General features: G+C 39.9%; 1 protein-coding gene across 1 annotated transcript; it reads right to left on the reverse strand.

Moving 5' to 3' along the window:
* Positions 1-38,962: 38,962 nt before the first annotated feature.
* AHCTF1 (AT-hook containing transcription factor 1) lies at positions 38,963-111,088 on the reverse strand (the record flags this gene model as incomplete). Its single annotated transcript, XM_080699515.1, has 33 exons — positions 110,959-111,088; positions 107,499-107,752; positions 101,876-102,056; positions 99,100-99,307; positions 96,975-97,091; positions 94,895-94,979; positions 92,771-92,921; positions 90,074-90,206; positions 89,806-89,987; positions 89,361-89,422; positions 87,618-87,746; positions 81,670-81,760; positions 80,078-80,167; positions 77,842-77,982; positions 76,072-76,176; positions 75,113-75,206; positions 73,691-73,814; positions 73,475-73,531; positions 72,075-72,221; positions 71,194-71,381; positions 66,906-67,050; positions 66,698-66,829; positions 65,907-66,057; positions 65,151-65,301; positions 64,841-64,948; positions 61,485-61,662; positions 57,889-58,089; positions 56,609-57,023; positions 50,607-50,812; positions 47,315-49,109; positions 43,533-43,669; positions 41,772-41,854; positions 38,963-39,152 (listed from the first exon to the last, which is right to left on the reverse strand). Exons 1-33 carry the CDS (start codon positions 111,077-111,079, stop codon positions 38,963-38,965), a joined length of 6,552 nt encoding a protein of 2,183 aa, XP_080555641.1. The 5' UTR covers positions 111,080-111,088.
* Positions 111,089-144,179: the final 33,091 nt, after the last annotated feature.

Below are 144,179 nucleotides of genomic sequence, written 5' to 3' on the forward strand. Positions count from 1 at the left end.
TGCAGAGGTGTTTAAAATGACCTTCCTTTCTACGTTCTTAGCCACACCAGAAAATTCAGCTCCTCTGATAACAAAAATTTTTTTTTTCTTTTGCTGGTTGCACTAAAGTTATTACTCAAAGATATTTTTATCTCAATTAGTCTTAGCTAAAATGGTTACTTCAAAAAATTTGTCCAATTAGACTCCTGTGAGAGGTGTTTAAATAAAGTTATTTTCTTTGAAAAAAATCAATGTTTTAAAACACTAGGGATGCTTTTTATGATGTCGTGAATTTCTGTGGTAATTTACAACAGTTTTTAAGGTGTGTGGTCAAATAAAATATACAGTGTTTTTAATATTGCTCCTTTTGCAAAATTAAGGTTTTAAGGTGCTATTGATATTTATCTAATGTCTTAATTTTCCATGTAATCTATAGTTCAATTGAGTTTAAAAAATGCTAAATGCAATGCTTTAAGATGCTCTTAACTTCATGAGGTTTAAAATAACACTTAAGTCTTTTAAATGATTTTTTTAATTGCTGGTATGTGAACAACATTAAATGGTATGCTCCTTTTTGGGTTTGTTGATAGATAACAACAAAAGGATAGACATAGAAAGTCTATAGATGTATTTCTTTATATGTTGGTAAATACAGGGAAAGGAGGTTTTGTGAGACTAAGAAAGCATATTGTGAGGTTTGTCCTAAGGTTGTCCGTAAGGGAAACAAAGGACCAGATAAAAGGTTAGAGGGTTAAAGCAAGATATAAAGCATGGATGGAATTTGTTTGGTTGTAAATTTTATCCCAAGATTGTCCCAAATGGGAAAAGTAAGAAACAGGATGAAACAAGAAGGTTAAAGCACGTTGCAAAAGGTGTGTGATAAGTTGCAAAACAGTATTTGTGACATATTTGCATATGTGATGAAGATAGATTATTAAAAAAGGAGTAAGTTTCTTTTTTTTTTTTATTTGTTTTTTTTTTTAATTTTATTTTATTAGTGCACTGTATTCATACATCATAGTGGGATACAAACTTTGGTAGACATACGTGCACACATCGCCCAGTCAGCCCCCACCCGATCCCCACCCCATTCCCTCCCCATCCCTCCTTCCCATGCTTGGCTTAGTGGTTGACATCTAGTATTATAGCAATTTATCAAAAATTAAAAATGATAATCTCACATAACAGTTTCATTTGTCTGATGCCAAGCTTTTGATGATTTAAAGATAACATTTCAATATTTCTTTTTGCTTTCTTTCTTACCAGATCATATTTTTTTCTGTTTTTTTTGTTGAAACTATCATATATTTATATATTTATTTTTCAGAAAAAAATCTATCCTAATATGGAATATGAATTCTAGATACCCAAAACGATCTTGAAAAAGAACAAAGCTAGCAGATATATATTTTCTGATTTCAAACCATATAAAGCTACAATAATTGAAACAGTGTAGTACTGTTCTAAAGGCAGATATATAAACCATTGGAGTTAAATACAAGCCTAGAGCTAAATTCTTCCCTATATTGTCAAGTTATTTTTGACAAGGTTTCCACGAACATTTGGTGGTAGAAATAATAATATTTTAACTAAATATTGTTGAAACATAATAATTACATGGAAAAGAATAAAATTGGACCCTTACCTAATCCCACATACAAGTATTAACTCAAAATAGATAAAAGACCTAAATATAAATCTTAAGACTATAAACTTTTAGAAGAAAATCTGGGTCATAAAACCTCACAACATTGAAATTGGCAGTGATTTCTTGGATATGATTTCAATGGCACAGGCAACAGAAGAATATACAAACTCCCTAGAAAATAAAAAAAAAATATTGTATATCCAAAGACAATGTAAACAGAGTTAAAAGTTACTAATAGAATTGGATAAAATATTTCCAAATGCTATATCTGAAGGTATATTAATATCCCAACTAGAAATCCTAAAAATTAATAACAATAAAGGCAAACAATACAATTTAGAGATAGGTAAAAGACTAACATAAATAATGAATCTCCACAGATAACCAATCTTAGTTGTCTGTTGGATGGAAACTCTTGTTTCTCTGGTTCTGGTGAGTGTTACCTATTTCTTCTTTGTAGTTAATCTCTTTGAGTATTTTCTCTAGTGCTGGTTTTGAAGACATAAATTCCTTCAGTTTCTGTTTGTCATGGAAGCTTCTTATTTCTCCATCTAATTTGATAGAAAGTTTTGCTGGATAGGAAATTTTGGGCTGGAAGTTGTTTTCTTTCAGAGTTTGGAATATGTTACTCCAAGCCCTTCTGGCTCTCATGACTTGGTTTGGGAAGTCTGGAGTGATTCTAATTGGTTTGCCTCTGAATGTCACTTGGCCCTTTGTTTTTGTTGCCTTTAAGATTCTCTGCTTGGCTTCCACATTGGTCATTTTGACAATTATGTGGCGTGGGGATCCTCTTCTCCGATCCTGTCTAAAGGGAGTTCTATAAGTTTCCTGGACCTGTGCATCAACCTCTTGCTCTACGTTTGGAAAATTTTCTGCTATTACTTCCTTGAAGAGATTGTTGATCCCTTTGGTTTCACTTTCTTTTCCCTCCTCTATTCCAATTATTCTTAGGTTAGCTCTCTTAAGATGGGCCCATATTTCTTCAATGTCAGATTCCTGCTGTCGGATATTTTTTTCTAGATTAGAAACTATGCGTTCATTTTTGGATTGCTCATCTTCTAAGAGCGAGATTCTGTTCTCCATGTGGTCTAATCGGTTGTTTGTGCTTTGAATTGAGGCCTTTACTTCATTAATTGCATCCTTTATCTCTTTTTGGCTCTCTCTGAGTTCTTTTCGAAGCACCTCTATTATTTCTACAGTTATTTTCCTGATTTGATCTTCTAGAAATCTCTGATTTTCTGTTTTATCAGGTTCTGATGTTGTGGGGTTGTGGGCGGCATTCATTGCTCCAGTATTATTCCTCTTTCCCATGATTTCGGATGTTTGTGCCTTCTCTGGGTTCTTCCCTTGGGTCACTATGACTTCACTTAAGGTGTTCTGGATCTCGAGTCAGTAGTATCTCAGACCCCACTACTCCTTTACTGGGTTTTATCACAGAGTCTCTGACCCAGGGAGTCAATAGAGGCTGCTTTAAACTATGGGGGGTGCCAGGTTGCACGTTCTCCTATGGTGTGGTATCTCTGCCACCACCACTCCCTCACTGGGTACAGTGAATACCTCAGTGAGGTACAGTACTGGGATTTCTCCTCTGTGGCCCACAATTTGACTCACTGTTCTTGAGTACGCAGATGTAGCTGTGCTGGATTCAGCGAATTCACTGCTGCTGCCGCCGCCGGTGGCAATATGGCGCCGCGGCTACGCCCTCGGCCATGAGGCTGGTGTATTTTTTCTTCTCTGGTTTTGATTTCCACTCTGAATCCCTGCAGCGTGTGCTGCTCAGCCACTGGGAGCTTTAAATCCTCTCTGCGCCGAAAGATCCCGCTTGGCTGTTCCTCAGCGGCTCACCTCTGCTTGCTGTAGGCGTCCGATGAGTTCGCCGCTGCCGCCGGCAGTATGGCGCTGCTGCCGCGTCCTCGGGCGCGTGTGTCTCCTCTGTGGCCCTGAGCTCTGTTCTCAGTCCGCTTTCTCTCTGGAGCCTGGTGGATTTTTTGTTTTTCTGGTGATGGTGTTTTCTGGCTATGAAAGGCGCTGGTTTTGTGGTAATGGAAATTGGTTGTTAGCAGGGCTCTTAAGCCCCGCTTTTCTCGGTCGCCATCTTCCCGGAAGTCCAAAAAAAGGAGTAAGTTTCTAATAAGCCTACCACTTGTGTATTCCCAAAGAGGACATTGGGGAAAAAGAATTCTTTAAAACTGGCTTCAAGGTTATTTATCAGAGAGCAGTTATGGAAATCAATTCGCTTTTTTTTCCTTGTCATGTTGCTTTGTGGCCCTGTCTGCTAACTATTTTGTGAGTGTTATCTCCTACATCAGATGATGTTACAGACAGAACCTGACAGACATCTATCAAAGCCCTTTGGACTGCCGTAGAAACATACTCACCCATCTGACTCCCTCACCACCCACCTGCATGCCTGTACCCTAAAGCCGGGCCCCCAACTTCGTCCCTGTTCAGCTCGAAGAAGTTTATGACTGAGTCAGCATCCTTATTCCTTTGCTAAGGGGTACAGATATGTAATAAAAATAAGGAAAATTTAATAAAAATTGGGCTCATGATTGTTAGCAAGAATTATAAAAATCAAAATGTATTTTCTGTGTTTACCTTTGTCCTGATAGGTGTCGGGAAGTGAATAAAGAGAGGTAAAATGCACCAGTATTAGAAAGAGACATCAAAATGTATTAATGTGGCAGTATTGAAAATGTAGTCAGAGCCTAGGTGCTGTGGATACCAATACAAATAACACAGGGTACATGCCCACTTTGGAATTTGGAACATGTACTGTCCACATGTGTCCTTAAAGAGTTTTGGGTCATTTTTTATCTGTCTGCTAAAAATTGTTTATGAAAATTTCAAGATACAGAGATATATAGTCCTACAAGGTATAAAGGCTTTGAATTAAAATTCCTTTGTATAATTGGTAATTAATATTGGATTAATACAGCTTGCTTTTTATAACAATTTATATGATAATTTTTCTAAGTACAGGTGTTTGTGTTTTAACACTTGGTGTTAACTAAACTAAGGGTCAGCTTTGACTAACCAAGGTCAATGTTTAAAACCATATTAAGATTTTAAAAATCAAAAGTTAAAGGTTAAAGATATATAAGTTTTATATTTGTATGTAAACTAACCAATAAGATTTTTGTCTCTTGATTCGAGATTTAGCCTTAAGACCTGGGTTAAAAATCTGTTTATCCTGATTAAGTAAATGTTTTATTATTGATAGTAACATATTTATTTTCATTGTTAATGATGTTCTCTAAAATTATAAAATTGTTAATGTTATCTAAAAGATGGAACTATATGATTTTTGTCAATACTGTTGGTTCACATAGACTTATAGTTACCAGTGTAGTCCAGTATAAAATTAGGTCAATGGACTACTAGAGTGAGGCCAGTGTAAATTTAAAATCTGGCTATTATATTTGATCTAACAAAAATGAGATGCATATCCTACTGTGTCTCTGGGATGAAGGCTCCCATTAATCAGCTTTTAAGTTTGACCTTTGGAGTGTCTCAACAACAGAAATAGGGTAAACAAAGTTAAGCATCAGAATGGACAGATGCAGACACAGAGACAAGCCCATTTAACAGCCCTGCATTGGGTAATAAGTCTTTGCCCCCTCAGAGATACCAAAGGCTTCTTATACAGAGAGAGAAGGAGCTAAAGGCCTTATACCTGCCAGCATGGCAAAGGAGCCTGGGTGTCGTGTCGAAGACTGGCCAAAGAGTCTGTCGGCACCTGGGGGAAAAAGCATGTTGTCCTCACTTCTGAAGGGAAGTTAGGTCGGCTGTGCTCTCAAAGGCTGAAAACTAAGGATGCCCAAGGCTCGGCAAGGCCCCACTGATCAGCCCTCTGACCAGCTGGAGGAAGTCTGGGTAGTTCTTGAGGTGACAGGCAAAATATTGAATTTCTTTAGATACAGTGCTTAGTCCTCTGCTTGCTCTGTCTCTCTTAGAGTTTTATTTAGTAGAAACTTTTTTTTTGTATCTGAGGTTGACAACACTCCAAGGCCAAAAAAATTTATGATATCTTAAGCTTATAAGATAATTTAGCCTAGATTTATATGCTAGCTGGTCTGATCCTGCTGATTTGCCTCTAACCCTAATATGAAATGAGTGACCAAGAAAAACAGCCTCATGAGTAAAGAAACTCAGTAATCAGGTTATGTTATTCAATGTTGTTCAAAACATTGCTATTCTAGCCAGTTCTGATTGAAATGTGAGCATCTAGAAAACTAACTCTTTGGGGTACAGGCTACTGTAAAACTTAGATTGGTGATGTTACAGCATATTGTTTGAACCCTTAAGATACAGAGCCTGACTGAGAAATGCCAGCCTTGTGCCCAGGTCCTTACAGGCTCTCCAAACGGTCAAAGAGCAAACCCACTACCTGGTGTGAGGCAGATCAACCCAACACCCCAGTTGCACAGCCACGTGACCTGGTCTGAGTAGCACCCTGGCTGCAGTGAAGGTAAAAGAAAAACGCCACTGGATTCATCTCTCGAGTCAAGCAATAACTGGAGCAGATAACGAGGACATTTGAACCATAGACAGAACTGTTGATGGGATTGGACTTTGAAAGCACTTTTCCCACGTGCGAGAAGCACAGACCAAAGGAGTGGAACTTAGACGACATCTTACCAGCTCATTGATGCTGCACCTCATTAAGAAGTCCTGTGATGGCAACAATGACTGCTTATCTACACCTTCTCATACTAGGAAAAATGCTGTTTTTATGCTAACCATTCTGGGGTATTTCAGAAATCTATGGCAAGATTTAGAAAGCGGCTAGAAGATAGACAGTGGGAACGAGACCTGCAAAAAGGATGGTTTAAAGGATGGTTCAATAAGGTCTCCTTGAATGATTACATTAGTATCTGCTCTTATGGGACCACTTTTATTATTACTGCTTTTGCTTACCATAGGACTTTGTATAATAAATAGATTAATTGCCTTTGTTAAGGAACGAGTTAATGCCGTTCAGATTTTAATGTTATACCAACAGTACCAAAAAGTTAAGCCTGAAGACCTTAAATATATAGAATCAAAAACTTAGTTCTATGATTAGAACTATTTCCTAAAAGGAGTGGGGAATGAAAGGCTCCATTTTAAAAGAAAAATTATAAGCCCCTAGCAGCCAGTTAATAGTCAAAACAGCCAGCTAATAGTTAAAAAGACAAGTATATTTTACTGAAGCTTGCAGCTTAAGAAATATAGGCTTAAAATGAAAAATATGCAATAAGCCCACCCTGTTCCAGGAACATACCTAGCATCTTATCTATACTGACTGGGTCAGCGTGCCCTGTGCTGGGAACCTGCTAACTACATCTGGTATCTTATCTAACACTTGACTACAGAATGTACTTTTCAAATGATTCTGTAATTTTCTGTAAATGCATGTAATCGGGCCCAAACCCCCCCTAACTAGTGGTCTTTTCCCTATAAATACCCTCAATTTCAGTTGCTTGGGGCCGAACTCCTATACGAGTCGGCCCCAGTGCACTGGCTCCTTAATAAATCTTTACCTTTTGCTCATTGCATCAAGGACGTAGTCTCTCGTGGTACTTGAACTCGCGTATCCCAAGGCTTGATTGAGGGTCTCCCCTCTGCGAGGGTCTTACAGCAGAATGCTTCTGGGAAATTGGAGCCATAAATTTGAACAGACTATGACAGAACCTCGAGCGTTCATTGTCGCGATCAAATCTACCCGCGTGAAGATTGCCTCAGTACAACAATGGATGGACCTGATACAGGGGACAGTAGGCTTCTTAAGAGATTAGGGTGGCATGGCATTCTGGGCATTTTTTGCTGGTGGTAGTATGCTGTGTCCTGGTTGGAAATATCAGGCGTATTCGACAACAAACTGTGCAACAACAGCACATGCTGGTGCAAGCTCTGGCTGCCCTTGAAGCTGGCTCATCTCCTCACGTATGGCTCAATATGCTGGATCGGTAGTCAAAGACGGGTACGATCGTCCCTGGGATCATATCAACCTAAGACAGGGGAGTAATCATGCTATTGCTTTCCCGATGATGGGTAAGAATGATCCTTGAGGTTCGACAACCTAAGACAAGCATGGTCCCGAGCCTTAATTTTAATAAAACAAAAAGGGGAAGATGTCAGGGGCCATTCAGCTATACCGGGATGGGGCGGTGGCTCAAGATGGCGCGTAGGCATGTTGCCAAGTCACGAGGCTCACGAGGCTGGCGGTGCCCTGAGCCTGCGCAGTGAGCCCTATCAGGCGCCCTATGGATGATCAGTGACGCAGCGCCTCGTGCCACCACCCCCCGCCTATGAGAGGGTTAGAAATGTGCATGCCCTAGCTGTGGGAAGCTTGGGGTTGGTGGAGTGATGAGGGAGGGGTTATGAGACTGATATATATTTGCCTGCTGTGCGCATTGAGGGGGAAGCAATGAAAGGGAAGCATTAAAGAGGAAGCATCATCAACAGACTCGGCGTTCGTGTGTTTCTTCCCTAGGCTCTGCTGGTCGGAGCCTTAGGGTCGCGACAGAGGGACTTTAAGCACTAGGTTTACAGTGTCAAAGAGGAGGCATGGCAGGACATAGTGGTATATGCCTGTAACCCCAGCACTTGGGAAGCTGAGGCAGGAGAATCACAAGTTTGAGACCAGCCTCAGCAATTTATAAAACCCTCAACAACTTAGGAAGACCCTGTTTCAAAATAATAGTAACTATTATTATAATAAAGAACCAGGACTGTAGCTTGAAGATAAATCGATCCTGGGATCAATCCCCAGTAAAAAGAAAGGAAAGGGGGAAAAAGGAAAGAAAAGAAAGCTGAGAGAAATTTGTAACAACCAAAGCCAAGTATAGACCAGCCACAGGCATTAATTCCAATTTAGTCCTGAGGGAATCTGCAGTGGTGGCCTGGAGTTGTGCCCAGAGGGGCTGCCCACTGTGTGGTGGGGGAGGGGCTGTCACTGCCAAAGGGCAAGTATCCAGGACAGGGTGGCTACTGTTAAGAGCTCTGAGCACAGGCTTTGGGCTTTTGAAACTGCTGTGTTGCTGCCAAACACCTTACCAAATGTACCACTATAGTTTTCTATTTTACCTTTATTATTTATTACATTTTATTTTATTTTATTTTATTTTACAGTACTAGGGATTGAACCCAAAGGTGTTTTTCCACTGAACTACATCCCCAGACCCTTTTTGTATTTTATTCTGAAGGGGGGTCTTGCTAAGTTGCCCAGGCTGACCTCCAACTTACAATCCTGTCCCAGCCTCATGAGTTGTTGGAAGTATAAACTTACACCACCACACTGACTAACTTTAAATAGTCAATGGGCATAAAATGATGTGTATCTTCTTACTGCCAAGGTGGAAGCTGACACCTTAAAGTAGGGGTTTGTTGTTTGTTGTTTGGGAGTTTTGTTTTTATACTAGGAATTGAACTCAGGGACGTTCCACCTCTGAGCTACACCCTCAGCCCTGTTTTATTTTTTATTTTGAAACAGGGTCTCACTAAGTTGCTGAGAGTCTCACTACATTGTTGTGTTTTAATTTTTTATTGGTGCATTTTATTCATGCATCTTAATGGAATGCAAAATGGTAGAGACATACATGCACACGTCACTCAATTAGCCCTTCCCCAGTTCCCACCCCATTCCCTCCCCCACCCTCCTTCTCATGTTTGGCTCAGTGATTGACATTGATATGTTTGTTAAAGTACATCATGTGCATTAGAGAATTTCCCTCTTCCCCCTCCTAACCCCTCAGGTCGCCTTATTTGCTCATCTATAGAATCTCCTTCCTCTAGAGTTCCTCCTATGACCCATTTTCTCCCTAGCTTCCACATATTAGGGAGAACATCCAATTTTTCACTTTTTGTGACTAATTTCACTCCAATTCCATCCATTTCCCTGTAAATGATGTAACTGTGGGGTTTTTTTTATGGCTGAGTAAAATTCCATTGTGTACATATCCCACAGTTTTGTAATCCATTCATCTTTTGATGGACATCTTGGCTGGTTCCATAGTTTGGCTATGGTGAATTGTGCAGCTATGAACATAGATACACATGCATTAGGTTGGTAGTTTGGTTTCCTTTCTTTTGGGTAGATACCCAGAAGTGGTATTGCTGGATCATATGGTAAGTTCGTTCCCATTCTTCTGAGGATCCTCCATACTGTTTTCCAAAGTGGTTGCACTAATTTGCAATCCCACCAACAATGTATTAGAGTTTCCATGTCTCCACATCCTTACTATGTTGTTGAGGCTGTCCTTGAACCTGCAATCCTCCTGTCTCAGCCTCCCAGGTGCTGGGATTCTAGGTGTGGGCCAACATGCCTGGCTAAAGCAGTAGTTCTTGATAAGTGTGTGTTGGAATTACCTTGGGCACTTGAAAAATGATTGACTGTACTCCCCCACCCAAGATTCTGAGTTAGCGGGTCTGGGTGGAGCCCAGGCACCTGGTGACTCCGACGCTCAGTAACCAGGACTGAGCACTGAGTCAAGAGAGATGGCGGCTGCTAGTACTTCCTAGGCTTCAGTCTCATTTAACTGCATGAAGCCATAAGAGTCAAATGGCTGCCTTCCAAACCTGGTAAAGACACTCGGGCATTCACAGTCCTGGCAGGAATGACCTCAGAATAAAAATGAAAAAGAAGAATGAGGCTAAAATGACTTTTATTTCTGGGTTTTTTTTTTTTTTTCAGTACTAGGGATTGAACCCATCTACCTCCAAGCTACACTCCCAGCCCTACATTTTTATCCTTTATTTTGGATTAGGGTCTCACTAAGTTGTGGAGGGCCTCAATAAGTAGCTGAAGCTGGCTGTGAACCTGTGATCCTCCTGTCTCAGCCTCCTAAGTACTGGGATTACAAGTGTGCACCACCACACCTGCCAGAGCCAGCCAGCCAAAGTACAGGTTCTGAAGAGAGGCGTGAGGATGAAGAATTTAACTCTAAGAATTTGATTCTCAGAATATTTAATTTATTCTAACGTGGCAGGGAGGCGCCAGTCTATCTATCTCTACTGGCCGACCCCTACTCCTGGGTCAATATCTCTACTGGTCGAGGACTACTCCTGGGTCAGTATTCTTTATTGCGCCAACGCTGGGTTTGTTTTTCCAGACGTATTTATACAGTTACAGGTCAATCAACATCCTCGTGCTACCACCACCAGAATTCAAGAAAAAACAATCCAAAGCACATACATTACAGATAGGTTAATCAGTACCCTCGTGCCATCACCATCTGATCTCCCAGACCTTTTACTTTGAACTTTCCATGACCCCAAACCTTGTTGACTCGATGAAGAACAGTCAGCTGAGTCACAAACATTAATTTAGGCAAAAGCCTCAATGGCTCCCCACACACACCCATCTTAAAATGGCCATTTTTAAAGGACAATGTCATTATTTTTTATGACTGCAAGGAGTCTACATTGATCTCAAAGTTTGTTTTTCTTTTTTGGCGGGGGGGCAGGGACTGAGAATTGAACTTAGGGGCATTTTTATCTCTGAGCTAAATCCCCAACCATTTTTTATTTTATTACTTTGAAACAAAACCTCACTAAGTTGCTCAGGCTCTTGCTAAATTGCTGAGGCTGGCCTCAAACCTGCAATCCTCCTGTCTCAGCCTTCCAAGTACTGTCATTACAGGTGTGCACCACCATGCCCAGCTCAAGTTGTTTGTTTTGTTTTTGTTTTGATTGAGCCAAAATATCCTGAACAAGTCCACAGAAAGCTTCTTCTCCTATACCTGCCCTTCATCTCCCTCCCAATTCTTTTTTTTTTTATTTCCCAGCACTGGGGATAGGACCTGGGGAGTGCTCTACTACTGCACTAGATCCCCTGCCCCTTTTTTTTATTTTGAGACAGGGTCTTACTACATTTCCCAGGCTTCAGTTGGACTTGTGATCATCCTGCCTCAGGCTCCTTGGTCTCTGGGATTGCAGGTGGAGACCACCATGCCCTGCCTCCCTTCCTGATTCTAACCGAGCTGTTTCTCTACCAGACCTAGCCAGCAGCAAGCCTGCACCTCCCTCCTCTCAGCCCAGGCCCCAGACAGCAGACAGCTCACACTCCCACTTCTCACTGCAGGTGGACTGAGAATTGCCTTCTGACTCAGTTTACCTGCTGGTCCAGAGTTTTCACATCCAAGAACAGCTTGTTGCTCTGTGCTCTGGACTCTCACACTCGTGTCCAAGTACTGACAACAGCTTTGTTCCGGGCCTTTTCAACCCTTTCATATGCAAAGATGAACACATTGTCAGGCCCACTTTAAAACTGGAGCTGCACCTCCACACCTGAGCAGCAGCAGGCCTGCTCAGATACCAAATTGGAAGCCTGTCATGGCCTGGTGGCCAGAGAGCTCACCACATTCTGCTCTATTAAGACCAAAAGTACTTGTAATCCCCGCGCTTGGGAGGCAGAGACAGGAGGATTGCAAAGATTCGAAGCCAGCCGCACACGCTGGCTTAGGAGACCATGTTTCCAAATAAAAATTAAAAAAAAAAAATAGGTCTGGGAGTGTAGCCCGGAGGTAGAAGGGCTTCCAGGAACCCCTGTACCACCAAAAATGACTTCAGCAACCTGCGTGGTTCCAAGACAGTCAGGAATCACCACAGGGACAAAGAACAGACGACTCCTGGGCCTTAGCTCGTTGCTAGCTAACTATGCAAAGCACGGTGAGTGCTTTTCCATGCTCTTGGCTTGGTAGCTAGTAAGGGTTCGTTTTGTACCTTTCCCTACCCTCACTTACCCACTCTCAAATAGTCTCATCAGCCTGAAAACCCAGGTATAAAGTCAGGCGTGATGGTTGCACACCTGTAATCTCAGTCCTTGGGAGGCTGAGACAGGAGGATCAAATGTTTATGTCCAGCCCACCACAACTTAGTGGGACCTTGTCTCAAAATAAAAAATAAAAAGTAAGGCTGGAGGTATGGCCCAAAGGTAGAATGCCCCTGGGTTCAATCTCCAGTACTGGGGGAAAAAAAGTCATAGAGCAATAAATGCTGGTGAGGATGTGGGGAAATAGGAACTCTTCTTCACCATCAGGGGGGTTGCAAATTAGTGCAGCTACTATAGAGTTCAATGTGGAGATTCCTCAAAAAGTAGAGATGGATTCACCATAAAATTCAGCTATATACTCCTGGGTATCTTTCCAAAGGGGCTAAAATCAGAATATTATAGTGACACATGCACATCTATATTTATAGCAGCACAATTCATGTAGCCAAACTATGGAAACAAACCAGGTGTCCATCAACAGATGAATGGATTATGAACTTATGGGAGATATACACAGTGGAATTCTACTCAGCAATAAAGCAGGGAAATGAATTGACCTGGAGAACAAGTGAGATTAGCCAGGGGTCACATATAAATTATCTCATTTAAACAAAAATCAAGATAGTTAGGCAAAACAAACCTGAAAATAAAAAGGTCAGTTTCTTTTGGTGGGAGTACCAACTGGGAGGGAGACTCTGGGGTTTTTGGTTTTTGTTTTCTGTTTTGCAGAACCCAGGGTCATTCTACCTCCGAGCTATGCCTCCAGCCCTATTTTTTGTTCTTTATTTCCAAACAGGGTCTCACTAAGTTACTGAGGGTCTCACTAAGTAGCTAAGGCTGGCCTTGAACCTGTAATCCTTCTGTATCAGCCTCCCAAGGACTGGGATTTCAAGCATGTGCCACCACGCCTAGCTCGGCTCTGGGATTTGACATGTGCTATATTGAAATCTGGGTCGCGGTGTCAACAAGCTTTCAACCACCCTGACAGAATCCCTGAGGGGAGCAAAGCAGGGCAGTGTCATTCCACGAGAGAGAAAGAGAGGGAGAGAGGGAGAGAGAGGGGGAGAGAGAGCAGAGTATCATTCACTGAGTTAAATAGCTAAGATCTGTGCATTTTATTGTACCTTAGACCTTAATAAGAAGGTTGGGGGCTTCCAGGAAGATGGCAACCGAGTAAAGCAGCGTTTACGAATCCCGCTACCAATCGATCTTTATTACTACAAAATTAGCGCTTTTCATAGCCAGAAAACACCACCAGCAGAGAAATAAAAACTACAAGTACAAGGGACAGAGAGAAGGAAGGTTAGAAGAACAGCCAGACGCCAGAGAGGAAACCAGCTTGCATTCCAGCGGTGGCAGAACCGCGCCGCTGGCACCATCTTCTCTCGCAGCGCCGGGCTCCAGAGAGGAGGGGGACTCAGAATGGAGCTCAGAACCAGAGAGGAGATACGCCAGCCTCATGGCCTGGACGCAGCAGCAGCAGCGCCATACTGCCGCTGGCAGCAGAGAATTTACTGGAAAGCTCCAGACCAGTGCACTAAACCAGCCACCAGGCTCCAGAGAGGAGGGGCAGACAGAGAGCTGAGGTGAGCAGCTGCGGAACAGCCGGGTGTAATTCAGCAGTTTTCTCCGTGCAGGGAGTGTCTAAAGCTCCCAGGGGCTGGGCTCAGCATGCCCTTCAGTGACTCAAAGTGGAGCTCAAAACCAGAAAAGAAATACGCCAGCCTCACGGCCTAGGGTGTAGCAGCGGCGCCATATTGCCTTCGGTGACAGCAACGAGTTCACCAAGTCCGTGTCAGCACACTCAACAACCGTTGACATTGGCTACAGTTTATTGCCATTTTGTGAAGCAGAGAAACAAAATTTTGGTGTTAATGGTTGCTGACTTCTGACCCCTGCTACTCCAACATCACCCAACCCTCACCACTCAAAAAAGTACTGTTTACGTTTTAACTCTTCTTAATCCATTCTACGAAGACTGGACTATACACAATACCCACAATCAATGGGAAGACAACAGAAGAACAGGCCTGAGAATGTTGAAAATATGAGAAGAGAACCAGGAATTGTGGAGAAATGACAGAAGTCACGAATACTCACCTACAAGAAATCCAAGAAGGGGAGTTCCGAATCTTGATTTACAATATGATGAAAGGATTTAAAACAAGTCTAGAGGAGATGAAAGATGAGCTGGAAACACTAAGAAAGAATTAGAAAGAGGTCTGGAATGAAATGAAAGAATCAATAAGTGAAATGAAGACAGCAATAGAAAGAAATTCTGGAAGATTAGATGAAATGGAAAACAGAATATCAATGTTAGAAGACAGTACATCCAAAACAGAAAACAGGGTCAGTGATATACAGAAATCTTAACAGCAACAAAACCTAAACATTCAGCAAATATGGGATAATATGAAACATCAACTTATGGATAATAGGCATTGAAAAAGGATAGAGGTACAGACCAAGGGCATCCGTAATCCCTTCAAAGAAATAATTTCAGAGAATTTTCCAAACATGGAAAGAGACTTGGATCTTCATGTCCAGGAGGCATACAGAACACCATTGAGACAGGACCAAAGAAGGACCTCCCCACGCCACATAATAGCCAAAATGACCAACATAGAAGCCAAGGAAGGAATCTTAAAAGTAGTGAGAACAAAAGGATGGGTGACATATAGAGGCAAAAAAAAAAAATCAATCATGAACTTTATATGAAGAAAGAAAAGACCCAGAATAGCAAAAGCAATTCTCAGCAATAAGAAACATGCAGGAGGCATCACAATCCCAGACTTCAAATTATACTATATAACAATAGTAGTAAAAACAGCATGGTACTGGCACAATAGCAGATATACTGACCAGTGGATTAGAATAGAAGATACAGAAACAAACCCACACATCTTTAGTCAATTAATCTTTGACAAAGGGGCCAAACTCATACGCTGGAGAAAAGACAGCCTTTTCAACAAGTGGTGCTGGGAGAACTGGCTAACCATTTGTAAAAAGATGAATCTAAACCCCTATATCTCACCATGCACAGGAATCAACTCAAGATAGATCAAAGACTTAGAAATTAGACCTGAGACTATGAAGTTAGTAGAGGAGAGCATAGGTTCAACACTACAACATATTGGCACAGGCAGTAACTTTCTCAACAAAACCTCCATAGCTCAGGAAATTAAAGCAAGAATAAACAAGTGGGATAACATCAAACTAAAAAGTTTCCTCTCATCAAAGGAAACCATCAGTAACCTAAAGAGGAAGCCTACAGAATGGGAAAAGATCTTTACCAGCCACCACTCTGATAGGGGGCTAATATCCAGAATATACAAAGAGCTCAAAAGACTCTTCACTAGCAAAACAAATAACCCAATCAAGAAATGGGCAAATGAACTGAATAGACACTTCACAAAAGAAGAGATACAAAGGGCCAATAGATACATGAAAAGATGTTCTACATCACTGGTCATCAGGGAGATGCAAATCAAAATTACACTGAGATTCCATCTAACCCGTCAGAGTGGCAAGCATAAAGAAATCAAATAACAACAAATGCTGGTGAGGATGTGGGGAAAGAGGAATTCTTTTACACTGTTGGTGGGAATGCAAACTAATTTAGCCACTATGGAGATCTGTGTGGAGATTCCTAAGAAAGGTGGTAATAGATCCACCATATGATCCAGCTATACCACTTCTGGGTATCTTTCCAAAGGGGATGAATTCAGAGAAATACAGCAACATATGCATACCTATGTTCATAGCAGCACAATTTATAATAGCCAAAATATGGAACCAACCCAGACCACCATCAACAGATGAATGGATTGCAAAACTGTGGGAAATATACACAATGGAATTCTATTCAGCCATAAAGAAGAACAAAATTATATCATTTGCAAGAAGATGGAAAGACCTGGAAAACATTGTGTTAAGTGAGATCAGCCAAGCACAGAGGGAGAAGGTACATATGTTTCCTCTAATATGCCCAAACTAGGAAACACAAAGGATACCAGTGGGACTCCAGATAATGGAGGGTAAATATCAGCAAAGTTTGAATGGAAAGATAGGAGAGGAGGAAGGCTGATCTTGATTAATGGGGGTCTACATCCGAATATGTGTAAAATTATGAATATGACATGGTTACCCTGGACAACCATTGGTGGGAGGGAGGAAGGGAAAATGGGGTTGGGGGGCAGAGGGCACCAAATATAGTTTAAATGTATACCATTTATGTTCAATAAAAAAATTTGTTTAAAAAAATAAAAATAAAAAAGACCAAAAAAAGAAAAAAAAGAAGATTGTGTTTTTTGTTTGTTTTGTTATTGGTGTGTGTGTGTGTGTGTGTGTGTGTGTGTGTGTGTGTGTGTGTTACTAGGAATAGAATTCAGAGGGATTCTACTTCTAAGATACGCTCTCAACCCTCTGTAGAGGTTAGGGTATAGCTCACTGGTACCACATGTTCACCTAGCTTGTGCCCTAAATTCCATCCCTAGCACAGAAAAACAATTCTGTAGATTCCAGACAACCTCATAATTGAACTAAGTAAGAAACAGGGAAACAGGCCAGGCATGATGGCACACGCCTGCAAGCCCAGTACTTGGGACAGTGAAACAGGAGGATCACAGATTCAAGGCCAGAGAAGCAACTTACAGAGACCCTGTTTCAAAATAAAAAATAAAATGGGCTGGGGGTGTAATTGGGAGGTAGAATTCCCCTGGCCTCCATCCCCAATGCCAAAAAGAAAAAAATGAAGAAGAGGGAAAAGGTGTATTCTACCTCTGAGCTATACCCCCAGCCCTAGTTTATTTTTTTTATTTTGAAACAGGGTCTCACTAAGGTACTGCACACTCACCTTCAACCTGCAGTGCTCCCATCTCAGCCTCCCAAGTACTAGGTTACAGGTGTCCACACACGCCGGGCTTGGCAACTATCTCTAGCTTCATCTCAGGAGGCCCTGCCTCTTCTCACAACCTGTGTATCTCACTCTAGCTACATAGAATATAAGATACTCCCTTGTGTGTGTGTGTGTGTGTGTGTGTGTGTGTGTGTGTGTGTGTGTGTTACTGAGGATAGCATCCAGGAGCATCATACCTCTGAGGTACATCCCCAGACCTATTTTATTTTTCTTTTGAAAAATGGTCTTATTAGATTGCTGAGAGTCTCACCACTTGCTGAGGCTGTCCTCGAATTTCCAATCCTCCTGTCTCAGCTTCCCAAGTGCTGGGATTACAAACGTACACCACCATGCCACGCCTGGCCAATACCATGCACTTTCATATATTAATGGACTTTTTTTTCTTTTTTTGGCGATGATTCTGGGAATGAAACCCAGAGCTTCATATGTACAAGGCAAACACTGCCACTGAGCTACACTCCCAGACCTATTAATGGATTTTAAGATATTGATCCAGCCGGGCATAGTGGCACATGCCTGTACTCCTAGTATTTGGGAGGCTGAGACAGGAGCATCACAGGTTCAAGGATAGCCTCAATAACTTAGTGAAATCCTATTTCAAAATAAAAATAAAGTAGGGATCAGGGTGTAGTGTAGCTCACTTCACAAGGCTGTCTCAAACTTAATCGTATACAGTGGCTCTAACTAAGGTCAGTTTGAACTTAATATTTGGCCCAATATCTTCATCCTTGGGAAGATATCTTTGCTGCCTGAGTCTCTCACAAGCCGTTCCCCATCAGTTTTAGTTATAATGTTTATACATAAAATTCCAATTATACATATTAATCCAAATAATCCTAAAATAACTTTTTTTTTTTTTAAGAAAGAAATGCAAGACATACTTCATGGGGATCTATGCTGTTGCATATCCCCTGATCGAGCTTTCTCAAGAGCTACATGAAATTGCTGTGGCAAGTTCCCACAGCCTAAAGTGCCCCTAATTTGTACTGATTGAAATCTAAAGTTTAGGGGCCAGAGGTGTCTCAGTGGCAGGTCATGCACTGAGCATGTGCGAGGCCCTGCACCAGTGCTTCCAGGAACTTCCATGCCATGTATGGCTTTCATTGCTCCACAACAACAGAACTGAGTAGTGTCAACAGAGGCAGCCAGAGACTCCAGACTCAGAGTCTGGAGTATTTACTCTCTAGCACTTTGCAGAGAAAGCACGCTGTCCCTGCCAGTGTGGTGCTGGCTGACACTAACAGCTCTGGGTGTGCGCGGAGCTGGCCTTCAAGCTGAACCTTGAAGTCCAGTGGCTTCTTTAGGAGCAGAGAGCAGAAGGGTATTGCAGGCAAAGGACAGGCAACTGGAAGAAGGGCGTGCTCTGCAGGAAGAGTTCTGTGAGGCTGGAGCAGGAATCCGGAGGGTGGGAGAGCCAGTGCTGGGCAAAGTGCTTAACTTGTTGAAGGAGACTGTGGTCCTCAAAGAACAAAACTCAGGGGCCAGATCAGGATACAGCAGGTCTGTTTATTCACTGGTGAGGTTCAGAGATCAAAGCTCTGGGTCTGAGCCCCCCAAGATTAAGGCAAATGGGGGGATATACCATTTCCAACTCAACTCTCAGGAGGAAGGAGTCAGTGGAAACGTGTTTTACCCAGGTACACAAAATACAGAAGTAGAATGTACAGTCGGCATATACATTCTTTCTTTTTTCCTGCTCTGGCAATTATGTACTTTATCTTGTAGTTACAGCTGCCTGGAAAGTCCCAGCTATGTCCACCTTGGAAGGAGAATGGGAAGGAGGTTTCATTCTTCTGCTTAGTCTCTAGGCTTCCAGCCAAGAATTGTCTTCAATGTACCAGTATTGGGGAGAGGTTTTAAATGTATTAATGTACCAGTATTGGGAAAGATTTCCAATTTTGAAAATATATCGTTTGTACTAAAGAGAGCCAGGACTGGCAGGAAGAAGGGACTTGTAATTTACATTTCTAAAGAGAAGGAAAGAAAGCGGGAGCCAGGGAAGAGGTCTCTTTACATTTCTAAGGAGAGACAGAGGTCCTAAGGGATGGGAGGAAATCGCAGATCCTGGAGAAGCAATTTAACACACCTTGGGGGTATAACAAAAGGTGTAGAGGTTTGTGTTTGGAGACAGGGCTGCCCCCACTTCTGGGGCAAATCCAGCTGGAGATAGCAGAAAACTGGGCTAGAGATAGGACAACATATCTACAGATCAAAGGACCTGCCGCAGACTTGGTCAGGATAAGAACAACCAGTATACTGGGGTTTTTGCTATATTCGTTCGAATTGCCCCCTTGTGCCACTCTTGGGCACAGGGCTGTAACTATCTCCTGTATTTCTATCTTTTTAATAAACTTCTTTAACAGTTCAGCAAGAGTTCAGGCTAATGTATATTTATACTTAGCTCAGAACAAGAACCTGCAGTTTCTCTGTTTTTCTGTTTGTGTGGTTGTGTTGGGGGAATTATTTCTCCCCTCACATACCGAACATATTTCACTGCAACATTCAAGGACACAGCTGGGCTCCTGCTTCTAACTGAAGGCCAGAAGCCAAAGGCCCGTAGTGTTTATCAAGCTGCGGAGAAAGAGCCCCTTGTGTTGTGTCAAAGGTCATATGCTGTCAAGGCTGAGCACGCCGCTTAGAGGTAGAACACATGCTTAGCTAGGTCTTGTCCTGAGCACCAAGGAGAAAAAAGAGGAAAAAGAAAAGAAAAAGAAAACAAATCTTTGTTACCTGCTCGTTGTAAATTTCTAGCATTGTAGTTCCAGCATTTGGGAGGTTGAGACAGGAGGATCCCAGCTCGTGGACAGCCTCATCTACTTAGGCCCTTTGCAACTCGGTGAGAACTTGTTTCAAAATAAAGAATAAAAAATAGGGCTGGGGGTGCAGCTCGGAGGCAGAATGCTGCTGGGTTCAATCCCCAGTACCACAAAATAAAGAAAGAAAGAAGAGCACAAGTGAATGGTCTCTTGAAACCATCATCTTTGGCCAACATAGATATACACACACATATACATATACAAACTATATATAATTTTAAAATATTATATATATATATATATATATATATATATATATATATATATATATATTGTGTGTGTGTGTGTGTGGTACTGGGAATTCTACATTCCAGCTATACTCTCAGCCCTATTTTTTATCTTTATGTTTGAAACAGGGTCTCACTGAGTTGCAGAGGGCCTCACTAAGTAGCTGGGGCTGCCCATGAACTTGCCACCTTCCCATCTCAGCCATGTGCTACCAAACCCAGCTCAAATGAAATGTTCCTTCCTCACAGTTCCAGAGGCCAGAAAGCCCAAGTTCCATCAGCCAACCTCTGGAGAGGACCTTCCTGTTGGGCCATGTCATAGTGGACAGTGAGAGAGGATGAGAAAAGAGAGGGAAGTGGGCCAAACTTACTCTCTTGTCAGGGGAACATGCCATTATTGAGAGTGGAGCCCTCAGGCCTAATAGCCTCTTCAAGAGCATACCTCTCAATATTGCTACATTGGGGATAAAGTTGCCAACAGGTAGACTTTGGAGGATTCATTCAAACCACCTCAGTTTTCCTTGTGGTTTCTTCCTTAGCCTATGGATTATTTAGAAGCCTGTCATTTTCCAAAAACTTGTGAATTTCCAAATATCTTTTTGGCTCTTTCTTGTTTAATTCCATTGTGGTTAGAGAATATATTTCACAGGATTTCAGTTATCTTATTTTTATAGAGATTACTTTTATTACATGGAATATGGTGTATCATGATGAAGGCCCCGTGTCTACTTAAAAAATATACAGGTGCACATCTATAATTTCAGCTTCTTGAGAGGCAGAGAGAGGAGATTCACAAGTTTGAGGCCAACCTGGGCAATATAGCCAGGTCATATCTCCAAATAAAAAATAAAAAGGACCGTAATGTAGCTACATGGTATAGTGCCCCTGAATTCAACCCAAGTAGCTCCTCCTTCAAGACACACAGTGTAGTGCTAAGCTGGGCACAGTGCGCACACCTGTAACCCTAGTACTTGGGAGGCTGAGATGTGAGGATCATAGGTTAGAGGCCAACCTAGGCAGTTTAGCAAGGCTCTCTGCGGCTTACTGGTCTCAGTAAGCTCTGTTTCAAAAGAAAAAAGGGCTATGGGCATAGGTCAGAATAAGACTGTCCCTGGGTTCAATTTCCCAGTGCTATAAAAGAAAACAAAAAAGGTATAGTGCTTGTGGTCAGCTGGGGTGGCAGGAGTGTTCTATAATTGTCAGATAGGTTGATATTGTTGTTCCAGTCTTCTGTAATATGACTGATTTGGTGAGGGAGGGGTACTAGAGATTGAACCCAGGGGCATTCCACCTCCAAGCTACACCCCCTGCCTGATTTTTTTTGTTTTGAAACAGGGTCTTTCTAGGTTACTGAGAGTCTTGCTCCATTACTAGGGCTCTCCTTGTTCCTGTGACCACCTGCCTGGTCCTTACTGGGACTACAGTTGTGGCCACCACAACCATCTTGGTTGTCTTCTTAAAGAGATGACTCAATATTATGAAATATTTCTTGTTCTGAAGTCTACTTTGTGTAATGTAGCTTCTCTAGTTTTATTTTCTGTATAAGTAGAATGGAAATATGTGTTTCTTTCTTTAAATTTAAACCTGGATATAGTTGGATCATGTTTTTTTCTTTCTGATCTGACAACACTTGCCTTTTACTTATTTATTTTATTTTTTGTAGTTAGTTAGTTATGGGACACTGGGGATGGAACCCAGGGCATTCTACCTCTGTGCTACACCCCCAGCCCTATTTTTTATTCTTTATTTTGAAACAGGGTCTCACTGAGTTGCAAAGGGCCTAAGTAGCTGAGGCTGTCCTCAAACCCGGATCCTCCTGCCTCAGCCTCCCAAATGACAGGACTACAAGCATGCACCATCACACCTGGCAACACTTGCCTGTTAATTGGTATGTTTGGGCTGTTTGTATTTAACATAATGATTAATATAATTGTTAAATCTACCATCTTGGTATTTATATTTTATGTACTTCCATCTTCTCTTTTCTCTCTCTTTTTTTCATCTTTCTGTCTTTCCTTCTTGCACTGGGGATCGAATCCAGGGGCCATCTACCTCCAATCTACACTCTTTTTTATTTTTTATTTTTAAACAGGATCTCACTAAGTTGCTGAAAGCAGTGCATGTTGCTGTGACTGGCCTCGAACCTGTGATCCTCTTGTCTCAGGCTTCAATAACTGGGACTACAAGCATGTGACAACATACCCAGCCCACCTTCTCTATTACCTTTTTCTGCCATGCTTTTGATTGAAAATGTTTTATAAGTTCATTTACCTATGGTTGAGTCATTGGTTAGTTTTACTTCAATTTTACAGGCAGCAGGTTTCAAAGCATATCCTGTGGTTCATGAAATTCTTACAGGGGGTGTTGGAAATTGAGATTTTATAACCATGTTAATATGTTTTTTTCACTCTCAATCTTTTTTCTTTTTTTTTTCTTTATGGTGTGTGTGTGTGTGTGTGTGTGTGTGTGTGTGTGTGTATGGTACTAGGGATGGAATCCAGGGGCATTTTACCTCCAAGGTACACCCCCAACCCTATTTTTTATTTTGAAACAGGGCCTAAGTAGCTGAGGCTGTCCAGGAACCGCAATCCTCCTGTCTCAGCCTCCCAAATGCTAGGATTACAAGTTTGCACCACCATGCCCAGCTCTCTCTCTCATTCTCTATGAGTGTAGGGTGAAGTGCACAAGGGAGCTTTCTAGAAGCCACATGATATGTGATATAAGAAATTACACGTAATCTTGAACCTGCGATTCAAGGATGGCAAATCCAGTTCTCTGTCATGGAACCAGATGTTAGAGATTTTAAAAATGATGAGCAATGCTGTTCTCTTCAGGATTGGCTTGGATTAAAAGTTATTTCACAAAAGTGTTATATTATTATGTTTATTTTATTTTATTTTTGTGGTGCTGGGGATTGAACCCAACCACTTACGAGCTATACCCCAGCCCTATTTGATTATTGCTATTTTTTATTTGAAAAAGAACCTCTCCAAGTTGCTGAGGCTGGATTGGAACCTGCAAACCTCCTGTCTCAGCCTCCTAGGTACTAGGATTGTAGGTGTGTGCCACCATGCCCAGCCAGTAATGGAATACTGATATGGGTTGTTTGTTTGCTTATTTGTTTGCTTTGTGGTACTAGGGATGGAACCCAGGGGTATTCTACCTCCAAGCCACACCCCCAAACCTTTTTTCTTAATTTTGAAACAGGGTCTCATCAAGTTGCTGAAAGTCTCCCTAAATTGCTGAGGATAGCCTGAAATCTATGATACTCCTGTCTCAGCCTCCCAAGTACTGAGGTAACAGGCGTGTGCCACCATGCCCCAGTTGATATGTTTTGTTCAATGAATGGGCATTTTAGAACTTCTAGTGTATTTAGTATCCTAGGGCCATTGTAATAAATTGCCACAACTGGACTGCTTAAAACAACAAAATGTATTCTCTCAAATTCTGGAAGCCAAAAGTTTAAAATCTAAATGTCAGGGGGCTTGGCTCCTTCTGGAGTTTCTTGGGGTAGTCTGGCCCATGCCTCTCTCGTGGGTTTTGGTGGTTTCTGGCAATCTTTGGCATTTCTGTGCTTAAAGCTGCATCACACCAGTCTCTGCCTGTCTTTGCTTAATGTGCTATGTGTTTCTGGGCCACTGCTGATCCTGTTAAGAACTCCAGGCATATTAGATAAGGGCCTGCTCCACTGCAGTATGTCTTCATATCAACTAATCATATCTGCAATTACCCCATTTCCCAATCAGGTCCCATTCTGAGGGCCTGAGAAGGACATGAAAGCCATTTTCTTTTTCTTTTTCTTTTTTTTTTTTTTTCCTTTGGTGGTACTGGGGATGGAACCCAGGGGCCTTCTACCTCCGGGCTACACTTTCAGACGCATTTTATATTTTATCTGGAAACAGCGTCTCACTAAGTTGCTGAGAGCCTCACTAAGTAGCTGAGGCTGGCTTTGAACTTGTGCAATCCTCCTTTCCTAGCCTCCCAAGTGCTGGGATTACAAGTATGCATGGTCACCATGCACTACTCATGAAAGCCATTTGACTACAATGTATTTCTTTAACTTAAGTTTCTGTAAATAAGTTAAGTTAAAGTTACTTAAGAAATTAGAAATTTAAGTTAAAGAAATACATTGTAGTCAGGTATGGTGGTCCACACCACCAGTACTTGGGAGGCAGAGACTGGAGGATCCCAGGTTTGTGACCTGCCTAAGCAATTAAGCAAGGCTTACAGCAACTTAGACTCTGTTCAAAAAAAAAAAAAAAAAGAAAAAGAAAAAAAGGCCAGGCATGGTGGTGCACGCTTGTAATCCCTCCGCTTGGGAGGCTGAGACAGGAGGATCGCACTGGTTCGAAGCCAGCCTCAGCTACTTAGTGAGGCTTTCAGCAACTTAGCGAGACCCTGTTTCCAAATAAAATATTTTTTAGAAAAGGTCTGGGAGTATAGCCTGGAGGTAGAAAGCCTCTGGGTTCCATCCCTCGTAGAATGGGAGTATAGCTCAGAAGTAGAGCATTGCTGGGTTCAATCCCTGGTACCACACACACACAAAAAAATCTATCCACAGATGATATATGACTTCACATATAGGGTAAGTATACTTTTTTCCTCTCTTTTATTTAGTGTTATTGTCATATCTTATTTCTATATATGTTATAAACCCCACAAGACATTTTTCATTTTTTGCTTTTACAGTCAGTTGTCTTTTTTTTTTTTTTTTGGTGGTTCTAGGGATTGAACCCAGAGGGATTCTACTTCTGAGCTACATTCCCAGCTCTGTTTTTTGTTATTTTGAAACAGGATCTCACTAAGTTGTGGAGAGCCTCACTAAGTAGCTGAAGCTGGCTGCGAACCCATGATCCTCCTTTCTCAGCCTCCCGAGTACTGACTGGGATTACAAGTGTGCACCACCAATGCCCAACTTGTCATTTGTCTTTTTTTTTTTCATATTTATTTTTAATTGGTGCACTGTATTCATACATCATAGTGGGATACATACTTTTGTAGACATACATGCACACATTGCCCAGTCAGCCCCCACCCGATCCCCACCCCGTTCTCTCCCTATCCCCCCCTCCTATGCTTGGCTTAGTAGTTGACATCTAGTATTATAGCAATTTATCCAAAATTAAAATTGATAATCTCACATAACAGTTTCATTTGTCTGATACCAAGCTTTTGATGACTTAAAGATAACATTTCAATATTTCTTTTTGCTTTCTTTCTTACCAGAGAATCTATTTTTTTTCTATTTTTTAGGTGAAACTATCATATATTTATATATTTATTTTTCAGAAAAAAAAATCTATCCTAATATGGAATATGGACTCTAGGTACCCACAACAATCTTGAAAAAGAACAAAGCTAGAAGATATATATTTTCTGATTTCAAACCATATAAAGCTACAATAATTGAAACAGTGTAGTACTATTCTAAAGGCAGATATATAAACCATTGGAGTTAAATAGAAGCCTAGACCTAAATTCTTCCCTATATTGTCAAGTTATTTTTGACAAGGTTTCCACGAACATTTGGTGGTAGAAATAATAATCTTTTAACTAAATATTGTTGAAAATTAATAATTACATGGAAAAGAATAAAATTGGACCCTTACCTAATCCCATATACAAATATTAACTCAAAATAGATAAAAGACCTAAATATAAATCTTAAGACTATAAACTTTTAGGAGAAAATCTGGGTCATAAAACCTCACAACATTGAAATTGGCAGTGATTTCTTGGTTATGATTTCAATGGCACAGGCAACAGAAGAGTATACAAACTCCCTAAAAAATAAAAAACATATTGTATATCCAAAGACAATGTAAACAGAGTTAACAGTTACTAATAGAATGGGATAAAATATTTCCAAATGCTATATCTGAAGGTATATTAATATTCCAACTAGAAATCCTAAAAATTAACAACAATAAAGGCAAACAATACCATTTAGAGATAGGTAACAGACTAACATTAATAATGAATCTCCACAGATAACCAATCTTAGTTGTCTGTTGGATGGAAAATCTTGTTTCTCTAGTTCTGATGTGTGTTACCTATTTCTTCTTTGTAGTTAATCTCTTTGAGTATTTTCTCTAGTGCTGGTTTTGAAGACATAAATTCCTTCAGTTTCTGTTTGTCATGGAAGCTTCTTATTTCTCCATCTAATTTGATAGAAAGTTTTGCTGGGTAGGAAATTTTTGGCTGGAAGTTGTTTTCTTTCATAGTTTGGAATATGTTACTCCAAGCCCTTCTGGCTCTCATAACTTGGTTTGGGAAGTCTGGAGTGATTCTAATTGGTTTGCCTCTGAATGTCACTTGGCCCTTTGCTTTTGTTGCCTTTAAGATTCTCTGCTTGGCTTCCACATTGGTCATTTTGACAATTATGTGGCATGGGGATCCTCTTCTCTGATCCTGTCTAAAGGGAGTTCTATAAGTTTCCTGGACCTGCATGTCGACCTCTTGCTCTATGTCTGGAAAATTTTCTGCTATTACTTCCTTGAAGAGATTGTTGATCCCTTTGGTTTCACTTTCTTTTCCCTCCTCTATTCCAATTATTCTTAGGTTAGCTCTCTTAAAATGGGCCCATATTTCTTCAATATCAGATTCCTGCTGTCGGATATTTTTTCCTAGATTAGAAACTATGCGTTCATTTTTGGAATGATCATCTTCTAAGAGCGAGATTCTGTTCTCCATGTGTTCTAATCGGTTGTTTGTGCTTTGAATTGAGGCCTTTACTTCATTAATTGCATCCTTTATCTCTTTTTGGCTCTCTCTGAGTTCTTTTCGAAGCACCTCTATTATTTCTACAGTTATTTTCCTGATTTGATCTTCTAGAAATCTCTGATTTTCTGTTTTATCGGGTTCTGATGTTGTGGGGTTGTGAGCATTCATTACTCCAATATTATTCCTCTTTCCCATGATTTCGGAAGTTTGTGCCTTCTCTGGGTTCTTCCCTTGGGTCACTATGACTTCACTTAAGGTGCTCTGGATCTCGAGTCAGTAGTATCTCAGACCCCACTACTCCTTAGTAAAGTAAGGAGTTGTATCACAGAGTCTCCGACCCAGAGAGTCGATAGAGGCTGCTTTAGACTGTGGGGGGTGCCAGGTTGCACGTTCTCCTATGGTGTGATACCTCTGCCACCGCCCCTCCCCCACCTGGTCAAGTCCCAGTGAGTACAGTACTGGGATTTCTCCTCTGTGGCCCGCAATTTGACTCACTGTTCTTGAGTACGCAGATGTAGCTGTAGTGAATTCTCTGCTGCTGCCGCCGGTGGCAATATGGCGCCGCTGCTACGCCCTCGGCTGTTGGGCTGGCGTTTTTTTTTTCTTGGTTTTGATTTCCACTCTGAATCCCTGCAGCGTGTGCTGAGCTCAGACACTGGGAGCTTTAGATGTCCTCTGCGCCGAGAAATCCCGCCTGGCTGTTCCGCAGCGGCTCCCCTTGGCTTGCTGTGGCCGTCCTGTGAATTCGCTGGTGCCTCCGGCAGTATGGCGCTGCTGCCGTGTCTGCCGCGTCCTCGGGCGTGAGGATCTCCTCTGTGGCTCTGTTCTCAGTCCGCTTTCTCTCTGGAGCCTGGTGATTTTTTTTGTTTCTCTGGTGATGTTGTTTTCTGGCTTTGAAAGGCGCTGATTTTGTGGTAATGGATATTTGTTGTTAGCGGGGCTCTTAAGCCCCGCTTTTCTTGGTCGCCATCTTCCCGGAAGTCTCTCAACTCGTCATTTGTCTTTTAAGCAAAACATATTTTGCTTTGGAAGTTAGTTGTCTTTTATTTTATTTATTTATTTATTTTATTTATTATTATTATTATTTTTTATTTGGTTGGTACTGGGGTTCCCGGAAGCCCTTTATCTCTGGGCTACACTCCCAGACCTATTTTTACATTTTTATTTGGAAACAGGATCTCCTAAGCCAGCGCGCGTGGCTGGCTTCGAACCTGCGCGATCCTCCTGTTTCTGCCTCCCAAGCACGGGGATTACAAGCATACGCCACCACGCCCGACGTTAGTTGTGTTTTAAATAAATTAAATATTAGAAAAGCTGGTCATGGTGGCGCACGCTTGTAATCCCCACCCTTGGGAGGTGAAGACAGGAGGATTGAACAGGTTCGAAGCCAGCCTCGGCTACTTAGTGAGACCCGGTTTCCAAATAAAATATAAAATAGGTCTGGGAGTATATCCTGGAGGCAGAAAAGCCCCTGGGTTCTACCCCTAGTACCAAAATAAATAAATAAATAAATAAATAAATAAATAAATAAATAAATATTAGAAAAATATGTTTGCCCGGGCTGGGGTCGTGTGGGGCACGCCAGACTCCCGGAAGAATTGGGGCCCGGGTCGCAAGGTCCTGGGCCCAGGGTCACACGGGGCACACCGGACCCCCAGAAGAACTGGGGCCCAGGCTGCAGTGCTACCAAGTGCCTGAGCCCAGAACCTCTTCAAACCACACATACTGTCTTCTCTTATTTAAAAAAATAAAAGAAAAAAAAAGGAAAAGAAAAAAGAAAAGAAAAATATATCGGAGAGGGGTCAAGAGGGCCGTGGCAGCTGCTAGGATACTGGAGATGCAGATACAACTTATCCAAATGAACTGGACTTTTGGGAAAATTCCCCGCGAAGGAGGACTTCTTCTCTACATTCTTAAGAATCATGGACATCACCTGTAAGGAGAGAGTTTAGCGGAGACCTAGGAGGAAGGTGGTGTTGGAAGTGGTCGCCGTGATGACGGTGGAGACTTGTATTTGGGTGAGGCAGAAATCTGATCCTACCAACCTTATCTTCTGGAGAAATTACCCGAAATGTTGAATGCTATCGTCATGCATGCTTAGGAACACTGAACAACATTCAGAGTGGAAAAAGAGCTTGGGAAAGATTTGAAATGGCGGAGGCAGTGGCAATGGCAGTGGCCAGTACTCAGGGGAGGCAGAGATCTGATCCATTACACCTGGAACTTTTGAAGAAATAACCCCAGAGGCCAAATGCTACCACCACGCACCCTCAGGAATGTGGGACAGTGAAGAGGGTGCTCGGATCGGAGCCTGCCAAGGGGTGAGGCCAGTGATGAGGACAGCAAAGCCGGGATTGGAGCCTTCTGTGAAGCAGGGCCAGTGCTGGGGCCTCTGAGGATGGGATTGGAGCCTGCCCAGGGGTTAGACTGGTGCCGGGGCTAGCGAGGCCTGGATCAGAGCCGGCTGTGAGGCAAGGCCAGTGCTGGGGCCCCTGAGGCCAGGATTGGAGCTTGCCGAGGGGTTAGGCCGGTGCCGAGGCCAGCGAAGCCGGGATCGGAGCCTGCTGTGAGGCAAGGCTACTACTGAGGCCTCCGAGGCCAGGATTGGAGCCTGGTGAGGGGTTAGGCCGGTGCCGGGGTCATCGAGGTCAGGATTGGAGCCTGCCATGAGGCAAGGCTACTACTAAGGCCTCCAAGGCTGGGATCAGAGCCTGTTGAGGGGTTAGACCAGTGCCGGGGCTAGCGAAGCCGGGATCAGAGTCTGCTGTGAGGCAAGGCCAGTGCTGGGGCCTCCAAGGCCAGGATCGGAGCCTACCGAGGGGTTAGGCCAGTGCCAGGGCCAGCAAGACCAGGATTGTCGCCTGCCGTGAGGCAAGGCCGCTACTGAGACCTCCAAGGCCGGGATCGGAGCCCGCTGAGGGGTAAGGCCGGTGCCGGGGCCAGCAAGGCTGGGATCGGAACCTGCTGTGAGGCAAGGCCGTTTCTGGGGCCTCCGAGGCCAGGATAGGAGCCTGCTGAGGGGTTAGGCCAGTGCAGCGGCCAGTGAGGCCGGAATCGGGCCTCCCATGAGGCAAGGCCAGTGCTGGAGCACCGTTTCGAAGCCAGCCACTCGCGCTGGCTTAGGAGACCCTGTTTCCAAATAAAAATGTAAAAATAGGTCTGGGAGTGTAGCCCGGAGGTAGAAGGGCTTCCAGGAACCCCAGTACCACACACACACAAAATTAAACTGGGGAAAAAAATTGAAAAAAATATATTTGTTGGGTATATAATTCTAGGTTAAGCCAGGTGTGACAAGAACATGCCTGTAATCCCTATACTTGGGAGGATGGCAGGTTTGAGGCCAGCCTGAGCAATCTACAAAGATCCTGTTTCAAAATAAAAACAATTTTTTTTAATAGGCTGGGGAATCCCAACTGCCAAAAAAAAAAAAAAATCTAGGTTGAGATTAAAGATTTCTCTCCATTTCTTTTGACTTGCATAGTTATATATCTGCTGGCATTATTTTAGTTACTCTTTATTTTGAAGATTTTATCTTTTCCACTGGATTAAAGCAATGTAATTAAAAAGTAGGACTTATGATTTTCCAGATGTTTTTCTGCTTAGAACTCATTAAGCTTTATGGATCAGTGATTTATAACTTCCATCAAATATGGAAAAAATTTAATCATTTATTCAAGTACTTTTTTGTCCCCCTTATTTCTTATGAGACTCCAGTTACTTGTGTGTTTGAGACAGTCCCCACAATTCCCTTAAACTGTTCACTTTCCCTCTTGTTCTTCTATTTCTCTTATCTGCCTTTTTTTTTCAAACCCTGGCCAAAACATCATATTCTTTAATAAACCATCCCCAAGATACCTCTGTCCAAATTAAAATAACCACCTTTCTATTGTACTCCATTATTCTTATCACAGATGTTATTATCCTGTACCATTTGAATCCATTTATTTGCCTTTCTAACTTTAAGACAGAACGTACACATAAATAATGCTCAATAAGCTGGGTGTGGTGGTGCACTCTTGTAATCCCAGTGCTTGAGAGGCTGAGACAGGAGGATTGCACAGGTTCATGGCCAGCCTCAGCTACTTAGTGAGACCCTGTTTCCAAAGTATAAAATAGGTCTGGGAGGATAGCCCGTAGGTAGAAAAGACTCTGGATTCCACCTTCAGTACCACAAAATAAATAAATAAATAAATACTATAAAATGCTCAATAAAACAAAATTCAAATGCTGAGTGCTTCTCAAGTTTTCCTTATTTTGCTTAGCTCAAGGAGGGGAAGTATAATTGGTTTGACTACCATTCCTTTTTTTATTTTTTATTGGTGCAATGTATTCATACATCATAATGGTATAAAGAAAATACTTTTGTAGACATACATGCACACATCGACCAGTTAATCCCTACCCGATCCCCACCCCGTTCCCTCCCCATCCCTCCTTCCCATGCTTGGCTTAGTGGTTGACATCTAGTTTTATAGCGATTTATCCAGTATTAATGATGATAATCTCACAAAACAGTTTCATTTGTCTGATACCAAGCTTTTGATGACTAAAAGATAACAGTTCAATATTTCTTTTTGCTTTCTTTCTTACCAGAGAATATTTTTTCTTTTCTTTTTTTTTTTTTTAGGTGAAGCTATCATACATTTATTTATTTTTCAGAAAAAAAATCTATCCTGATATGTATGGACTCTAGATACCCAAAACGATCTCAAAAAAGAACAAAGCTAGAAGATGTATATTTTGTGATTTCAAACCATATAAAGCTACAATAATTGAAACAGTGTAGTACTGTTCCAGAGGCAGATATATAAACCATTGGAGTTAAATAAAAGCCTAGAGATAAATTCTTCCATATATTGTCAAGTTATTTTTGACAAGGTTTCCACGAACATTTGGTGGAGGAAATACTAATCTTTTAACTAAATATTGTTGAAAAATAATAATTACATGAAAAAGAATAAAATTGGACCCTTACCTAACATATATACAAATATTAACTCAAAATAGATAAAAGACCTAAATATAAATCTTAAGACTATAAACTTTTAGGAGAAAATCTGGGTCATAAAACCTCACAACATTGAAATTGGCAGTGATTTCTTGGAAATGATTTCAATGGCACAGGCATCAAAAGGGTAAATAAACTCCCTAAAAAATAAAAAATTGTATATCCAAAGACAATGTAAACAGAGTTAAAAGTTACTGATAGAATGGGATAAAATATTTCCAAATGCTATATCTGAAGGTATATTAATATTCCAACTAGAAATCCTAAATATTAGCAACAATAAAAGCAAACAATACAATTTAGAGATAGGTAAAAGACTAACATAAATAATGAATCTCCACAGATAACCAATCTTAGTTGTCTGTTGGATGGAAAATCTTGTTTCTCTGGTTCCGATGTGTGTAACCTATTTCTTCTTTGTAGTTTATTAAACTGCTCATAGTGTAACAGTACAATAGGGAAAAATACCACCTGCCATTGAAATTGTTTTTTGTTTATTTTGTTTTGGGCACTGAGGTTGATCCCAGGGCCATTCTACCTTTGAGCTACATCCTTAGCCCTTTTTTTTTTTTTTTTTTTTTTTTTTTTTTTTTTTTTTTTACTTTGAAACAGAATCTCACAAAATTACTGAGGGTTGCCAGACATGTGGTACACTCTTGTAATCTAGCATTTGGGAGACAGGAGGATGGAGGTTTTGAGACAGCCTCAGTTTCTTAGTGAGGCCTTCTGCAACTTAGTGAGACCTTGTTTCAAAACAAAGTACAAAAAAAGTAGGACTGGGGGTAGAATGCCTCTGGGTTCCATCCTCAGTGCTGAAAAAATATATATATATATATACTGAGGGTCTCGCTAAATTTCTGAGGCTGGCTTCGAACTTGCAATCCCTTGTCTTAACCTCCTGAGTACTGAGACTACAGGCATGGATCACCACACCCAATTGAATTTGCTTTAAAGCAATTTACCTGGCCTGCAAATTTACTACTAGCATCAGCTGAAATAAGAATACCATCTTTATCCTTTTGAAATCCACTGTGAGACCCATATGCCAGATGAAAAGTGAACATCTTCACATGTTCTGGGTCTTAGGGTTTTTGTTTAGTGGTGGCTGCTCTGGAATGCATGCAAACCACTCACTTGCTACCAGAATTCCCTCTATATAGACAAATTACAAATTCAGAGTCAATTATAATTTTTCTTTGTTATCCAATATAAATTGTTTTGCAAATCTTTATATATACTGGTAGGAAACTAAGCCAGGAATTTACCATTCATTTAGGTTTTTTTTTCTTTTCTTTTCTGTAATTGTGTTATTCTTAGCACTGACAGCTACTGGGGATGAATCCTACTGTCTCATATTAGGGGTGGGGCAAAAGTTGCCCCAGAGTAAGGGATATTAGGGGGTGACCAGAGGCCACACATGAAATCCACTATTTACGATCCTTTGAGAACAAGACCATCACCCCAGTAGATATAGATGCTAAATAGATGTCAATATGGCAAGCCAGAATTCTTTGAGGGCCCTGGAAAGTTATTGATGGATATGGGGGTAAGACCACCAAAGCAGAAAAAGTATTGCAGATAGAAAGTGGGAGGCTACCCACTATACCATTTTGGTACTAACCTCCATGTTCCCCCAAAACATTTTAGGAATGTTTAGGAATATTCTATCAGGAAAGACACTACGTACCTCTCTTCTGGGGAAATTTTTACTCAAGAGTTCAAGTAGTAGAGGCAGGATTGAGGGGGGGCAGAAGCAAAATGGGGCCCTTGTTGACCTTCCTGCCCCTACTAGGGTAGTAAATACAAGACTGGGGAAAGCTGCCAGGTAGATATGGAGACTGGAGAAATAATGAACGAATTAGAGCAGGGTAGAACTTAATGATCTGCTCACAGTGCCTTCAACAGGCTTTGGGCCAGTGAAAAAGCTGAAGGCAACTTGGAGAATGACTGCCAGTTACAGGGAGTTTTGTTTGTTTGTTTAATTTAATTTTATCCAGGGAGTTAAATGAGGTCACACTTCCTATCCATGCTGTGGAGCCTGGTGCTGCTCAGGTACTGTAAAGTTGTATCTGCTGATTCTGCACATTCTTTCCCTGGACTTAGTCAATGCCTTTTCCAGCACCTTCTTACACTCTCACAGAGCCAGCTGGTCTTCACTTGGGAGGGAAGACAATGGACATTCCTCAGTCTACTATCTGTCCTGGCATGGTGGCTCAAGACATGTTCTGTTCTTATTCCCACTTGGCTTTGCTTAGTAAGATATTGATGATATGCTAATTGATGGGTACGACTCCATAGGGGACAGAGCAGAACACCTGCACTCATCTCTGCATGATGGATGGGCTGCAAACCCAATCAGGATCAGAGCCCCAGAACAGCTGAGACATCCCTGGATGTGGGAGATGAAGAGCAAACTTTCCAATGCCTCATGTTGTAAAGTGTACAGGCTTTTGTGGGACTACTGGGTGCCCTCATCTTGGATGATACCTACACCTACTATATTAAGGCAGCCACACAGACCAAGATGCTCCCCAGCAGAAAGCATTTGTGAAAGCAAAGGCATTTGGCAGCCCAGGCGCTGGCTCTGGTCCCCTTCTCCTAGGCCTGCTGTAGATGTCACCTGCACAGAAGATGGCATGAGCTGGACTCTGGCAAGAATGAGGGCAAAAGTCACTTCTACATTCAGGATCAGTTCTGGATGCTGAAACTGGATGCTCCTCTTTAGGACAGAAGTTTCTAGCAGCATACAAAGACCCATTACACATAGAGCCACTAAGCAAGACTTTACTGGTCAAAGTGTAAACTGGCTTACTCATAAAGGGGTGGGTGCATAACCTCTTCATCAGCCCCAATCTGCTATACTGCGGACCCTAAATAAGTAGCGTGTGTAATTACAACAAAGAATCCCCTACAACAGCTTGACTCCCAAGTAGAGGACAGCAACTGGGCTATTACTTCTGAAGCCATCTCCCCACCCAGGTGGCTGCCCAAATGCTGATGTCTGAATAGACATTCCTCCATGAGAGGTAAAACAAATGGGTATTAAGCACAAATAACATCATTGGTCATTAGGGAAATCAAAACCATGAGATACCAGTTCACATCAACTTAAATAAAATTCCTATAACCCCAGTACTTGAGAGGCTGTGACAAGGATCCCAGATTAGATGCCAGACTCAACAACTTAAGAGACCCAGTTTCAAAATTAGAGCCGAGGGTATAGCTTGGAGGTAAAACACCCCTGGGTTCAATCCCCAGTGTGTGTTTGTTGGGTTTGGGGGAGTGGGAGGAGTGTCAGTGGTACAAAGGTGGAGAAATTAGAAATCTCATATATTCTGGTGGGAATATAAAATACAGCTGCTCTGGAAAACCTGGCAGTTTCTCAACTAAACAGCAAACCAGATCACACACAAATTTTAAGCTTACATATATAACCAAGAGAAATGAACATACATTCACACAAAAACTTACACAGAAATATAACTAAGAGGATTATTTATAATAGCAAGATAGTGAAAACAACTCAAATGCCTATCAAGTAAAAAAAAAAAAATGGACATAATCAAAATCTGGTATATCTATTACCCAGCCATAAAGAATGACACATTGAACTGGCTGTAGTGGCAAATACCAATAATCTTACCCAGTCAGTACTTGGGAGGATGAGACAGGTGGATCACAGGTATGAGGCCAGCCTCAGCAACTCAGTGAGATACCCTGTAACCTGAGACCCTGTTTCAAAATAATAGTAATTAAAAAAGGCTGGGCGTTTAGCTTGGAGGTAAAATACCCCTGGGTCAATTCCCAGCACAAAAATATAAAACACCTTTAATCTGGTTGTGATGGCACATGATTGTATTCCTAGCTACTTGAAAAGCTGAGGTAGGAGAATCATTTGAGCTCAGAAGTTCAAGACCAGCCTGGGAACACATCAAGTTGCTGTATGAAAAAACAAAGGCAAGCCGGGTGTGGTGGCGCACGCTTGTAACCCCAGCATTTGGGAGACTGAGACAGGTCTGCGGTTCACGACAGCCTCAGCTACTTAGTGAGGTCTTCTACAACTTAGTGAGATCGTGTTTCAAAATAAAGAATAAAAAAATAGGTCTAGGGGTGTAGTTTAGAGGTAGAATGTTCCTAGGTTCCAACCATAGTACCTTAAGAAAAAAAGGGCTAGAGATGTAGCCTGGAGGTAAATTGCCCCTGCACCCAATCCCAAGTATCAAAAGAAAAACTGTGCAGCTGGTTATAGTAATAGTACTAGATGCCAGTGAAAAAAGACCCACAGAAAAATTGCCTTGCCGTTGGAAGAGTTAGGTTGGAAAATGATTTTATTTCCTTTCATTTTTGGTGGGTGGGCAAAACATCTAATTTACTAGTCATTACTACTTTGGCATATGTTGATCAGTTGCCTAAGAAACCATGCCACTTTATAAGCCTTTAAGCAGCTGTTAAAGTAACCTAGTTATTCACATAACTAAAATTATCTAATTCAGGCTTGCTGCTGAAATATTCCCACAACCACAGATAATAGAAAGGTACAGGACAGACTGATACCCATCAAAAATGTGCAAAGCTCTATTAGTGGGCAAGGAAAAAAAGGCATCAAGCTGTAATAGTGAGCAGGACCTCAGACCAGGTCCCCGTGATGTGGTATCTCACTTGGGGATACAGTTGTTGCCAAATAAACCTTTGCACTTCACTCTGTCTAGCAGTCCTGACAAAAATTTTATTTCCTTTGCAGTCCTCTCAAATGTAGTTCTCAATCTGGGAAGCCTTTGGGATCTATCCAGACAAAGTGAACTGATCTTTCTCTGTGTGTTATCTAACCTTAACACTAGGAGAGCAAGTACTAATACAAGATAAAATTATAGACTGTGCCGGGCATGGTGACGCATGCATGCTTGTAATCCCAGAATTTGGGAGACCAGAGGATTGTGGTTCACGAACAGCCTCAGCTACTTACTTAGGCCCTCCACAACTCAGTGAGACCCTGTTTCAAAATAAAGAATAAAAAAACTGGGCAGGGGGTGTAGTTTGGAGATGAAATGTCTCTGGGTTTCATCCCCAGACCCACAAAATATAAAATAAAATAAAATAAAATAAAATAAAAAATAGAGGCTGAGATAGGAGGATCGCGGTTTGTGGACAGCTTCAATTACTTAGTGAGACTCTCTGCAACTTAGCAAGACACTGTTTCAAAATAAAGAATAAAAAATAGGGCAGGGGTTGTAGCTTGGAGGTCAAATGCCCCTGGGTTCCATCCCCAGACCCACAAGAAAAATTAAAAAAAAAAAAAAAGAGTTCATTTAGAACTGGCAATTTGGATATTCTACTTTCAGAGTTGGAAAATGTAATTTATTAAAAACAGAAACACATGTCTACATTCACCAAATTGTATTTGTTGGAAATATTAACTTGACAGTATCTCTTTATTAATTTTTTATTGTGCTACTTGTGCCAAGGAATGAAACTGTTTACTAATTCATTTGATCTTAAAAATCAATTTAACAAACCTATTTAAGTTTAACATTCCATAAATGACAAGCAGCTTAAATACAAGTTTGACAACTATCATTAAAAAATTAATAAAACCAAAGCCAGTTACATTTCAACAAGGCAATGTAACATTCCCCACTGGCCTGCCTGACTGAAAGGCCACACTCATACCGTTTCTCTCACCCAGTCAACACTTGGTGTGGGCATTCTTATCATTTCTCATTATCCATACTGTTATTTGGTAGAAAAATAATGCAGAAAGCACACTGCTATGCCTCACACTAAAGCATGAAGAGCCTAGCTGACAAAGGCAGTTTGTAAATAATCAATTATTAGTGGTCCTTTCATGACACACTATCAATCACCTATTATAAATTATTTAAAAACATTTATCATTACTGAATTGCACACAATCATACTGCAGGGAATAGGGTGTTTTTGTTCAACACCTACTCACATGCTTTCCATTCTCAGTATCTGTGCCTGAGGCCCTATAATCATTTGCCAGTTTTAAACCTGAATATTAACAAATTTCTGTATTTCAGTAGGAAGCTCGTTCACAACAAGATTATTATAATATTGTCCAGATTTCTCTCCTTATCAGTATCAGGTACACACAAGGTGCACTTAATATCCATAAAACATTTATTTTCCTTCTCAAATCTTTTCAGGAGGTTGCTAATAAGCAGTGAACCGGTCAATCTAACCTGGATAACTGGTCTCTGAATTAAGAGACTTTTAGATAAAAAGCCTTTAAGTTTGCTGAGTAAGAAATGCCAATATCATAGTTAACCAAAGCATTACTAGGAAAATTACTCATTTGAGGTAGATTACAAAAAATTTGTTAAATTACAAAAAGGTAGCAAAATTACATGCCCATCATTCAATTTCAACATAGTAACAGGCAAAAAACAAACAACTAAAAATATACATGATTAAAAATCTTAATCACAGAATCAAAGTGCATAATTATAAAATAACAACTTTAAAAAATAATTCAATCATCCTAATTTTAAGATTGGTCTAATATTTTAACTGTAGCGAGAAAATGGAACCAATGGCAACATATAAAATCACTATTAAACAGAAATCCCTCTCAAAAATCTAAAAGACACAAGCTACTGTTAGGTATACATTTTATTTAACATTCCAATAATAAGCCATATTTACATATTATATAAATGTATGAAGTCTTAATATAAAATAGAAAAAACACTTGAACTAAAAGAATCACACTCCACATGGAGTTACTTTACATATTGAAGACATTCTGTATACAAAAATTTACAATAATTTATATAAATTACTTTCCTCCAAATTAGATGATTTTTAATAACCCACACAATTCTGATGGCTTTACAAATAGGTGTATATTAAAATCTCGGGGGAAATTACAGCATTTTCCTGCGCAGAACTTGCTTTGGAAAAGAAGACGGTTTCCTCCTGCCCCTCCCCAGACCCTTTCCTTTCACTTCGGTAGTTTTTCTTGGTTTGCCCTTAAGTTCATCAACTGGGCTTGCCAAAGGAGAAATAAGTTTAATTTCTACCGGAGGAGGTGACCAGGAACTCTCTTCTATGTTTCTGAAATAAATATAAAATCAAGTAAGAATAAACATATCAATTATAAATATAACTGGCTTCTCAGCCCTTTAGGGTAACTTTTGCCAAGTGCTTTCATTCTGTAAAAGGTAATGAATTTAATAAGAGAAGTAGTTTTAAAACTCTTGTAAACTAGGTGGGTATGGTGATGCACACCTATAATTCCAGCACATGGAAGAAAGGCTGAGACAGGAGGACTACACAGGTTCAAAGCCCGCCTAAGCAACTTAGCAAGACCTTGTTTAAAAAAAAAAAAAAAAAAAAATCCTGGAACAGTGGTGCATACTTGTAATCCCAGCATTTGGGAGGTTAAGACAGGAGGATCGTGGTTCGAGGACAGCCTCAGCTACGTAGTGAGGCCCTTTGCAACTCAGTGAGACCCTGTTTCAAAAAAAGAAAGAATAAGCCGGGCATGGTGGCGCACGCTTGTAATCCCCGCGCTTCAGAAGCTGAGGACAGGAGGATCGTGCAGGTTCGAAGCCAGCCTTAGCTGGCTTAAGAGACCCTGTTTCCAAATAAAAAATATACAATAGGTTTGGAAGTGTAGCCCAGAGATAGAAGGCCCCTGGGTTCCATCCCCAGTACTACCAACAAATAAATAATAAAAATAGGGCTGGAGGTATAGCTTGTAGGTAGAATGCCCTAGGTTCTATCCCCAGTACTGCAAGAAAAGAAAAGAAAAAAAAAAAAAAGAGGGGGAGGATAGCTCAGAGGCTTCAATACTCCTAGGTTCAATTCCCAGCATCATGCCTCCCCCTAAAGGAAATGAAATGAAAATTCACAAACATCAGCACCTAACAAATATTGGTAGTTGAAGTAGCACTCCAAATGTACACAAAGCTTACTTATTTATTTTTATACTTTGTGGTTCTGAAGATTATACCCAAGATCACTCTACCTCTGAGCTACACCCACAAACATATTATATTTTGAAATAGTCTCAGCTCAATTGCTAAGCCTGGTCTTGAACCTGTGATCTTCTTGTTTCATCATCCCTAGTACTGAGATTACAAATGTATGCCACCACGTTGGGTTTACAAAGCCAATTTATAAATAAACAACGTTATAGCAATTAACAAAATAATAAAAAATAAAATGAGCCAGGCATGGTGGTGCATGCTGTAATTCCAGTAGTTAGAACTGAGGCTGAGAGAGGAAGATTGCAGGTTCATAGCAAGTCTCAGGAATTTAGTGAGGCCCTGCTTCAAAAATAAATAATAAAAAATAGGACTGGGGGTGTAATTTGAAGGTAGAATGCCCTGGGTTCAATACCTAGTACCACAAAAAATTAGCAAATTGTGTGTGTGTGTGTGTGTGTGTGTGTGTGTGTGTGTGTAAAATAAATAAATAGGCTTTGTGTAAAAAGAAAAAGGCGAATTGATTTATATTTCTATTAAATTTAGCCATGGCTAAGCACGGCATGAACAAGGCATTGTAAAACAAGTTAAGTATATATGAAGTGGAATAATTTTCCCATGGATGCAATTTTATTACTACTAGTGAAATTATATGCCTTTAAAGTTTGCATTTTTTATAGTAGTCACACATCTTTACTAATGAAAAGTCCTCATCTCCCATTCACTACATTTGAAGAAAAAGAGAAAAAGAAAAGAAAAAGAAAAAGAAACACTGGGCTTTAAACAGCCTACCACCAATGCGTCTTCATTTTTTACTTTTTGGTGACACTAGAAATTGAACCCAGGCAAGTTCTACCTCTAAGCCACATCTCCAGACCTTTTTATTTTTGAAACAGGGACTTGCTAAGCTATCAAACACTGGCCTAGAATCTCTGAATTAAGGCATGCACCATTGCAAGCAGTCCCACCACCCTTCTTTAAAAAGCATGAATGAGCCGGGCGTGGTGGCATACGCTTGTAATCCCTGGGCTTGGGAGGCAGAGACAGGAGGATCGCGCAGGTTCGAAGCCAGCCACGCGTGCTGGCTTAGGAGACCCTGTTTCCAAATAAGAATATAAAATAGGTCTGGGAATGTAGCCCAGAGGTAGAAGGGCTTCCAGGAACCCCAGTACCACCAATAAATAAATAAATAAATAAATAAATAAATAAATAAATAAATAAATAAATAAATAAATAAATAAATAGCATGAATGGGCTTTCATGATCACTGTATGAAGAAATCCTCCTCCAGAGGCAAAATCTAACATTGTCCAAGAGTCAGTGATATATGTTCCCAAGAATTACCCTTTTGGGATGAGCTTAATTCCCCCACCTTTCTTTTTTCCCATTGCTGGAAATCAAACAGAGGCTTATGCATGCTAGGCAAGTGCTCTACTACAGAGCTATCTATTTTCGGTCCTAATCCCTCCACCCTTTTTTTTCTCCCAGGAGACTGAACTCAGAGGCATTCTACCTTTGAGCTATACCCCTAGCCCTATTTTTTATTCTTTATTTTGAAACAGGGTCTCGCTAAGTTGCAGATAGCCTAAGTAGAGCTGAGGCTAGCCACAAACCTGCAATCCTCCTATGTCAGTCTTCCAAATACAAGCGTGTGCCACCACAGTTGGCTTCTAATTTTCCTTTTTAAGTAAGATTCTTCTCAACTCTTATTTGGAGACACAAGTGGTTATAAAATAAAACTTACTTGTTTGCATGTTTTGGTTTTGTAGACCTGGTGCTTTTCGCTTTTTGCTCTCCAACAGTTTTTACTGATTTAGCATCGTGATCCTATGGGTTAAAAATTTTAAGAAATAAATCTTTAGTAATTAAACATTTGAAATCTAAATTAGCCTCAGTCACAAACCCAGGCTCTCTCCAATTCATAGGGATTAGGTCACCAGAGAACTATTTTTTCCCTACACAGAATTCATCTTTCATAGAAAAAACCTAAAATCCACACATGGCTATTTGCTAGTTCATGAATCTCCTGACCTACTCTACACTGCCATGCTTCTTTCTGAGTCTGTCCATGAATGCCTATCTCCTCTACCTTCTTGTCTACAAGGTATTTGGGTATAAATTATTTTTTATCATACAATGAAACAATTACTGTTTTTACCTAATGGTGATTTAATCAACTGTAAGCTGGATATTGAGGGGAGGGAGGAGTGGTACTGAGGATAAAATCCAGGGGGCATCCTACCTCTGAGCTATATCCCTAGCACTATTTATTATTATTATTATTATTATTATTATTATTATTATTATTATTATTATTATTATATTTTGGTGGTACTGGAGGTGGAACCCAGGGGCTTTCTACCTCTGGGCTATACTCCCAGACCTATTTTATATTTTATTTGGAAACAGGGTCTCACTGAGTTGCCGAAAGCCTCACTAAGTAGCTGAAGCTGGCTTCGAACTCATGCGATCCTCCTGTCTCAGCCTCCCAAGCGCTGGGATTACAAGCATGAGCCACCACGCCCAGCTTAGCACTATTTATTTTGAAACTGTGTCTCACTAAGTTGTAGAGGGCAGGCCTCACTAAATTGAGGCTGGCCAAAAACCTACAATCATCCTGTCTCAGTTTCTCAAGTACTGGGATTACAAGTGTGTGCCACCACAGCCAGCTGAGCTCGATTATTTATGTCTTAAGTATTTGCACAGTATTCAGATCTTGGCAAATAATTCAATAAATGCTTATAAATTAAAATTCATAAATATAAGGAAGTCACAATCCTTGAAGTTTTTTTTTTTTTTTTTTTTTTTAAGGTACTGGGGATAAAACCCAGGGACATTCTACTTCCAAACTACACCCCCAGCCCTATTTTTTATTCTTTATTTGGAAATAGGGTCTCACTGAGTTGGCAAAGGGCCAACTAAGAAGTAGCTAAGCCTGTCCTGGAACCTGGATCCTCTTGTCTCAGCCTCCCAAATGCTGGGATTACAAGTGTGTGCCACTACACCTGGCTCTTATAGAATTTTTATTGTAGAGTTATGTGCAACTCTAAAATAATCTCTTCTGGGATGCACTTTAAATGACAGAACAGGATATAAGAAGTACCTGCACACCCAGGTAATTCATTGGGGGACCCCTATTTCATTTTACTCTGGAATAGAGACTCACTAAACTGCTGAGGACCTCACTAAGACCTGAGACTGGTGGCAAACCTCCAATCCTCTCGCCTCAGCCTCCCAAGTACTGGGATTATAGGTATGCACCAACCTGCCCTGTTACATCCAGATAATTCTGACAGGCACTAACACCTATAGCTGCCGGTAAATAAGATATCATCAGCAACAAACCACAGATCTGACTTAGGTAGGGTCTTCAAGGATGCAGACAGGACAGCTTGGGGCTTTTCATAAAATTGGCTGTTAACTTTAAAGAACTTCATACAAGAAATGTTTATATTTAATAATAAATATATTTAAACAAGCATATATAAAATAATATATTTCTTACCATTTCATCTACAAGTCTGGACGTACTGGATGTGATTTTTCGCCTGGTTCTCAAAGCAGGAGGTGAGAAGACAAACTGAGAAGATAAATCTGAAACGAATTCTTTTAGCTGTGCAGCAGCAGCCTCTCTTTTTCCAGCTAAAACAAAATTGGGGGAAAAATCATCTATATGTATTAAAAAAAAAAAAAAAACTTGGAACAGAAGTACACAGTAAAAAGATGCAGATATCCCCAATCTTAGAAATACGGGTATTCTAACATAATTATCTCTATTAAGAAGGACATGACAAAAGAAAAAAACAGGACCATCTAGGTATATCAAGTGCCCAGGAACAGTTAATGCCTCAAAATGGAAAATGCCATAATAAAAAGGAACCAAAGGCTACAAAAATGGTTTAATACTAGTGTGTGTGTATGTCTGTGTATGCAGATGAGAGAGAAAGAGAGAGGAGAGACAGACACAGACAGACAACACAGGCAGGCACTAGGAATTGAATGCAGAGGCATTCTGCCTCTGAGCTATACCCCAGCCCTACTTTTAGTTTTGAAACAGGGTCTTGGTAAGTTGCTGAGGTTGTCTTCAAACCCAAGATCCTCCTGTCTCAGCCTCCCAAGTACTGGATTACAGACATGCACCACCTAATTGTTTAGTTTTAATTCTTTCTCCTTTTTTTGGTGGTACTGGGGTTCCTAGAAGCCCTTCTACCTCCGGGCTAAACTCAGCTCAGAGGTAGAACAGAATATGCCTACGACAGACTCGGGTGTATTACAGGCCCCTCTTAATTTTTACTGTCAAGTAATGCAAACTGAAGACCATCTCAAGCAATGTAAAACTTCACATTCTTTAGTTAGTAAAATAAAACTAAGTAAGATTCTAAGATATGTTTTTTTTTGGCTAGGTTTCAATTAGAAGATGACCTTCCAATCATAAATATTTCTATATGCAATCTGCACACATCCCATTGAAATATTTAAAATACAATTAAATCGTCACCAAAAATATAACAGTGTAGAAAGTATAATCTAGACAAAAAGAAAGAAAAATGGCTGTATCCTTGGTGGTAACTGCTTTGTAAAAATGTTGAGTATTCACAAGAATCTGCTATGGCCAAACTCATTTAAGGAAACAAGACTCAGCATAAATGATTTTCTGCCCTGCTAGCAAATGACAGAAATTAGAGATCCCTAATTATAAATTTCTTATCTCTAATCCCTTTATCTTACACTAGAAGATCTTTATTTTTAGTGCTAGAAAATCTGAAAGTAAGTCAAATACTCAACAGAAGGTTTAAGTAATCTGGGACACATTAGGGAGATGAAATGCTACATGTAAACTCACCAGCATGGAGGAGGAGGGGTACAAGAAACAAACAAACAACAACAAAAAAAAAACACTGCACAATGTATACTAAGGGTTTTAAAGATGATTATCTGAAAATGCTTATGCCATGAGCAGGGGGAAAGGGAAATACATTCATAACATAAACTACAGTTCGTTGTTTTTAAGCTATATGTATATATAACTGTAAGGGTATACAGTAATATATGAATAGCAGTTAGTGATTCTCTAGACGGCTCACTATACTTTCATTTTCTAATCTTCTATAATAGGCATATATTATTTCTATTAGCAGAAAAATCATAATTAGCAGTTATACAGATAACTATGTAAAGAGGACAAAGATCAGAATTAACTGGAATATATTTGAAATATCATCAAGAATTTTGAATGCACTTAATTTCTCCAAGTCCTGGGGAAAGTGTGAGTTTTTTGAGTAACATTCTTTTGCCATTTGCTGATGTAGACTTTTCATTTTATTTATTTACTCAGTTTTTATGTGTGCATGTGTGTGTTTGTGTGTGTGTGTATTTGTGTGGCACTGGAAAATGAACCCAGGAGCATTCTACCTCTGAGCTATATCCCTAGCCCAATTTTATTTATTTGAAAACAGGGTCTCACCAAGTTCCCAAAGGTGGTTTTGAACCTGCGTTCCTCCCGTCTTACCTCTCACATACTGAAATTACAAGTGTGCGCCACCATGCCCAGCTAATACTTTTCATTTAACCATTATTATATAGAGCAGTTTTAAAAAGTTAGCTAAAATCTCATTTTTTTTCATTCTCCTCAATACAAAGTATTAGTACAAAAACCATTTTTCTAACAGCTCTTGGCCTACCTCAATTCAAGAGGTTCACTAATGTCTTATATATTCATGTTGACAGGTTTTAAAAGCTTAAATAAACTTAATAATGCCATCTACTTGATGTAGACTCTCCTACTGCATTGCTGAAATTCAAATTTTAAACTATAACTTAAATAGACAACTATATTTTATTTACCCAAACATTATTATCACCTGTATATAAGCTACTCTAATGGCAACAAGCCAACTACACCAGTCTGAATCCTTTTCACTAACACCTTTCTAGACACGTGGGTGGTGCTGGGGATGGAACCCACGAGCATTCTACCTCCCATCAATACCCCAACCCTATCTTATTTTATTTAGAAATAGGGTCAGTTGGGCATGGTGGTACACTCTTGTAATCTCAGTACCTCGGAAGCTGAAACAAGATGATCACAGGTTCAAAGCTAGCCTTGGCAACTTAGTGAGATCTTGTTTCCAAATAAATAAAATCAGACTGAGGGTGTAGCTCAGAGGTAGAATGCTTCCAGGTACAACCCCCAGTAACAAACAAACAAAAAAAGAGGTAGGGAGAGAACAAGGTCTCACTAAGTTGCTGAGTCTGGCTTCAAGCCTGATTTAAGAGTAAGATACCACCCCTGTTGAGAAGGTTTAACTTATGCCAACCAAACCATTCATCTATTACCTCCTCAGTGACAAGGAAGGGTGGGCATGCAGACAGGTTACTTTATGGGAAATTTAATCAATTTATATATCCTATTCACTAAAAAGCTATTGATGACCAGACATGGTGATGCACTTGTAATCTCAGTATTTAGGAGGCTGACAAAGGTCTGAGACCAGCTTCAGCAATTCAGTGAGAACCTTGGCGACCTAGCAAGACCCCGTTTAAAAAAAAAAAGTGCTGGGAGTATAGCTTGTAGGGAGAATTCCTCTGAGTTCAATCCCTAGCATCAATAATAATAATAATGATGATGATGATGATGATGTAAAACTAAACCCAAATAATGGTTTCCTTCAAAACAATTTGGGGCCAGGTATGGTAGCCTCATGGTAATCCCAGATACTCAGGAGGCTAAGGGAGGAGGCTCATATGGCTCAAGACCAGGATGGCAACGTAGAGAGAAATCATGTTTGAAAACAGAGGATTGATTGGTAGTGTAACTCAGTGGTAGAATGCTTGCTTATTTTATATACAAGGCCACTTGGTTTAGTTTTTCTAAAAACTTAAAACAACAAAAAACAATATGAAGTAATGGATAGCTTTGGGGCATAAGCCAATAGTCATGACCCTTCTTAGATTAAAAACACTGATTCTTCTGGAGAAAAACCAAAATTAAGTCACTTATAATAACAGAATAAAAATATTCTAAAACCTATGTCAAGAGAATTATGAGATTTTAAAAGGTATATACTAGATGACACATAATTCTTAAATCTCAAAATAAACTTGGAAACACAAAATCTTTAAAAGACTAATTTTGAGAGAGCAGTTTCTGGAGGTGGGGGAGAGCCCCTGTGAGTATACACAATTTCTTTAGGACAATTAATGTTTTAAGTGAGATCAAATAGTGCTTTTTAAATAAATAAACTTTATTCTCAATATTCTGAATAAGATAAAAATGAGTAAAAGTACCTTTTTTCCCCCTTGAAACTGGTGAGGCAGAAGATAAAGAATTGTTTTTTGGCTCAGAAAGATCCTGCAACAGGATGGCCTTGCTCGATCTAGTCTTGGCGCTCCGGGGGGTTTTAGTAAAAGTGGAGGTGGCAAGCAATTTTTCTTCTTGGTCACTTGCTTCTCTGTGTGACATTTTACCTACGTGTTCTTCTGATTCTGAGCTTCCTTTGCGTTTCTGGCTTTGATTTTCAGTTTTCGTAGCTTTTTTCTTAGAGCTTGTCACCACTGCAAGTTCCTCATTTGGCACTAAAATAGATTTTTCTAAGGCGGGCCTCCCAACATCCATATTCTCATTTCTAGCTGGGGTATTCCTTGTAGATCGTCGGAGGCTGAGAACTTTTTGTTTCTTGGGACTTATCTCTTCCTTAACAGCCTCGGATGGAATGCTTTCCGATGGATTTATTTTCCTTGGTCTGCCACGTTTCCTAGGTGTGACAGGCACATCACTTTCTGCTTGTAGAGTCAATTGGGATGAATCAAGTTTAGACTCATCTTTCACATCTGAAGTATTAATTTCTTTCCCTTTGACCCTTCTACTATGCTTAATAGGTAACTGATGGTCACTGGATATCGTATTTTGTTTATATTCTTTATTTCCAGAGGCTTCTAAATTAGCATTTTTCAACTTTTTGATAGTCCTGCTAGGACTTGCCACTTTACTAACCTTTATATCATTAATCATTTCAGTACTTTCCTGATTTTCTACAGATGTTTTAAGTCTTTTAGGAGCCCTTTTTGTAACAGATAAAAGCTTAACTTCCTTTCTAAAAGAAGTTTCTTCAGTTGCTGGTTCCCACAGCTGTGATGATTGTAACCTTTTCAGTTCCCTCACTGGAGTAAACTTTAATTCTTGTGCCACAGAATCAACTCTTTCTAAGGTACCTTGACTAACTTTCTTTCTTCCTGTTCTAGTAATAACAGAATCTTGAGGTATTTCTTTGATATTAGAATGGGCACTTTCTGAAGTCTCAGAATTTTCTTTTGCTTTTCTAGTTTTCCTTATAGATGGTAGCCCCGGCGTCTTAGGGGTAGCAGCATCTGTGGACTCTTGTTGGGCAGATGTGATCGCCAAGTATTGGGCATGCTGCCTTCTTGTGCGTGTTCTGGAAGAAACCATGTCACCATCCTGGCTGATGTTTATAGTCTCTGTACTTGTTTCTTGAATAGTCTTAAATATAGGTTTGACTAACTTGGTGGAACGAGCTACCTTTTCGCTTACTAAAGGTATGTTTTCATGAATAGATTGTTCCATTGTATCTGAAGTAATTTCTTTACTTCTTGTGTCTTTAATAACATCTAATAAATTTTCTGCAATTGCTACTTTTATTGGTTCAGGCACATATGGTAAAGTTTCTATCTTTTGAGATTCTTGGTCATTAGTTATGAGAGATGAAAAATTTGCGTCATGTCCATGATTATCATGTTCTACACTGTATACAAGTTTTTCCTTGGTTGCTATATTAGCTGCTTTAGGTAACACATTAGATTCTGCAGAATCACCTGCCTCAAGTTCTCCTTCTTCACCTTCCAATATCAACGTAAAGTTGCTTTGAGCCACAAAAAGTTCGCCATCTACTTCAGCAATGTCACATTCAGCAGAGTCTTTATTATCAGGCAAATCACAAAACTGTTGCTCAATAGTATCAAAATTATATTGAAGTTTAAGAGTTCCTGAGGGATATAACTCATTAAATGAAAGATTCCTAGCCTCTTCTCCTGAATTTTCAACTTCAAGCTTTTCATGTCCAATCACCTAAAATGAATTAGAGACCAGTTTAAGACATTTTAACCAAAAGCAAAGGTTTTTAACGACCATCTCACTCCTGGTATGTGCATTTTTAAACATAAACTACATCTGATATAAGTCACATAAGGGTTTACTTTATAAAATAACCATTTAAGCAATAAGACCTGAATAAAAATTCAATCAAAATAACTAGATAGACTTTGAGATGACTGGAATTAAAGTAGTAAGTCCACATTTTGTAGCTAAAAAGACAATATTAACAAAACCCTCAAAATTATTATAACAGTTGTGAGAAAATAAAGGACTTATTCTATTTTCATCCAAGAAAAAAACTGGAGAAAAAGAAACATCCCCCAAATTGTACTTTAATGAAAATCCCCAAATTACCTAACTATCCACACTTTTCTAAACAGCACGATCCCCATAAGGTTGAAGAACAATTCACCTACATAAGCTCCCTTGGGCTAGACTCAATCCTCTTCCCTTTGCTGGGGTTGCATAAACCATGAAATTCCTAAGGCTTTCAAGTTCAGTACCTCTCCTGCAAGGGTTTGGTAGAAGAAGGAATGGTCCTTGCATTTTCCTTTTGGTAAGGGAAGGGGAGAAAAAGGAGGAGGTAGAAAGTAACAGAGAGATCTCCTGACCAAGAAGGTAGAACATTACCACCCACCTAAGACAATGACATTTTCCCATTCCCAAACACTCAGTGATTTGACAGATTGGAAATATCCTGTAAGTGAGGATTCCCATTTATACCAAGCCCACATTTTTATTGGCTTCCCAACTGAAGAAATAGGGATTCCAGCCACCTATTTCACTACTGTTTCATTACTTTAGCCATCTATTTCACTACTCTTCATGAGAGTACTTATTACAATAAATATGGATAATTTTAACTTTTTATGAATTAATGAATTTCCAAAATTACAGATTACTATAATTAGAAGAATTGGGTTTTCATGTTAATTTACCACAGAGAAATTACTTCTTGAAAACAAATTAATCAAATCTTAGAAAAACATGAGGACACATTAGGTTCTAAACAACCCCATTCTGGAGTATATACAGAAGATAAACAGCACAGGATAAACATTGTTCTCCCAAAATATGAATGGGAGAAAATCCTGTTTAGATGCATCTACTTATTTTCACACATATGTGCTTCACAGTATAAATGTTACACTTGTCTCTGGAATAGCCATTATATATTTTCTTATGGCTAAAAATCCACTTATTTGAAGCAGATAATAAGCAAAAGCTAAATCATTAAGTGGCTTCTTTAACAGTTTTTTGGTTTTCAAAAAACTATTCTGAAAGTTTTTAAAGGGTGTGTTCTTTTATATTCCACCAAATACTTATACTTATTCAATACAGATTTTTTTTTAGAGATTCTTACACAACAGTCAAATGTATGAATACATAAGCTTTGAGCTATCATATCTTGAAACCTAAAGAAACCAAAACTGAAAGACTGATAAAGAAATAAAAACTTAATTTTTTTACATGAATTTCTTGAGTATCAGGAGGACTGTCAGAAACTGGAGGCATTTCTTCTGGTTGGTCGACACTTCCTTTTAGTATAGCAACTTCTATTTCATGGTCTTCTTTTAAATTCAGTGTTATTTCCTGGTCAGGCCTATGTTCAGAGATAATAGGACTTTCTGAGGTAAGCCCTGAGCTTCCACTATCACCAAGGACATTGGCCACTGCTGGGGGGAAAAAATTAATCTTTTAAATTTTAAACTGAAAAACATGACCTAGACACATTAAGAAAGCAAACAGAAAGAAAAAAGCTACACTGCACTTGAGTTTATTCTAATAAATTGTCATACTTATAATATCTTTAAGGGAGGAAACCTGTGAGAATCTACATATTAACCCACTTTTTTCTAGTATACTACTCATTCAACTGAAACAATATATATATGCTTTCCACGAAGATAAAACAAAGAAGATAAATTCTACATTTTAAAATGGTAATGGTTTTCTTCAATTGGAATGAAACTGCTACCATTTCTATGAACTAAAATTTAATATGATGAAAATTGCTTTGAGGCAGCTCAAGTGTTCTGTATTAATTCGAAAAGTACATTCATCATGTGACTTCTAGATAACTAGCTGTTCTTGTTGCAACCATCACATAATTACACGAGATATGCAATCTGGGCTCTAATTTAGCTATAAAATGAGATGCATATTTTTCTTTAGGCAGAAAACATCCTAAATAGGTAAAAATGCACTCTATCACTTTAACAAATTTGAAGAGGACTGTATAAAAAATTTCTTTCACTAGCTAGAATCATACATCATACTTGGGTTTAACTTTTATAAATGGCTCAAAACACAAAATACCCAAGGGGATAAAAATCCTTTAAGAGCTGGGCACGGTGCACACACTTGTAATCCAAGTACTTGGGAGGCTGAGACAGGAGCATCGCAGGGTCTCACTAATTTGCTGAGGCTGAGATTCTCCTGTCTCGGCCTTCCATATCCTGAGATTACAGAAATACACCAACACGTCTGGTTAACCTATATTACATTTTAACCCAGGAACAAAACCAGGTCTGTTCAAACTTGCTCTGGGCCCTATTTATAATGTGACAAGTTAAAAGGCAAAATAGTTAAGGATGTGGGCTCTGGATTCAGGTAAATACTGTATCACAGCACAATGTGGTAAGGATTAAATGAGTTAATACATTTGGAAAGCTTCTAGGAGTAGATAGATATTCCAGATACTGGATTTCCCTAAACCCAACCATGAGCCCTTTGAGGAAAACATCTTCCTCATCTACATATAGACAAAGTCTGAGAATATCCCCCAGGGTGAATGTGTTGAAATTAAATAAATAAATTTATTTATTCATTTCTGTAAGGACTAGTAATTTACTTTGCTCTTCTTTCATGTTTAGAAATAATTACTCCCACAAAAATATTCTTCTAAGAACTCTACTATGAGACCACAAAATGCCTTAAAAGCAACCAACCCACTGTTTTGATAGATGGTTATTTCCTTAGAATGCTTTTATTCCCAGCAAGCTGACCAGAAAGAGATTAAGAAAATTTGGACTAAGATTTTTTTTTTGTTCTAAGAATAGAAAAAATTTTCCCAAAACACTAAAACAAAATAATACTAAGGTCAAAATAATACATACATTTATTGTCAACTCTAATTGTAGAGGTACAGGTTTCAAGAGCTACTAATCCTTCATCCAAAATGGGTTCCCGGGACTTTGGGGTGAGGATTTTCCTTTAGAAACAGAAATGTAAACTTTAGTGTATATCAATATACCATCTGTTCTAACCTGCTTTATCCCTAATGCTTCTCTCCTTGATGGAAATCAAAAGTTAAAAGAAAGTACCACTCATATTATGGATATATTCTATATACACAGAAGAATCTGATTCAAGATTTTAATGCTAATTGGAGAGAGTGTGATAAATGACTCAATGGGAGAGCAATGAAACCAATGTTAATACACATGATAAAAATAAGTTACACAAAATACTAATAGAGATCCTTTTCCATTTTACACTGGCCCTTCCCTAAAACTTAAAGCATGCTGATTTAAAAAAAAAAAATCAGCATGCTGATTTACACTATTTATTTATTCATTTATTTATTTATTTATTTATTTATGGTGGTAGTGGGGTTCCTGAAAACCCTTTTACTTCCAGGTTACACTCCCAGACCTATTTTTTTATACTTTTTTATTTGGAAACAGGGTTTCCTAAGCCAGCGTGGCAGGCTGGCTTCGAACCTGCTTGATCCTCCTGTCTCCGCCTCCCAAGCACGGGAATTACAAGCGTGCGGCACCACACCCAGCTGATTTACACTATTTATAAAAAATGGTATAAAGAAAATTCAAGAGAAAGAATTGTAAATATATATACATAGGTGTAAATATAAGACTTATCTCAACCACAATGTTTACAGTAAGGATAACTGAAAACCAACAATAAAGTTCCACAAAATATCAAATTAAGTTTTTATTTGAAAAGTAACTTCTTTGCCAATATGAATAATTAGATTCTCACTGAAACCAGTTTCTTACACAAATGGTTTGTTTTGCAATTACCCATCAAATCCCTATAATAACATTCATTTTCATTAAAATTAAGTAAACATTAAAGTAAACAATGTAATCTGGATAATCCTTCAAGAATGGTTTCTCCTACTAAGGATTGGCAAAGATTCCAGTTGTGGAGCTAGACTGCTGTTTCCAGAAGTGAAGTATTTGATGTATGAAGTGACTATCATGAGCCTGAATTTTGTGTGTGGTTTGGGAAATCACTCAATATTTAAAACAATGCTATTTATTACACGTGCTGACACGAGATCTGTGTCTAGAAACAGCTTTTATCAGAAGATGAATCAATTACTTCAGTCTGATCTGTATTCTAATGCAAGCTACAGTATATGCAGTTTAGAGCATAAATTGTTTGGGAACCAGCACCAATCTGCTAGAATGTATTTTGAACAGCAAGCACTGTCCTGCATTTTTAGTAGTATGCCTCTTCTGGGACAAACTGTCAATGAAAGTATTTAAGAGAACAATAATTAACTACAAAAAAGAAAAACTATTGAGTTTTATAACAAACAAATGATAGAGAACAAAACTTTCTCTACATTATCACCCCTATGCTCCCTCTGGTCATACAGGAATCCTGTGCCTGATTATCCTGAAATTAGAAATTATTAAAAAGAGGAAAGGATGGGAAGAAAATGCTAGATAGAAAACTTTCAGTTTTCTTCAACAAAAATCGTGTAGGTTCAAAGCAAGCCTCGCTGGCTTAAGAGACCCCATTTCCAAATAAAAAAATATAAAATAGGTCTAGGAGTATAGGCTGGAGGTTTTTCCTCCAGGAACCCCAGTATCACCAAAACAACAACAACAAAAAAAAGAATCAAAGAATATTAAACATATTCTGCCTCAATTCATCATGTTCATATATTCATATATTGCAGGAACACCTACTAGAAGATTTCACTGTAAATCCTGAAAACACAATTATATAACTGAACTTCCTAGAAAAAAGATATTATCAAATTTGAGATGTCAAGATCTATATGTGTTCTAATATGCACAGAATGTTTTACTATGGGTTTAGAATCTCGTTAAACTTCTCTAGAAAAAGTGCAAATATTATCTTCATCAGCTTACCCTTCATGGATTGATGGCACATAACAGGAAACTTCCACTCCTTGAACAGGGCTTATGTGATTTAATTCTGAAAGTGCCTCCTCTACAACTTTTAAAGTACCTACAAATCATAAAGATTAAGAATATTATTTATGCTAACCATTTAAATTTTAATATATTTCTAGGCCTGACTTTTTTGTTCTTTTACACTGATTTCCTTGTTATCAGGTAGCCAGAAGTTCCTTTCTCTCTGAGCCTGACTCAAAAGCTCCCATTAAGCTGACTTTTCACTTTTGCATAACGAGTACTATTTATACTAAGTGTTGTACATCTATTAAGCCACTTAATCCTAACCACCCAAAGAAAAAGATGAAAAAAACTGAAACATAAGTATGTTATGTTGTTCATCCCAGATCAGAATGCCTACCCACGTAAGTAGCTAGGCTGGGATTCAAATTCAGCTGATTTCATTTTAATAAACATCCTGCTACTTAATCCCTCCCCCCACAAAAAAATCCATAAAAAACATTTCTACTTTAGACTGTCTAATACTGTAGGAATAATCCATGTAGATATTGCTAAGGAACAACATTCTTTTTATTTTTTGGTTATACTTTGAATTGAGGCCAGGGGCATGCTCTACCACCAAGCTACAATCCTAGCTTTTATTTTATTTTCAAGACAGGGTATCACTAGATTGTTGGCCTTAAATATCTGATACTTCTACCTCAACCTCGTGAGTAGCTGGGGTTACAGCTATGCTCCACTATGCCTGGCTGCTGCTATGAACATTCTTATCTAATGGTGTAGCTAAAACAGTATATATATACTTTTTTTTTTTTTTTTGATGAGCAGAGTCCTAAAGTTCTTAGATCAATTAATAATGCTTATATTTACTAAGAAAAGATGTCACCATCCAAACTTCTTTGGATCTTAAGAAACTTTAGGTTGGCCTAGGCAGAAAATAATTTCTCCAAATAATCTATACACAACAGAGATTTAAGTACTGTGTTTCACAGATTTAATGTTACCTTTAAATAAACCCATTCAAACTGTGTATCAAACAAGAAATATATAAATAAACCTAGTTTTCTGATCCATCAATTCTAAGCTCAGTCTTCCTTCCTGGTGTTAATCTGGCTTTTCAAAGGCCTACAAGAGTAGAACTAAGCTACATAAGTGCTTGTGGATACAGTCCTTTAGACTCTACATGACGTGGGCATATATCACCTCTATTTGCTTGCTTGCTTGCTTGCTTGCTTGCTTGCTTGCTTGCTTGATTTATTTATTTATGCAGGTCTGGAGATGGAAGCCAGGGGCATTCGACCTCCAAGCTACACCCCCTGTCCTATTTTTTATTCTTTATTTTGGAACAGGGTCTCAATGAGTTGCAGAGGGCCTCACTAAGTAGCTGAGGCTGTCCACGAACTGCGATCCTCCGGTCTCAGCCTCCCGAATGCTGGGATTACAAGTGTGCGCCACCATGCCCGGCTTACCTCTACTCAGTTTAATAATCAATACCTAGCATGCACACACAGAAGATCATCACTGGATCAGACACTAGTGCCTCAGAAATTACTTTTCACATATTTATGACTACTAAAACAATAAAATGGTAGCTTTTGGACATTTATTTTGACTGCCCACTGATTATTTTGGAAGTAGAGATGAAGAATAGAATGAAATTCCTGATTTCTGGACAGAATTCTAGTAAAGTAAGACAAATTAAAAATTACAGAAACAATCTAGTCTGTAATGTTAGTATTATTTTATCTAAAGTTCTTGGAAGGCCTTCTAAGTCAGACTACAAAACCTTATATTTCAATCCTTAAACATTATTGTTCTTTTCCAAAATTTATGACGAATTTTTTCCTAAAGTAGCACATGTAAGTTCTCCCTTCAAATTTCTTATCTTATAAAGCAACGTAAGCCATGCTCATAAGATCTGTCTACTTTTCTAGGACCTAGTCACTATGAACATGCAATAATTATTTAACCATGATCCTTTTTTTTTTTGAAATTGTGGGAAATTCTATTATAAGTTTTATTAAGAGATATTAGCCGGGCATGGTGGCGCACACCTGTAATCCCAGCATTTGGGAGGCTGAGACAGGAGGATGGTGGTTTACGGCCAGTCTCAGCTACCTGGTGAGGCCTCTGCAAATCAGTGAGACCCTGTTTCAAAATAAAGAATAAAAAACAGGGTTGGGGATTGTAGCTTGGAGGTAGAATGACCCTGCGTCGCTCTATCCCCAGTACAGAAAGAAAGAAAGAAAGAAAGACAGACAGACAGACAGACAGAAAGAAAGAAAGAACGAACGAACAGTATCAGTGGCAATGAGTATGTGGAAAAAGAGTTCTTACCCATTTGTTTCCCCTCGTCTGAAGGAGTTACTTCTGACTGTAACACACCTTTATCACCATCCTTCTCTGTTTGTTCAGTTAAATTGGTAATTAGTTCAGCAGAAGAACCTGCTGGCTTGGAGGACATGAAAGCAGTATCTTCAAAGTCTTCTGGCAGCGGTGCATCCAGGTACTCTAAAGTAGTCTGATCTGATCTGGTTGAAACACTGCTTTCTTTGCTCACATCCAATTTCTCCAAACTTTGAGAGGGTGTACCCTGTGACCTTTCATCCATTTCTGCATGGTCCTTTTCAGAGCTATTCAGCGGGAAAGATGTGGTTTCACCTTTGCTCTTCAGCCATTCAGATTCTGCTGCAACGTCACATTTATGGAATGGTGTGGTAACAAATGCTTTTGTGTTATTATTATCTGCAGCCTGTTAAATAAGATCATTCAAAGAAAATCCATAAATATCAATCTAGTCCTAAACTATCTACTGCAATCATACTGACCCTTTCCATGTTATTTCTCCCAACTGTCCATTGTTAAAATTCACTAGTTCCAAATCCATTCTCTTCAGGTAAATAATTAAAAGCCAATGGCTGTTAATATGCTTTGTTCATCGGTAATAGATCAGTAATTTCAGAAAACTAAAACAATCGAGGCAGATGAAAAATAATAACCGAATGTGTTCCTACTTAACCTATAGTTGCTCTCTTAAGACACACCCAACCAAATAGAAAAACAAACTTAAGGAAAGTAATACAGTGTAAGATAAAAGGCAAACAAACAAAAAAAACCCCATGGACTAATAATAAGATTTGGATTCTAGACCATTTTTGCCACCAAGTATCTCATTGGCTACATAGTTAACCCTACTTGGTGCTTCCCGCTCCTATATTCTATACCTGTAAAAAATACTGGATTGAGCTTACTAAGCAATGCCCTAAAGTTTCTTTCTGTACTGTTTAATAACTCAGAACTATCTACAAGATTCTCTAAAAAATCTATAGCAGTATTATTTAAATTGATTTATCTAGAAGCTGAGCAAGGTGGTACGTGCTTGTAATCCCAATACATGGCAGACTGAGACAGGAGAATTACAGGTTTGAGGCCAGCCTCAGCAACTTAGAGAAACCCTGTTTCACAAAAATAAAAAAAGGTCTAAGGGTGTAGGCTGGAAGTAGAATGCCTCTGGGTTCAATGAACAGTACCAAAAAAACAGAACAAAACAAAACTTTACTTGTAGAAGCTAATATATTCTTTACTAAGTCTTCTTTTCCTATTATAATCAAACTTACTCCAGCAGTCCATTTTGTATTCATGCCTTCTTCCATGAATGAAATTTTAGTTTCTTTAAGACGTAAAGGTGGAGTGAGGGACCTCCCAGGTGATACAGAAGGAGATGCTAAAGGTGTTGTTCGAAGACCAGACCTTAGGATGGATTGAGGAGTAAACTCAGCAAATCCAGAAGTAACTGACATAGCCAAAGTTTTAGCTTTCTGTGACAGAGAAAAAGTAGAATTCAATCAGTATTTGTAAAGGACATTTAGATATGAACAGACCCAAATCATTTGATTTACAACAATGGTTATATTCTGAGATAAAGAATTTTATTTCAGAATGGATGGAAGAAAGTAAACACTACCAGGGCTTTCTATATATAAGGCTATAAAACAATTTTATATCCATCATCTTTTTTTTTTTGGTGGTACTGGGGGTGGAACCCAGGGGCTTTCTACCGCCAGGCTATACTCCCAGACCTATTTTATATTTTATTTGGAAATAGGGTCTCACTAAGTAGCTGAGGCTGGCTTCGAACCTGTATGATCCTCCTGTCAGCCTCCCAAGAGTGGGGATTACAATATGTGCCACCATGCCCGGCTATCCATCATCTTTTTAAACGCTCTGGTCAAGCCAGGAGTGGTGGCACATACTTGTAATCCCAGTACATGAGAGGCTGAGACAGGAAGATAAAGGTTCGAGGTCAGCCTCAGTTACTTAGTGAGGCCCTGTACAACTTAGTAAGACTCTGTTTAAAAAAAAAAAAAAAATAGGGCTAGGGGTGTAGCCCAGAGGTAGAATGCCCCATCCCCCAGTACTTCAAAAAGGAAAAAAAGGAAAAAAGGAAGGAAGGAAGGAAGGAAGGAAGGAAGGAAGGAAGGAAGGAAGGAAGAAAGAAAGAAAGAGAGAGAGAGAAAGAAAGCAGCAGCTCTGGTCATTTTCCAATTTAAATTCAACAAAAACCATACAAAGAAGGGCACTTTCATGCATGCCTGTACTTTCAGTATTTGGGAGGCTGAGACAGAAGGATTGCAGGTTCAAGGACAGCCTCTACAATTTAGCCAGATAATCAGCAATTAAGAGGACCCTGCATCAAAAATAAATCAAATAGGGCTAAGGATACAGCTTGGAGGTAAAATGTACTGGTTTCAATCCCTAGCAGCACTAAATAAATAAATTATAAATTCTCAGGTAAAATGTAAAATTGTGGGTAATGAACAAATCCTATGTTAATTATAGGAAGCTAATCTAAATTAAAAATTAGTATGACTCAGAAAAACTTCATCACAGCTGGGCATGGTGGCACATGCTTGTAATCCCAGCATTCGGGAGGCTGAGACCAGAGGATAGGGGTTCACAGGCAGCCTCAACTACTTAGTGAAGCCCTCCACAACTCAGTGAGACCCTGTTTCAAAATAAATAAAAAATAGGGCAAGGGGTGTAGCTCACAGGTCAAATGTCCCTGGGTTCCATCTCCAGACCGGCAAGAAAAAAAAAAAAAAAAAAAGAAAGAAAACTTCATCACAAGAATCCATTTATTAGTGCATTACTTACTAAAATGCTTTGAAGATTTAGAATTAACACAATTTAAAATTAGCACTTATAAAGTGGAAATAATTTTCATTTAACTTGTCCTAAAGACCTAAAGAGATAACTGAAGCCCAATTAGATTAATAAATCCTGTTAAACACATTATAAATATTAGGATTTTTGAGGGGCGCAGAGGATTCTATCTCTGAGCTTCAGGCTCAGTTTCATTTGGAAAGATTATCACTAACTTGCTGAATCTGGCTTCAAACTTATGATCCTCCTGTCTCAGCCTCCCAAGTACTGAGATTACAGGCATGTGCAACCATATCCCAGCAAGATTATTACTTTTTTCTCAAGAGATACAAAATTATTCCCTGAATTAATTTTATTTTGAACCCAGCTGTGAAGAACAAAATGTGATTTTTTTTTCAAATATACATATGAAAAAAGGTTTAAAATACTATACTGAATGTTAATTGTCAGGAACCTAAAAATCTTATCAAATTTATTTTAACAACTATTTTAGAAATAGCATTTAGGGGTCCTTTTTATTCAATGTAAAAAATAACAATTCTCAGGTTTCACTTTATAAATACTGGATCTCCCAAATAAAAACTCAGAAATAGCCAAAATACCAAAAATAAAAAGAAGCAGGCTTCTAGGATTTAATCCAGAATGTTGGACAAGTTAGAAGATAACATACGTAAAAATACTTTGAAAACAAAAAAGTAAACAGGGAAAGCTAAGTGTGGTGGCACACGCTTGTAATCCCAGTACTTGTGAGGAAGAGACAGGAGGATCACAGGTTCGTAGTCAACCTCAGCTACTTAGTGAGGCTCTCCACAATGTAGTGATGACTCTGTTTCAAAATAAAGAATAAAAAAATAGGGCTGGAGGTATAGCTCAGAGGTAGAATGCCCCTGGGTTCAATCCCCAGTACTGCCAAAAAAAAAGGTAAGGAGGACATGGTCACCCACGTGGGAGGCTGAGATAGGAGGATGAAAGATTTGTCACTAGTCTCAACAACTTAGCGAGACTCTGTTTAAAAAATTAAAAACAAGGCTCGAGAGTCTATAGAGTTCTCATAAATTCAATCCCCAGTAGAAAAATAAAAAATAGGGAGGGAGTAAGAGAGGGAGGGGCTAAAAGATCATTTTCATAAGTTTGGTTCTGTTTTTTTCATAGATAATAACACTCAGGGAGGGCGCAAAAAAGCCATTTAGAGTCAGATAAATTCATAGTAGGAAGTTTATGGTTTCATCAAAGGATTCAAAGTAAAAATGAATTAACCAAAAAACTAAAAAGTATTTGACATAAGGAAAATAGAAGACTTTAACATTAGCAATTAAGATTACATAAAAATTAAAACACTCAAAAACAAAGTTTTGCAATGAAAAAACTTTATGGGGTACTGGGTATTGAAGCCAAGTGCAATTATACCTCTGAATTGCACATTCATTCATTCATTTGCACTACCGGGGGATAGAACCCAAGGGCATTCTACCTTTTAGCTACACCCCCAGCACTATTTTTTATTCTTTATTTTGAAACAGAGTTGCAAAGGGCATCACTATGTAACTGAGGCTGTCTGCAAACCATGATCCCCCTGGTTCAGCCTCCCAAATGCAGGGATTACAAGCATGCGCCACCATGCCTAGCTGCACTTTTGGTTAGAAAGAGGGTCTCAATAAGTTGCTGAGGTCCTCACTAAGCTGCCGAGGATGGCTTCAATCTGTGATCCTCCTGTCTAAGCCTCCCAAATACTGAGATTACAGGCATGCACCACTATGCCTAGTGACAAAAGCCAATTCATAATGACCATTCAGAACCTTATATGTATTATACTCAAACCGATTTGATTAATGTTAAGCAGAAAAGGATAATTAACCCAGTTTAAGAAGATACAATAATAAAGCATGCATTTTGGGAAGATAACCATAAAAAAAATTAAAATGAAAATTTTAAAAATGCTTAAAGATGTTGACTAACCAGAGGTATCAGTTATAAACAGCATATTTTTTGTGCTACTTGAAAAACAGGAGCTTCTTAGCTTTACTATGAATGCTAAATGTGAAATACTAACCTTAACTACAAGAGGTGTTTCAAGTAAATGTAATTCCGAAGCCCTGGAGTTATTTGGATGTGAACTTAGTGGCAAAGAACTGGACAATAGGTACAAAGGAGATCTTGGGGAGCTCTGCAGAACATACCCCAAACTCTGAGAAGGCCTGGGAACTGGATGAACAACCAAATCCAGTAATCTGTAATCAAAATATACATACATATATATAAATATTACTAACTATTCACTGGCTTTACTAAAGAAATAATGTTCATCTCATTTTAATATTTAGATATGTATTTTTACTGATAAACACATAACCACATGTAAGCATATGTTCAAGTATATTAATGTAATCTAAACTATTAGTTAAGACAGAAATTTTTTACTTCAATAGCAAAGACGACTGAAAATCATAACAATTTAAAAACAAGGAATTCTAATTGTTCTCCCTCTCTCCCACCAATATTTACTGAGTCTTCACTATGAGCCATGCATTTATTTTGAAATAAAGATTAACTATTAATGACTGAAAATACTAAAGAAAATAGAACAAGCCACCCCTAGCAACCCATTTACTACAATTCATTTTCATATCTCCCTCCCTCCCTCCCTCTCTGTATTTTTTTTTTGGGGGTGGTACTGGGGTACCTGGAAGCCCTTCTACCTCCAGGCTACAATCCCAGACCTATTTTATACTTTGTTTTGGAAAGAGGGTCTCTTAAGCCAGCGTAGCTGGCTTCGAAGCTGCGCGATCCTCCTGTCTCTGCCTCCCAAGCGCAGGGATTACAAGTGTGTGCCACCATGCCTGGCTTCATCAATATTTTAAAACTGTTTTACCTACATGTGACATATTTTATACTAGTGGTTTACTTATTTATTTTTATGTGTATAGATCTGAATGCAATAAAGACTAGACAGATACCCCTCAAAAAAGTTAATTTTTAGCCAGGCATGTTGGCAGACAATTGTAATCTCAGTACTTGGGAAGCTGAGATAAGAGGTTCACAGGTTTGAGGTCAGCCTTAGCAACCTAAAATCCTATTTAAAAAAAAAAAATACAAAGGAGTGAAGTATAGATTGAAGATAGAATGTCCCTAAGGTTCAATTCCAGGTACCCCCCAAAAATAAAAATCTTAATTTTTTTAAATTAATGAGTTTAGTAGTATAATATAATTAATATTCTAGACTCAATATACATCAAATGATAAAAATCAATCTCTATTAAGCATACATAGTCAAAATAAGCTTAAAACTTAATTTATAAATAATTTAAAACTGAAAGTAAAATTTTCAGGTCACAATTTACAGTGTACAATTCGCACAGGTCACTATTTCCTAACAGTCTATTTTATGGTTGTATTGTCTAGTGATAGAAACAGCATCTTTTACTTCCTCCAAATGCCAGTCGCTCCATAAGAATAACCACAAAAGGAGCTGGGTGTGGCACCTGTATTCTCAGTACTTGGGAGGCTAAAAAAGGAGGATTGCAGGTTTGAGTAAAGCCACAGTAGGTAGTGAGACTCATACCAACCTAGAGATAGTCTGTTTCAAAATAAAAATTAAAAAATAAGGCTGGAGGTATAGCCTGGAGGTAGAATGACCCTGGGCTCAACCCCTAGTACCACACACACACACACACACACACCCAAAAAAAACCACAAAGGCACAGCAGGCTCTTTTGCCCAGTGGAGAAAAGCACCAGTTCTGTCCCTTCTCTTCATCCATCCTTTAGGTTCAGAAGAGATTGTCACTATTAGCATTGTAGATCAACAAAGTTCATAGTTGAATCTTTTCTACTTTTTGTTATTGAAGATTAAACCCTAGCTACAAAACCAGCCCTTTTCTTTTCGAAACAGAGTCTAAGTTGAAGCTGGTGTCAAATCTGCAATCCTCTGTCTCAGCCTCCCAAGTACTGGATCACAGGCATGCACCATCATGTCTAGCACATGGGTCTTTCCACTTGTTATTCTGAGCCACACCAAAACTATTAAATTGAGACATTTCTTTCAATCTTTTGTTTTCTACTCTGTTCCAATTTTTCTCAACCGAATTTGCATTTAAATCTATACTTCTCAATAGTTTGCTCATTTTTAACATAAAGATATCCCAATATCATGGTAAATGTTACATGCACTGTGTTAATATTTATATTTAAGTATCTACTTATGAATAATTTCTCCTCAAAAGCTGGTTTTGCCTGACAAATAACAATGATCCTATGATTTAAGATTAACATTTAAATTACACTTTAAATAAATAATGATTAAATCCAGAATGTTCTACCTATGAGCTACATTCCTATATCCATTTCACTTTTTTTTCCCTAGTACTGGGGATGGAAGCCAGGGGCATTCTACCTCCAAGCTATACCCTAGCCCTATTTTTTATTCTTTATTTTGAAACAGGGTCTCACTGAGTTGCAAAGAGCCTCACTAAGTACCTGAGGCTGTCTGCGAACCCTGATCCTCCTGTCTTAGCCTCCCAAATGCTGGGATTACAAGGATACACCACTAGGCCTGGATCTCCATTTCACTTTATATTTTGAAATGGTCTAAGTTACGGAGGGCCTCACTAAATTGTTGAGGTTTGCCTTGAACCTGCAATCTGGGCCACCACACTAGACTAAGAAAAAAATATTTTTGATTAACATATTTTCTAAAGAATTTGTTATATACTATACTTAGTCTCAGAATTTCCTTAACTCTTTAAACCATCATCCAAATAAAAAATGCATCTTATATTTGCACACATCAACAAAATTACAGAGAACAGCACATAACCCTTGCTAGAGCCCACTGCCACTATCTACCTACTTTATTTCTCCTAACCAGAACCAACAATATAGTTACTTACTACTCCAAAATGCAAACCAATATGAAAAATATAAAGAAATGGACTGATTTATATAGAAGATAAATATTCACATCTTCATCAGTTTTCTTCCATCTGCAGTAATATTGGTTGAAAAGTTTTCTTTTAGACCAGGGATGGTGGCACACACTTGTAGTCCTAGTACATGGGAGGCTGAGACAGGAGGATGACAGATTCAAGGACAGCCTCAGCAAGTAGTGAGACTCTCAACCTACTGAGACCATGTTTCCAAAAAAAATAAATAAATAAAATAAGGCTGGGGGTAACTCCAGGATAAAATGCCCCAGGTTCAATCCTGAGTGCCACACACACACAAAAAAAGTACAGGTTTCTCATGCCCAGCATGGTAGTAGTACATGCCTATGATCCCAGTACTCTGCCCCCTACCCTGCCTCCCAAAAAATACAAAATAAAAAATCTGTAAAAATTTTAAGAAAAGTAAAAGCTGCAGTTCTAATTACTACTAACGTGGTTACTTTAAAGATGATTTAAGGCACTCTTACCTAGAAATTTTCTGTGATGCTTGCGAAATGGGTGTTCCAACAAATGCCTCAGGCAGTTCTGGATGTGGGAAAGAATATACTATAGGAGATGCTTCCTCTATTTTAGGACTACAAAGAAAATAAAAATTTAACTTTTGATTATGTATCACAGATAGCATTTATAAAAATGCTTTAAGATGGGATTAAATAGAAGAGGAAAAGGCTCTCATTTTTTACTTTGTATAATTCTGCATTACCCAAAATAATAGTAAACATTTTATACTTTTAAGTCAAGCTTTTAAACTTAAAAATATAAGATAAAAAAACATACCTATTGTCAAGTGAGGCATTATTTTTGTGTTCATTGCTTGCCCACACTTCTCCAATTTTAGATAACACATTATTGATAAAAGTGGATCTTGACAACACTGTCCCTGTTACAGTTTTCTTTGGAAATGCTGATAACGGCTTGGGTCTAGAAACTGTAAAATGAAGAATGTAGGATTTAATTCCATGTCTAATTAATACAATTTAATAACATAATAAAATTGATTAGGCAACACAGAAAACAGAGCTGTGCAGAAATTTGTTTATTTTGTGGGACTAGGGGTTGAACCTAAGGGCACTCTACCTATGAGCTACACTCCCAGCCCTTTTTATTTTTATTTGGAAACAAGGTCTCACCAAGTTACCAAGGGCTGGATTCAAACCTGCAATCCCACTGTCTAAGCCTCCAAATTAGGATTAGAGGTATGCTCTATCCTGCCCAACTTATGCAGAAATATAACAATTTGGTATTTTAAGTTAATAGTAAAAATCATTTAACATGCTTTCTAAAGTTAGATAAGAATCTTCAACAGAAATAACCATTTCACTCTGTACTACAGTAGTAAATTGTAAAAACCCCCAAGAAAGGCCTACAATTCATGGGTTAGAGAATGACAAGCAACTAAAAAAGCATGGCTATGATAAATGTATATATTTATCAGCAAAGGTGACCTAAATTTAAGATAAGAATTTCAAAAAGTTGATTGTTCAATATCTTTTCTAGCCCAAGAGTATTTGACATTCTTCAATGCAATTTTACCTTTTCGAAAAACTGATGATGTTGACAGATGGTAAGGCTTAGCTCGCTCAGTGGCTAATTTTCGCTGGACTCTAGGAAGGATTTTCCCATACTGCTCTAATATAGAATTTCGAGCCACCGATCTTTCCCGCAAACGAGGATCACGATCATTCTATTAACATGTCGTAATTGGCAAAAATGCAATCTTTAGAATTATATATTTACAATTTAAAATAACATTAAAAAATCCATCCTAAATATTTCCAAACACATGACCTATTAATTGATACATCAATAAATTCCAAACCCTCAGGACCAAGATATACTCCTTCAGAACTAATAAAAACAATCGATATCATTTATTAAGCATCCACACGTCAGGTAACACGTTATTTCCACATATCTCTGTGCATCTTCGCAATAACCTCACAAAGAGACACTGTTTTACAGATGAGGAACCAAGGCTCAGAGTAAATACAAAACACAGAGCAAATTAATATTCAGTCTAACCCTTGAAGTCAATGCTCTTCAAAATATAAAATTACTGATATCCTTTAACTCTTCCTCTCATTTTCCCTGATTGAGGAGGTTAATCGTATGGGCAGACATGAGAACATAATTGGCATACTCATATAAAAGAATGAGATATGCCCAGTTTGCAGTGATGTTACAGAGATAAGAAAAGGATTCTCCAAGTTCAAAACAAAAAAAGCACAGTGGTCACTAAAAATTCCAAGTCTTTACATGAAAAGTAAATCCAAATTTTTAATTTTATTCTCTTGCCTCAAACAATAAAATAACTTTAATCATACCATAAGATTAATCTTCAGAGTCTGGTTCAACTTCAAGGCAGGGATATAATTGGCACGCTGCAAATGGTGAACTAAAAGGAATTCATGATTCTGAACACTGGCACTGGACTGCAAAAATGTCACCAAACATTCCTAGGAAGAACAAAACAGATTTGTAAACTTTCAATTCAGCTTGAATTGTGATAGGTTTGTACAGTTAAGTGATTACCTGCTCAGTGTCAGTAAATGGTAACTTCAGTAAATCCTCCATTAAGCCCATTTCCTGACAGACTTCATAGACATGCTTTAGTAATTCCTCTATATTCACTCGGTTAGAATGCTGTCGCAATAAACTCCAAGCCTCAATCATGCACCTAAAATCAATAAAGTTTAATTTTAGAAGTTACTTAAAAAGTTCAAAACTCATCTACCTATGGAATCTCAAAGATAATTTATACATCCAACTTATCCTAGTACTTGTGAGGCTTATGCAGCACAATTACAGGTCCAAGTCTAGCTACAACATAGGCAGATCTTGTTCCAAAAGAAAATAAATAAAATAGAGCTAGGGGTATAACTCAGAGGTAGAACAGCTCTGGGTTCAATAGCCAGTACCACATACATACAAAAGTGATTAAAATGTTAAAAAAAAAAAAATGAACAGAATTCAGTAGTGCATACCTCTAATTCCAATATTTGAGAGGCTGAAAAAAGAGGATCATAAATTCTTAAAATCAAGCCCAGCCTCCACGACTATGGGAGACCTTGTCTCAAATAGGGAGGGGAGGCTGGGAGTACAGCTCAGTGTTAAGAGTGGCCTAGATTCAATTCTTAATACCTAGCCAAGCATGGTGCCCCATGCTTGAAATTATACTACTTAGGAGGCTGAGGCAGGAGGATCACAGGTTTGAAGCCAGCCTCAGCAACCCAATGAGACCCAGTTTCCAAATAAAAATGAATAAATAAAATAGTCTGGGCATATAGCCTGGAGGTAGAGACCCCTGGGTACCATCCTACAATTACTATAAAATATAAAAAAATTAAAAAAATCCTAATACCACCAAAGAAACCGCCAAAATCAATCATGGGCTTGGGGTGTACCCCAGTGGCAGAGCACTGTGTAGCATGCACGAGAGCCATGATTCAATTCCTAGCACCTACTCCCCTCCCCAAAATGAAAAAAGGTGAAAATGTTCACTTATAGCAGAATAACAACATCTTCATTTAATGTTTAGATAAATATGACTCTTAATAATATAGCAAGATCCTGTTTCAAATTTATATATACATATGTAAATAAATATATATTTATGTAAGTAGATAGACAAGACAGGTAGGTAGGACTGGGGGTATTGTTGAGATAAAATGCCCCTGAGTTTTTTATTTGGGGGGGTGGTACTGGGGTTCCTGGAAGCCCTTCTACCTCTGGGCTATACTCCCAGACCTATTTTATATTTTTTATTTGGAAACAGGGTCTCCTAAGCCAGCACGTGTGGCTGGCTTCGAACCTGCACGACCCTCCTGTCTCCACCTCCCAAGTGCGGGGATTACAAGCATGCGCCACCATGTCTGGCAGATGCCCCTGAGTTTAATCCCCAGTGCCACAAAATATACTGGGGGGAATAAATCAGGAGTAAGAAAGTCTTGATACCTGTGGAACTTTATTTTGGAGGGGAGCTTGAAAACTTAATTATACTGATCTATTTCTCTATATGCTAGAAACATTTTCTTTTTATTCTTTATGGTACTGGGGGTGGAACCCAGGGGCTTTCTACCTCCAGGCTACACCCCCAGCCCTGTTTTATAATTTATTTGGAAACAGGGTCTCACTAAGTTGCTGAGAGCCTCACTAAGTAGCTAAGGCTGGCTTCGAACCTGTGCGATCCTCCTGTCTCAGCCTCCCAAGTGCTGGGATTATAAGTGTGCGCCACCAAGCCCAGCTATACTAGTATCTTTTCTAAACAACACAATAGCAAATTTCAAATGGATCCAGAATTTAAATGATAGGAGAGAATTTTTAATACTTTCAGTACAGTAAACTCCATTATAAGCAAAACACTATATAAAGGAAATCTCACAAGGTTAATTTCTGTAATTTTATAATAAATCAGTTACGAAAAATCCTAAGTGCAGAAAAAAAGCACAAAACAAATTGTTAGAAAATGATATTCTTATTGTAATGAGACTGAACATTAAGACATATTTATCTTATAAATATCTGAAAAAAATTAAAATAGAATAGCCCTCAGAGAGGGGTATTTGCACATATCCTTTCTCTACCTCTAGAACTTTATAATTTAGTACATGTGCAAAATGTGTGGTTGTTCACTATAGCATTATTTAGAATGGCAAATGATCGAAATAACCTACAAGTTCATTAAGGGAAACAAACAGTACATTCATACAATCAACAGCTACCTAACACTTAAAAACAAGGAAGTGAGCCCACATGGTGGTGCACAACTATTATCCCAGTACTTGGGAAGCTGAGACAGAAGTATTGCAGGTTTCCAGCCAATCTCAGCAAAATAGTGAGGCCCTCTGCAACTTAGTGAGACCCAGTTTCAAAATAAAATAATAAAACATGGCTGGGGATATAGCTCAAAGGTAGAATGCCCCTGAGTTCCATCTCTCTAGTACAACAAAAAAAATAAGCAAACAAGTAAGCTCAGCTGGGTATGATGGTACATACCTGTAATCAAAAGTACTTGGGAGGCTAAGACAGAAGGATCACAGAACCAAAGACAGCCTCAAAAACTTAGCAAGACCCTGTCTGTTTCCAAATAAAGAAAAAAAGAACCTGGGGTCTGTGGCTCAGAGGTAGAATGCCCCTGGATTCAATCCACAATACCAAAATAAATAAATTAAAAAGAAAAAAGGGAAGCTATATAGTTTAAGTGTATAGTGGTACATACTTGTAATCCCAGTATTGGGAAGCTGAGATATAAAGACTGCAGGTTCACAGCAATCCTCAGCAACTTAGTGAGACCCTATTTCAAAATAAAAGAATAAAATAGACTGGGGTGTAGCATGGAGGTAGAATGTCACTGGGTTCCATAAAATTACCACATATACACAAAAAAGAATAAAATAAAACAAATGTCAAACTAAATCAAATTTATAGCCAGGCATGGTGGTGTACACCTTTAATCCCAGTACTTAGGAGGCTGAGACAGGAGGATCACAGGTTTGAAGTCAGCCTCAGTAACTTAGTAAGACCTCCTTTCCAAATAAAAAAATAACCTAGAGGTAAAAGGTGCCTGGGTTCTACTCACAGGTACCACTAAAAAAAAAAAACATAAATTAATCTTTAAAAAGCATACCAACGCCAGGTGTGACAGCAAAGCCTATAATCTCAGTACTTGGGAAGCTGAGACAGGAGGATCAGTGAGATTCTCAACAACCTACCAAGACTGTTTCAAAATAAAAAACCAAGAGATGGAGTGTAGTTCAGAGATAGAATGCCCTTGTTCATCTTCACAGTACCCACATGGCATTTGTACCATGTTCATATGCTGGTTTAAAAGGAGTAGGGAGATGCACATTTAACATCTGTTAACATATGTCCAGAAGATCTCAGAAAGGATAAAAAAAGAAGGTAGTAACAATGACTATGTCCCAGGAGGAAACTTAGAAAGCTGGAAATTCACTGTGTCATCCTTTTATATTTCTGTTCAGGCTGGCACCAAACTTGAGGTCCTCTGGCTCTTGAGCAGGTAACATGAGGCGTTAGCTTGGCTTATAAACTGCTTTTGAGAGCCAGGCGTGGTGGCGCATCATTATAATCCCTGCACTTGGGAGGCTGAAATCCCTGCACTTGGGAGGCTGAGACAGGAGGATCACACAGGTTCAAAGCCAGCCTCAGCTACTTAGTGAGGCTCTCAGCAACTTAGTGAGACCCTGTTTCCAAATAAAGTATAAAATAGGTCTGGGAGTATAGCTCCCTGGGTTCCACCCCCAGTACCACCAAAAAAAAAAAAACAAAAAAACAAAAACTGCTTTTGATCATATTTAAGAAAGCAATACAAGCTAGGTTCAAATTCAAATCTATATGAGCCCAAAAAAAATATACATCTTTGCCCACAATTAGTGGGTGTTCAAATAACCTTAATTTTAAGGGTCTAGATTAATTTATAAACAATATATCATTAATGTAAGTTTTTTTTAAAAGTTAAAAAAAAACAGCAACTCATTTGTCTAGCACAAGGTGAGTCTAGGAGAGGGTTAGTATTCTCATGCTTACAGCAAAAACTTTTCAGTCATTGTATAACTATCATTATGTAATCACAGTATTTATAATATATATTATTGTACATCTCAGTTTGGTATCCCTTTTTAGCTCAAGGTACTCCTTTAAATAAAAGTTTGGTTTTCTAAACACTAAAAAATCAAGAGGCATAAGAATATTAGATGATGTAACAAAAAGTAAAATATTATGATTGCTACTATCTCTTGCATGGATTCCATTTTATTAACATATATGTTCAAGAGTTTATAGTTTCATAAGACATACTTACCTATTAAAAAGCAAAACAGTGAGGTGAAGGATAACATCACTAGCACTGGAAACTGTCGGCTTCATTGTTTGAATATATCTGAGTGCTTGTTTATATTCTCCCTGACTCATGAAGGCTTGAATAATCTTTGAATGTTGCCATGACAAAGGTTTTGCAGTAGCTGGGTGAAACAGAAGGCCTAAACCACTCTGCAATAATGAGAAATGAGCAAAATAAAAACATAATCCCTTGTATTTTGACCAAGTAGTTACTGCTTATCTCTAAAAAGATAAGCAATTAAAAAATCACAAAAATCAAGATAAATTCTATGTAAATATGAGCTTAAAGAAATACTTTAATCTATGGTATATTTTATTGTAAGAGTAAAAGCAGCTGAGGGTGATGGCCCATGCCTATAATCTGAGTATTTGGGAGGCTGAAACAACAGAATCACAGCTTCTAGGACAGCCTTAGCAAGTAGCAGACTCTCAGAAACCTAGGAAGATCCTGTTTCAAAAGTCCCATATCTTATTAAAAGCCCCGTATCTTCCAGGTTCATTATATAAAATCTTTCCACTAATTTCATATACTAAGACCCTGCCTTCTATGCTTCACTCAACACCCCAAATATATCTCTAACAAACACAGCATTTCAAATATTCATGATTGTTTATTCACTACACTCTTTAGAAAGTAAGTAATCCGAAGTCTGAACAGTTTTATCCTTGTATTCTTTCTACTGAAGGCAGTGCTTGCTTGGTGAAGGTACTAACTAAACTAAGTACTTAGGTTACAAATGGTAACAGACTGTATCATCTTTAATATCAAGTTTAATTTGATTATGCATGTTTTCTAAAATTCATTAACTTAGGAAAAGTTACATTCTAAGTGTACAGACTTACCTCATAGTCATTATGATCTATCAACCAAAATCCTTGAATAAGTTTAACCTGGCCCCAAGAAATGGCAAAGGCAGTTGGAAAAGATTCAATAGGAGTATCCGTTTTGTTTGGAAAGGAATACATAATATCAAGTAGCAAATAAATGGTCTTTACCAAAGAGCATTAAGGAAAATAAACCAAAAGAAAAACTCTTATGTATATATTTAAAGTACACTAACAGAATATAGACTTAAAAATTATTCCTTATTAATATTTTTGGACACATTAGAGATGAAACCCAGGGATTCACACATGAAAGCCATGTGTAAAGGGATACACCTAAGCCCTTTTTCACTGTTGAGACAAGGTCTTGCTAAGCTGCCAAAGCCAGCCTTAATGGGATCTGAAATGCTCTTATCTCAGCTTCCTGAGTACCTACTGAATTGGTTGGGAGAGTATTTTATTAAACTGAAGAGACAATCCTTTACCAAACTTCATATTCTTAGTATTTCATTACCACCACCACAAAGGAGATGGACTAAAGCATATTTTCTCCGTGGAGAAAATAATTTAAGAAAATAGTTTTCTTAGCAATGTGTGTGTATATGGGGGGAAGGGGTGTACTGGAGATGGAACCTTCAAGTATGCACTGGGAACTTTCTACCTCGAGGCTACACCCCCAAACCTATTTTACTTTTTATTTGGAAACAGGGTCTCACTAAGTTGCTGAGAGCCTAAGGATAAGCACTAAGGGACTCAGCCAGGCATGATGGCACAATCTGTATCTCAGAAACTGAAAGGCATGGACAAGATGGATTTTAGAATCAAAGACAGCTTGAACAAGTACTGTAACTCTTATCAACCTAGTGATACAGTGTTTCCAAATAAAAAATAGGGCTTGAGGTGTAGTTCAGAGGTAGAATGCCCCGGGGTTCAATCCCCAGTACTGCGTGCACACGCATACATGCGCACATGCACACAAACACACGAATGAAAGGGCTCACATAATGTCTAAGGCCATATTAAGCTAACTTATATTCATATTCAGCACCTTGGTCAACCCCATTGAGAATGTCTGCTTGCCAGTCCTGGGGGCTAAATCCAGGGCATTGTGCATGCTTGGAAAGTACTGTACCCAAGTTAAACTCCCACATTTAACCAGCATTAGAACAATTATTCTTGAGTGTCATAAGACACACTTGAGAATATGATAAAAGCCAAGGTTCACATCCCTACAAAACAAAGTAAGTCAAATCCTTTCATATAGTTTTAGGCTTATCATGGACCATCTGATTCAAAACAAAATATTCTGGATAAAAAAACCTCATTAAAAAAAACAACAACAACCAACATGAAATTGATATCAGATTACATATGTAAGATGACCACTACTCTAATATTTGATAAAACTTAAAGGATACAACAGAATGTTTGCTTGTTTCACTGATGTTGTCTAATAAGTATATGTCAAGTAGTGCCTACAACAGAAAGGGGTACAAAGTTTAGTACATTTTAGTCATTCATGCCTCTTGTTCTCCCTAGCCTATACCAGGTATAAAAAAATATAAGTAACTACATCTCCTCCTTTCCCAACTTTTATAGCCTGCTTAAGTGACAACATGTTAGTATAAACCTACATGTAGACTAGCAGGAGGATATTTTCCTGTGCCTCCTTCATCCCGTTTCCACAACTTCTCAACTTGATCTCCTAATTGAGAAACTAATCCATCAATCAGCAAGCAATCATGGCTCCACTTCGCTCTGCAAGATGAAAACATTTTATTTAATATTGTAAATGTTTTATATCAAAACAAGCCACAAACTTTCAAGAAGAGAGATGAGATCATTTAGCATCATGAGGATTACAGACACAAAAAAGTATTACTCAAGTAAAACCTTAAGTTGTCTCAAGATGAGCCACTAGCAGGGCAGTCAGACAAGGTCAAGTCCTAAGAAAGAATGCGGTTTAAACAGTCAATTGCCTGGGATTATTCTACTTTTCCCCATTGTGAGCAAATTACCATAAGAGTACAGCAGCCCAAAGTTCAAAGTCAAAGAGCAATACTTTCCCTTTCATCACTGGATGAATAAAGTTATTCCTTCATCCAAAAATTACTGAGCACCTAGAATACAGTAAGAAGATGTGGTTCCTATTTCCTCATCTAATACTAATAGCAACAGCAATTTCTACTTAATTATGAGTCAGGTACTAAACTAAGTATCCTGCATATATTAGTTTATATAACTTTCATGCAGACATTAGAATGTACATGATAAATAGCATCAAAAAGTGTAGGAAAGCTGGGTGTGGTGGCGCACAATTGTAATCTCAGCATTTGGGAGGCTCAGTTCGAGGACAGCCTCATCTACTTAGTAAGGCCCTTTGCAACTCAGTGAGACCTTATTTCAAAATAAAGAATAAAAAATAGGGCTGGGAGTATAGCTCGGAGGTAGAATGCCCCTAGGTTCCATCCCCAGTACCGCAAAAATAAAGGAAGTGTAGGAAATCTCCCTGTAATACTGGAATTACAGGCAAGCACCACCACACTCAGCTTTATTTTTTGATTAACAAAATATCTTAGTCAAACGCTTATAAAATCACCTCTAACAAATCACTCAGGGTAAACTGGTAGTTTTATTTAGGCAATAATGGTAGGTACCTGGGAGGTTGAGACTGGAGGATTGCAAGTTAATAGCCAGCCTCAGCTACTTAGTGAGGCCCTCTGCAACTTAGTGAAACCCTGTTTAAATATGAAGAATAAAAAATAGGGCTGGTGGTGTAGTTTGGAAGTAGAATGCCTCTAGGTTCAATTACCAGTACATTATTAAAAAAAAAAAAAAAAAAACAAAACCTTAAGGTATAACACTCAAGCTGACAACATAGCTATTACCATTAAGTCAAGGAAAAAAGTACAACTCAAAGAGTAACAGTAACAAATTCTGATACTTTACTGAAAAATCTACCTATTTAATCATTTTATAGCATGATGTATTATTTTGGAAAGGTCTAGCTTTTTAAAATTTCTAAAATGTGTTTTGAAGGTCGGAATGCACTATACCTTGATAAACGCTCACACTTCTTTCGTCGACTGGTGTAGTAGCTTTGAATTACAGGGTAGTTGTAGCATAACCTTGACAGCTGCACAGTATCATCTGGATTTTTTTTAAAGAGTTGGAAAAAAGCTAGTAATGTTTCCAAAATATCTCAATAATACTTAAGGTTAAACATACTGATATTTTATAAAACTGCTTAACCTGCTTGTTAAAGTAACGTAACCTGCTTGTTAAAGTAACGTAAAAATTCTACAGATCCTTTTATGTACAGATGTATAAGAAACAATCTCATGAAAGTAAGGATACTGACTGACTTAAAACCCTGCAAACTATTCTAAATAACTGTACTCCCTAGGTAAAACCAATAATTTGAAAGCAATCAATGTTCATTATTTCTTCAAATCAAAATCTAATTCTATTGAAGAATAAGAGCAACAGCAATTACATGTGCAGAAACACATCTAAATAAAATCTAATGTGCTTCCTGGAAATTCAAGAAGTTGGAGGTTTTAGAGGGTGTTTTTTTTTTTTAATTAACATATATTGTACAGAAAAAGTTAACACTGAGAAGTCTATAATTCTTGGTTCTAAAATTTATTAGGTAAAAAGGAGTATTTAACTGATAGCAAATACTAGTTAACACCCATTAAAAGAACACTTAAAATGAAAAAGTAATCAACAAAGGTTATATAAACCATAGTTCCACAGTTCTAAATTTTAACTAGTGACATTATTAAACTTCAGAAGTCATGTTTTCTCAATTTGTGTTCAAATGTTACTCAATCCGATGACTGCATACATAACTCAAGTGTCAGGCACAGAAGTGAGGCACTGAAGATACAAAAGACGAGTGTGATAAAAAAAAAAGTAGAAAAAAAGGAAATCTAATCCAACTGGTCGGAAAAAACCATCAAGACTCAAGAACGTTCTGATTACTATGAATACATGCAGTGAGTGTACTCACCTAGGCCTTCTGGTAAGAGCCCAGAATGGGAAAACCAAAGAACCATCTGTGCATACTGACAGATGAGCTGGGTGACCAGGTGCTTATTGCTCAGGTCCACCATTCCTGAAATGAAGAGTTGACATCACTTGTTTACTTTTCAATTACTAACAGCAAAAGAAAGAGTAAGATACATTAACAGTCTTTAAGAAAAAAAAAAAACTGATTACTTGCTGACATTTAACAATTTTTATACACTTTGAAGAAATTTAGCTTGTATCTAATTAACTGTGGTCAAAAATCATGTCAAGCATATCTCCAACACATTTTTTTTTCTTTTGTTGGTGGTAGAGGGGATTGATCCCAGAAACATTCAACATCTGAGCTACAATCCCAGTCCTATATATATATATTTTTTTAAATAACAGGTCTAAGTTGCAGAGAGCCCAAGCTTTTGAGGCTGGCCTTAAACCCACTATCCTCCTGTCTCAGTCTCCAAAGAACTGGGATTACAACATACCTGTCTATAGCCAACATACCCAGCTACACTAGAAATTTAATAAAAGAAGTAAAATATCATTAATATAGGCTGTTCAAATTAGGCTTGAATTGGAAACGATGTGGTGGTGCATGCCTATAATCCTAGTACTTGGGAGGGTGAGACAAGAAGAGGATCACAAGTTCAAGCCCAGCCTCTACAAGTTAATGAGGCCCTCAGCAACGTAGCAAGACCCTCTTTCAAAATAAAAGGTATATAGCTCAGAGGTAGGATGCCACTGGGTTCAATCTCTACTATCACAAAATAAAAAGCACTGAAGTGATGCAATAGAAAGAAAAACAGTACTGTCACTTCTTTGAATAAAAATCTACGTATACAAAGCCAGGCGTGGTGGCGCACCCTTGTAATCTCCGCGCTTGGGAGGCTGAGACAGGAGGTTCGCACAGGTTCGAAGCCAGCCTCAGCTACTTAGTGAGGCTCTCAGCAACTTAGTGAGACCCTGTTTCCAAATAAAATATAAAATAGGTCTGGGAGTATAGCCCGGAGGTAGAAAGCCTCTAAGTTCCACCCCCAGTACCACCAAAAAAAAAAAAAAAATCTACGTATACAGTTTACATGTGGCGCACAACCATAATCCCAGTATTTGGGAGGATCATGGGTTCAAAGGCAGCTTTGGTAACTTAGTGAGGCTCTCAGAAACTTGTGAGATCTATTTCCAAATAAAATATTTGCTTGGGGGGTATAGCTCAAAGACAGAATACACCTGGGTTCCATCCCCAGCATCACAAAACAAAAAAACAAAAACCACATAATTTGAAAATTGGAAATCTTACTGGAAATACCCTACCATAACTAGTAATTTGTGCCAGAATTTTCCAAGCTCATTTTAGCACTTGCTAAAAGTACATCTAACAACATTCTGTGCTTTAAATAATTCTAACCAGGCCTGATGGCACATACTTAAAATCCCAGTACCAGGAGATGGAAACAGAAGTATTCAGAAACTCGGTGAGGCCCATTGCAACTTAAGGAGACCCTGTTTGAAAATAAAAAAATAAACAAAAGAGCTGGAGGTATAGCTTGGAAGTAAAATGCCACCTGGTTTCACTTCTCAGTACCACACACACACACACACACACACACACACACACACACACACACACACACACAAACCCACTAACATATGGGAATGTCCTCTACAGAATGATCCACCTAAGAAATAAGAACTTTATTCTTTCTCTATGTCAAGAAGTAAAATAAAAAATCCGTTTGTTATAAAACAAAGAACACACCTCTCTCAGTGACATCCTGGGCCTCTGCTGCAAAACAGCTTAAGACTGTATTAAGGTTGCTAAGAAGCAAATGGCACTGCTGTATAGACTGTATAGTCTGTGGATCGATAAAACGACATGAACCATCAAATAATGGTATACCTGTTTCAAGGATAAAATACAAGATTAGTCTCCCCACAGTAAATATGAATGCATTAAAACCACAAATGCCAATTTTCTCAAATTTCTATCAACCAAAAGAACTATTACACATGACATATCACAAGCTTTACAAAAATATGATGGGAATTGCAAATATCTTTAAGGAACTGTAGCAAGTACTTTCAACATAAAACCAGCAAGAGAATCTGAACTCAAATAATATACATTAGAGCTTATCTTCCTAATATTTACCAATGTCCAACTTAATCAAATTAATATTATACAATTAGTCTAGAGAGTATTTTAATTATAAAATTCTTCTTCAAATCAAATTCTGATTTTCTATGTTTCCAATACATTTAAAATATTTAATATTTATTAATGCTCTGTATTTTTTTGGGGGGGGGATGTGGTACTAGGGATGGAACCCAGGGGCCTTCTACCTTCAGGCTACACTCTCGGACCTATTTTTATATTTTATTTGGAAACAGGGTCTCACTAAGTTGCCGAGAGCCTCACTAAGTAGCTGAGACTAGCTTCGAACCTGCAAAATCCTCCTGTCTCAGCCTCCCAAGTGCTGGGATTACAAATGTGTGCCACCACGCCTGGCTTATACTATGTGTTTTAACTATTAGGCTCTATTAACCAGCAAAGATGCTTAAGGCTATAAGAATATCTGAGTTACCAACTCCAAACTACCAGATTATGCTCAAAACTTTAGTTGTTCATTTTATAAACTGTTTTGAATCAAGTTTTTTCTTTTTTACAAAACACATATCAGATATTCTTCTCTTGAAAAATATCTTTACCCTGACCTGATCAGGGTAAACACGCTTTTCAGTGGTGATTCAAACATTTAATTTTTTCAAGTTTAAAACTTCAAAAGCATGGCCTAAAAAAAATCATAGAAAGAAACCCTTCTATTCCTATTTATCATGTTAAGCAAGCGCTCTACCACTGAACAGCATCCCCAGCACTTTTTTAAATTTTAAGAGGTCTAAGTTGCCCTGGATAACTTCAAACTTGAAATCCTCCTGCCTTGGCCTTCCTAGTAGCTAGGGTTACAAGTGTATAAACAGGCCCAGCTCCAATCAGTATTTGTTAGTTTAAAAATCCTCTACTGAGGCCAGGAATAATGGCACATGCTTGTAATTCCAGTACTTGGGAGGCTAAGATGTAAGGATCTCAGGTTCATGGCCAGCCTCAGTAATTTAGTAAGGACCCTCACAAATTAATGACCCTGTTTCAAAACAAAAAAGAACAAAATGGGGCTGGCCCTGGGTTCAAGCCCCAATACCAAATAAATTAATTAATTAATAAAGCCAGATATATATTCTTTTAAAATATAATTTGTTTAGAAATAGAAAATATTTTGGGGCTGGGCGTAGTGGCGCACGCTTGTAATCCCAGCATTTGGGAGGCTGAGACCTGAGGATTGTGGCTCGAGGACAGCCTTAGCTACTTAGCGAGGCCCTTCACAACTCAGTGAGACCCTGTTTCAAAATAAAAAAATAGGTAGAATGCCCATGGGTTCCATCCCCGGTACTGCCAAAAAAAAAAAAGAAAGAAAAGAAAATAGAAAATATTTTGGAAGGGAGAAAGCCCACAAAGCATACAAATTTTTACTACATGAGGTTCTCAAATCCTTTCTTGCTTACTAACCTCTAACATGAAAAACCCTCTTCTAAGACGTATCTGGCCACCTCACAATGACATTATTAATAGAGATCAATAATAAAAAGAAGTGATGGTTCCCATTATAGCAAATCCTATTGCTATTGCCATAGCAATTCTTTGGAATTCTTGGCTATGTGGTTTTGGTGCATCAGTCTAATTGAATCCTTTACAAACTGCCAACTTGGCTCAACAACCTGCATTATCTGATCCATGGGTACCTGCCCAGCCATCACATAAAAATGCCAGAGAGATATTTTTGTCACTTTAATGAAAAATAATTTCTCTTTTTCTCCTGGGACATCTTTAAATTTTAAGAGTTTACAACTTCAAACTGATTGAAAATTATAATTACACACTTAAAAGTCAAAATTAAGTTTTCTACTATGAAATTTAGCCCTAAGTCCATACTTGTACTTACATAGTCTGTCAAATTCTTCTTTAGTGAGAACCACCTTATTCCATGTCCACTCAAGAACAAACCGCAAATTAGCAGCAGAATTTGGTTGTTCTTATTTGTAAATATGAAAGGAAAAATAAAGAATAATTAGTTATAAGAGAAAACTAGTATATTTCAGTGGAGAAACCTGGCATGTAGCACCCTAAACAAGTTCACAAAGCAAATATCAACATTAATGGAGACATTCTGATAAAATATATACTACTCAGGACATCTCATCAGCATATTACTATACATAGTAATGCTATCCGAAATGTAAAGCCTGAATCTCAACAACATGAACAAACAAAGGCATTCTACAGAATAAGAGGCCTGTATTCTCTTAAATTTCTTTGGCAGGTAAAGGTTCAGAAATTATCAGATTAATGAACATTAAGAACAAAGCAGTATTCTAGATTCTCCCTATGCCCCATACATAAAAAGTGTTTATAAAGGATATTAAGATTTCAATTGGGACTGTTTTTTTTTTATTTTTTACAATTATAAAGTGGTTTTATGATGAATTTTTATTTCTGTAAGGAAATATTTTAAATATGTGTGTGTGTGTGTGTGTGTATATATATATATATATATATATGAGTTATGATGCCTTAGTTGGTACATATGTGTCTATATGTAAAGTAACAGTGATATACCATCTGAGTGAATCGCCACAGAATGGAGCTGAGTGGCTTTGTAATCCCAGCACTTGGGAGGCTGAGACAGGAGGATCACAGGTTCAAAGCCAGCCTCAGCTGCTTAGTGAGGCCCTGTGCAACTTAATGAGCCCCTGTTTAAAAAAAAATAAAAATAAAAATTAGGGCTGGGGGTATAGATTGGAGTTGGAATACCCCTGGGTTCATTCCCAGTACAGCAAATAAAATTTTAAATTAAAAAAAAATGGTGCTGAGTGAAAAATGTAAATCCCAAAATGTTACATATTATATGATTCCATTTAAAAACATGCTTAAAATAGCCGGGCGTGGTGGCGCACGCTTGTAATCCCCGCGCTTGGGAGGCGGAGACAGGAGGATCACGCAGGTTGGAAGCCAGCCACACTGTCTTAAGAGACCCTGTTTCTAAACAAAAAGTATATAAAAAAATAGGTCTGGGAGTGTAGCCCGGAGGTAGAAGAGGCTTCTAGGAACCCCAGTACCACACACACACACAAAAAAAAAGCTTAAAATAACAAAATTATAATTTTTTTTTTTTGTACAGGGGATTGAACCTAGCTCTGATTTACACCTCCAGCCCTATTTTATTTTTTATTTGGAAACAGGGTCTCACAATGTTACTGAAAGCCTAAATTGCTAAAGCTAGCTTTAAACCTATAATGCTTCTATTTCAGCCTCCCAAGTACAGGATTATAGGCGTGTGCCACAACCCCTGGCTTATAATGACAAAATTATCGAAAGAGAATAGTTTAATGGTTGCCAGGGATGGGGAAAGGGAATGGTAGGGCAACCTGAAGGTTCCTGGCTCTGATACTGTACTATTGGTGTGCATCACATTAAGTTTTAAATGAACTAGTATTTTAAAAATAAATATTTTTGTTGTAAAAATATGAATATTACCTTCAGTTATCCACCTTCTGATACAACCAGTCAAAAGTCCGAGGGAACTTGTTTGAACTGCTGCTGACAATATAGCTTCTAACTGTTCTTCCTACACCATTTATTAAAGAAAGACAGAAATGAAAACCATAAGATCACAAGCAGCAAAAGGCTAAAAATAATAAGAGAAGTGACCCCCTAGAATAGGTATAATCAAAAAAGATAACAAGCATTGGTAAGGAGATGGAAAATTTACAATCCTCATGTTACTGTTTTTAGAACCTGACAGTTCCCCAGTATCTTAAACATAGTTAACTTATGACCCCAAGATTTCCAAGATACTTCATATGAAACTCACAACCACATTACTCATAACAACCAAAAGGAGGAACAACCCAAATGCCCATCAACTGAAGATTAAGCAAAATATAGTATACTTATTCAATATTACTTAGCCAAAAAAAATGAAGTGCTTGCTGTAACACAGATGAGACTTTAAAACATTATGCCAATGGAAAGTCAGTCACAAAAAACTAACAGTATTTGATTTCATTCATATACAATATCTAGAATAGGTAGGTAAATCCATAAAGACAGAAAAGTAGAGGAGAGGTTCCCTAGGGCCAAAGAATAGGAAGAGAGAGAAAGGGAAAAAGAGTGGCTCCTACTAGTATTAGGTTTTGTTAGAGGTAAGGAAAATGTTCTAAAACTAAATGTGAGGCCGGGCGTGGTGGCGCACGCTTGTAATCCCCGTGCTTGGGAGGCTGAGACAGGAGGATCGCACAGGTTCAAAGCCAGCCTCAGCTACTTAGTGAGGCTCTTAGCAACTTAGTTGAGACCCTGTTTCCAAATAAAATATAAAATAGGTCTGGGAGTGTAGCCTGGAGGTAGAAAAGCCTCTGGGTTCCACCCCCAGTACCACCAAAAATAAAAAAAATAAAAAAAATAATAAAATAAAAATAAAAATAAATGTGGCAAGCATTACCCTACAAATATATAAAAACACATTGAAGTATACAGTTGAAATAGCTGGGCTATATACTATATATCTCAATGCATTTCTCAATGAACTGTTATTTAAAAAAAGCATGATTGAGCCGGGTGTGGCAGCACACTTGTAATCCCAGCATTTGGGAGGCTGAGACAGGAGGATTGTGTTTGCTGACAGCCTCAGATACTACTAAGTGAGGCTACTAGCAACTCAGTGAGACCCTGTTTCAAAATAAAGAATAGAAAATAGGGCTGGGGTTGTAGCTAGGAGGTAGAATGCCTCTGAGTTTAATCCCCAGTACTACCAAAAAAAAAAAAAAAAAGCATGTATGGTGGTGCACACTTGTAATCCCAGTAATTGGGAGACTGAGGCACTAGGATCACAGGTTCAGCAACTCAGCAAAACTCTCAATAACCTAGCAAGACCCTGTTTCAAATTTTTAAAAAAGGAAGATGGGGTATAACTCAGAAATAGAAAGCTCCTGGGTTCAATGCCCAGCACTCTGACCCCCCACACATGCAAAACAAAACAAAGCATTCTTTTTTTCCCCACGCTTCTGGGGATGGAACCCAGGGGCATTCAACCTTCAAGCTATACCCCCTACCCTATTTTTTATTCTTTATTTTGAAAAAGGATCTCACTAAGTTGCAGAGGGCCTCACTAAGTAGCTGAGGCTGTTTGTGAACCGCCATCCTGTCTCATCCTCCCAAATGCTGGGGTTACAAGTATGTGCCACCACACCCAGCTCAAAGCATTATTCTAAATGTTCTAAATGGAGATTCATTATAGCCATTTACAAGAAAACTAGGGACAAAGATATCCTGCTACTTCCAGTATTGCTAGGTTTTAGAAGTTAAGTCTGTTATTTGTTGAGGCCTATATACCTTTAAATTCCCAAAGATTCTGATTTAACTAAGTAGCTATAAATTAAATATACAAACATGATTTGTATTTTTATGTACTTGCAATATCTATCCAGAAATTACTATGAGGCAATGTTATAAAAAGCAAAATCACAAAAAAGTGCAATAAAATCTGTAAGAACTCATAAGAAAACAACTCCACTCTCAAGTTCTAAATGGAAATATATGCCATTTAGACTTGGGTGGGAAATTTTAACATTATAAGATTCCAAAAAGAAAAAATCATCTCATAATTAATGCAAATATTAATAATTAATGAAAAAATAAATACATATGAACTGCTTTTAAATTTAGAGAATAGCCGGGCGTGGTGGCGCACGCCTGTAATCCCAGCATTCGAGAGGTTGAGAAAGGAGGATCGCAGTTCGCGGACAGCCTCAGCTACTTAGTGAGACCTCTGCAACTCAGTGAGACCCGGTTTCAAAATAAAAAATAAAAAACAGGGCAGGGGGTGTAGCTCAGAGGTCAAATGCCCCTGGGTTCCATCCCCAGACACACTGCAAAAAAAAAAAAAAATTTAGAGAATAAAGATTGTATTGCCAAAATCAAAACAGCTAATTAAAATGGCAAAGGAATAGATTAATGGAACAAAATAACCCAAAAATAGAACCCAGTGCATATAGACATAAACATATTTCAATAATTTTGAGAAAAGGATGATCTACGTTTTACTTCATAAATTAACAGATGGGGACAAACTGAACCTTTATCCAAATCACAGCTACTATATATTAACTGAAAGTTAAGATCAGATTACCCACAAAGGTTAAGAAGCATTTAAGCCAGAATCTAGAAATACATTTTATTAATATTAATTTACATGTAGCAAGAGATACCATAAAACAATTTAGAGGGAAATTATCTATAAGATTTAAAGACTGAAAAGGCACAAATTTTCATTTTACAAATAATTTATTTAGAAACACACAAATCCAAGGGAAGGTAAACTGGGCATGGTGGCACATACCTATAATCCCAGTACTGGGAGACTCAGGAGGATCATAAGACAACTGAACAGAAGTTTTGAAAAGTAGTAAATAATGAGAAAGGAAAGGTGACTGACTGTGTAAAGAAAACCATGGCCTAGAGTCCCCAAAGAGAGCTATATATGAGTACAAGAAAGGTTACCTGCCAAAGTCCTATTAGGCTGTATTAGTTCCTGAAAAAAACAGGTATGGAGGAAAATGATGGTCAAAACAAGGGGTGCGGAACCAGGATTACAAATGAGTACCAAGGGAACAGATAGTCCAAGAAACTTTCTAAGAACTGAATGCCCTGGGGAAAAGAATGGCACCTTAAATTCTCCTCTAAAATGGTCCACATCTAATCTATCATATTACAGTGAAGGACACATCTGGATGAACTCAACTCAAAAAACAGAAAGATTGTAATCTGTAGTGACCCTCTTTACACACAGCCAGTAGTACCAATACCAAGTTAAGAATGACTTCTAAAAAAAGAAAAAACAGATTATGCAAGATACATAAAAAACTTTAATAATTTATGTTGCACCCATAAAACAACTTGGAAACTTAGCAAGGTCCTCTGCAACTTAGTGAGATCCTGTTTCAAAACGAAAAATAGGGCTAAGGGTATAGCTTAGAGGTAGAATATCCCTGTGTTCAATCCCCAGTATACCACACCACCACCACCACCACCACCACACCTCCCCTCCCCCCCCCTCTCTCTTTCACACACACACACACACACACACTCACACACACACACACACACCCCAGAATGCTATAGAAAGAGGACAACCAAAGAACTTATACTTAAAAATAATGATGAAGAAATCTCCTCAGAAAGAACCAAAGCAATAGGCAAACAGTTGGAAAGTACTCAGAATAGTATTTGTCTAATGAGCTTCCTTAAAAACAAAAGTTAAGATTGTATGAACAGCCGGGTATGGGGGCACAGGCTTGTAATCCCTGTTTCCTAAAATAAAAAAGTATAAAATAGGTCTGGGAATGTAGCCCGGAGGTAGAAAGAAAGGCTTCCAGGAAACCCCAGTACCACCCAAAAAAAAAAAAAAAAAAGATTGTATGAATAACAACTAGTGATGTTTTTTGCGGTACTGGGAATAGAACCCAGGGACATTCTACCTCCAAGCCACACCCCTAATTCTATTTCTTTTTATATTTTTTTAAACAGGGTCTCACTGAGTTGTAAAGTGATCCTCCTGTCTCAGCCTCCCAAATGCTAGAATTACAAGCATGAACCACCATGCCCAACATCTGGAAACGTTTTTGTTGTTGTTGTTTTTTGTGGTACTGGGGTGGAACCCAGGGGCTTTTCTACCTCTGGACTATACTCCCAGACCTGTATTTTATACTTTATTTGGAAACAGGGTCTCACTAAATTGCTAAGAGCCTCACTAAGTATCTGAGGCTGGCTTCGAACCTGTGTGATCCTCCTGTCTCAGCCTCCCAAACACAGGGATTACAAGCGTGCACCACCACGCCCGGCTTCAGGCAAGTTTTTAAAAAAGCCATTTAGAAACTCCTGGAAAAACAAGTTAAAATGTTAATGTAGCTGAGGCTGGCTTTGAACCTGTGCGATCCTCCAGTCTCAGCCTCCCAAGCGGCCTGTGCCACCACGCCCAGATATAAAATGTTAATGTAAGCCATTATGTAGCTATATAGTACATACTTATATAAGAAAAACTATAAAAATAAGCAGGCAGAGGGGTCTCCTGATGTCAAATGTACTCAATGTTCCTCTTTATTTCCTTCAACTTAAGTATTATTCTAACTGTAGATGTTCATCTAATATTTAAAACACTCTTTCAAACCAATTGTGTTACCAATCTATAATTATTTAACATTTCTTTGGTGGCGGTGGTACTGGAGTTTGAACCAAAGGGCATTCTACCTCTATATTATACCCCCAGCCTTATTTTTTACTTTATTTTGAAACAAGGTCTTCCTTAAGCTGATGAGAGTCTTATTATTTGTTGAGGCTGTCCTTAAATCTGTAATTCTCCTATCTCACCCTACCAAGTACTGAAAATACAGGTGTGCACCAATATGCGCACCTTATTTATGTAACTTTAACACTATTTAGGGAGAAAGAGGTATTATTTTTTATCTCCATGGAAAAATGACATGGGATTTACTTTTTCCTAATACATTTTACAAGCAAATACTGTGTTGATGTAAATAATTTATTACTATAGCACAAGGTGATACTGCTTAATGTAAGATGTTTCCTGAGTGACAAAATATACTGGACTGAACCTAATTCCTAGACCTGATCAGGTATTCTGTTGCAAGAACCTGGTTTCTAGGGATCAGTATTTCTTAAAGGGCACTGTTGGAATCTACATTAAGAATTTCTGCCGGGCATGTTGGTACATACTTGTAATCCCAGCATTTGAGAGGCTGAGACTGGAGGATCACAGTTCGCGGGAGCCTCAGCTTAGTGAGGCCCTCTGCAATTCAGTGGGACCGTTTCACAATAAGGAATAAAAAAATAGGGCTGGGAGTACAGCTTGGAGGTAGAATGCCTCTGGGTTCCATCCCCAGTACTGCAAAAATAAATAAATAATAAATAAATAAATAAATAAATAAGAAAAAAAAGAATTTCTCATTCAGTACCTCAAGGACAGGAAAAAGAACTTGCATTTCTAACAAGTTCCTAAGTAATACTGATGCCAGAAAGCACACTTTACTGCTATGGATCATGAGATGCAGCTAAAACAAGATTCTACTTATGTGGCAGCCTCACCTACTCTATTTTTTCAAGACCTAGAAAAGGGCTGCTCGACTGCAGTGATGGCATTTACTACTTATATGTCTGACACAGTCATGTTGCTTCCTGCCCCACAGTCATGTAGACAGCTACATGAACCTGGTGCTATGTTATAGCCTATGAGGTCTTAGGAATCTGAGTTTTAAACTAAATCCAAGACCACAGCTACTGATCATTCAGAGTGGGCATTATATTACTTTACTTGCTTTTGCAGAATCATCTAAAAGAGCTTTACTAGAATAGAATGAGAGTAACAAGTAATCAAAAAGGATGAAACAAAACAGTTAAAAGTATCATCTCACTTGACTTAAACTGGAGGGATGAATATCAATAAGTCTTGGTGAGAGAAGGCCAGCTACAAGACATCGATTATAACTATCAGGAATGACTTCATCGAGAGATGGTCCAGATTTCTTTAAAAAAGTCAAAGTCTGTAAATTAATAAGACATCAATCAGTACTCAATTTAAACCATCAAACTTAAGAATTAATAAATTACACTGCTTTACACTTAAAATTTAAATAAAACTAAAATACTGAGTGAACCTTTTTTGATACTAGGGGTTGAAAACAGTGGCATTTTATCTTTGAGCTACTCACCCAACTCCTTTTATTTTTTATTTTGAAACACGGCTCACTAAGTTGTTGAGCCTGGCCTTGTACCTGCAATCCTCCTACCTCAGCATCTAAAGTGCTAGGATTACAGGTGTGCATCAACACACCCAGCTCTGAACTGACCTTATAAAAAGACTACACTTAACAGGCATGGTAGCGCATACCTATAATCCCAATACTTAAGAGGCTGAGACAGGAGGGTCCCAGGTTCAACCTAACAAGACCTTGTTTTAAAAAATAAATAAAATTGGGTTCACAGGTATAGCTCAAAAGCAGAATGCCTCTGGGTTCAATCCTCCATCACACACACACACACACACACACACACACACACACACACACACACACACACACACACTATTGCAAGAACAAGGAAAGGAAAGGGGTTTACATATTCTGAACTCAACCAATGCTTGTTAGTTATAGATACTAATACCTAAAATATTAGGTAGCTTATATATTTTTATGATACTTAACTCTGCTATAAGGCCGACAGGTGTGGTAATAGATCTAAATAAACTTGGATCACAGGTTTATTCCTCTATCTAATGTGACAGAAATTAATATCAAGTATATTTACAGGATTCATTCACATTTGGCTCATTATCAATGAAAAGGTTTACCACAGCATGTTTCCTTATGAAAGTATTTTTCTACATACTGGAAACATTTACACATATATATCTTTTGTATCAAGTACTATGTCACTGGCTAGGCACCTTCTCTGGATTACTTCATTTCCTCATTTAAAAGGGATGTGATAAAGCACTGACTCATTTCATTGGAGGTCAACTAGCTGATATTCACAAAAGTTGCTAGAAACATCCCAATACCTTCCTCGGGAAGGTTATCATTAATAACCCATTTCACTTACCTGTCAAATCTCATATACCTAGCAAAAGCTACCATTCATCAGATGAAATAATAGTTTATATAATTTAACCATGAGGTTTAAATTCATGAACCATGTATACTCCAAGATCTGAATTCAGTTCAATTAAAAACAGTCTAGAGACCAGGCGTGGTGGTGCACACTTATAATCCCAGCATTTGGGAGACTGAGACATGAGGATCATGGTTCACAGACAGCCTCAACTACTTCGTGAGGCCCTTTACAACTCAATGAGACCCTGTTTCAAAATAAGACTAAGGTGGGGGTACAGTTCAAAGGGAGAATGCCCCTAAGTTCAATCCCCAATACAGAAAAAAGAAACAGTCTGCCAGACATGCTTGTAATCCCAGTAGTTGGGAGGCTGAGATAGGAAGATCCCAGGTTCAGGCTGAGTCTTAGCAACTTAGTGAGACCCTGTTTCAAAATAAAACTAAAATAAAACTGGGCATAGCTCAGAAGTAGAATGCCCTTGAGTTCAATTTCCAGTAACACACACAAAAAAAGAAAAGAAACAGCCTGTTCTGCTCATAGCTACTTACCTCCTTCTGAAAGCCAGTACAAGCTATATGAACAACTCCTGAGTTTAATAAGCAAGTGGCATCTAAAAGAAAGATTTTAAATTACAGACTTAAATATTCAATTTTGAGTGATTTTAATACAATAAAACTTACTGCAATAACAAACTGCTAGGCAATCAAATATGTAGAATAAACTTTAAGCACACTTTTCCAAGTATTTCTGAAAATTACAAACATTACAATTCCATTAAATGTGAAACAGTTCATCTTTCCTATGAAATTCAAAACAATTTCTCTGTGAGCATGTATACAATTTCTCATTTACATATATCAAGCTAACTCCTAGAATTATTCATGCTAAGTAATGATATACAACAGATAATATTCTATGTACAAACTACACACAAATAAATCTGTATATATTTACGTACTACTTTCCTCAAAAGATAGTTAAGAAAATACATACCAAAATTAAAAGTACTTGGGTTAAAAAACTGCTCAGGAGGTGGATATGAAGGAGGAATGCCTCGACTTAAACTTCTCTCATGTACTAATACATCCAAGATGTGATGTGGAGAAGTCCTACTTACAACGGAATCCAATGACCACAATGCAAAGTAAGAGCAATTGTGTAGATACTCCCCTGACCTAAAGAAAATTTTAAGAATTACTAAGTCACTGGCCAGCTACACATACAAATACCCAAAAGAAAAAAAACAACAAAATAATCATACCTTAACGAATCTGGCATTTGTGCATGATACCAGCGATTTATGTCAAAAAGTCCCAAATATATTGAAGGCCTTCCCTGTCCATATATATTCACTTGCCAGGTAAAAACTGAAACACTAGTATCAGGAGAAAGAGCTGAAAGGAAGAAAAAATTCTATTTTTAAGAACAGAACAAAGAATTTCAAGTAAAATCAACCCAAAAATATAGCAATATTTTTCTACAAATTAAGGTTTAATTCATTTTCTGCTAGATTTGTCAAACATATTCCTATCATTTGTTTTTTTTTTTTTTTTTTCTTTTTTGGTGGTACTGGGGGTAGAACCCAGAGGCTTTCTACCTCCAGGCTATACTCCCAGACCTATTTTATATTTTATTTGAAAACAGGGTCTCACTAAGTTGCTGAGAGCCTCACTAAGTAGCTGAGGCTGGCTTCGAACCTGTGCGATCCTCCTGTCTCAGCCTCCCAAGTGCGGGGATTACAAGTGTGCACCACCATGCCTGGCCATATTCCTATCATTTGTGAGAAAAGATTTATTCACTTGAATCCTGAATGTTTTACTTTCCATTTTTCTTTTTCTTTTTTTGCACTGGGGACTAAACCCAGGGGCATTCTGCCTTTGAGCTATACTCGTAAGCCCTTTTTATTTCTTGTTTTGAAACCAGGTCCCACTAAGTTGCTGAGGCTAGCCTCCAATCTGTGTTCCTCCTGTCTCAAACTCCCAAAACTGGGATTCCAATTGTGTGTCACCACACCGGTTCCACTTCTCTTTCAAAGTATTATTTTTAAAAATGCTTGTAAGTGGTGTACGCCCTCAATCTCAGTAGTTGGGAGGCTGAGATAGAAGGACAGCAGGCTTTGAGGACTGCCTCAGAAACATAGTCTCAGCAACCTAGAGACCTTTTCAAAACAAAACATAAAACAGTATGGGGTGAACCTTGGAGGTAGAATGTTCCCAAGTCAATCCCCAATAAAAGTACTAATCAGAAAAGTTCTATCCTAGCTTTTTTCCACGTAACACTTAGTCAACTTTGAGATACTAGAAACAGAAAATAGAAAATTGTTTTAATGAATATTTTCCCAAGGATGATACATAACTAGCATCAATTCATTGTGTGCCTGTTAGGCATTAAGGCTTTACTCTTTATTTTTCCACTAAAAAATATTTTATTTGAGCTGGGCATGGTGGCGCACACTTGTAATCCCAGCATTTGGGAGGCTGAGAATGGAGGATCACGGTTCGCAGACAGCCTCAACTACTTAGTGAGGCCCTCTGCAACTTAGTGAGACTCTGTTTCAAAATAAAGAATAAAAATTTGGGCTGGGGGTGTAGCTCAGAGGTCAAATGCCCCTGGGTTTCATCCCCAGACCCGCAAAAAAAAAAAAAAAAAAAAAAAGGCATTTTATTAGGTGCAGTGCATCATATTGTAAATTTACATCAGAACAATACATGCGTACAACCCTTGGTACATTTCCCTACCAGCCACCTCATTTCAGCTTCAGCTCTCCTCCAAGTCTTTGAGATGGAATTGGTAATTTTGTAAACATTCTACTGCATTCTTTATGACTTTGTTCCCATCCCCTACCCTCAGTGTTCCTCAGTCAAGGCTTATTTCTTTAAAGAAAATTTAGGTGAGAAGGACTGATCTCACTATATGATGAAGGGGGAAAAAAGAAGAGGCTGTGAAATAACAGCCAAGTTAAGGGGCTTCAAGAGAAAAAGATGTAAAAATGTGAGACACTAATGAGAAACAGAACAAGATGCAAATAGAGAATAAAAAGTGCATGGTAAATTCTGTTTCAACATGTTTGTTTGTTTTTTTGTGGTACTGGGGTTTCTGGAAGCCCTTCCACCTCCGGGATACACTCCCAGACCTACTTTTATACTTTTTTATTTGGACACAGGGTCTCCTAAGCCAGCGCGGCTGGCTTTGAACTTGCGTGATCCTCCTGTCTCCGCCTTCCAAGCGCAAGGATTGGGATTACAAACGTGCGCACCACGCCTGGCTCAACATGTTTAAATGAATGTGAAATCTGAATGACTAATGCAGATGTAGGAACTAGGACAAAGAGCCATCTCGGAGATGAATGACGAGTCTCACTAAGAACACACACACAACCAGAGCCCTGGTGAGCATTCCCAGAACTGTAGGAACTCATAACATTACCTCATATATTCCTTACAACCAACTTTTGTAAATGATGTAACTGAATTACCCCACTTCCTGGGGGAAAACAGGGCTAAGGAAATGTTATTTTGTCAAAGTTCACAACTAGTGAGAGGGACGAAACACCAACAAATGCTGAATTCAAACATCTGTGTTACTTTACTATGCCATAAAACTTTACCAAAAGGAGGGAAGGCACTAAAGGAGAGAGAAAAAAAACTCAAGGCAATCAGAGCATGCCTGCCATAGATAGCTAAAAAAAATACACAAAGATTCAGAGACTATTTACACTAGTTAACACTAGAGGATCACCTTTGTTTTGAGAGCTGGATTAAAAAAACGTCCTTTAGTAGCTTAATCTATTCACTTCTTGAACTATATATAACAATCTATAGAACAATATCTATTACATCTCATATAGGTCTAAATAAATAATATTAGTATTCTAATATTTTTTTAACTGCCAGGGGTATGAATTTTAGATCATCAATCTTAAACCTCATATGTTACAATCATAAAACTTTTAACCAACCTTCATTCATGCTTTCTTCCCTATCACCATGAGTCCGATATCTCTCTATACTTTGGCATCCCAACAATTTGGTATTACTAGTCTGTCCTCTCAAAGGAAATATGCCACATGCCAGGTCCAGTGTATATCTTTCTTCACAGTACTCTAATCCCTGTAACATAAAATGTAGATAATAAATTTTAATAGAATTCTAAACAAAAAGTCATTGTAAAATTAAACATTTTTTAAACTTAAAGGTTTTACAAGCAATATTTAAAAAACCCAAAAACTTAAGGCTAAAAAGTCACTAAAAAAAAGCTCTAAAATTTCATGTAATATAGAACAGGAATAGAAAAGCTAGATTTAAGGACTTGGAAGCTTCATGCACTATCAGTTGAAGTATAAATTGGAATAACCATCAAAATTATACATGCAGGGATTGAGGGTGTGGCTCAGCGGTAGGAGACATAGTTCACAGCATGCTCAAGACTCTGCACTTGACTGTCAGCACCACTGCTTCACACACACACACATATTATACATGTGTATAGACTCTAAGCCAGCAAATCTATTTCTGTGTTCTTGCTGCAATTCTTGTTCTACAATAGTTCCTAAGCTTTGTTTGCTCATTAATTCCTTTAAGAATCTGACAAAAAAAGCCAGACTTGGTGGCACAAGCTTGTTATCCCAGCACTTGGGAGGCTGAGACAGTAGGATTGCACAGGTTTGAATCCAGCATCAGCTTAGTGAAGCTCTCAGCAACTTAGTAAGACCCTGTTTCCAAATAAAATATAAAAATAGGTCTGAGAGTATAGCCTGAAAACAGAAAATTCCTGGATTCCATCCCCAGTACACACACACACACACACACACACACACACACACACACACACACAATCTAACAAAAGGCTAAGACTTTTCCCAGAAGAAAATAATAATAATAATAATAATAATGATGATGATGATGATGATGATGATGATAATGCAAAACCAAAGTCAGGCATGGTGGCAACACTCCTGTAATGCCAGTCCTTGCAAGGAGACAGGAGGATCTCAGGTACAAGGCCAGTCTTAGCAACTTAATGAGGCCCTCTGCAACTTAGTGAGACCCTATTTCAAACTAGGAAAATAAAAAGGGCTGGGTAGGCAAGTAGCAGGAGGAGGTTTGGCTGAGAGGTAGAAGGCCCCTGGGTTCAATCACAATAGCCAAAAAGAAAGAAAGAAAAAAAAGTCATAATGATTAAATATGCCACATATAAGCTGGTCATGGTGGCACACGCTTGTAATCCCAGCATTTGGGGGGCTGAGACAGAAAGACTGTGGTTCACAGGCAGCCTCGGCTACTTACTGAGGCCCTTTGTAATTAATTTAAGACCTTGTTTCAAAATAAAGAATAAAAAATAGGACTGGGGTATTATCTTAGAAGTAGAATGCACCCCTGGGTTCCATCCCCAGTACAGCAATAAACAAACAAACAAAGAACAGAGCCAAGCATCGTAGCGTACACATCCCAGCATTCAGGAAGCTGAGACTGGAGGATCACAGTTTACGGACAGCCTAGGCTACTGACTGAGGCCCTTTGCAACTCAGTGAGACCCTGTTTCAAAATAAAGAATAAAAAATAGAGCTGGAGGTAGAGCTTGGAGGCAAAATGCCCCTGGGTTCCATCCCAATACAGGGGGGGAAAAAGCCACATAGAATTTAGGGACTTTATAAAGTCAATCTATATTTCCCTCAAACACTAAATTCAGAAAGCCTGTTCTAGATGTTTGGCAAAATATGGCTATTAGTAATACCAAAATTTTCTCAGGAATTTAGCCAGAAAAAGAGTCACCTGAGAATCTAGAGGCATATACCCTCTTATAAAAGTCACCTCCCATGGCTTACTGCTTGGTATGTTAGAGAAACAATTTTAGGATTGTTTTTCTGGGTACTAATCAGGCCTCAAGCTTAAATACAGTCCAGTTTCCCCATTTTGAAGGAAAATGATACCTTGGAGACTGGAGAATGCTACCTTGGTAAAAATGGCATAATAGACCTCAAGATCATTAATACTTCTATTATATTATGAATACAGATTAATTTGAATATAAGAATAACCTTTCAATATCTTAAACCAAAGACAATACACTAATTATCATTTACCTCATAAATTATTTGTCCGGATGCCAAACATTTTCTATCACCAAAGGCCAGCTGAAGCAGATGCAAACTCAAAACATCCCCTTCACTGAAAGCAGAAATTGAAGAGTCAATATCCTATTAAAACATCTCTTACCATCTAAGATTTTTGTCCAAAACATTATGAATTTATGTGGCAAAACTGTCACTGTCTAAGCCAAACATGAGGAGGAGAAGGAGAGGGGAGAGAATAGAATGGTTAACTGGGTAGGGGCATGTATGTCTCTACCAACTTGTACCCCATTAAGATGTATGACTATAACATACCAATAAAATTTTTAAAAACTGCGAAGAAGATGGTTGCACTTGGTTATTTTCACAAAATGTAGTTCCTCAAAACAATAACTTTTACTTCTTTTCGATTTTAATTAGGCTGATGCTGTCTACATACTTTAGGTGGTATCTATGTGGCAGCTACTGTGACTTTTTACCCAATATACTTTCTCAAATGCTCAACAGCTATGTTTTAGTTACACAAAGGATCCAAGTGTCTCTAAGTATTAGAGGCTTCCTAGGCTCAGTTCCCAGCTCTCCTCTTTTCTCTAGTTAATCTCTTTCACTCTAAGCCAACCTAAAAGGAATCCTAGGTTTCTCAACCTTGTGAGAATCTAGAGTAAACCTAATGGTTCTCAAGGTTGCATAGTGGTTTTTTATCTGAATCATCAGAGAAGCTCTGGGGACTGCTAATGTTTATTTAGTTTTTGCCATGAGGAACTGATTGATTTGGTCTAAGGTGTCCAGATCAAATTCAAACACTTTCCTTATCCAGGCCTATACAACCAGGGTTAGGGTGTACCTCAGAGGTAGAATATGCCTGGGTTCAATCCCCAGTCCAAAGAAGAAAATGAGAGTCAACACAAGAGAGGAAAAAAGATGAGATTATAAATGAAAAATGATGTTCATATGAGCAGAAGACCAAAAAAATTGCCCAAGGAAACAAGAATTTGACCATTCGCCTATATTGGCTTATTCTTTTGAGAGCTTGTTTGGAGGTTCTAGCAGGGGAGCGCAACTACTCGTATACCCTTGACCGAAGACCAGACCTGGTCCTCCTCTATTCGGGGAAGGTTGTCCTCTTCGACCGAGCGCGCAGCTTCGGGAGGGACGCACACGGAGCGGTGAGGGAGGAAGGGGACACCCGCCTAGCCAGCCAGATCAACCGAATCAACCCTGGCGATCAATGGGGTGACAGATGTCGCAGCCAGATCGCCCTCACATCCTGGCTTATTCTTTTGAATAGTGCATGTATGTGTATCTCAAGGGTGTTCTATCTCTGCACTATACCCACAAGCCTATTTTATTTTTTATCTTCAAACAAGGTCTTGCCTTGTTTGGTGGCGCCCAGTTGTAATCCCAGAATTTTGGTGGCGCATGCTTGTAATCCCAGAATTTGGAAGGCTAAGATGGGAGGATCTTGGTTCGAGGATATCCTCAGCTACTTAGTGAGGTCCTCTGTAACTCAGTGTGACCCTGTTTCAAAATAAAAATAAGGCTGGTCATGTAGCTCAGAGGTACAATGTTCCTGGGTTCCATCCAAAATACAGGGGCAGGGGGAGAAAGGTCTTTCTAAGCAGCTGAGGCTGGCCTTAACCTTATGTCTCAGACTCCCAATTACTAGGATTACAGGTGTGTGCCTCTTCAAATAACATTTGAATAAGCACAATTTCTTGTTACTGCTGTCTCAAATGATCCAAACAGAAAGAAATAACTATCACTCACTAATTCACTGACAGAATTATGCTATTATTAAAAGAGACAACGTAAGCCAGGGTTGGTGGCACATGCTTGTAATCCCAGCATTCAGAAGGCTGAGACTGGAGGATCATGGTTCGCGGACAGCCTCAGCTACTTAGTGAGGCCCTGTTTCAAAATAAAGAATAAAAAATAGGGCAAGGGGTGTAGCTCAGAGGTTGAATGCCTCTGGGTTCCATCTCCACACATGCAAAATAAATTAAAAAAACAACACAGTACATAACTTTCCAAAAGAAATTAAAGTTTTCTATCTTTGACAACTATTGTTAAAAACTATATGTGTTACACTAACCTATCTTGTGTAGACTGAACAGCCCACAAGTAACAGCAATTACGAGGATCATTCTCAGGTTCTTGAAAAGTAACAGCATATACAGGTACTCTTCCACCTTCCAATTGTGTGTAATATCTAAAACAAAGAAAAAATTAGCACAGGTTATTTTAATTTATAATTTTTAGAAAAGAGGTGCCTCACATAAAAACTTGTGCTAAGTAACCATTTATTTACTCAATCTTGCAAAATTAGGTGTGTTTTAGGAAATGGCCAAATCACTTGGGAGGAGGGGTACAGGGGATTGAACCTTTCAGAGAAATACTTTACCTCTGAACTATACCTCCAGCCCTTTTTGCTTATATTAGCTCTTTGTAATAGCATTTTGTTTTGATGGTACAGGGGATTAAACTAAGGCATTTTCAAACAAGGTCTCCCTAAGTTGCTGAGGCTGGCCTTGAACCTTATTTTATAGCACTGAAAATTTGAAACCATGATATTCTACTTCCAAGCTATACCTCAGCACCATCTTATATTCAAACAGCATATTGCTAAGTTAATGAGGGTCTCATTAAGTTGCTAAAACTGGCCTCGAACCTGTGATCCTACTGTCTCAGCCTCTCAAGTACTAGAATTAAAGGCATACCCAATCATAGCCAGCTCCAATACACAGAGCAGCCAGCCAAAGTGACACCAGCCTGTAATCCTAGTAACTGAAAGGTGAAGACAGGAAGATCACAGGTTCAAGCCCAGTATCAGCAACTGACATCTTGTTTCAAAATAAATAAATAAATAAATAAATAAATAAATAAATAAATAAATAAATAAATAGGCTGGGAGTATAGCACAGAGGTAGAACACCTTTGTGTTCAATCCCCAAAACCACCAAACACACACACACACACACACACACACACACACACACACATCCCACAAGATAAAGATTATAACCATGCCACCAATCCCCCCAGGATGAATGGGATGAGAATTTATTAAATCACATGCAGATGTGTATGTGTGAACTAGTTCTTAATAGTCATACTAATGTATGTCACCATTGTACTGCTAGCTAGGAAGTGCACTACAAAAAGGATTTAAAAAGAAAAAAAACACAACATTTCAATTCAACTACTTAAATTTAAAGCCAATTTTCATGTTATAAGAAAATATAACTAAAATACTGAAGAGTGCAGGCACAATGGGAGGCTGAAACAGGAGAATCGCAAGTTTGAAGCCAGCCACTAAGTAAGCAACTTAAGACCCTCAGCAATTTGGCAAGACCTGGTTTCCAAATTTAAAAAATAAAACAAAACTGGGCTGAAATTGCAGCTCAGAGGTAAAATGCCACTGGATCTAATCCCCAGCAACCTCCCCCAAAAAATATATTCTGGAGAGGTTCTTAATACCATAGAAACTTAAAGACATGGGTAGAAGTTTGATTTTTTTTTGGAGGGGGCCAGGGGAATAGTCACTACTGGGAATTTAAACCCAGAGCCTCACATAAGCTAGGCAAATGCTATAGCACTGAGCTACTTCCCCAGCCCTGGAAATGCATTTCTGAAAGAATTCATGCTATACAAATCATGGCTTATCTGTACCATCAAACTTAATTAACAAATGGAACACCACAATTACTACAATACTTTCAAAGAGTGAAAGAACCTAGAGACATGTGCTAAATCATTCTATCAAATTATAATTTAATGTAATAAAAAATTATTCATACTCACTTTATTCATGATAATCTTTTTTTTTTTTTTTTTTTTTGTGGTACTGGGGTTCCTGGAAGCCCTTCTACCTCTGGGCTACACTCCCAGACCTATTTTTATATTTTTATTTAGAAACAGGGTCTCCTAAGCCAGCGCACGCGGCTGGCTTCGAACCTGCGCGATCCTCCTGTCTCCGCCTCCCAAGCACGGGGATTACAAGCGTGCGCCACCACGCCCGGCGATAATCTTTTTTTTAATCCTTGTGTTGGTGCATTGTGATCTTATATAATGTAGTTCAGAGCAATTGTGACATATATGCACACAACACTTGGTGAGCTTATGGCTTCCTCCCCATTCCCTCCTCTAATTTTCAAATTCAGTACAAAGTATATTCAAAAAGAAACTACCAATAAGTAGAACAAAAAAGTTATATTTACTCTCTTTTCATGCTTTTCATATTCCAAAGTGCTAGATAGCCATCAGAAAAGCCTACAGCAAGATGATTTGTCCTGTTAATGTAACTAAGAGTAGATACGGATGTTCCAGACGGGCTCACTAACTGGAAACACAAGTGCCTTCCTTCTCTGATCACGTTCTCTCTGATGTGTGGTACTTCTGCTGGGATACCGGTTATAACTTCAAGATCTAGAACAAAACACAAGAACAAGATTTAAAAAGCTATGGTTTAAAGAAAAGAAGAAGAGGAGGAGAAAGAAACCATGGATAACACAAAAGCAAATGTGTCAACCTTTATTCCAAGTCCTAAATGGAATCAATTAAAATAAAAAAGATTAGTGATAAAACAGGCTGAATTAGAAACCCCAGCCATCCACCCGTGTGTGTGTGTGTGTGTGTGTGTGTGTGTGTGTGTGTGTGTGTTACTAGGGCTAGAACCCAAGGGTATTCTACTTTGGAGCTATACCCACGGCCATATTTCATTTTTAATTCTGAAAGAAGGCATCACTAGGTTGTCCAGGGCCTTGATACATTACTGAGGCTGTCTTCAAACCTGCTATCCTTCTGTCTCAGCTTCCTAAGTACTGGGATTACAGTTGTGTATCACCATGCTTGGCTGTAACTGCTATAATTTTATTTATTTATTTATTTATTTGCGGGTCTGGGGATGGAACCCAGGGGCATTTGACCTCCGAGTTTTACCCCCTGCCCTATTTTTTAGTCTTTATTTTGAAACCGGGTCTCACTGAGTTGCAGAGGGCCTCACTAAGTAGCTGAGGCTTTCCGCGAACCACGATCCTCCAGGTCTCAGTCTCCTGAATGCTGTGATTACAAGCGTGCGCCACCACGCCCAGCTCTAACTGCTATAATTTTAAAATACCTTTAACTATGTTATTTTTTAAAAGTACATCTCAAACATTATCTAAGGTAATTTATTTAAAGCATGCTTAAATAATTTCCTTAAAATCATAAATCTGATCATTTCTTGATTCATATTTAAAACTACAACACTTTCCTTGAAGAAATGGCTAATTTAGATCTAGGGCACAAAATACGTGAAATGAGGCTGGTACATCTTATATCAGAATTCTAGGAAGATGAAAGGATAGGGTAGGGGAGAGAGCAGGTTGGGAAATACACTGGATGCTAAATACAAGTATGTTTCCATCACACTAAACTTCAATAGGATATATAGTTACAATGCACCAATAAAAGTATATATAAGGAAAAAAAAAAGGGAACATGTCCAGTAACATGAAGGAGCTCCCATTAGCAGCACAGAGCTTTGTGAACAACAAAAAAACAATGAATAGGTGGGGCCTGGAGCACACACTTGTAATCCCAGTACCTGGGAGAATGAGACAGTAGGATCACAGATTCACAGCTAGCCTCAGCAATTTAGTGAGGCCCTCCACAACTTAGCGAGACCTTATTTCAAAATTAAAAATATATATACATAAATAGAGCTAAGGATGTAGCTTTAGAGTTAGAATGCCCCTGGGTTCAATCCCCAGTATCACCAAAACAAACAAACAAACAGAATAGTGTAATAGTGTATATCTACTGATAACTGACTTCTGAAATAAAAGATGTTTTAACTACCATTTTGACCTGAAAAGTTTTAATTATAAATACAAATAAATTAGCTTTATACCTATACTCATATAATACAAAAAAACAGTTCATCAAGTCTAATTCTCTGATCAATTTCCTAAAAAGGACACACCATTTCCTTTTTTTTTTTTGGATAGTACTTGGAACTGAACTCATGGGTATTCTACAAGCTGCACCCCAGTCCTATTTTTAATTTTGAAACAGGGTCTTACTAAGTTGCATAGGGCCTAAGTAGCTGAGGTTGGCTACAATCATGAGATCCACCTGTCTCAGTCTCCAACATAGTAGAATTATAAGTGTGTCCCACCATGCCAAGCTTTCTATACAATTTTTAATGAAGTATTATTCCCACTTGTAGTTTTAATCAGTTTTTTCATATACTGACAACTTTCTTAAGTCATGCTCATTATGAATCAGGTAAAATAACGATAGTTTATACAATTATTTATTAGTATTAGTTTCAAACATTAAGGTCCTTGGTCAGGGGATATACTCAGTGGCAGAGTTTTTTGTCTCACATATGCAAGGCCCTGGTTTGCATAAAAGACTTTCAGTTAATGTGTTATTTCCTAATTACTTCATTTCTACACTGGTCTTCCCATTGGAACATATTATGTCTCAGCTATGCCAAAAAAACTGTTAGAGACTACATGGCTGAATAATTTTATACTGGCTAATAAGGATCAAGATTTTTAGCCTTTCTTCTGTCATTTATTTAAGATCTTATCCAAGTATATACATTAAATAATATCCCTGTTTGTTTCAAGGCTTATTTTATCATAGAGCACTTCAATAAAAAAGAACTCATGCCAGAAGAATACACAGTGCCAAGATGCACACAATAAGGACATACAATTTTCTTCTTTTTGTTGTTGGTTTTTTCCTCTGGGCTACAACTACTCCCTCAGTACAATTATATTTTTTTACTTTGTAACAGGGTCTCAATGTTGACCCTGTTGGCTCAGGGTGGTCTTGAATCTTTGACCCTCCTCTTTCAGTCACCCAAGCACAAGTGTGAACTATCAATATCTGCCTTAAGTAATTTTCTATATAAAAATTTAGGGTCATTTTAAAAAACAAAGTCATTCCGTAAGAACATTTAGGCACTCAATTTTTGGTTTCAAGTAATGAATGACTGATTACCTGATGCCTCTACTTCACTTTGACTGCATGACAAATCATCCAAGCAGAGGTCAATAAGAAGGATGTGTCCGACATCAGTGACCACAGCTGCCACTCCAAAAAGCCATCGCAGACTTGAGTGCAGATGCTGAGTGCTTGCACTGGCTCCACCATGATTAATTATAGGTTCAATAGCTGTTACCTAGAAGGCAAAGTATGAGTGACTTGTTCTGCAAAGTTGAGAAAACACAACCAACAGCATAACAAAATTTGAAGTTAAAGCAGATTACTAGTTACAACAAATTTAAACATTACTAAATAGAATTATAAATTTGCATTCAATGAATCCAAGTAACAATGAAATTTTCAGATATATTAGGAATTAGTAAAACAACTGATATTTACTAAGAGCCTATTATGTACCAGTCATTGTGCTAACTGGCTCACTTAATGTTCACAATAGCCTTCTGATACTGAAATATATATGTAATAAGTTGTTCAAAGATTAAATAACCCGGGGCTTATTTAACCACATTACAGAACTTTATCTTGAGTTACAAAACGCACAAAATCATTAAGCATAAAATTCAAATTTAAATTGTTCTCACTTTTAAAGATCTTAACCAGCTGCTCTAGAAATATATAGCTTTTCTTTAGAATAAAGACAAATCACAGAAATACTGTCCAGTCTTCTCTCTCTCCCTCCCCCTCCCTCGCTCCCCCACACACACCTCTCTCTCTCTCTCTCTCTCTCTCTCTCTCTCTCTCTCTCTCTCACACACACACACACACACACACACACACACACACACACACACAGTTTATCTTCATTAAATGGGTTATATTTGAACAGAACTCACACAAAGCTTTGGCAGTGACTGGATCAGTGACCCTTAAAGAGGATGTAAATTATTTAAGAAACATACTATAGCTACTTTATGAACTCATATTCCCCTCTTCATTTCATAAATCAAATTTCAGATGTCTATACTTAATTGTCTTTTTCTTGGCTCTCTATGTTGCTTCAGCTGGACTCAAATTCCTGGGCTCAAGCAATCCTACTGCCTCAGCCTTCCAAGTAGCAGGAACTATAGATCCCACCACACCAGACTCATATTTTACACCTAGCTTTCCTTCTCTTATTAGTTCACAAAAATTAAGCATAAGATTATTTGTTTTGATAATTTCTACTTAATGCTGATAAATGTCCTAAAAGGAGAATTGTTGGTATCAGCAATTTACATGTTAATGTAAGATTAAGTTTTTTCAGGCTGTAATTTATTTTTATAGACAAAAGCCTGGCTATTTCTATCATTAGTACACAAAACTTCTGAAAACTCTAATTTCAAATAATTTCTTAATTATTGTAATAATATCTATAAATACTGAAACGTATTGTTTCATACCAGTGAAGGGCATAAATCAGTCTCTGTTTGCATTCCTCATACAAATACCCTATAAAATGATTATGAATGCCACCTTAGTTTTAGAAGAGGTAACTTAAAAACATTTACAAGACACTAAACCCTAGCCAAAAAATAGCTACTTGATTGAACTTCCTTTGAATGTATCTATGACTACTTTCCCAATCTTTTCTTTTCTCTTATATTCCCTCTCACTTATGGTATCAACAATCCACTCAAATGGGCAGCCGGAGCCGGGCGTGGTGGCGCACGCTTGTAATCCCATTATTTGGGAAGCTGAGACCGGAGGATCGCGGTTCACGGACAGCCTCAGCTACTTAGGCCCTCCACAACTCAGTGAGACCCTGTTTCAAAATAAAGAATAAAAAATTGGGTAGGGGTAGTAGCTCGGAGGCAAATGCCTCTGGGTTCCATCCCCAGACCCGGAAAAAAAAAAAAAGGCAGCCAGGTACTTAATTAACTCTTATTCCTTCTCAATTACTCTTATTCAAATGATCACTGAGTCCTAGAATGTTTTAAATTTGTCTCTCCAATTCCGTCATTTCCTTGGCTCATTTCATCATCATTTACCTTTATTGAACAGTCTCTATCTCTTTCCTCATAACATCTTTCCAAGGAATACTTTTTTTTTTTTTTTTTTGGTCGTACTAGGGATTGAACCTAGAGGCATTGTACATCCGAGTTACTTCCTGAGACCAGTTTTATTTCTTATTTGGAAACAGGGTCTCCCTAGGTTGCCAAGCCTCCCACTAAATTGCTGAGACTGGATGCAAACCTGCCATCCTCCGGTCTCAACCTCCCAAGTACTGGAATTACAGGCATGCACCACCACCACACCAAGATCCCAAGGATCTTTTTACCAGAGTTCATCTTAGAACTAAAAAGTTAATCACCACAGACTTTAGGAGGCCCCTAATTACAAAAAAGGCCATTTAAAATTTAGATCCTTACCATTTCAGCCCCAATTCCTTCTTCCCCTGGCCCCTCATTATTCCAAGTTAAATCTTGAGTTTCCCAAGTGCTCTGTGTACTATTCCTTTTTCCACATTGGTCTCTTTGCCTAAAATGTCCAACCTACCTGCATAGAAATTATTCAGATGTCCCTTATGTTTCAAGTACTAAAGCTTTTCAAGTTTGTTATTGTATTTTTGCTATAATCTTATTTGTCTATCTTCTCCAACTAGACTATAAGCTTTGTTGTTGGGTTTTTTTGTATGTGTGTGTGTCTGTGTGTTATTGGGGACTGAACTCAGTAGTATCTCAATAAGTTACTGAGCTGGATCTTCATCTCAGTTTCCCAACTACTGGGATTACAGGCATGCATCACCACACTAAGCTTAACTATAAGCTTTTTGAAAGCATGGGAAAAGCATGGGTCAAGTTCAATTAACCTGTATCCCTAGAAACTAATACATAGTTGGATTTACACTAAGCACACCAATAAATTGCTAAAATAATTCTGCTTCTAAAGTCCATTTACAAGAACAGAAAAGATATGAAGCTGCAAACTATTTCAGATACCTGCATTATATCACTGAGCCTGTTTCCTTAACTATTATTTTGTCATTAAGCTCCCTTTCAACTATAAATACTATTCTTCTATGGCTGTATACAATATATATATACAGACATTATACACACATTATACAATGTATACAATTAATGTATATATTAGCCAGGCATGGTGGCACCTCCCTATAATCCCAGTACTTGGAAGGGTGATAATGAAGAACTGCAGGTTCCAGGACAGCCTCAGCAGCACAGACTCCCAGGAACCTAGATCCTTTCCAAACAAAACCAAAAAAATGACAAAAGGGGAGTGCTGAGCACACACTTGTAATCCCAGTACTTATGAGGCTTAGACAAATCACAGGCTCACAGCAAACCAACCTCAACAACTTAGTGAAGCCCTCTGCAACTTAGTGAGACACTTTCAAAATAAAGGAATATAACAGGAGTAGGAGTATAGCTCAGAAGTAGAATACCCCTGGATTCCATCCCCAATACCACAAAAAATAGATAAAAATAACAAAAGGGAAGTGTAACTAAGCAGAAGAATGTCCCTAAGTTTAAATCCCCAGTACCACAAAATAAGAAAAAAGTATTCAATATATAAATGATACATACATGTGTAAGCATACATATATTTGTGTGTATATAAGGTTATACATTTCTATACCATGTGCAGAAAGAATCTCACACTTCTATGATTTTTGGATCTGTATATCTGTAATTTTTTTTTTGGGGGGGGTGGTACTGGGGGTGGAACCCAGGGGCTTTCTACCTCCAAGCTATACTCCCAGACCTACTTTATTTTTTATTTGGAAACAGGGTCTCACTAAGTTGCTGAGAGCCTCACTAAGTAGCTGAGACTGGCTTCAAACCTGTGCGATCCTCCTGTCTCAGCCTCCCGAGAGTGGGGATTACAAGCATGTGCCACCACATCTGGCTTGTTTGTAATGTTTTTAAATATACATACATATATACTTTTTATGATGCTGGGGATTGAACCCAAGGGCATTCTACTTCCAAGCTACACCCTCCAGTCCTATTTCATTTTATATTTTGAAACAGGGTCTCACTAAGTTGCGGAGAGCCTCGTTAAGTTGCTGAGGCTGGCCACAAACCTGTGATCCTCCTGTTTTAGTCTCCCAAGTACTGGGATTACAAGCATACACCTAGACATCGGGGCAGTAAGTATACTTAAACCTGCTGAAAAACAACTCAGAATTTAAAGTACTCCTACAATTACTACTGGGTAATTTGTCTGGTATAGCTGGGCATGGTGGCACATGCCTATACTATCACTACTTTGGAAGTTGAGGAGGATCACAGGTTTGAGGACAGCCTCAGCAACTTAATGAGGTACTAATCAACTTAGTGATACCTGCTTCCAAATAAAAATAAAACAGAGCTAGGTGTGTAGCCTAGAGACAAAATGTCCCTTGATTCCAACCCTAGTACTACAGAGAAAAAAAGATATATCAAGTATATAAAAACATTATATATTGCAGTCAAGTCAAATTCATCCTCCATCATGTTGTGATAGGGGCTGGCCCAGATGGCTGCCACAGCAAGCTCCGCTGCTCATGGGCCCTGGGTCCCCTGCCCTGGGGCCTAGGGATAAATTTGGCTGTGGACATTGTGGAGGAAAAAAATTACATATTAAAACTAATAAATGGGGATTACAAATGAATCCATTACATATATTAAAATCTTAGCCAGGCATGGTGACACATTCCTGTACTTCCAGTGCTTGAGTGGTTGAGACAGGAAGATCAAGGGTTTGAAGCCAGTCTGGGCAGCATAGACCCTGTTTCAAAATAAAAATAGTGTTGGGGCTATAGCTCAGAGATAAGTGTCCCTGGGTTCAATCCTCAGCACACACACACAAAAAAGAAATAAGAAAAAAATCTTTAACTGTATTGAATACTTGTTTTCCATATTGCTCCAAGGCTTCAGTCTCAACTTTAAGAAGAAAAAACAAAGCTGGGCATGGTGGTATATGCTTGTCATCTCAGCACCTGGGAGGCTGAGACAGGAGGATCACAGGTTCGACTGCCTCAGGAGGTAATGAGATTTCCATTAACCTAGAAAGACGATGTTTCAATATAAAAAAATAAAATATAATAGGGCTGGGGATGGAGCTTATAGAATGCCCCTGGGTTTAATCCCCAGTGCCACAAAAAAAGAGAAACAGAAAAGACATTTAAAATCCTCTTAATAACTAGTACATTTTTTATAAATGTATATAATAAAACTCTGAATATGAACATTCAAATGATACTTTTTCACCTAAAGGAATATTAGAACAACAATAATGTCATTTGTTATTTTTATTTTAAAATTTTCTACAAATAATAAGTTATATATATCTTTTTTTTTTTGGGGGGGGTGGTACTGGGGTTCCTGAAAGCCCTTCTACCTCCGGGCTACACTCCTAGACCTACTCTTTATTTTATTTTTTTTTAATTTGGAAACAGGGTCTCTTAAGCCAGCACGGCTGGCTTCAAACCTGCGCGATCCTCCTGTCTCCGCCTCCCAAGTGCAGGGATTATAAGCACGCACCACCATGCCAGGCTTAGAAAGTTATATTTTAAGTACCAAGTTCTTTTGATAATACAGCATCTGAACATTGATGAATCTTCACAATGTAAACACATCCCTGTCAACTTTCAGTTCTCAAAGTGAAATATCCAAATTTCTTAAACAGTACCTACCCTTCCAGGAAGAACAACTGCTTTAACCACTCTTGATATGCCAAGGTCATAAAGACAGAGGACACTCCCTTCTGCTTCTTCCAATCCTATTAACAATCCAGTTCTCTTCTGCCAAGAAAATTCTTTCACTGCTAGGATTATAGGAGGCTGCTGACTTACTCCACTGAATCTATATGCAGATAACCGCTCTCCTGTTACAGAGTTTACTACCTCAAGTTGTGGGCCACAAGCCAAGCAAGCAAGTCCATTTTTCCCTAGAGAAAAAAAAAAAAAAAAAATCAAGCAAAATATTTTTAGTATTCTATGTACAAAACTAAATAGCAGTTAGCACTTTTATATATAATATGTAGTTAATTATATAAAACTTTACATAGTATCTACAAATTGAAATCTAAGCATTTATAAAAGAGTGGTTCTCGAATCAGTAGGATAAATTGAACATCCATAGTTGAGAGTCCCATGCTCGTAATCCCAGTACTTGGAAGGTGGAGACAGTAGGATCAGGTTCAAGGACAGCCTCAGTAATGAGACCATGTTCAGAATGAAAGAATAAAAGCTGAAATGGTGGCATAAGCTTCTAATTCCAGCATTCGGGAGTCTGAGACAGGAGGATAGCCATTTGCAATTTATGCCCTTTGCCAATTCAGTGAGACTCTATTTCAAAATAAAAAATAGGGCTGGGAGTGTAGCTTGAAGATAGAATGCCCCTGGGTTTTAACCTTAGTAATGCAAAAAAAGGGGGGGGGGGGGCTGGGAAAGCCGGAAATGGTGGTGCACACCTGTAATCCCAGCATTCGGGAGGCTGAGACCAGAGGATCGCGGTTCGCGGACAGCCTCAGCTACTTAGTGAGGCCCTCTGCAACTCAGTGAGACCCAGTTTCAAAATAAAGAATGAAAAACAGGGCAGGTGGTGCAGCTCGGAGGTCAAATGCCCCTAGGTTCCATCCCCAGTCCTGCAAAAAAAAAAAAAAAAAAAAAAAATAGGGCTGGGAGTGTAGCTCAAAGATAGAATGCTCATGGGTACAATCCCTAGTGCCACAAAAAGAGAGGAAGAGAAAGAAAAGAGGAGGGAAGAAGGAAGACCCTGATCCAGAGAGAGTAAAAGAAAAAACAACTCTTCTTAGCCTACAAGTCACAGGGGGAGGGGAGACTAGGATAATAACAATTTTGTTTTTAAATATTACTCCAGCTGCTAACCAAAAAACAAAGAGGCATAGTGATGCACAGTTATAATTCCAGTACTTAGAGGCTGAGACAAGAAGACAGTGGTTCATGGACAGCCTCAGGTACTTAGTAAGGCCTTCTGCAACTTAGACCTTGTTTTAAAATAAAGAATAAAAAATAGGGCTGGGAGTGTAGCTCAGAGGTAGAATGCCCCTGGGTTCTAACCTTAGAGGCTGACTAGCTAAAAGGAGCCTAACAAGCCCAAGGCCCTGGGTTCCATGAGGAAGGAAGGATGGATTGACTGTCACGTGAGATGTAGAGCTAATAGGATTTGCTTGCTGATGAATTAGAGACTTGAGTAAAACAAAAGATGCTGAAATTTTCACGAGAGCAACTAAATTAATGGTGGTAATCTTTTGAGATGTCCATCATGCATCCTAATAGGGTAGCTGAATGTACCATTTTATAGTCCAGGGATATTATATACTTTAAGAAAATATCACGCCACAGGGCACAGAAAGCCAGTTCAAAGCTCCTTTCTGCCACCCACTACCTATGTACTTAGAATCAAGTTATTTAACCTATTTGATTCTCAGCTAATAGAAAAGTGCTTAATTAGAAAAGTTTTGTCCTACCTCAATGAAAAACTTGTTTTGTTATTGTTTCGTTTTTATGGTACTAAGGATTGAATCCAGGGTCATTCTACCTCTGAACTACCTCCCCAGCACTATTTTTTAATTTTATTTTGAAACAAGGTCTCACTAGGTTGATGAGTCTCACTACTTGCTACTGAGCTGTCCTCAAACCTGGGATCCTCCTGTCTCAGCTTCTCAGGTACTAGGATTACAAGAATACACCACCACCCTCAGCTCAAAGAAAAGGTTGGGTTTTTTTTTTGTTTTGGGGGGGCAGTACTGGGGATAGAACCCAGGGGCATTCTACAACGAGCAACACCTCCAATTCTATTTATTATTCTTTTTTGAACCTGCACGATCTTCCTGTCTCAGCCTCCCAAATGCTGGGATTACAGGCATGCACCACCACACCTGGCTCCAATGAAGGTTTCGTCAGTACCTAGTATATGACAAGTACTATCACTGTTTTAATATTCAAAATAGCACTATAAATAGCTAAAATATTGACATATATGCTTTGCTGCCTTCCTGGTGGAAAGCATCGCTGTCAACTCATTGTCAGAAGTCTTCTGCAGCAGCTTTCATTAGACTAAAATTTAAAACATAATGGCTACTTTACTATGGTGCTCTTCTTTATTACAAAAGCTAAAACCCATATATTAAGATCTTGTTCAAATTGATAGAATTAGGAAGCAAAACTTTTAGAAAAAATTTTATTAGGTCCCTACAATCAAAATCTTTCTGCTTCTAAGACCGTTTAGGTTTTACCACTAATAAAACATGCCAATTATAGCTGGGCATGGTGGCTTACACTGGTAATCTAAGTACTTGGCAGGCTGAGACAGAAGCATTGCAGGTTCAAAATCAGCCTGGGCAATTTAGCAAGGCCCTCCACAACTTAGTGAGACCCAGTTTCCAAATAAGAAGTAAAATCGGGCTGGAGGTCAATTGTATTTTATTCTACTTTCCAAATTCAGACAATACTCAAGATACTTGTTTATAAATTTGTAGGAGGTGTGTGAGGAGAGGGAAGTACTGTGGTCCTAGGGATTAAACCCAGAGGCATTCTAGCTTTGAGCTACATCCCAAGCCCATTTTATTTATGTGGAAACAGGGTCACAATAGGTTAACGCGAGTCTCACTACTTGCTGAGGCTAATCCTCCTGTCTCGGCCTGCCAAGTACTTAGATTACAATCCAACATACAGGGATTACAGGCATGCGTCACCACATCTAGCTTTAAATTTGTAGGGTTCAAGCAGGGCGTGGTGGCGCACGCTTGTAATCCCTGCGCTTGGGAGGCTGAGACGGGAGGATCGTGAAGGTTCGAAGCCAGCCTCAGCTGGCTTAAGAGACCCTGTTTCCAAAAAAAATATAAAATAGGTCTGGGAGTGTAGCCTGGAGGTAGAAGGCCCCTGGGTTCCATTCCCAGTACCACCAAAAAAAAAAATTGTAGGGTTCAAGAAAAAAAAATTAACTATAATCCCCCAATCAGTAACTGATTTTGTAGATGTTACATATGTAGCTGCACATGCTATGAAAGACTACTTTACACTATGGTGCCTTCTTTTTCCATATTAAATAAGCTACTATGTACACATATATATACTATTTATCTTGGAAGTCAATCAAATTAGTAAATTTTCAGCAACATCATTTTACCCGCAGCAAACTTCCCACGAAGCACAGATTCTAATGTTATTTCATCTTCACCAAGGGCTTGAATGGTCACTTCTGGGAACTGCAGGAAACCACCAGTCACTTGAGCTCTTAAATCTCGCATTCTTCCACTGTAAATATATTTTAAAAGTTATATTATGATACATTAAAACTACTGAATAAGACACTGATTATTTCCATCAGGAATGGAAGGAAGAAGAAAGAAAACAAGCAACCATACAAAATACAGGACCAAAATCTAATCATAAAATGTGTATTAAAGCTGGGCTTGGCAGTGTACACTTGAAATCCCAGTTCTCGGAAGCTGAGAAAGGAGAATCACAGGTTTGAGGCTAGTCTCAGCAATCTACTGAGGCCACCTGCAACTTAGTGAGACCCTGTTTCAAAATAAAATAGGACTGAAGGTGTAGCTCAGAGGTAAAATGCCCCTGGTTCCATCCCTAGTCTCCCTCCCTCCCTCCCTCCCTCCCTCCCTCCCTCCCTCCCTCCGTGTGTGTGTCTGTCTGTCTGTCTCTCTCTCTCTCTCTCTCTCTCTCTCTCTCTCACACACACACACACACAATATATATATATAAAAAATATGTGCCTGGGTCTAAGGTGTTTTCTCCTAAGAAGATGTTATTTCCTGAGGCTGGTGGACATGGTTCAATGGTACAGCACCTGCCTAGCATGCACCAGGCCCTAGTTCAATCCCCAGTACCACTATATTAAAAACAGAAAAAATGTATTTCTAAAAGAAATATTTCCCAAAGAACCTTGAAAAAAAAATCACTAAGCCTAAGGATATATATTAAGCCAGGCATAGTGTCATATGCCTGTACTTCCAGTACTTGGGAGGCCGAGACAGGAAGTTAACAGGTCCTCCAACAGCCTCAGCAACTTGTAAGGGCTTCCTTTCAAAATTAAAAGAGAGCTGAGGTTTTAGCTCAGATATACAATACCCCTGGATTCAATCCCCAGCACACACACAAAAAAAATAAAATTTAAAGGGGGGTGGCATATAGTTCTGTGGTAGAGTACCCCTGAGTTCAATCCCCAGTAACACACATAGACTTATACAAATCAAAGGTAGAGTTCGAGAGATCTGCAATGGCTCCCCCCAAATCTTGATCTAATCAGCATAAACATGTAAAGAAACTACCAGAGTCCCCTGTAAGTAAAGAAACAATCCCCCAGAGTTTACACCGGGCCAGGAATAATTCTGAAGTAGAAAACCTCATAATATGAGCAGTGAGTAGAGTACTCAGAAAGGTATTGTTTCAGTAGCAGGGAGAAATTAAAAGCTAAAGTCTACTTAAAGGCTGACCTGTACTCAGGTGGCTGAAATAGGAGTATCACAGACAGGTTCAAGGCCTACCTGTTTATGGTTACTTAGTGAGACCCTGTTCAAAATAAAAAATGAAAAGGGCTTAGGGTATAACTCAGAGGAAGAATGCCCTTGGGTTCAATCCCCAGTACCTCAATAAGTAAACACAGTGGGTCCTCTGGTCCTGCCTTAAAAAGTTCAAAAGGCAAGCCTCAAAAGAAAAGGATCAAATTGTTTCCAAGTAACTTTGCTGCAGGAATGCAGAAATATTCAAAACCCAAGAAGGTAATATTTACAATGTCTGGCATCCAACCAAAATTGCCAGGCATGCAAAGAAACAGGAAAACATAATATGAGCAACAACTCAATTAAGGCATGGCAGCAGATACCTGTGATTCTAGTGCTTGGGAAGCTGAGACAAGAGGATCTCAGGTTCAAGGGCAGCCTCAGAAAAAAGGACTCTCAGTAACCTAGCCAGACCTATTTTAAAACAAAAAATACAAAGGGCTGGGGTTGTAGCTTGGAGGTAAAATGCCCCTGGGTTCAATCCCCAGTACCAAGAAAGAGAAAGAAAGAAAGAAAGAAAGAAAGAAAGAAAGAAAGAAAGAAAGAAAGGAATGAATCTTATATAACAAAACGATGTATAAAACACAAAGAGGCTATGTTCAATACTGTACAAAAGTGCAATAAGAATTTCAGACTTTATGACATGTCTGCATTGGCAACCTCTAAAAAGTAATTTACAAGGTTTCAACTCTTCTTCAAGGTCAAGATAGGCAAAGCCAGTAACATTCTGAAGGCAGAGGAGAATACTGTTCATCTTCTTGATAACATACAAATAGAATGTCACTCCCTTCATCAAAACCCTTCAACAAATCCCTAATACATATAAAAAAGACACCTCATCCACAGCCAATCAAAGCCTTCCAAATTTAAGAAACCTAAAACTCCTTCACCAGTTTGCCATGGCTTAGCACTTTCATTCCTTTATTTATTGTTTTGGGTTTTTTGTAAGGTTGCTTTGTTTGTTGAGCTGGAAATAGAAAACAGGGTCTCTGGCACACCTTGGGCATGTGCTTTATCACTGGGCCTTTGTTCTTTTGCTTATTTTGTGGTGGGAGAGGTACAGGGATTCAATCTAGGAACATTCTACCTTTGAGCCAGCCACACCTCCACCCCTATTTTTTGAAACAGGGTTTCACTAGGTTGATGAATATCTCACTGATTGCTGAGGCTGTCCTCAAACCTGGGATCCTCCAAAGTCAGCCTCTCAAAGTGAGCCACCACACCCAGATCATTCTTTTATTTATACTGCTCACCCTCCACCTAGGTCTGCCAAATTACCACCCATCATCCCAGAGTCAACTTTCCAAGGTCTAATCTCTCTGAGCACATTTCTTTCTACCTTTAAGTTACCACTCCTATATGATTTTTTAAAAATCATTACTCTAGCCGGGCAGCTTGTAATCCCCGCGCTTGGGATGTGGAGACAGGAGGATCACGCAGGTTCGAAGCCAGCCGCGCTGGCTTAAGAGAACCTGTTTCCAAATAAAATATAAAAATTAGGCCTGGGAGTGTAGCCCGGAGGTAGAAGGCCCCTGGGTTCCATTCCCAGTACCACCAAAAAAAAAAAAAAAAAAAAAAAAAATCATTACTTATAACCAGGTGTGCTGGCACACACCCGTAGTCCCAGCTATTCTGGAGGATTCCTAGAGCTCAAGAGTTTAGGAACAGACTGGGAAACAAAGCAATGCCATCTCAAGAATAATCATTACTACTGGGCATGGTGGTGCATGCTTGTCATCTCAGTACTTGGGAGGCTGAGACAGGAGGATGACAGGTTCTCAGACAGCTTCAGCTACTTAGTAAGGCCCTCTGCAACTTCGACCTTGTTTCAAAATAAATAAAAATAGGGCTGGGAGTATAGCTCAAGGGTAAAATGCCCCTGGGTTCCATCCCCAATAACCCCCCTAAAAAAAATCATTACTGCTGGACAAGGTGGCACAAGCCCAGTATTTGGGAGACTGAGACAGGAGAATCACAGGTTAAAAACCAGCCTCAGCAGCTTTGCAAAACTCTCAGCAACCTAGCAAGACTGTTTAAAAAAAAAAAAAAGGCTGGGTATGCATTGCTCAGTGGTAGAATGACTCTGGGTTCAATCTCCAGTAACACAAAAAATAATAATAGTAATAATCATTACTTATGTTATTCTTCTCTATCCAATCTTATTCCTGGGCATTTCACAAGTCATAATGCCTTACAACTAATAGGTCCTAAACATGCATTAAATCAGGATAGGAGGACAGTAAAAAGATATAAGGAACATTAAACAGACATGTTAAACTAATTTCTGGACACCAGGCAGTGGTGCATGCTTGTAATCCCAGCATTTGGGAGGCTAAGACAGGAGGATCACAGTTCGAGGCCAGCCTCACCTACTACTTAGGCCCTTTACAACTCAGAAAGACCCTGTTTCAAAATAAATAATAAAAATAGGGTTGGGGGTGTAGCTCGGAGGTAGAAAGCCCTTGGGTTCCATCACCAGTACCGCAAAAAAAAAAAAAAAAAAAAAAACCAAACCTAATTTCTGAGTGAAATATGCATATCCCCAAAGTAACCAAATTCTAGTTGTTCAATAAAAACATTATCTAAAACCACAAAAGAAGTCAGGAGTGGTATATTACAATAGACTATAAAATATGTCCATTTGTGCTGGACCAAAAGAGACCTGCTTTAAATCCTCTCATTTGGAAAATGGAACCAACTTATGTTACAGGAAGTTCTGTGGTTTCCTTAAAGATCATGTTTTAGGTAGCACATGCCTATAATCCCAGTACTTGGGAGGCAGAGACAGAAGGATGGCAGGTTCAAAGCCAGCTTCAACAATTTAGCAAGACCCCTACTTTGAAAAAAATAAAATAGGGCTGGGTGAAGCTCAGTGGTAGAATGTCCTCAGGGTTTAATCCTCAGTACCACCAAAAAAAAAAAAAAAAAAAAAAACACTGCAACATATATTAAGCATTTCTACAAAACATTTTAGGTACAATTTTACTACTTTTAAGACTTAAGAATTATGATTTTAATATAAACTATCAGTGGACCCAGATACTTCCAGCTCTTTAGCAGTTATTCTTTCAAACTTAAACATGTATTAATCACCAACCGCGTGTGTGACTTTTGCAGGGACTGAACTCAGAAGCATCCTACCTACAAGCTACAGCCCCTGCCCTATTTTGTTTTTTATTTGGAAACAGGGGTCTCATAAAGTTGCTAAGAGCCTTACTAAGTTGCCGAGGTTGGCAATGAACCTTCAATCCAACGATCTCAACCTCCCTAGTACTGGGATTACAAACTGGGAGGCTCAACTAGGGACCTACTTTTTGACCTAAAGGAGTTTGCATTCTAGAAGAAGACATACATAATCAAACATGATTATATCAGACACAAAGAATGTAAGCTACAAGAGAGCTGCTTATGTTGTAAAATTCCAGGGGCATTTCCCCTGGGATACAGGGTAATAAAAAAGTACAGAGAAAGATGGCAGTTAGAAGGAGAATTTTGGCTGGTCATGGTCACCCAAGTTAGTAATCCCAGTACTTGAGAGGCTGAGACAGTAGGACCGAAATCCTCAGGCAGCCTGACAACTTAGTGAGTCCCTCAGCAACTTAGTGAGACCCTATTTCCAATTAAGAAATAAAATCGAGCTGTGGTATAGCCTGAAGGTAGAATGCCTCTAGGTTCAATCCCCAATACCCCCCCCCAAAAAAAGGGGAGGATTTGAAATTTGGCCAAGCAGGTATGGTGGCTAACACTTATAATTCCAGTACTTGGGAGGCTGAGACAGGAAGATAGCTAGTTGACCACCAGCCTTGTTGCCACCCTCAGCTACTTACTGGGCCCTTCCCAATTTAGTGAGACACTGTTTCAAACTAAATAAATAGGGCTGGGGGTGTAGCTCAGAGGTAGAATGCTCCTGCGTTCAATCCCGAATATCGAAAAAAATTGCGAATTTGAAAAATCTAAGATGGCACTGCAAGCTGAAGATGAGCAAAAAGTATTAAAGTTCAAACATCACTTCGAAAAAAATGGGGCCATATCCGGGACTGGTGGCACACACTTGTAATCCCAGCGCTTTGAAGGCTGAGACAGGAAGATCACACAGGTTCGAAGGCAGCCTCAGCTACTTGGTGAGGCTCTCAGCAACTTAGTGAGACCCTGTTTCCAAAAAAGTATAAAATAGGTCTGGGAGTATACCCTGGAGGTAGAAATGCCCCTGGGTTCCACCCCCAGAACCGCAAAAAAAAAAAGGGGGGGGGGAGACGGGGCCCAAGATTGGTGAGAATTATGGAATAACTGAAAACAAAGTATGTGAATGATATCTAGGGACAGACAGAACAGACTTAAAAGAAAAACTCAGCTAAGCTAAAGATTTCATTGTTTTTTTGGCACGGAGGAATCTCTAAGTATTCACACTTAGTATCCAACAATGTTTTACTTTCTTCCCTAAAATCAAGACATGTGTCAAACACCTATAATCCCAGCTACTCCAGAGGCTGAAATAAGAGGGTTCCAAATTGGAGACCAAGCTGGGAAACTAAGCGAGACCTTGTCTCAAAAGACAAAAATTACCCGATAATTGTTGCCTTGTGAATTAGTGACATTTTAGTACTATGTAACTGAAAGACAAGGATCAAAGATCAGAGTACACAGAGAACGAGACTTCCCATAGTGTATCCCGGGTCGAATCCTTCGAAATAAGTAAACCTACCATTTATTTCTTCAGGGCCACAGGTTCTTTAGGCTATTAAGAATAAATTCAAGTTCAGAGTTTCTACAAGACTTACAACGTGGTCTAAAGAACCCACGTCATTCCAACGATTTTTCCAACTGATCGCTTTTTTAAAAAATAGCGGCGGGGGGTAGCAGTGGGAGAGCGCGTGCTTAGAATGCACGAAGCTCTGGGTTCGTTCCCAAGGCAAATAAAATAAAAATTAAGATTAATGTTCTTTACCTATAACGCTACACCTCTAGTATGGACCTTGACGGCTTTAAGAACCAAAATAATCGATGCCCACAAAACACATCAGCCAATAGCAAAGCAATCGTCCTTTTAACCCCCCCTTCCTCGGTGCGTGAACACTCCCAAGACCTCCTGTTAACTTGAAATCTCTCTCTTTTCGGACTCATTCGCCCCAAAGTGTCGCACGTTTTCCAATCACGAGACAAACTTTCTTCCGGGGGCCCGGGCCGGCGCGCGTGGCGCCCGCACCAGCGGCTCCGGGGGAGGCCGGCGGGCGCCCGGGCGCGGCGCGGGAAGGACCCCGAGGCGCCTGCGGCCGCCATGCACCGCGGCCGCCGCGAGGGAGGTTACATAACCGCCGCCCGCCCCGCGCCCGGCGCGCGCGGCCTAGGCCGGCGGCGGGGAGCAGCCCAGGCCGCCGCGCCCCTACCTGCGCAGGCGGGCCCAGCCCGCGCCCGCGCCGCCGCCCGCGGGCGTCACCGCATCTCCCGGGAGACGCCGCCGAGGCCGCTGCCGCTGCCGCTGCCGCTCCCGCTCCCGCGCGGACCGCCGGCCCGGGCCCGGGCTCGGGCTCGCCTCCGGCCTCCGCGCCGCACCGCTGCGTTCCCGGCGCCCGCGTCGCACTCGCCGGGCCGGGAAGGGAGGGCGGCCGAGCAGCCGAGGGCGGGGAGCGGGCGGCGCGGGTCGCGGCCGCGGCCCGAGTTCTCGCGAGGGTTCCGGGCTCGGGCGCCGGCTCCGCGGGAATTTTCAAACTCACCGTGAAAAGAGAGGGGGCAGGGCAAAGGAGCCCGGGCCAGCGGCGTCGGGAAGAGCGGCCTTGCGCGCACCGCCGGCCTCCGCCTCCCACGACTACGAGCCCCACAGTGCCTTGCGCGGCCGCCCGCGCAGGGCGGGGCGGGGCGGGGCGGGGCGGGGCGGGGCCGGGGGGCCGCTCGGCCGAGCTCGCGCGCCCTCTAAGGGAAGACGCTTACTCCTCCCTCCTACTTTGTCCTAAATACCCTGGCGTGCTTTCCTGACCAAGGAATTCATGCCACCTTGCGCAATCCTTTTCATCAAATTATCCCGGTAGCCGGGTGTGGTCGCGCACGTCTGTAACCCCAGTACTTGGGAGACTGGGACCGGAGGACCGAAGGTTCAAGACCAGCCTCAGCTACTTAGTGATCCCTCTGCAATTTAGTGTAATCTCCGCCTTCGGGAGGCTGAGGCCAGAGGATTGCGGTTCGCGGACAGCCTTGGCTACCTAGTGAGGCCCTCCGCAACTTAGTGAGAACCCTGTTTCAAATTAAAGAACAAAAAACAAGCCAAGGGGTGTAGCTCGGAGGTCCATCCTCAGACCCGCAAAAAAATAAATAAAAAATAGGGGAAGCTGGGGGTAGTGGCACATGCTTGTAATCCCAGTACTTGAGAGGTTGAGGCTAAAATTGGAGGATCACAAATTCAAGACCAGCCTCAACAATGTATAGCTAGCGTCTCAGCAACCTAGCGAGACCATTTCAAGCTCGGTGGTCGAATGCCTCTGGGTTCTATTCCCAGACCCGCAAAAAAAAAAAAAAAAAAGAAATTTAAAAAGCCAGGTGTGGTGGCGCATGCATGTAATCCCAGTACTTGGGACAGGCAGCTAGCATGTTCAGTCAGCCTCAGCAGTTTAGTGAGGGTCTCGGCAATTTTGCCAGCCACTTTTCAAATAAAAGATAAAATGGGGCTGGGAGTATAGCCGGAGGTAGAAGGCCCTTGGGTTCCACCCCCAGTACCACAAAAATTAAAAATTAAAGTAAATGAATAAAGACCTGGGGGTGTACCTCAAAGGTAGAATGCCCCTGGTTTCAATCCTCAATACCAAAAAATTAATAAAAATACTGAGGGTATGGGGTGTTGTCTCTGGTAGAGAGAGCACTTGCAGGAGGCCCTGGATTCAATTCCCAGCACCAAAAGAAGGGAAAAAAAGAGAAATTGACCCAAATCTCTGTTGCCTTTCTGTTTTGTTAGTATTTTCCTTTTTTTTTTTTTTATTACTGGGGATGGAACCCAGGGGCCTCTACCTCCGGGCTATACTCCCAGACCTATTTTATATTTTTTATCTGGAAACAGGGTATCTAAACCATCTGAGGCTGGCTTCGAACCTACGAGGTCCTCCTGTCTCTGCCTCCCAAGCGCTGGGATTACAAGCATGCGCATCCACGCCGGGCAGTATTTTCCTCAGACCTTGCCAAAAATAAAGTAAAAAATTGGGGAAGCTGGGGGTGGTGGCGCACGTTTGTAATCCCAGTACTTGAGAGGTTAAGGCTGAAATTGGAGGATCACAGGTTCAAGACCAGCCTCAAAAATGTAGCTAGCGTCTCAGCAACCTAGCAGACCATTTCAAGCTCGGTGGTCGAATGCCCCTGGGTTCCATTCCCAGACCCGCAAAAAAAAAAAAAAAAACTTCATCAGCACCAAATATGTTTGAAGCAAATAAATATGGAATGTACTAAATAATAAATATAAGATTACAACTGAGGTAGAGTGAAAATAAATATACTAGCAGGCTGCTCTTTAATCAGTAAAGTATATCTGTTTGTTCCCTCTCCCATATGCTTTTTGAGATAAAGCTACCTTTTATAAATGTATTTCTCTCCACCAGAGCGGTGGCCTATGCCTGTAATCCCAGTACTTGAGAGGCTCAGAGAGGAGGATTGCATATTTAAGGACACCCTCAGCAATTTAGCAAAATTCTTAGCAACCTAGCAAAACCCTGTTTCAAAAAAAAAAAAAAAGGCTGGAGTCACAGCTTGAAAGTAGAATGCCCCTAGCTTTCAATCCCCAACACCACATACACACACATGCGCGTGGGCGCAAAATATAATTTTCTTATTTTTATAGTATTTGTTCCTTTATTGACAGCAGCCTCCCAAAATATGGTGTTTGTGGAAAATATGAATCAGCCATAGAACACAAACACTTGATATCACTCAGCAATGCAAACTTTTACTTTTTGCAAAAAGGGTTTGCCACCAAGAAAAGTCTAGTAAGCAAGCAAGAATTCTGCCCGAAGCCGGGCGTGGTGGCGCACGCTTGTAATCCCCGCGCTTGGGAGGCAGAAACAGGAGGATCGCGCAGGTTCGAAGCTAGCCCCGCGCGCTGGTTTAGGAGACCCTGTTTCCAAATAAAAATGCAAAAATAGGTCTGGGAGTGTAGCCCGGAGGTAGAAGGGCTTCCAGGAACCCCAGTACCACCAAAAAAAAAAAAAAAAAAAAAAAGAATTCTGCCCGGGATTTATCCCTGAGGCCATCTTGCCCGTGCCATTTGGTGAGGGCTTGGGTTCACAAATCTGTGGGATACCAACACATTTTTAACTTTCTAACTCCATCAGGATATGGTGCTTTGGGCTGAGAGTTTTCAAAATCTGAGAGATAGAAGTTAATACAAAATGGGGTAAAACAGGGTGTTATAAAATAAAAGTTAAGAGCCGGGCATGGTGGCGCACGCTTGTAATCCCGCGCTTGGGAGGCAGAGACAGGAGGATCGCGCAGGTCGGAAGCCAGACGCGCTGGTTTAAGAGATCCTGTTTCCCAAAAAAAAATTGGTCTAGGAGTGTAGCCCGGAGGTACCACCAAAATAATAATAATAATAATAATAATAATAATAATAATAATAATAATAAATATAGAATGGAGTTGTCTTTGTTTTGTGGTTTGAAGAAAAGATCTTATATTTCTTACAGTTTGCACAAGGTACTATGCTAAATTATGGCAGGGATGGACTAGGGGTTAGGTTAGTAACAACTTTCTGTTTAGTTCTATTTAGGGGGTGGACCCAAGGCCTTGCGCATGCTTACTTAGCACTATCTTTATCACTGACCTACACCCGTAGCCCCTTTAAATAGAGGACATGGTGGCATACGCTTGTAATCCCAATACTTGAGAGGGCTGAGACAGGAGGATTGCAGGTTCAAAGCCAGCCTAAGCAATTTAGTGAGGCTCTCAGCACCTCAGTGAGAGCCTGTTTCCAAGTGAAAATAATTTTAAAAATTAGGTCTGAGGGTATAGCCCAAGATAAGAGTTCTGTGGTTTCCATCCCCAGTAACACACACACACACACACACACACACACACACACACGACCTCTGCAAATAGAAACTGTCCTTTGCAAGCCCAGCGTGGTGGCGCAAGCTTGTAATCCCAGCATTTGGGAGGCTGAGACAGGAGGATTGAGGTTCATGGACAGCCTCAGCTACTACTTAGTTTGCCCTTTGCAACTTAATGAGACCCTGTTTCAAAATAAAGAATAAAAAATAGAGCTCGAAGGTAGAATGCCCCTGGGTAACATCCCCAGTACAAAAAAAAAAAAAAAAGGAAGGAAGGAAGGAAAGAAGGAAGAAAGGAAGGAAGGAAGGGAGGGAAGGAAGGAAGGAAAGAAAGAAAGAAAGAAAGAAAGAAGGAAAGAAAGAAAGAAAGAAAGAAAGAAAGAAAGAAAGAAAGAAGCTGTCCTTCGCCACATGTGCTGACATGCCCTTTGTTAAGTTGGGTCCTGCACTCATGTGACTTTGTGTCACATGACCTCTGCAGGGCAAGGGAGGGGCTGAAACCCCCGCGAGAATTGGGCGTTCCCGCGAGTAAACCCTCATCTCGCGAGATGCATGCCTTTAAAAGGAGAGCCCGCGTCCTCAAGCTTCGGACAGGCGCGCGGGCCCCACGGTGCCTCGCCCTGATCCCCGGGAGAGCCGTGCCATTAAAACTTTACATGCCACGTGTACCGGACCTCTCTCGTGTTTTTCACACTCCGCCGTACGCACATTATTTTTATTTTACTCGCATTTAATTTTTTATTTTACTTATCATTTGGTGCCGAACCGGGAGAACTCTTGGGTCCCTCCCCATTTTTTTTCCTTTTTTTTTTTTTTTTTCTGTTTTCTCTTTTTATTTTTACTCTCTTTTTGAGCCCCGGACTCTCTGACCCGCCAGCAGCTCGACTGTGAGGTCCCACACCAGCGCTCCGCTTGCAGGCGTTGCTCCCGCCACTGCCGCCACTGCTGCCCCGTGCCTGCCCGGACCGTAAGCCTTCTTCCCCAGCCCCGCGCTCTCCGGGAGAGCCGGCGGCCTTCTTCCCGCCCCGGGCTCTGCTGAGAGTCTGCGGCCATCTTTCCGGCCCCGAGCTCTGCTGAGAGCTCACGGCCATCTTTTCGGCCCCGCACTCTGCTGAGAGCCGGCGGCCTTCTTCCCGCCCCGGGCTCTGCTGAGAGTCCGCGGCCATCTTTCCAGCCCCGAGCTCTGCTGAGAGCCGGTGGCCATCTTTCTGATCCCGCGCTCTGCTGAGAGTCCGCGGCCATCTTTCCAGCTCCGAGCTCTGCTGAGAGCTCACGGCCATCTTTCTGGCCCCAAGCTCTGCTGAGAGCCGGTGGCCATCTTTTCCCGCCCATGTGCTCTCTTCCGGAGCGCCGGCGGCCATCTTCCGCAGCCACCACTGCCGGGGCGTGCAGGCTCCACCGGCCGCCAGGCTGCTAGTTCCACCCACCCGGAGCCAGGCTCCTTGGGTGATGCTGGCACCTGTTCTACTTGCTGACCTCCTGCACGGGCCAGGACCTCTGCCTGCCGCTTGGACCTCCTAAAACCGCCGTTCCCGCCTGCCCACGCCGCCCGCCGCTGGAATGGGACCGCGCCGCCCGCAGACTGCGCCACACCGCGCGCCTATGTCTTCTCCGCGCCTGGCGTTGCTTAGACCCGCCTGCCGGGGCCACCTGCCTCCTCCATCTAGGTGGCCGCCACTCTGCTAAACAGCCCCCAGCCCGCCAAGTCCAGCCCGCGCTCCAGCTGGTTCCTCCACTCGGACTCGCGCCCTGGCGCCCTTCACCCTGTGCCTGCCCACCCCTGCTGCCTGGGCCTGGCCATTCCGGTAAGCAGCCACATGGGATTACTGGCGGGGGGGGGTCGCCAGCTTTGGCCCGCCATCTTGCACACGTGGAATCACTGGGGGGCCGCCATCTTGGCCCCACCATCTTTAACCCCTCCCACCTCATGGCCTCACTGGAGGCCTCGCCATCCTTAACCCCTCCCACCTCATGGCCTCACTGGAGGCCTCTCCATCCTTAACCCCTCCCACCTCATGACCTCACTGGAGGCCTCGCCATCCTTAACCCCTCCCACCTCATGGCCTCACTGGAGGCCTCACCATCTTTAACCCCTCCCACCTCATGGCCTCACTGGAGGCCTCACAATCTTTAATCCCTCCCACTTTCCACTCCTAACCAATCCTAGGAGTCGGCGGCCATCTTTCCGGCCCGAGCCAGGCAGCTTGGCACTTGCTCTGCCTGCCAACCGCCTGCGCGGGCCAGGACCTCTGCCTGCCGCTTGGACCTCCTAAAGCACCGTTCCAGCTTGGTTCTCCGGTCACCGCCGGGACCTCTGGCCGGTTTGCCCCACCCGCCCCGAGCCAGGCTCACTGGCGGTGCTCCTCGGGGCCCAGCCTCAGCGTCTGGCGCGTGCCTGGAAGCCATTTTGTCTCCACGCCGCCTGCCCGGCAAGCCATGCCACCTGCGCACCCCCACTGATCCCACCTGCGCCAGCCGCCAGTGCCGTCCACACCAGCCACCGGCATCCACGCGCCCCAGCTCCACCACGCTCCCAGCAGCTTCTCAGCGCTTCTGTCGCAGCCAGCGCTGGCTGGCAACACTTCACTCCGGTAAACTGCCTCCTTCCCTTGGTTAGCGGGTTCCGGACTTGGGTCTTCCGGTCCACTGGGACCCAAAAATCCAAGCGCTTGGTGACCCATTGTCCCCCGGTCCACTGGGACCACCCTGTGGATGACCAGGTCATCCTCCGGTTTTGAGAAGGAATGAAGACGTTCTTCCCTATCTCTTAACCTCTGTTTCCGAACGATTGAGCAGGGAAATCGGGGACGCCCATTTCCTGTTCTTCGTTTCCGCCCGCGAACCAATTATGGGGAGTCGAACCTTTATACTAGCAGATGCCCTGAGAGCCTGTCTGCCTTGATACGAGTTGGGAAATAGGTTGCGGTGGCCCAGGAATAGTTAGGAACTTTTATAAGCAGTCTGGTATCCTTCCAAATGCTCTCCCCCATCAGCTTCCATTTATTTTCCCGCCAGCTGCCATTTTGTGATGGCGCGTAGTCACTGCCTGGTGATGTCACAGTCGCCATCTTGGCCTGCGCCAGACTGCAATTTTGCTGGGCGGCCCGCGTGGGCGCGCCCTAGGTGCTGTGGGAAACGCCGGGGCTGGGGCGACACTCTCTGTCTGCCTGTGCGGAGTCCGCGTTGCCATTCTTGCTGGACACCCGTCTCGGGACGTGCTCTTTGTGAGTATAGGTCCGTCGCAGCTGACAGAACCTTAACATAGCATCTAAGTTTTAATTCCAGAGAGAAACAGGCGGAAATGGAGCGTACACTCCGACTTTGCCAAAAAGCAGATCCCTGGTAGCTGCCCTTCAGCTGGCGGTGGCGGCTCAGCCCTCTGGAGCGCCACCTAGGTGTGGAGGACTGCAACAACAACTACCTCCAGGAGCCTGCCTGAAGTGGGGCGAAGCCATGCCCACCAATCAGACTGTGCCCAGCGTGTGGCCAGGAGGGCCACTGGAACAGTGCCCTAGGAAAAGGTTGAGCCCCAGGTGCCTCAACACAGGGGGAGCACCTTTCCAGACCAGGCCCTGCCGCTGGCTCTACTCAGCCTGGCTGAAGACTGACGGCTCCTGGATCCCTCAACCTCCATCCTCTTTGCCAGCTCAGGGTAGCTCTCCAGGTACTAAGTAAGCCAGTCTCCTTTTTGGTCGCCTGCTCAATCTCATGATTTGTCTTTTTCTTTAATAGCCCTTGCCTGTTCAAGCCTCCTCAAGCGCACATCACTAAGCTGTCCAGGGTAACCTCCAATTCGCACTGCAGCTATGCACCCACCTGCACCCCCTTCTGGGGGACTGAACTCCCGACTCCTCCCAGCCTGGGGCCCCTGACGACGCCCCTTGACAGCAGGAAGAAGCTAGAGGGTCCAATCGTCATCCATTATCCCTACCATCAAAAGGCCGGAATGTTAAGTTGGGTCCTGCACTCATGTGACTTTGTGTCACATGACCTCTGCAGGGCAAGGGAGGGGCTGAAACCCCCGCGAGAATTGGGCGTTCCCGCGAGTAAACCCTCATCTCGCGAGATGCATGCCTTTAAAAGGAGAGCCCGCGTCCTCAAGCTTCGGACAGGCGCGCGGGCCCCACGGTGCCTCGCCCTGATCCCCGGGAGAGCCGTGCCATTAAAACTTTACATGCCACGTGTACCGGACCTCTCTCGTGTTTTTCACACTCCGCCGTACGCACATTATTTTTATTTTACTCGCATTTAATTTTTTATTTTACTTATCACCCTTGTGCTCCATATTTGACACTTGCATGTTTTGGACCCATCATTTTATGCTCAACTCCTGAGTGCTGCTGTGCTTGGTAGTCAGAACACAGGCATTTTCATGGGGCATGGTGAGACACCTCTATAATCCCAGTATTTGGGAGGCTGGTTCTGGAAGATCACAGGCTCCAGGCCACCACAGCAATTTAGCAAGACCCTCAGCAACTTAACGAGACCCTGTTTCCAAATAAATAATATAGAGCATAGGGCTGGGTAGAATAGGCTTAGAGGTAGAATGCCCCCAGATTCAATCTTTAGTAACAAAAGAAAAAAAAACAGTAGGAAAGAAAGAGAGGCACATGCATCTTCAACCCAGGCGTGCTGCTAGTGAGCTGTATGACTGAAAGCCAGGTGAACTTTCTGGTGGGCGTCAGCTATTGGATCTATAAAACAAAAGGCACTGAATTAGAGGATTCATTAAAAGACATCCATTAGAATAGCCTGGTGGCCCATGGCTATAATCCCAGTACTTAGGAGGCTCAAATCCACCCTCAGAAACTTAGTGCATCCCTCTTTCAAACGAAAACAGAAGTTAGGGCTGGGGATGTGGCTCAGAGGTAGAATGCCTCTAGGTTTAATCCACAGTAACGCACACAAACACACCTACACCCACACCCACGACATTGGTTTTCTTCTAAAATTAGACTTGGTCTTTCAGATTTTAATCATTCCTTCCATTCCTACTAACAAACTGACTTCATAATTGTTTATATGTTGGACCAATCCTTTTTTTTTTTTCTTTTCTTTTTTTGGTGCTACTAGGGTTTGAACCCAGGGACATTTTACATCCAAGCTACACCTCCAGCCCTTTTCACTTATTTATGTTTGTTCCCTTGCTTTTTTGAAAACAGGATCTCACTAGGTTGCCAAGAGTCTCAGTGTGTTGCTGAGACTGTCCTTAACTTGAGATCCTCTTGTCTCAGCCTCCCAAATCCTGGGATTACAGGCATGCAACACCACACCCAGCTCTGTCTTAAATACATTGAGGGCCAGTTCAAGTCTTTTTGCTGTCATATCTTCCCTTCAACCTCAGAATACAGGAGTCAATAAAAACATGTATTGAAAATATACTAACCGTGTTTTTTCATGCCTGTTTCCCTTTTTGCCTCTGACTTTCTCCATCCACCCACCACTTTATTTCCCAGCTACACTGGAAGCACAGACTGCACAGTTTGGAAATGCTTCTCTCATAGCTACTACGTTTGTTTGTTTGTTTGTTTGTTTGTTTGTTTGTGTGTGTCTGTGTGTGTGTGGTGTTTTGTTTGTTTTGTTTTATTTGTTTTATTTTGTGGGTCTGGGGATGGAACCCAGGGGCATTCAACCTCAGAGCTACACCCCTTGCTCTATTTTTTATTCTTTATTTTGAAACAGGGTCTCACTAAGTTAGGGAGGGCCTTATTAAGTAGCTGAGGCTGTCTGCGAACCGGTAATCACAGGTTAGTGTCCAGCCTCAGCAATTTAGGCCTCGTTACAAAGTAAAAAAAAATAAAATAGGGCCTGGGGTGCAGCTTGAAGGTAGAATTCCCATAGGTTGAATCCCTAGTATAAAACACACACAAGCCGGGCCTGATGGTGCATGTTTGTAATCCCACATTCAGGAGGCTAGGATTGCAGGCATGTGCCATTAGACCCAGCTGGTCATTGATTTTTAATATTAGTTTACCTAAAGTATAATTTTATGTATAAATAATAGATTATTAGAATCAGAAAGGCACATAAATAGTCCGACTTGTTTCAAAGGAAGATTTTTGAGCCAGGAGTGATGGCACACACTTATAATCCCAGCATTCAGGAGGCAGAGACTGGAGGATTGCGGTTCACGGACAGCCTCAGCTAATTGGCAAGGCCCTTAACAACTCAGTGATACTCTATTAAAATAAATAAATAAATAAAAAGACTAAAAAATAGGGATGGGGGTGTAACTTGGCAGTACAACGTCCCTGGGTCTGGATTCCATCCCCAGTACTGCAAAAAAAAAAAAAAAGATTTTTGCTCACATCATATTTAATATTTGGCTAACCTAGTCAGACAACAAACAGGATTCCTAAATCTGTCTCATTTTCTTCTCTAGAAGAACATAAATTACCCTGATGACACAGCCATAAAAAATAAATAAATAACATCTATTCTTCTGCCTGCTTTAAAATACCAACAAGAATAATTAGGAAACAAAACACAGGGTAGATGTGAAAGAGAAACAAACAAAACATTTTCAGCTTAATGAACCAGAAAAAAAAATAATGTGATACTGCCGTAAAATTGCTGTTATTATCTGATGTGTTGGCACTGAGTTCATAGAAGGGACAAACCAACAAAGGAACTTAATGAATGATGCTGCTGTTTGCACATAGTGGAGAAGTCCATATCTTGAAATAGGAAAGGGGACACAGATCTATCACAATATATTCTAATTACTTTCTTGTACATTATCTTCCTGACTACAGTGTGAGCTTTGTTAAGGCAAAAATGTATTTGTCGTCTCCCTCAACACTCAGCAAAATACCTCACATATGTACATTCACTTTATTTTTCAGTTAATGAATTTATGTTTTTCCTTCTACTTATAGAAATAGGAGAACACATCAGAAATAAAAATAGAGGAATCGATTAATAAAAGCCAATGTAGGCAATTTTTTTTTTTTTCAGTACTGGGGATGGAACACAGGGACATTCTACCTCTGAGCGCCAACCCCAGCCCTATTTTTTATTTTTTATTTTGAAACAGTGTCTCACTAAGTTGCAGAGGGCCTCACTACATAGCTGAGGCTGGCCACAAACCTGTGATCCTCCTGTCTCAGCCTCCCAAATATTAGAATTATAAGTGTGCCGGCTTTGGCAATTCTTTTAATATTCATTAGAAACAGAACTTTGAGGGTATTATTATTATTATTATTATTATTATTATTATTTTATTTTTTGTTTTGTTCTGGGGTGGAATGCTGGGGATAGAATCCAAGAATGCCAGACTCCAGTTGCTAGGCAAGCCTTCTACTCCGGAGCTATAACCTCCAGCAAGCCCCAGTGTGTGTTTTAACTTTTTTTTTTTTCTTTTTTTATACTAGGGATTGAACCCAGGGGCACTCTACCTCAAAGCTATACTCCCAGTGCTTTTTATTATGAAAAAGAGTCTCACTAAGTTGATGAGGATCTCCTGAGTTGCTGAGGTTGGCCTTAAATCTGTGATTCTCCTGACTCAACCTACCAAGCACTGGGATCACAGGCGTGTACCACCACACCTGGCTGTCTTAATTTATAGCTAGCCAACTTTACAGGTTAGACCTGGAGGAGATGCCCTTCTCCAAGCCCAAAATCTAGGTACTGCATTCAAGCAGAGCTCTCTGCCAGATTCTCTTCAAAGCAGGTCAAGGAGGAGCTTTGGGATACAGTTTTGCTAAAGGTATTTCTTTAGTCTAGCCAGATAGAGTGACACACACTTATAATCCCAGTATTTGGGAGATGGAGGTAGGAGGATCACAGGTTTGTAGCTAGCTTTAGCAATTTAGTGAGGCCCTTAGCAGCTTAGTAGGACCCCGTTTTTTTTTTTTTTTTTTCTCTCTCGTGTGTGTCGGGGGGTACTAGGGATTGAATCAGGGGCATTCTACCTTGGACCTATACCCTCAGCTGTATTTTTCAATTTTTCTTTTGATCCCTGTTTGCCCACCTGATTCTGGATATTCTCTTTTCCAATAGTGAATATATAGAAAACCAAATAACCAAAAAATAGCTTGGAGAACATGGAATCTGAGCATAAGGAAGGGCAGTTTAAAGAGATATTTCATCCAGATCTGGGAAGCCCGATGACTCACAATTGCCTCTCACAGAGAACAGTCTGTGCTGGCTGAGCAGCGCTGCCTTTCCCACACGAGGTCTGCCATTGTCATTCTGAGCACAAGGCCAACCAGGCAGAGCATTGCACAGCACAGCAGATGGGGTTTTGCTGATGAAACAACAGTCCAGCTTGTCTCCTGGGTTTCTGTCCAGGACCCTGTGTATTAGTTATGTTCACACTTCTCAGCCACAATTTATTTCTGCAACCTCTTGATTCACACCTGCTGATAGGTGGTTGAGTTTGTGCTTAGTGTGAGTTTTTTTATATATCCTTATCCCTATCCCTCAGTAACCGTGGGGGATTGGTTCCAGGACCCCCATGAATATCAAAACCTGAGAATGTTCAGGACCATTATATGAAGTGATGTTGTATTTGAATATAACTGATACATGTCCTCCTATGTATTTTTAATGATAGTACTTATAGTACCTAATACAATGTAAATGCTATGTTAAATAGTTGGTACATTATATTGTTTGGAAGGTAATAGCAAGTTAAAAAAAAACACCTTTGTATGTATTCAGTACAGAGGCAGTTTGGGGTAGGACTTTTTAATCTTTTTTTAGTAGTAGAGATTGAACCCAGGGACATTCTGCTTCTGAGTTACACCCCCAGTCCTTTCTATATTTTTGTTGTTTGTTTTGAAACAGGGTCTTACTAGGTTGCTGAGGGGTCTTGAACCTACAGTCCTGTCTCAGCCTTCTAAGTACCAGCACTGCTACCACACCCAGCTTTTTTTTTTCCTGATCCTGTGTTACTGTGGAACCCATGGATATGGAGGGTCAACTATAGTTGTTTTCTCCTTTCATCTTTTCTATTCTTTCATTTTTGCTGTACTGGAGATCAAATGAAGGGGCACTGTGCAACTGACCCACATCCTCAGTCCTAACTCTGCATATGTTTTTAAAATTATTTTATTAGTACATCAGAGTGAGGTTTAATGTGATAAAAAAAAAAACCTACATGCACACAGATCTTTGCAAATTTCCCTCACCCTCTTTCCTCCCCATGTGAGTTAGTTGCCTTTATATTTTTTGAGACAAGGTCTCCCTGAATCATCCTGTCTTGGCTTCTGGAGTAGCTAGGGTTATAGGCACAGGCCACGGCACCCAGCTGTATTGTCTTTTTTTGTACTGAAAACAAATGAAATAGATTAGTTGTTACTCTGTTACTTAGTTTAACCATCAATCACATGTGAAAAATTGTGTCTTTAAATATAAAAGGTGTGTGTGTGTGTGTGTGTGTGTGTGTGTGTGTTACTGAGGGTAAAAGCATTCTACTTCCAAGCTACACCCCTAGCCCTATTTTTTCCTTTTCTTTTTCTTTCTTTTTTTTGGTGGTACTGGGGATGGAACCCTTCTACCTCCGGGCTACACTCCCAGACCTATTTTTTATATTTTTATTTGGAAACAGGGTCTCTTAAGCCAGTGAGGCTGGCTTCGAACCTGCGTGATCCTCCTGTCTCCGTCTCCCAAGCACGGTGATTACAAGCATACGCCACCAAGCCCAGCCCTATTTTTTCTTTATTTTTAAAACAGTCTCACAGCCGGGCGTGGTGGCACACGCTTGTAATCCCCGCGCTTGGGAGGCTGAGACAGGAGGATGGCACAGGTTCGAAGCCATCCTCAGCTACTTAGTGAGGCTCTCAGCAACTCAGTGAGACCCTGTTTCCAAATAAATTATAAAATAGGTCTGGGAGTATGGCCCAGAGGTAGAAAGCCTCTGGGTTCCACCCCCAGTACCACCAAAAAAATAAAATAAAATAATAATAATAATAATAATAATAATAATAATAATAATAAATAAAAGTCTCACAAAGTTGTGGAGGGCCTTACTAAGTAGCTGAGTTTGGCCTCGAACCTGTGATCCTCCTGTCTCAACCCCCCAAGTGCTGGGATTACAAGCAAGTTCCATCATGCCTGGTTTAAAAATTACATTTTAAGTGCATATGATTGCCCATGTTTATAATCCCAGTACTTGGGAGACTGAGACAGAATGACCACAGGTTCAAGGGCAGCTCAGCCACTCAGGCCCTCTCAGACATAGTGAGACTCTGTTTTAAAATAAAAAATAAAATAAAATAGGAGCCAGGTGTGGCGGTTCATGTTTGTAATTCTAGCATTTGGGAGGCTGAGACAAGAGGGTTATGGTTCACGGACAGCCTCAGCTACTTAGTGCGGCCCTTTGCAATTCAATGAGACCCTATTTCAAAATAATAAAAAAATAGGGCTGGGGTTGTAACTTGGAGGTAGAATGCCCCTGGGTCCCATCCCTAGTACCACATACACCAAAAAAAAAAAAAAAAAAAGTAGGGTTGGGGTGTAGCTCAGAGGTAGAATGCCCCTGGGTTGAATCCCCAGTGCCACAAAAAGGGCTGGGGAGCAAGGCATAGACACATGCCTGTAATCCCAGTATTTGGGAGACTGAGACAGGAGGACTTCAGGTTCAAGGCCAGCCTCAGCAATGTAGTGAGACCCTGTTTTAACATAAAAAAAATAAAATAGGGCTGGGGATGTAGCTCAGAGGTAGAATGCCCCTGGGTTCAATCCCCAGTTCCACAGAAAGGGCTAGAGAGCCAGGTGTGGTGGCGCACGCCTATAATCCCATTATGTGGAAGGATGAGACAAAAGGATTGCAGGTACCCTTCTCCCCAAAAAAGTGAATGAATATGAGGTTTATGACAACTCCATAGAGGGACTCCATATATCACTAACCCCATATTTTTTATTTATTTTTGTGTGGCACTGGGATTGAATTTAGGACATTCTACCACTGAGTTATATCAACAGCTCTTTTTATTTTTTATTTTGAGACAGGGTCTTGCTAAGTTTCCCAGGCTGGACTCAAACTTTTGATCATCCAGTCTCAGCCTCCAAGTACTGGGATTACAGGCATGCACCACTACGCTCGGCTTTTTCTTTTTTTAACAGAGTTTTTTGTTTTTTGTTTTGGTTTTTTTGTTTGTTTGTTTGTTTCTGGAACTGGGGACGGAACCTAGTGGCATTCTACCTCTGAGCTACACCCTCGGCCCTATTTTTATTTTTATTTTTTATTCTTTATTTTGAAACAGGGTCTCACTGCATTACAAAGGGCCTCACTAAGTAGCTGAGGCTGTCTATGAACCACAATCCTCCTATCTCAGACTCCCAAATGCTGGGATTACAAGCGTGCACCACCATGCCTGGCTCTATTTTTTATTCTTTATTTTGAAACAGGGGTCTCACTAAGTTGCAGAGGGCCTCACTAAGTACCTGAGGCTGGCCTAGAGCCTGCGATCCTCCTGTCTCAGCTTCCTAAATATTGGGATTACAAGCATGCGCCACCACCGCTGGCTAACACAGAGTCATTCTACTCGTTGAGAGTCTTACTATGCTGCTGAAGTTGTTGTTCTTATTTATTTATTTATTTATTTATTTATTTATTTGCCATACTGGTGATTGAACCCAGGGATATGCCACCTCCGAGCTACACTACTAGCCTTATTTTTTATTCTTCATTTTGAAACAGGGTCTCATTAAGTTGCAGAGGGCCTCACTAAGTAGCTGAGGTTGGCATCCAACCTGAAATCCTCCTGTCTCAGCCTCCCAAGTACTGGAATTACAAACATGCTCCACCACATCTGGCTCCTGAGGTTGTTCTTGAACCTGAGATCTTCCTGAGGCAGGACAGATATCTGGGAATAGGAAAAATTAAAGTGGCCGTCTGCATCCCCCTTCTGTGATGTTGGGGGGGTGAGCAGGAAGGTGAGAGGCTGGTAGATGCCAGGAAACAGGGCCCTGACCAGCCCACAGATAATTATTCAAGTAAAGGATTAAAATTGTGTGAAAGTCATTGGTTCCTCCAAAACCAATTCTGACCAATCATAAAAGAACAGATAGAAAACCTCAGGAAGGTTCTAAAGCCCACTCCTCAAGAGCTTATGATCACTCTCTTTCTGAAGTTTTGTATTCTACCTGAGCTGCTTTGTCTTCTCTCTTTCCCTGACTTAAAATAAGCTTTTCTATTTCTATACTCTTTGATACATCTTGGACTTCATTCATTGAATTCTACCAGACAAGAACCCTAAAAGAGGAGATACCCCCATTTCAATCTTAGTGCTTTGGCCAGGAAGGATGAAAAGGAAAGTGAAAAAGAAAAAATTCTTTCCTCTGGGGCTTCTGCCGCATGTTCACAGGCTCAGATCAGACAGTTTAATTCCATGCGGCTGTGACTCCTAAAAGAAGAGCCCTCAAGGTACCTGGAGATCCATGTGTGTAAGAAAGGAAATAGAGCAAGTAAACAAAACAACAACAACAAAAGACAGCACTGCAGCCATCCTTGCAGATGCTGCTTCCACCACCAGGCCAGACAAAGCCAGGCTGGGTGTGTTGCTGCAGCTGGGCCATGCTCTGTCGTCGTCACCAGTGGTGGCACCCAGAGCCGAGGCACACACACACACATACAGGCCATAGTCCCATGAGAAAAACAACAGGTTATCTTTTGGCTGGTGTTCAGATACAACATGCGGGTCACTATCAATCTCATCTTTGGACTGGGACCCCAAAGCGGAACCCCAGCTTCAACCTGCTTCAGAAAGGCACTTCTCCGTCACTTTATATAATAATGGATGGCTGCAGCTGTATGCTTCCTAAACTCAGGTTACTCTGCTTAGAGAAGCTAGTCAGAACTGAGATACTTGGTTCTCTAAAATTTTGAGACGGCTACCATGGCCATTTCTGGCCATGGAGGACAGGGTTAAACCTCCACCCCACATGGTGTGCTAGGAAAGAGAACAAAGGAAAGCTCTCCACCACCACAAATTTAGTATGCATGAGAAGGGAGATGTCTGCTTTAAAGCTACTCCTCTGGGCCCACCTACATGCTGCCTCTGAGAAGAGTTAAGGGCGCCTCCCATGGGTGACTGATAACATCTCACACCTAGGCCTCTGATGCTGCTGGTCAAGCTCACAAAGAATGTCTGCCCTGGATGAAGAGATGCTTAAGTTTAAATGTTTCTTGTAAAGGCCTGTAAGATAATTCTATTTTTGAATGTTGTTTGTTCTCTTACACTCTAAAAGCTGATTCTAAGATTCTAGGGCTCTGCATTCTAACCCCTCTCTGGCAAGAAGACAAGAAGAAATAAAAAGAAAAAAAAAAAAAAAAAAAACCAAGAGTCTTAAACAAGCACCTATGTAAATCTATAGGAAAACATAGCTTTCTACTACAGGAACTATGGCTGTTTCATTTTTTGAGCTCATGGATTTTTACAAACTCCCCTGAGTTTGCATGCATATTGTTACTGTTTGCCTGTTATGGTTTGGGGGAAACTGTTTCTGGGGACCTCTGTTAGGCTCTCAGAAACCATTCCCATAACCACGGGTCCTTGTTCTGGACTTAGGATTGATATACACTAGTCCAAACTCTTGCTGATGATTTAAATGAGTATGCCTTGCTCTTAGAGATTACACACAGCCACACTGGCTATAATTAGTGCCTCTATTTTTCTCCTATTCTTTGTGACCCGGCCTTGATATGGGAAATGTAAACTCCATGTGTTACTTCAAAGAACTAATAGCTGAAGGGCAACGAATATAGCCCAATACAAGAGAGGTAAAAACAAGGTAGATTATTGACACCTGCATTTAGTAATTGCACTATCCAGAGACAAAAAGGCATCACTTGCCTAAGAAATAAGTTATTAGCCTGTTGTCTTGGTAACACCAATAATATACCAATAAGAAAACCAGTATTTAAAGGCTGGGGTCAGAGAAGGAGGCAGAGTTCCGTTTTCAGGCTCTCCAGCATGGCTTCCAGGCACATTGCTCTTCTCTTTCCTTGCTACTTTCTACTGACTTTGTAATAATGAATTGTTTAAGCTGCAACTGAACTGTCTATTAGTTTTAATTTCCCAATTCAACATATTCATTTGAATTGAGAAAAAGAGCTCAGAGCACTGTTACAATCGTAATACCTTAACAATCTTTACCTGATAGAACTACAGATGCTGGATATCCTGAGTTTCAGCCCCTTACTGGTCATCATCCTATGAAAACTAAACACAGACGTACACTTTCTTTTTGCAATAAAGAGAAGTCATAGACAGGCAGCAAAAAGTGCTCCATTTACCATATCACAATCAGGTCCACTCTATCAGGGTGCTAGTCTCATGGCTCACTAACACCCCATCGCAGATACATCACATATGTATCTTCGTGGTTGTAAGTAGATGTCAGCTCTTCATCATGCTGGAAAGCATGGATAAATCCAGTAGATGCACCCTATTTATGGCCATGTGTGAAATGGGTGTCAGGCCGCCCAGGAGATTCTCTGGGACAAATTTCACAGTGAGAGAACTAAAAGGATGCTTTCATTTCTCCTCTGTCTCTCAAAAGGGAAACAGCCTACCTATCAAGCCTGCCAACATCCCATTAAATTTCTAGTTTTCTGTGCCTGAGGTTGATAGTATAGGTCAAAAGACAGAATGATGGCCACCAGAAAAAAAAAATGTAAACAATGACATTATCTTGCAGCTAGATCTGTTTTGCAAGAGGAAAGTAAGGGATCTAAAGTTTGTATTAAAAAAAATCTAAGGCTGTATCAACAAGGTGAATCAGATGTTGTCATTCTGGCTATATTAACAGATAAATAATTGTCAAACCTCAGAGCCCAAAGAGACAAAAGAAAACCTAATAAATAATTTGTAATCACATTTGTAATCCCAGTACTTGAGAGGCTGATACAGGAGGATTGCAGGTTGAAGGCCAGTCTCAGCTACTTAGTGAGGCCCTAAGCAACTTTGTGAGACCCTGTTTCAAAATAAAGAATAAAAATAGAGCTGGGATTGGAGCTCAGAGGTAGAATGCCCTGAGTTCAATCACCAGGAGAGAGAGAGAGAGAGAGAGAGAGAGAGAGAGAGAGAGAGAGAGAAGAGATTTGTAGGCATGAGGAATATTATGATAAAGAAAATTAAAAGAGGAAAATGTTTTTAAGTGGAAAAGAATTTTGTATGGCAAAGTTTTAGTTTTAAATGAATGAGTTATCCTGTAGGGAAAATAAATATGAGAACAAAATCAGAGGGTTAAGCAAGTCGCAGAGGGTTTGAGGAAGTTGAAAGTGGCTTGTAAAGGATAAAATGTATAAGGGACTTTTTTTTTTTTTGGTATTGGGGATGGAACCCAGGGGCATTCTACCTCCGAGCTACACCCCCAGCCCTATTTTTTTTTTTCTGAAGACAAATTTATTTAAAAAAAAAACACAACCATTCATTGATGTTGATTTATGAGCAAGTTTCAGTTTAAAGAATGAACTATATCACATCCTAAATAAAAAGCCTAAAAATCACTAGTACACACACACACACACACACACACACACACACACACACACAACCTCTTGTAACAAAATTACTTTGCTGATTGGTGGTAAATGTGCTCTTGAATATTGGCCAATTTGGGGAATAGCAAAGTGCTTTTTTTTTTGCTTTTTTTTGTTGTTGTTTTTTTGTTTTTTGTTTTGTTTTGTTTTGTTTTTTTTAATTTTTTTTTATTTTTTATTGGTGCAATGTATTCATACCTCATAGTGGTATAAAGAAAATACTTTTGTAGACATACATGCACATCTCGCCCAGTTAGCCCCTACCACGATCCCCACCCCATTCCCTCCCCATCCCTCCTTCCCACGCTTGGCTTACTGGTTGACATCTAGTATTATAGCAATTTATACAATATTAACATTGATAATCTCACATAACAGTTTCATTTGTCTGGTACCAAACTTTTGATGACTTAAAGATAACATTTCAATATTTCTTTTTGCTTTCTTTCTTACCAGAGAATATTTTTTTCTTTTTTTTTTTTAGGTGAAACTATCATACATTTATTTATTTATTTTTCAGAAAAAATCTATCCTGATATGGAATATGGACTCTAGATACCCAAAACAGTCTCAAAGAAGAACAAAGCTAGAAGATGTATATTTTCTGATTTCAAACCATATAAAGCTACAATAATTGAAACAGTGTAGTACTGTTCTAAAGGCAGATATATAAACCATTGGAGCTAAATAAAAACCTAGAGATAAATTCTTCCATACATTGTCAAGTTATTTTTTGACAAGGTTTCCATGAACTTTTGGTGGAGGAAATACTAGTCTTTTAACTAAATACTGTTGAAAAATAATAATAAATGAAAAAGAATAAAATTGGACCCTTACCTAACACATATACAAATATTAACTCAAAATAGATAAAAGACCTAACTATAAATCTTAATACTATAAGCTTTTAGAAGAAAATCTGGGTCATAAAACCTCACAACATTGAAATTGGAAGTGATTTCTTGGATATGATTTCAATGGCACAGGCAACAAAAGAGTAAATAAACTCCCTAAAAAATAAAAAAAATATTGTATATCCAAAGACAATGTAAACAGAGTTAAAAGTTACTGATCCTCTTCCAAGAGTTCCTCCTATGACCCATTTCTCCCTAACTCTCACATATTAGGGAACCTATTTTTTTTTATATTCTTTATTTTGAAACAGGATCTCACTGAGTTGCAAAGGATCTCACTAAGTAGCTGAGGCTGTCCTCAAACCACAATCCTCCTGTCTCAGCCTCCCAAATGCTAGGATTACAAGCGTGTGCCACCACGTCCGGCTCTATAAAAGACATTTTTAATGTAATAAAGCTGGTTGGTTAAAATTAAAATAAATTGTTTAAAGGGTTTTCTAAAAGTCACATTATATGCATTGATCCTATGTTTAAAGCAATTTGGTTTTCTTAAGATATTAATCTGCCTTTGGTAAAATTCTACCAAAATAAGCCTAGAGAGAAAACTTTTACATTTATTAAGATAACTCCCTGTGTTTCCTGTGGTCTATTGGTAATACTGTTTTAGATATTTGCATTCCTAAAATGTATAGGACTTCTAAAATACAAAATTTAAGATCACTAAACTAATGGCAGCTAATGGCAGCTAAACAAAATAAATAGTGATAGTCTTTCCAGATTTATATTTATATGTTTCTAATTTATTATAACCATATTATTTATACAAATATACAAATGTACAAATGAGATTTGTTTTATCCCTGATAATTCTGGTTTGTGTTTTTTTTTGTTTTTTTTTTTTGTTTTTTTGTTTTTTTTTGTTTTTTTTTTTTAGTACTAAGGATGAAACCCAAGGATATTCTACCTCTGAGCTACACCCCCAGCCCTATTTTTTATTCTTTATTTTGAAACGGTCTCACTGAGTTGCAAAGGGCCTCACTAAGTAGCTGAGGCTGGCCTTGAACTGCAATCCTCCTGTCTTCATCTCCTGAATGCTGGAATTACAAGCATGCCTGTTTGTTAACACTTAACAGAAATACAACATCCAACAGTGTTTTGAAATAATAGTCATCATCAGCAAGACAGCTTAAGAAGAATAATGAAACTGACCTTCTGGGTGTTCAACAACTGAGACTTAAGCTGAGTGAGGTGGTGTAGGTTTTAATCCCAGCCCTTGGGTGATTGAAACTTAAACTGAGTGAGGTGTACATTGTAATCCCAGTACTTGGGCAACTGAAACAGGAGGATCACAGGTTTACAGCCAGCCTCAGAAACTTTGCAAGGCCCTCTGCAACTTAGTGAGACCCTTTTTCAAAATAAAAAATAAAACAGGGCTAGTGGTATAGCTCAGAGGTAGAATACTCCTGGATTCAATCCCAAGCACCAAAAACAAACTAACTAAAAACAAAACAAAAATCCCGAGTCTTAGAAGCTGGTATTTTGGCCCTAGTTTTCCAAGGTCAAATAGGAACTAGAGATAATGGGATCTTTCTAAAGCCCCCTGCAACTTGGAGTCATCTAATCTCATGAAACAGAGAGATAATAAAGGTCTCAGAGACTGGGAGCCTTCAGTACATACTCTGCAAAAAAGGAGGGTGGGTCATCAGAGAGGAAACTGTCCCCTATGTTTCAAAGGGAGCCAAATATTAAAAAGACCATAACCTTTCCTGGAAGATGGCACAACTGGTAGAGGTAAAGCCTCACCAAGTTCCTAAGAGTACTCCTGAGTGTTACAGATTTGGGAGAATATGGTTTAAGGAAACTGTTCCCTGGGAACCTCTGCGAGGGTCCCAGACACACTTTCCTCCAACCTATAACAAAACCCAGAATGACCCAAAACAGAAAAAAACCGCGGGTTCTTGTCCTAAGCTAAGAATAAATATGCATAGCGTGGACAGTTGCTGAAGATTTAAAGAAATTTATTAAAAAGATAGAAATACAGAAAATAGTTACAGCCCCATGCCAAAATGGCATGAGGGGGGAGATACAGCATGTGGACCAGACTTTTTATACCCATGACCTCTATCTTGTTTACGTAATTCTGACGTGGTGAACGTCCCTGTAAGGTACCTCCCCTTATTCTGAAAGGTACCTCCCCTTACCCTGCAAGGTTCCTCCCCCAGCCAGGTGTGGCAAGGTGTTTCCTTTCATGAAGGTCGACCCCTCTTACCACCTTAGCTAGCTTATCTAATCATGTAGATCTGTCTTTAGATAGAGAAAGGCTTAGTTCTCCTCTCCTAAGATCTGTCTTTAGATAGAGATAGGCCTAGTTCTCCTTTCCTATGGACTGGTTAATTGCTTTTAGCTAGGTTAATTTACATTGGAATAGTTGCTTGTTTTTAGGCAGAAACCAAGTCCTTGCACAGATTTGCCCCTCACCCAATTTTTGAAATATATTAATAATCATAGCTTTCTCAAATCTTCCTAGGCCATTCCCAATACTGATACAATTCCTATTGTAAAACTTCTAGAGGATCTGAGTCCTATTCAAAATCCTATAGCCCAAAAAATCCTGTTTCAACTAAGTTAAAAACAACATGCTTGTTTTTTTTTTTTTTCAGCCTTTGTGCCACAAAAACTTTGCACAGAGTTACATAAAATGACTCATGGTTTATTGCAAATGGGTTGGTTACCTGACCTCTAATTTAAAATGTTCATAGGTTGCTGGGCCTGGTGGCATACATTTGTAATCCCAGCACTTGGGAGGCTGAAACAGGAGGAAAGCACAGGTTCGAAGCCAACCTCAGATACTTAGTGAGGCTCTTAGCAACTTAGTGAGACCCTGTTTCTAGATAACCTATAAAATAGGTCTGGGAGTATAGCCCAGAGGTAGAAAAGCCTCTGAGTTCCACCTCCAGTAACACACACACACACACACACACACACACACACACACACACGCTAACAGGTAGATGGCCCAGGGTAATGGGTTAAGAAAAAATCATTATAGCAACATATATGTGTTTTTATGTAATGTATAGCATACCAATTATATTGAACAAACACACTATCATTCCATAGGCACAATGACCCAAACAAAACAGAAATCCATAACTTTAATAGTTGTGGGAGCATTAGCTGTAGTCACTGCCAGTGTTACAGTAGAAGTTGTCCTAAAGGCAGCCTCAGTGGCCTCACTTACTACCTCAAAAACCATTCAAAACCAGAACAGAAGATAAGCAAAGTGACTCAAAGAATGAGCTGCCAAATCTCTGTCCCCTGGACATGGGAACACATTCGTAATATGTTCCCATCCATTACCTCATGACCACTGCCCCTTCTGAGTTCTTCAGTCATATTAATTCTCACTCTCACAGCCGAACATGGGGGTGTACACTTGTAATTCCAGTACTTGGGAGGTTGAGACAGGAGGATCCAGGTTCGTGGCCAGCCTCGCCTATTTAGTGAGGCCCTCTGCAACTTAGTGAGACCGTGTTTCAAAATAAAGAATAAAATATAAAAAATAGGACTGGGGATGTAGCTCAGAGGTAGAATGCCCCTGGCTTAATTTCCAGCACCACAAAAAAAATCTCACTCTCATATTCAGTCCTTATATTCTTATTTTTTATTTTTTTATTTTTATTTTTTGGTGGTCCTGGGGATGGAACCCAGGGGCCCTCTACCTCTGGGCTATACTCCCAGACCTATTTTATATTTTATTTGGAGACAGGGTCTCTTAAGCCAGCTGAGGCTGGCTTCAAACCTGCACGATCCTCCTGTCTCAGCCACCCAAGCGCAGAGATTACAAGTGTGCGCCACCACGCCCAGCTAGTCCTTATATTCTTAATCTGCTAGCCAAATTTATCTCTTTTTTTCTCACTAAGTTGTGGAGGACCTCACTAAGTAGTAGCTGAGGCTGGCCTTGAATGGAGATCCTTCTGTTTCAGCCTCCTAAGTACTGGAATTACACACATGCATCACCATGCCTGGCTAAATTTATCTCTTTTCATTTAAGGAAAAACAAAACAAAACAATCTGCAAATGGAACCTCACATAAATCTTCAGAGCCCGGCCAACTATGACCACTTAGATTGCCCACCTCCAGTGGGCTTCTAATTGCCACTGCCCCACTATGCCCCCTCACAGCCAGAAACAGCTAAAGACAGTCATTACCCTGTGTCATTCAGGGTTACCTAGTTGTGGGGGGGCGATTGAGGAGGTCTAAAGAAGTAGGCAGATAAGGCCAAGGGTCACAGTAGAAAAACTTCATTTCCTGAGAGGCAATAAATGCTAACCAACTTCCAAAACTCCTGAAAAGTGATGAGATCAAAAGCCTTCTGAAAGTGACCAGAGCTTCACAAAACTCCAGTTGTTCCTATTGATAACAATCCCAGGAGAGTCCAGGAAACAGCGTCTGGAACCCCAACCAAGAGGAGACTCAAAAAGGAACATTGTGCAAATACACTTTGCAAATCCTAGGAAACTGCCTCTGAGATCCAGCTGGAAAAGGAGGCTCAGAAGTATATAAACCCCTAGACCAGCCACTCTAGTGGGTTTTCCCACTCAGGAGCACCTCCCTTTTGGGAGTTTTCCTCTTCCTCTCATAGGTTGTATTGGCTTTGAGAGAAAGCTGTGTGTAGTTGACGGCACTCGGCAGGCAACTCTTGGGTAGTGATCAGAAGACCTCCACTGGACATCAAGGCCAACCAATGCCCTCGGGCCACCTGAAGCTCTCTTTCAGCAGATCACGTGAACTATGGGAGAAAGCAATTTGCAATTGACAGCGCTTAGCTTGGGCTACTCTCAAGTCGTGTCCAGAAGGCAGCTGCCGAACACCAGGGTATTCTGCTGCTTTCTCCTTTTTCCATTCTCTTTACAATAAATTCCCTACTCACCTTCCTGTTGTTTTTGAGTATCATTCTTTGTATTTCATAGACAAGAATCCCAGAAAGAACATGCTCACTTCATTCCTTCTCAGTCTCCCAACTATGGGGATTACAGGCATGTGTCACCGTGCCCAGAAAAATGTACTAAGTTTTAAATCATGCGGCAACTAGAAATTAATCTCTAATACCTTTCTAGAAGTCTATTCTAGTAGATTGTATTCTGTGTATGTGTGTGTGTGTGTGTGTGTGTGTGTGTGTGTGTGTGTGTTACTGAACCAAGGGCTTTCTACTACTAACATATAACCACAGCCCTTTTTTATTTTTTATTTTGGAACAGGGTCCTTGATAAGTTGCTGGAACTGTCCTCAAACCTGTGATCCTCCTAATTCAGTTTCCCAAATACAGGGATTAAGGCATCTGCCACTATGCTTTGCTTGGCACATTATATTTCTAAAGATGGCTGCACATAGATATTTACCCCCTCTCCATGCTTTTCTTATGATAAGACTGACACTTCACTGTAAGGGATCAATTTCCCTTACCTTTGAATCTGGGCAGGGATTTGTGACAGCCCCAATTTTTTTGCAGAAAGTCATAAAAGGTAAAAAGCTAAAGTCTCCATGTCTCCCTGTCTCCACCTCCCTCCCAACCTTCCACCAGGATGAATTCAGAATTCAGCCACCATATTGTGAGGAAATCCAGGCCATACAGAGTGGTCTAGGAAGTTACCCCTGTCCCCCAGCCAGCAGCAAGCATTGACGGCTGTCCTACTGAGCAAGCGAGTAGCCCTTCAGATGATTCTGGCCCCATCCTTTGGGTCTCCAGTTGGCACCCCGATGATGTGGATCAGGAACCAGCCATCCATTCTAGGCCTGGTTCAGTACTGGGATTACAGGCGTGCCCCACCACACTTGGCTGATCAGCCCAGTTTTGAACAGTTGTAGACTGCCTTTCCTCAGAACAAAAGTTCAAGAAGTTTTGTGAAGAAATTGCTTATAATTATTAGCTTTTCATGCCACATTTCATTTTGCCAAGTCATTATGTAAAGAAACATACTGTAAGCCGGGCATGGTGGTGCACGCTTGTAATCCCAGCATTCGGGAGGCTGAGACCAGAGGATCGTGGTTCACGGACAGCCTCAGGTACTTAGTGAGGCCCTCTGCAACTCAGTGACACCCGGTTTCAAAATAAAGAAAAAAAAATAGGGCAGGGGGTGTAGCTCGGAAGTCGAATGCCCCTGGGTTCCATCCCTAGACCCACAAAAAACAAAAACAAAAACAAAAAAAACCATACTGTAATACTTCCTTTTTTTGTTCAAAGGACACTGTAAACATGTCAGCAAAAAGGGAACCATGGCTGTAGCTGACACATGATTACATTCAGAGCATAAACAACACTGTCACCCCAGAATTCCCAGGATCCAGATGCATTTGCCACACTCAAGAGGGGTGCTATGATTGCTGTTTGGAAACCACATTTTTTGTAATGGCCTGATCCTTCCTCCAGTGCTACTTGTTTTATATATATATAATTAAAAGACAA

Source organism: Muscardinus avellanarius, assembly GCF_963383645.1.
Source record: "Muscardinus avellanarius genome assembly, chromosome: 7".
Taxonomy (NCBI): Eukaryota; Metazoa; Chordata; class Mammalia; order Rodentia; family Gliridae; genus Muscardinus; species Muscardinus avellanarius.